Source organism: Anas platyrhynchos, chromosome 3 (assembly GCF_047663525.1).
Source record: "Anas platyrhynchos isolate ZD024472 breed Pekin duck chromosome 3, IASCAAS_PekinDuck_T2T, whole genome shotgun sequence".
NCBI lineage: Eukaryota > Metazoa > Chordata > Aves > Anseriformes > Anatidae > Anas > Anas platyrhynchos.
The window spans coordinates 115,674,717-115,783,643 of NC_092589.1; the positions used below are offsets into that span (position 1 = coordinate 115,674,717).

At 43.8% G+C, this 108,927-nt stretch overlaps 4 protein-coding genes across 6 annotated transcripts; 2 read left to right on the forward strand and 2 right to left on the reverse strand.

Annotated features, from left to right (window-relative positions):
* Positions 1-703: 703 nt before the first annotated feature.
* Positions 704-2,873, reverse strand: LOC113843347 (taste receptor type 2 member 2-like). Its single transcript, XM_038177690.2, has one exon. The coding sequence runs from the start codon at positions 2,871-2,873 to the stop codon at positions 1,920-1,922; it is 954 nt and encodes a 317-aa protein (XP_038033618.2). The 3' UTR covers positions 704-1,919.
* Positions 2,874-4,568: 1,695 nt separating this feature from the next.
* Positions 4,569-16,570, forward strand: LOC101798463 (meprin A subunit alpha). Its single transcript, XM_005025547.6, has 13 exons — positions 4,569-4,692; positions 4,789-4,813; positions 4,956-5,009; positions 6,771-6,811; positions 6,897-6,972; positions 7,853-7,970; positions 8,838-9,013; positions 9,225-9,446; positions 10,309-10,455; positions 13,074-13,289; positions 13,608-14,081; positions 14,244-14,417; positions 16,450-16,570. The coding sequence occupies exons 1-13, from the start codon at positions 4,633-4,635 to the stop codon at positions 16,491-16,493; spliced, it is 1,827 nt and encodes a 608-aa protein (XP_005025604.4). The 5' UTR covers positions 4,569-4,632; the 3' UTR covers positions 16,494-16,570.
* Positions 16,571-19,676: 3,106 nt separating this feature from the next.
* MEP1A (meprin A subunit alpha) lies at positions 19,677-35,890 on the forward strand. The gene is made up of 14 exons (XM_013105110.5): positions 19,677-19,803; positions 19,889-19,913; positions 20,008-20,061; positions 21,138-21,178; positions 21,289-21,367; positions 21,697-21,814; positions 23,414-23,589; positions 27,298-27,519; positions 28,203-28,352; positions 31,216-31,431; positions 32,332-32,790; positions 34,221-34,394; positions 34,956-35,163; positions 35,527-35,890. The coding sequence occupies exons 1-14, from the start codon at positions 19,735-19,737 to the stop codon at positions 35,672-35,674; spliced, it is 2,139 nt and encodes a 712-aa protein (XP_012960564.4). The 5' UTR covers positions 19,677-19,734; the 3' UTR covers positions 35,675-35,890.
* A 4,819-nt stretch (positions 35,891-40,709) lies between these two features.
* ADGRF5 (adhesion G protein-coupled receptor F5) lies at positions 40,710-79,054 on the reverse strand. 3 transcript variants are annotated; one of them, XM_027455351.3, is made up of 23 exons: positions 78,651-79,054; positions 66,073-66,171; positions 64,176-64,322; positions 63,032-63,161; positions 61,146-61,197; positions 60,370-60,540; positions 58,943-59,110; positions 57,905-58,032; positions 57,337-57,395; positions 56,542-56,684; positions 55,833-56,045; positions 53,926-54,159; positions 53,033-53,194; positions 52,695-52,913; positions 52,174-52,392; positions 51,941-52,093; positions 50,213-50,400; positions 49,053-49,226; positions 46,850-48,214; positions 46,233-46,274; positions 46,072-46,131; positions 42,879-42,963; positions 40,710-41,738 (listed from the first exon to the last, which is right to left on the reverse strand). In XM_027455351.3, exons 4-23 carry the CDS (start codon positions 63,134-63,136, stop codon positions 41,662-41,664), a joined length of 4,017 nt encoding a protein of 1,338 aa, XP_027311152.3. In that variant the 5' UTR covers positions 63,137-63,161; positions 64,176-64,322; positions 66,073-66,171; positions 78,651-79,054; the 3' UTR covers positions 40,710-41,661. The 3 variants fall into 3 exon arrangements, with proteins under 3 accessions (XP_027311152.3, XP_027311150.3, XP_027311153.3); XM_027455349.3 differs by lacking the exon at positions 66,073-66,171; XM_027455352.3 differs by lacking the exons at positions 60,370-60,540; positions 66,073-66,171.
* Positions 79,055-108,927: the final 29,873 nt, after the last annotated feature.

The following is a 108,927-nucleotide window of genomic DNA, read 5'->3' on the forward strand; positions in this document are numbered from 1 at the left end:
CTTTTTGTGAAAGTGATTGGGACTTCATGTTAAAGGATCGACTTTGTGAGCAACATGAGGGAAAGAAGGGAGACATGGCGGTGCCTGTCCTTGAAAGGCCTTTAGGTGGGGAGATGTGTCCAGATGACATTTAAGGCCCACCTGTCTTGGGGGATGTGGGTGGTGCAGTGTGTCCTGTTGTGGAACTGGACTCAGTGGGGTTTGGCATCTGATTTGAGAAGTGCAATTGCAGCTAAAGGCAAACAGCTAAAGGCCATGTGCTCTGACTGGCTAATTTTGATCAGACGCCTCAGGCCCTTTCTTTCTATATAGCAGAACAAGATCAATGTAATTTTTCGCTTTACTAGTGCAGGAGAAGCCAGAAAAGAGTGAAAGCTAATGGTTGGTAAAACAAAATAAAACAAACAAACAAAAAAACCCTTTTTTATTAATGTCTTCTCCTTTCCTTGTTGTGGGGGTGGAGAGGAAGAGGGATGGGAATATTCTTTGTCCATAGGAGAAGCGACCCTTAAAATAAAGAGCTTACAAACCAAGCTTTTGTCCTTCATTTCAGGTTTTCCTATTATTGTCCAGAGACCACTTATGCTCCCTGAGGAGAGCTACTCCTCTGGACCGATTTCTAATAGCACGTAGAAATCAGTGAGCCCTTCACACTGCTGTCCTGCAGGATGACCACACCTCCTTTATGTTTGAAAAGCTTTCTGCTAGTAGGAATACATGAAATATTGTCCTAGCAAATACAGCAGAGGGAAAGGTTGATAACTTATTGAGCGAATCCATGTCCGGCTGGGATAATGTTACACCTGAGGTGTAACACCTGAGGTGTAACATCATGAAAAACATTCTGCTTGTACTGCACCTCTTCCACATTGAGCTAATCTGCTGTGATGGGATGGCCTTCACTGGCTGGTAGACCCCCCTCAGCTGCTCTCCCACTCCCCCTTCTCAACAGGCTGGGGGAAGAAAATGAGATGGAAAAGCTCATGGATGGAGATAACGGCAGGGAGATGGCTTACCAATCGCCATCAAAGACAAAAAAAAAAAAAAAAAAAAAGACCTTTGGAAAATTAGCTTCATTTATTAAAAATAGAACAGGATAGTGAGAAATGGACAAAACTAAAACATCTTCCCCCACATTGTCCTTTTTCCCAGGCTCAACTTCACTCCTTCAGTCCCAAATCTTCCTAAAACTCCCCTCAAAGTGGCAGAGGGGATGGGGCATGACAGTTGTACTGAGCCCATAACAGATTGTCTCTGCCACTTCTTCCTCCTGCCAGCTCTCCAGGGGCCACAGCGTGGAGATCTGCTCCTAGGTGGTCCTCTACAGGCTGCAGGGGAACTTCTGCCCCATGCCTGGAGCACCTGCTGCCCTCCTTCTGCACTGACCTGGGATCCCAGGGCTGCTCCTCTCTCATCGCTCCTCACCTCTCGCTGCCACGGTTTTTCCCTTGCAGCTCTGATAAATAAGAGTGATTTGCATATTCACACAGTGCATGATAATTGTACAACTGATAATATTACAGAGTGCACAGCCACAGCAGAAATGATTTGGAAAACAAAATGGGTATGAATAAGTTTAGCTAAGTAGTTTCAGTCAGCAAATGCAGAAGCATTTTTAGGTACACAGTGCTCTTATACTGTTGTCCCCCTTTCACAGCTAGTCCATAGACCAGATCTAAATTATTTTATTGACAGTAATTTAACTCAAAGAATTAGTTAAATGAAAAGATAATAATAATGTATTTAACTCACAATGATTTAATTCAAAGAATTTCAATGAAATGTTTTTAATTTAGTTAGAGAAGATAGCACATCGACATCACCTGCACTGGCAGGAGAACTGCACTAAAGATGGAGTGACTTTGTTTTAAGCAGAAAAAGTCAGAATTTTTCCCGGGCTCCATCCCTTATTGTACTTCCTAGCACATGCAAAGCTTGCGCTTCACACAGGGCAGAATCCTCAGCACTATCTTTTCCAGTTTGGGGCTGCTGAAAATCAGGATAAGGGAATGAACAGAGGGAAAAGCATACTGGAGTACTAAATAGAGAAACGTCATAGGATTTTTCTCCCAACTGGGATAAATCATTGTCAAGATCAAACATATGAAGTTGATGCCGTAGATGATGAAGAAGTATAGCACAGATTTCATGGCTTTGATGTGGGCATCCATGCTGAGGTCCTTTGCTGAGCTTGTCTGCATCTTGTGCTTGTGTCTCCAGAGAGAAAAGAGGAGTAGAAGGGCAGAGAAGATGACTATCATGAATGCTATGGAAAAGCCAAAGCTGCAGATATACAAAACAGGGGAATATTGTTTGCTTATTTGCTCATTCACTTTTGTGGCATATCCAGGGGAGCTGGAACTGAGGTTGCTACCCCTTAGTTCATCAGTAATGTTTATGATGGGGCCACACATGACCAGGGACAAAACCACTGAACCCAAGAGCAGCCATGGCACAATCCTGTCAATTTTTACTTTCAGGTAGATGAAGAAGATGTGTCTGAAGTTTGCAATTTTTACACAATAAAAAACATACAGGCAGGCAGAAGACCACAAGTTGGAAGTATTTGAAATACACAGAAGAGGTGAAAATATTGGGGTCACCCCGCTGATATAAGTTTGCCAGTGAAAAATCATGGAAGTAATGGTATATGCCCATGTCACACACAAAAACCAAAACCTGGAACATCCCAGAAACAGCAAGATCTTCTCACTGGAGTTAAAGCTTTTCTTTTTAACCCAGGTAAGGCAAGACACAGCCACAATGAAAGCATTGATCCACATGCCAGCAAAAGCCTGAAGTGTGATGACGAGCGTAATGGCGATATCATATGAAGTGGCATTAAATTGCTGCTGCGAGTGGGAAGCTTCCATCCTGCACGACCGGTGGTGGACACGCAGGCTGCTGTGCCGATGCTCAGCATAGATTGGCAGATGCTGTTCCCTGAACATCACGTCTGGGAAGAGGAGTTTTATAGAGCTGGTGGGGGGGGGGAAGATCTTGGTGCTTCTCCTCTTCAGAGCAGCGCAGGTGCAGGAATGTAAATGTGGCAGATATGCCCTTACCTGGGATCAGTGCCAGTCTTCAATATTTGAATTTTGGCCCAGAGGAGCTGTGCTTGGTGACACAAACAGTGTAGGTGCTGTTCTGACATTTTACTCTCAGAGGACACCAAAACCCATCTTCATTTTCCCTGTGGTAGTGCTTTAATCATAAGTGAACAGGCACGTGGTAGGGGGAAGGCAGTTCAGGATAAGGAGGAATTTCTTTTAAAAGCTTAAACTAAAGCATATGAAGGAAAGGGGTAAATATAAGGATGAGTCCCTGTGCCAGGTTCTAAAACCCATATGCCAAGTAGAGTCTCTGGGAGTGATGTGAGGAGTTTAGGGGATGGGACCATGCTGTGCTCCCTTCACCCTGAACTTCTCTCAAGCTTCCAGATAGCTTTAGGTCCTGAAAACCTGTTTTGTTTAGCTTTCCTTTCCTTTATTGTCTTTTCTAACAAGCAAGTTGTGTAAAGCTCTGTAGAGCACAGACTTCCTAAAGACTTTGGGTTTGTAAAGAGCCTTCCCCGTTGAGACCACAGGAACCAACCAGATCACGACTGATGCTGTGATGGAAGTAGAAAAAAAATTAATTCTCATCAAATAGCTCTATAGCTACAAGGAATAAACCAGCAGCATATTCTCTTTTCAGAACGAACCCCCTGTCTTCTGGGGGATATAAATGCAAGTACCGCTCACCGAGTATTGCTATCACATGCTCCTATTTGCATTTATTTTTTTCCACTAAGACCTAGCTACAGTATTAACCTGTTGAAATGTTTTTGCATGAGTAAATCCATATCCTGTCCTGCTTCACCCTGGCCTGTGTGGCTTGTGTCCACAAGGAAAGCACTTGGTGGGATCCCTGGGTGTGATCCCCGTGCAAAGCACTGGGAGCAGTTAGCTTCGTAGGCATGACAGTGAGACCAAGCCAGGACCCCTCGTGGCACCCCTGTCCTGATGGAGAAAGCCTTTGAGGTCTCCTGAGGAAACCGAAACTAGGATGCTTTTTTTGAACTCTATGAAATAACAGTTCTTTTTTTTTTTTTTTTTTTGATTAAAGATGATGTTTTACCCCCAAAATCACATATATTAAAGCTAAGTGTGTTTATGTAAGTGTTTACATCAAGATTTCTTCAGGAATAAAAACAAAACAAAACAAAACACCAACAAAAAAACCACCAACAACCAAACCATTTTGTTAAAGTGAATTATTCGTTCAAACTGCAAACCCTAAGCCTCTTAGGGTTGCTTCCATTCTCAGCTGCTTTGTTGGCCTCATGTCAGGATGGGGCCAGGATAGTTTTTAAAGCAGCAAAATAAAAAAAGTGAGATTGTCTCTGAAGAAGTAACAGAAATACTAACGAGTTTGGTATCTCCTGAATGCCACAAGGGTTAATGTGCTAAGTGTGATTGTTATGGGGAAGCAGATTGCTTATCAGTTTTTGCTTATGGCTATATATAAGATAAAAATCTGCTCTTCCTTTCAAAGTTCATCTTTTCTGATGGCTTATCAGCTCTTCTGAAGGTTAATCCCCCCCAGGACACTATATCTACTTGGGCCGGCAGCACCAGATTGTCTTCTGAAATGGATCCCTGGAGGTTATGTTGTTTCGCAGCACTGGCTACCTGCTCCTTTGCCTTTACGGTATTCCCATCTTCTCCTCTGTTTTCTGGCTCGTGATCAGGGTGAGATTTCACTGCATTTGTCTGTGATTTTGAAACTGTGCTTTCTATGTTTCAGATCCAAAACTCTGTTGATGACAGAGGTAAGGAAACAATATTTTTATGTTAGTGGAAAATTATCAGTCATCAAGTGGGGATTTACACCAATTCATGTCGTTTAGTGACTAATTTAGGGATTTATTTTATTTTATTTTATTTTATTTTATTTTATTTTATTTTTGACAGTGTATGTTGTTGATGGAGGGCATCTTAGAAAGGACATCCCAGAAATAAACTCAGGTAAGTCAGGAGAGTAAGTAAGCAGAGTGCTGAATTTTTACAGAGATCTGAGCTAGCCTTTGGGTGACTACAAGTCTGGCAGATGTCAGGGGTCTGAAAGACCCCTCCTATGTGAGCAAAGTCCCCAAGGTGTAAGTACTGCAGGGCAGTTAAAAATGTGTGGGATGACCCCCAGCTCTTTTTGGGGAAAAGGGGGGAGACCTCCCTTGTATAGTCTGGTAGCAGTAGGAGATGCTGGCAAGGCAGGAGCAGGGCATGGGGCAGAGGACAGAAATGTCCACAAAGGTTGGTGTAGGAAAGGAAATCACTGAATCATCTAGGTTGGAAGAGACCTCCAAGATCACCTAGTCCAACCTCTGACCTAACACTAACCAGTCCTCCACTAAACCATATCACTAAGGCTGGGAAATTTCCATAAGGCTAATATTGTAGGAATCCCAATACCTTACTCTCAAATATGGAAATACACTCAACAGCTCTTAGGCAAGGCTCAGCAGCCTCTGTGCTGGACCAAACCTGCATCAACCCCTGCACTCTTCTGCAATACCACCGCCAGAAAAACCTTGGCAGTGTTTCTAATTCGACCTCTGTTTTGTTGATGTGCATTCATCCTAAGTGAGCTGCTGGGTTTCACACCACCAATGGCCAAGATACAAATCTAAAGTACCTTCAGCCCTGCCACAGAGCTTCAGCGCTGTTACCTTGAGAGAGTTTTCATTTCCTGCCATGGACTGTTATCTGCTTTATGCGCTGGGGTAGCTTTCCTCTGTTTTTTCTGGTAGAACAGAGCACATGGGACTAAATTATTTTTTTCTTCTCTCTGTATATATGTGAAGAAAATAGGATATTTCTGTAACAAAAGGTTATAGAAATTTCTATAACAAAAGGTTATAGGAATAGATTATGGATGAACTGTCTGTGCTGGGATTGTGCCTATACAAGGACATTAATTAATTTTGCACTCACAGGACCATACAGTGGCTGGAGCTTGGACTCATATTTGGACAGGGAATTTGTCACCTTAAAAAAAACCCAAAGTATAAAATAAGAGTCACAAGTGCTGTGCTTTTAAAGCATGGAAGATGTGGATAAGCTGCAGATGTGGATAAGCTGCTTAAATCACAGGTGCCTGTTGCCAGTTCAAATCCATCTCCTGTGGCACCTCTAGAAGGTGAAGAAGTCTCCTGCATGTGGATGGCTGCATGTGGGTCTGAGACATATAGCACATACCGAGGGTAGGCATTTAGATTGAATTGCTTGAATCTGAGCTTAGTTCAGGCTCAGGGCTTTGAAAAACGAGGATGAACCCCTTCCCTCTCCAGAATCCTTGTCTTTCTCTTGTGATCGTATAAGGATCCCAGATGATTAGCCTAGGTTAGCCAAGTCATCAGGTTACTAGATGCCTAACTTCTGGACAAATCCCATTTTACCTAAATATCCGCAATGCTCTGAAGTCCATGATGGGTTCAGGATACAAGCCTAGGAAAAAGAGTAAAATTCTCCTCTGGGCAGGTGTTTTGGAATGCTTATGGAAATCTTCATTCAACCCCAAATCCTTCCTTGTTGCAGGTGGCGGATGAGCATGCTGTAGGGTGGTGTTGGTTATTTGTTGCCTGTTTCTGGGTGGTTGCTGTTTATGGAGAGATGGGTTGGCTGATGAGGCAGTTTCATGATAAATTGTGTGGTCTTTGAAAAAGAACACAACGTACTGCAGTTCTTGATATGTTGCTTTAACCAAAATGCTTGTTTATCTCCTTTCAGAAACAGGAAGGCAGCTTTTTGAGGGTGATATTATCTTACCGGTAAGCATTGCTGATCTAAACTAACTCCAGTAAGAGTGTGAGCTGGGCTGAAATGTTAACACCAGTGTGTTAATATCATCCACAGCTGGAGAGGAATGCTCTAAGAAACAACTCCTACAGATGGAAATTTCCCATCCCCTACATCCTGGCTGACAGCCTGGGTAATAAGTCTTTTTATTGTGGTAGGGTTGTGTGGCTTCCATTATATGTGCTCTGGTTTTGTACAGCTCTCTGGGCTGCTTTTGTTTCATTTGCTACTGAATTATGCCCTGTTAATGTTATGTTACTCTTGGCCAGACTGAGCGATGTAACTCTGCTCCAGCACATCTTGTTGTTGATGTGACAGTCCCAGTAATGAGCCTGATGCTAATTGAGCAGCCAATTTAACTAATATCGGTGTATCTGGCTGGGGTCTCCAGATAATGGAGTCAGGAAATCCTAATCACAAGGACACGTGTCTTGATCTACTGTACCCTTCATGCCTTATCTCTTTGTAGCAGTTCCGGCTCCAGTCCCAGTCCAGGGAAATGCAGATATTTTATAAATGAAAACATTCAGAGAATTTTCCCTTTTTGTTTTCATTTAATTTTAGGTATTATTTAAAAGTTTGAACACTTCAGGTATAAAACTAATAGTAAAACAGTGTTAAAATCCTATGGATCTCTCCTGTGTTTTCCAGTCCCAAGTTTGAAGTTTACAATACTTGACAGCTCATATAATACAATGATGTGCACTAGAAGTACCTAGAAAAACCCAAGCAATGCCTCAGATGTCCAAAAGCCTGCATATTTTTTGTTTGTTTTCCAGCTCTCTCAGTTTATCTAATAAAGATAATAAAATTATTATCTTTCCCTATGGGATCTTACAAAATTATGCTAGTTGGGAAATTCTGCTAACAGCCTCCTACTCTTTGATCCAAGTAGATATTTTTATACATGTTCAGATTTCTAATGCATGCTTGTTCGTATTTAGAATTATAGCTATTTATACTTTTATAAAAGAAATACAACTGCTACTGTTATCCTCTGCTGTATCTTTCAGATCTGAATGCTAAAGGTGTTGTCCTGCAGGCGTTTGACATGTTCAGGCTGAAGTCCTGCATTGATTTCAAGCCCTATGAAGGGGAGCAGACTTACTTGAAATTTGAGAAGCTGGACGGGTAATTTTGTATTAACGGCCTGGCTCGTACCATCTGATTTTCTTCCAATGAGGAGACTTTCCTTTCATTCTGGCTATTACACAGGGCATAAATGCCTGAATCACATTTCTGGCCCAGAGCTTATTTGTGGTATGCTGAAGCCAATGCAGACAGACTAACCAGGCAAAGGTGTTATCTGCATTTGATGTTCTCTTAATATAATATTTGATAATATATATGTATATATACAATACAAATATATATAAATAACATATAAATTATATGTATTAAATATATTATATATGATGATATATATAATATATTTAATATATTATTTTATAATAATGTTTTATTTCCATTCACATCCTGGCTACTGAAGTGAACCCTTTCTTGGAATTCTTTCAGGAAAACAATCAAGTTTCTCCTGGTGTTTGTTAGGGGCAGGGGCAGGGGATGTCTCCTTGCTTTCAGGGGCTGAACTTGGGGAATACCTGACCAAACATTGAACCCGCCACCTCCCAGGCTCTGCAGCTCATTGCAGGCTGTCTTGGCACTCGGTGGGGAGGAGGCGACTGTTCCAAGCCATAAACCCTCTCGCCTAAAATAGAAGTCTAAAATAGGTGTGACAGCTTCCATCCCAAATGCCTGTAACCAGCCAGGGACTGTAAAGGTGCCAGGGAAGCTAACTCAGCAGCAGCTGCCAGCACTGTGAGAGTCTGAAGCTAGGTGGGGGATCTCCCTGCTCGCTGGGTGGGACCATCAGGAAGCTGGGGCCAACAGCTACTGTCTAGAAATCCCATGTAGATTAACAGCTCTATTCAATATAAATAACAAATCATAGAAGGTATTATGCAAAATGGGTGCAGTATCTCAGTCTTTGCCTTACAGGTGCTGGTCTTATGTGGGGGATCTTCAGAGGGGCCAGACAGTGTCTATAGGGGAGAGGTGTGACTATAAAGCTATAGTGGAACACGAGCTCCTGCATGCGTTGGGATTCTACCACGAGCAATCCCGGACGGATCGTGACGACTATGTTCAGATATGGTGGGACGAAATTATTGAAGGTACAATGCAGGTCTGACACGCTCGAGAATTATCTGTAGATGCGTGCCCCTTTTTCAAAATGCTGATTTCAAATGTCTCTGGTTGAGAATGACTGCCCAGTTGCTGACAACTGGACCATTATTTAGCCATGGGTAAAGCATTTTGAAATGGTGTTATGTGGTAAGTTTTATTTCTGGTCTTGCCTAATCATGTGCATATGTTTTTGTCTAGGTTTTGCATATGCCTTTGACAAACATAATGATAGTTTCCTTGATGATCTCAATACCCCGTATGATTATGAGTCAGTCCTGCACTATGGACCATATTCTTTCAACATCAACAGCAACGTCCCTTCCATTACAACAAAAATCCCTGAGTTTAATGAGATTATTGGGCAGAGGTTGGACTTGAGCAGGATCGATTTACTGAAGCTGAATCGCATGTACAACTGCAGTAAGTTCATCTTCTCACACATAGACTTGAAAACCCTTTCTCAAGATTCATGGTAACGTGGATGGAGTCGCAGGAGAGGAGCAAGAACGCTTCCCTCTTGGGATCCTTTCACAGTGCTAAAAGAAGCTATAGTTCTTATGCAGCAGTGAGCTCCATGGTGGCTGGATCCCCATTTCATTACAGAACACCATTTGAGTGAATCAAGAGTCTTTTAATAGATTTTGTTCAACCAGGCGTTCCTGTAAGATTACCTGTAATAGTAACATGGATGATGATCTCTTGTTGTTGATGATAAAATCTTCAAGCAATGAGAGTCTGGAATTAGGGCTTCTGAAATCAGGGTACTTCAAGTTCCTTTTTCTCCCTATGTGATGTTCAGAAGCATGAGTTGGGTTAATCATGTCTCCAGCTTCACTGGCAAAGCATGAAAGTAAACATTCCAGATTTTGTATGGCACTGACTCACTGTTAACATATACCTGAACATTTCCACTAGCTTCAGCAGAACTACTTCTGATTTACACCCTGAAGTGAGAAACAGGACAGAGAACCTAGTCCCAACAGGCTTAGAGAAAATGATAAATATCTGAAAGGAAGAACTGGCATGCAGAAGTCAAGGTGGTTCATGCAAGGAAATATCCAGCTTAAAGTGGGAAAAAGAGATAACATGCTTCTTTTAGCAGAAAGCATAATTTATTTGTGGTAACAGAGTGGTAGATGTGAAAGTCTGTGTAGTTTTCAGTTGTATTAACAACATATTTCATGAATTTAAGTGCAGCACGTAAGCACTCTGGAATGGAGCTAACAGGGCAAGGCTTTTTTGGTATTAATGAACAAAACATATGTTTCTCTGTTCCTGGCAGCTTCAAGCCTCACCTTCTTGGACCAGTGCTCCTTTGAATACATCAATATCTGTGGGATGGTGCAAAGTGGACAAGATGATGCTGATTGGGACCACACATTGGGCAAAGCAGGAGAAGAAGACCATACTTTGTTGGGAAACTGTGCAGGTAACAGATGTATATTTTAGATTGTCATTAGAATTCACCATGCTTTTAAAAGATGTGAAAACTATTAATTTTAATCACTATATGTATGATGCTAAACATGACCCCTGAATTTTCAGATAGGAAGACTAATAATTTTCATATGAAATGTTTAACCCCTCCTTAAATCTCTTCTCTACATTGTAACATCATGAAGAAATGAGAGCTTGAGATTTAGGTGCTGCAAATTCGTAGCAGTTCTATAGAAACTCAGGGATTCTCACCAGTTTGCTACAGCTGACTTCAGTGAAACTCCACAGAATTAAGTCAAATGAGACTCTCCTCCTTTTATGCATATATTACAGTATTTTGAGATTATTATTATTATTTTTAAACTGAAGCTAAGAAACACTTCCCCTTTGTACAGGAGTTCACTTCAGGGATCTTTACAGAAGTCTGTGCATAGGCAAATATCACAAAACACAGACCTTGTTTATAAACAAATTCCGATATTGAAACCAGTCCAGGACGGTCAAAATAGGAAGCTGACTTTCAGCAGTGTGTCGTGGAGCAGGAAAAAACATCCCCAGGAGACTTCTCCAAGGGAGGTGTGCTGTGTGATGCATCAGGAAGGTGGAGCTGCTGCTTGCTCCAAGCCTGCTCAAGCTGCACCACATGGGGAGGCTGAAGAATTACCTGAGAAACAACCCAGCAGTGATTACCCCTCTTCCAAGGACAGTGTTGTACGGGGTCCTTTTGATCAGGGCTTTGGCTCTGACTGCACTTAAACATGTATTGAACAAAGATGAGCGTATTGAGCTCTGCTTGCTGTCAGGATACAGGAATTGTGCAGGGGTCTGTTGTTTTCAAAGGCAGAGGGGGAAAAATTAGGCACTGCAGAGATGTAACACATAGACAGTCCCCAAAATCCTCTAGCAAAAAAGCTTATGAAAGTCACAGGCACGAGCCTATCCGGTCTGGGTACAAGCGGTCACAGTTAGGCACATCTGCTTCCCAAAATGCAAGTTGTGGTTGCTCACAAAAGTCCCTCATGGTTCAAGAGGAAAAAAAAAAACACCAGAAAGAAGTGAAAGTCATTTCTGTGGGACTTGTTCCAAGGGAGGAGACAGTGAGAGATGGCTCTGGGAGGTCACGGATCATGTTTGTTGCCAAACGCTGTGTTTGGCTACAGCCTGTAGATTTGGTGGCTATAGGAAATTTTGCTCAGTGAGAGGGAGAGCAGGCGGGTAGCAGGCTGGGTGAGGGGATGCAGCTGCTCTCATCCCACGTGTGGGTTTGTATCAGCCTGGGCGAGAGGGCAGACGTGCAGCTGCTGTAAGGCTGAATGCAAAAACCAGCACTTGGAAGACCCACCATGCAAAATGAATCAGAGGCTGGCTTGCTGGCAAGGAAAGAGAAATTTCTTCTTTCTAGAGAAATGAGTCTGGCTGGCTGTTATTTGCTGGGCTGCTGCTTGCGGTTTGCTGACAGTGTGCGGGCTGTGTGATGGAGCATGTGGCAGAGGAGCTGACAGCAGCTTCCTGCCGCTCGTGGCTGCTGACAGACAGCTAACTGCCCGGCTTCGAGCAGGGGGAAGGCAAAAGAAAGAAGGTTTAGAGCCTAAGCAGTCTGCCTTACAAGTTTCCTGAGAATAGACGGGTCGCAGTTGGTGAGAAAGGGGGAGCTTGCTTGGGTGTTTGTAAGGGAACTGAGTGCAGAAGGCCAGCAGTGCTGGTGGGAGCAGATCCAGGCACAGGCACGCAGCTGGGATCAGCACTGGAGCTCACAGCAGCATCGGGCAGCAACTCCAGAGCCTTCTCCATGTGGTCCCTGCTGCTTGCATCGCTTGGCTCCCGGAGGGAAAACTGCAAACCCATACATGCAGCCCCAGGGTACTTGGAAATGCCCAGAGTGATGCAGCTGGAAAATGCATCCCCTGTAGGGAGGGGACGTGTAGAGGCTGTTAGGTGAAGCTGATGCCCAGAGTTGCTCAGGCACTTTCAAGAAGCTGATTAAAATTGCAATATATGGACTAGGACTGATCCAGAGGTGGCCAAACTTTGTAACCAGACAGATCAGTGAGTTGGACGAGGTGTTGCTCTGGCCCACAGACAGAAGAGCAGACTAAATACGAAAGAGAGGAAATAATTACTATCAGTTCTTTACCCATAGAAGGCAAATAAGGCTTTAGATACTTTTATGGGGGAGTCTGATCTATCAATAGAGGGCTAACCAGGCACAGGTTCCAGGAAAGCCGCAGAACGAAGCCCTTGGCCTGACAGGACCCTTCCAATGCATTCCTAGTTTGTCTTCCAAAAAATCCCTGGCTGAGTGCATTCACTTACATTTGCACGTTGACAGGACTTGCGTATGTATGGTTAGCACTTCATTTCTAAAGAGTAGAACCAAACTTGCACCCTATCTAATCAACCAAACTACTTTGCAAGTCATATTTCAATGCATTTTCATTTTAATACTGATTTGCAATGTAGGGAGAATTCTTTTCGATTGATTTTTTTTTTCCTTTGAAAATAACTTTCTATCTCTGGCGATTGGAAACTGCACTAAAGTTTATTTAACACTCATTTCATTACTGACTGGATCAAAAAGTTTTTTCACAACACTTTTTTTGTGCTTACCAGATAGAGGATATTTCATGAGCTTCGATACAAAACTGGGACACGCTGGTCAGGCAGCTCTTCTGGAGTCACGCATCCTTTATCCCAGGAGGAAAGAAAAATGCCTTCAGTTTTTCTACAGGTTAAATGGAAGCCCACAGGATAAACTAGTTATCTGGGTGAAGAAAGATGATGGAACTGGAAATGTTAGGAGGATGGAAAAGCTGCACACTATTACAGGTAAGTGGAAGTGCTTGTTGTGTGCTGGCAAACATTGATGCAAGACAATGCTGGCATGGTTTATCATATGCAAGCTTGCTCAAGTGCCCAATGTAAATCCAACTTTTATTTGCTTCAGTCGAGTAACTCCAGATTTAGTGCCCATGAACACAACATGTGGCCCAGAGGCAGAGTCCTTAAGACAATTCCTGCATTAGTGTGGGTGCCAGGCATCACTTACCATCCAAACAGACCACAGGGAGCTTGAGGAAGACACAGTTTGATTTAGGGCCATGTCCTGGACTTTCCTTTCTCACATATATTTATTTTCCCCTCCAGCTGATGGAGAACATCACTGGAAATTGGCCAACATTCCCTTCAGTGTCCAAACCAAATTCCGCTATGGGTTTCAGGGCATCAGAGGAGATCCAGCCACATCTGCAGGTGGGATTGCCATCGACGACACCAGCCTGACGGAGACGAACTGCCCCACTAACATCTGGCACATCAGGAACTTCACATCCCTTTTTAACAGGACATCAAAAGGCGACTACATCACGAGCCCCGTGTTTTACAGTTCAGAAGGCTATGCCTTTGCTTTGCAGCTCTATCCTCATGGGAGAAATTCATCGCCCTACGTGAACTACATGGGGATCACTTTCCATCTCTGCAGCAGTCAGAATGACGGCCTTCTGGAATGGCCGGCCGGCCACAGACAGGTCATCTTGTCTGCTCTGGATCAAGACCCTGATGTAATCCACAGGATGTCCCTCAGCCTTAGCTTTACTACAGACCCAAAGCAGCTCGTGTACGGTAAGTCAGAGTGCTTCAGGGAGAAACGTGCAAACACGAAGGTTTTGTCAAGCTGGAGAAAAGTGCTGAAAGCTGAGAGACTGAGACAGATTTGTCCTGCATATGACACTACTGGTTTCACTGGAGTTCGGTTTTAATTATTTGTATATTTTTGCACAACAGGCAGAAATGATACCCTGCAGTGGGACAAGCCATCTATCACGGGGAGTTTTTCTTCTGCCTGCAATTGTTACATGAGCCCAGGTGTTGGCTGGAATACATTCCTGACACACAGGGAGCTGCACTGGAAAAAATTCCTCAAAAATGACGATCTTTTTATTTTTGCTGATTTTGAAGGTACAGTATCATATTATTAGAATCCCAACTGGAACAGAGTAAGTAAATACTCTTCTGTTTATAAGGAAAGGATAAACAATGAGGGTGATAAGCAAACCTCTAGAGCCATCTATTTCAGGAACAAGACTTTTAAATGTCTAGTGATTTCAGTGTTTGCATTTTTAAATGTCTAGTGATTTTATACCGGATTTTTGAATACCCAGTATAAACCTCTTTGGATAATTTTGATTCTCTTAACCCAAAAGATCAAGATTTTCAGGCCAGATTATACTTCCATGTCTTGAAGATATCTTTCTTCATGGTGTTGCTATTTGCAAACACTCCTGTATCCCTTTCTATTTAAGAAAAATGTGGTTTGAAAAATGAAGCTGTTCTTTTTGGACCATGACAAATAGGTAGGAGTTTTTGATCCAAAGCTTTCCTCCTGAGGCTCCGTTTTTTTGCCAGGAATGTGTGCAGCTGCTCTGCTCTGCCAAAGGAGGCAGGAAAGGGCAGAAGAAGGCAAAGAGCTCTCTAGTGCAGGCAGCAGCCTGGTGGGCAGGTACCCCTCTGAGAAGGCCAGAGGGATGGTGCATGCCCATCCTCTGTGACACAGCCGCACCTCAGAAGGCTGTGTTCATCTTGCCTCACTCTAGGTGTCTAAAATGAACTTTCTGCACTCTCTTGTGGGTCATTTGAGAGTAATTGGTACTTCTGGAGAGCAGTTAAGCTCATCCCAAGATAGTTGCGATTAACCACTCTCCTGATACGTTGATCTCCACTGGATACAAAGGGATCCCTCACTGACATCACTCTTCTGAAGTGAGTTTCCCTCAGAAAATGTCAGTGCCTGGAAAGTAGAAATGGTGTAAAAGTTAACGATCATTAAATCTTATCTGACCCTGGTACACTGGTTGTAGCACTTGTCTTGGATAGGAGAAGACAGCTGGGAGTACACTGTGGTGATCCAGAATCACTCCAGGTGGCCAAAGGCTGTGAAAACCAGGCTTTTCTAGAAGGATTCTCCCTGGCTCTTCACAAAAACAAACAAACAAACAAGAAAACTGCACAGTTCTTGTTTTCATTCCAGCAGAGAATGGAAACACTTTTGAAACTACAAAGGCTTTGGCAGAATGGGAAAGCTGCTTCCCGTGAATCTTTAATCAGGAACATGTGCTGCCGAATAAAAATGCAAAGGGCAGGCTACAGCATAAAGCAGCATGCAGGAGGGTCCAGCCTGCCTGCAGGTTATGTAGGGCATCCAGCAACTCTTCCAAGTCGCTGTTAGCAACAACAACAAAAGGACAGCCGGGGCCTCATTGTATGTTCCCTGACAGCATTTTGTACCAGGAGCAAATCACTGAGGGTTGTTTAGTCCCTCTGCGTGATACGGGTGCCAGTGTGCCCAAAAGCATTTGCAGCTGCTAGGTGAAATTGTAGTTAAGAAATTGAAAGCCTTGTTAGGAGACTGTTTAGTCTCCAATTACAAACGGGTTCCGCTTAATTTCTAGACATTAAAATTAAAATTATTAAAATTGTGCTGCAGTCTAAGTGTGCAGTCTGCGTTTCAACATTCATTTTGACACCAGGGGGCCTGGAAGCTGAGGGGCAGTGTTACAGTGCCCTCTGATGAAAGTTGGAGGTAGTCTCTGCATAACCATTGAGGATCTACCCCATGCCTCCCAATTCACAACAGGCCTTCCTCCCTCCTCACCTCTCAGCCCTGTTTCACATCACCTCTGGCCCAAGCCCTCTACCCTCTCACCCCAGTCTCCTCCAGGTCAGCAGTCCCAGGATCCCCTTGAGAAGGGCATGGACTGGAGCTCCATGCATGCTTTCTGTTCTCTGCCATTCCAGTTTCCCCTTCCAGCTGCCTCACTGGGTGCTACTGCGGCCTCTGGAGCTATTTGGATGAATCATTATTGTTTCTTTACTTGCCCCCAGAATTAGCCTAAAAGTCAGCCCAATACAGCTGATAGAACTGTACTATATATGCCATGCATTGAATTCATACCTTTTATTGTCCTTTTTTTTTTTTTTTTTTTTTTTTCAGATCTCACTCCTCTGATTACAACTGAAGTCCCAGTCCATCCTTGAAGTGCTCTCAACCTCTTCACTACAAGTATAAGAAGTCATTCATGACAGATAAAATATATTACTTCACCAAACACCTATATTCTGTGGCTTCTGTATTTTAAGAATTTGAACTAAGCATCTCTGCTAGTTTTAAGAGAATAAACCCATACACTCCCTGCAGATTAATGTGGCCCAAGCATAAAATTGCTTCTCAGTTATATCCAGTCTTTTTCTTCCTAGGTTTCATTCTTTCTGTTTGTCTTCACTGTTAGCAATGTTTTTTATTCCCAGTTCTTGAGTCTGAAGTCTCTCTGTTCAGCCTTGCCTAGCCAAAACCACCAGTGTTTAATTTTCCAAGATCCTTTTCCACAGTTTTCTTTCATTCCCCTTGGCCATTATGACTTCCTCTAGTCCAGCTTTTGATAATGCTCACTCACAAGTATTCACAAGCTTGTTTACTGCCTAAAGAACAGCATGCTTCCCTACCTTCAGCTGTGTCTGGACCCAATTCAACATTATTGAGAAGTTTTCATGAAAGCAGAATGGGAATTTGGTTGGGTCTGGGGGTGCATTTGGGGATGCATATGTTGGGCATACAAGATTGTATTGCATTAGTATAACCTGAGATGTCCGCATGACCCTCGTCCTCTACAAACTGAAGAACATGACTGTAGAATGACTTATGTTTAGACATACTCCTTGGTTTCTTGGATGGAGTTGAAGTTAAGGAGACTCAAAACTGATTGCTTTTTTAGAGTACTTTGATTTTGCTTCAGGTTTTTGTTCTTTTCTCATGCCTTGCCACATGTCTACAAATCACAGCTGTTGTGCTCTGTGTTGGCTCTCTTTGCTCATCTGTGAAAAGTTTTACATGATGTATCTTGAGACATGCTTCTCATTTACTTGCCACGTGCCCTGTAAGTACTGAAGAAGAGCCATGTACCTTAGTTGAAAGGTCAGCTATATCCTGGGCTGCACAAAAAGCAGTATGGTCAGCAGGGTGAGGGAGCAGATTCCCTCTGCTCTGCTCTCGTGAGACCCCACCTGGAGCCCTGCACTGAGCTTTGGGGCCCCAGCACAAGCAGGACATGGACCTGTTGGAGATGGTCCAGAGGAGGACCACATGGAGGATCAGAGGCTGGAGCACCTCTGCTGTGAAGACGGGCTGAGGGAGTTGGGGTTGTTCAGCCTGGGGAAGAGAAGGCTCCAAGGAGATCTTACAGTGGCCTTACAGTGCCTAAAGAGGGCTATAGAAAAGCTGGGGAGGCACCCTTTGTCAGGGGATGTGGGGATAGGACAAGGGGGAATGGCTTTAAACTGAAAGAGGGTAGGTTTAGATTATATATAAGGAGGAAATTCTTTACTGTGAGGGTGGGGAGGCACTGGCACAGGTCACCCAGAGAAGCTGGGCAGCTGAGCTCCACCACAACTGCTCTCTCACTCCCCTTCCTCAAAGGGAAAGGGGGACAAAATACGACTCAAAAGGCTCAAGGACTGAGAAAAGGACAGCAAGGTCATTCAGCATTTATCATCACAGGCAAAACAGACCCAGCATAGAGAGATTAAAGAAATTTATTGCCTATTGGTAACAAGATAGAAAAGTGAGAAACAAACTAAAAACACCTTCCCCCCTATCCACCCTCTTCTCCATCCTCCCCCTTGAGTGGTGCAGGGGAATGGGGAATGGGGGCTGTGGTCAGTCCCTGATGCTTCTCCACCATTCCTTCGGGGTCCCTCTCTGCCCCTGCTCCACGCAGGGTCCCTCCCACGGGATGCTGTCCTTACCAAACTGAGCCTGTGGGGACTGCCCACAAGCAGCAGCTCTTCAAGAACTGCTCCCACATGGCTCCATACCACAAGGTCCATCCCCCAGGAGTAAACTGCTCCAGCACGGGTCCCCCACGGGTGGGCGGCAGCTCCCCCCACACCCCCTGCTCCTGCGTAGGCTCCTCTCCACGGGCGGCAGCTCCGGCCCGGGGCCTGCTCCTGTGGGGGCTCTCCATGGGCCGCAGCCTCCTCCAGGCCACATCCACCTGCTCCACCGGGGGCTCCTCCATGGGCTGCAGCGTGGAGATCTGCTCCATGTGGGACCCGTGGGCTGCAGGGGGACAGCCTGCTCCACCAGGGGCCTCTCCACAGGCCACAGGGGAACTGCTGCATGCCTGGAGCGCCTCCTGCCCTCCTGCTGCACAGACCTGGGGGCTGCAGAGCTGCTTCTCACTTTTCTCTCCCAGCTACTGTTGTGCAGCAGGTATTTTATTTTATTTTATTTTATTTTATTTTATTTTATTTTATTTTATTTTATTTTATTTTATTTTATTTTATTTATTTTATTTTATTTATTTTTTATTATTATTATTATTATTTTTTTTTTTTGGTTTTTCCCCCGCTACCAAAAGCTTGCCATGTAAACCCAATACATTGGGGAAATACTAATGCAGAGCCCATGTGAAATCTGCAACTTTCTGGAGCCTTTCTCAGTTAGCCCGTAAGTCCTTCCTGACCCATGTCCCCTCTGGAAGACAGCAAAGTGTGAGGCAGAAGTTTTCCCTCCCTGAAACACACTAGAAAAGAACGGAGCATCAAGCTGGAAGACCAGGAATCTACTGATGTATGTGAAGGTGTTGCATATGAAATCTTGACCTTGTACATGCACTTTCTAGTTCAGAAAACAACGCTCTGATATTTTGTTTTTAGTCTCAAACGTGATTTGAAGCTCCGGAGGGCAGGGTTAGCATGTTTTACACTGTGCCATCTGTCTTGGGACTAGTTCAGCCATGGGAAAGTGCTCTTAAGACATACATAATCATATCTCTTCTATCTCTAATCTTTACAATGCCATGTTAATTATTAATTTATTCTAATATCGCTAGAGAGCAATAAACTCAATAATTCTCCTTAAGCACGTGGCTTTCATTCCAGTGTTGCTGAGATTGTAATGCTGACAGATAACAAACACAGTGGAAGGAGTCAGGGACTTGGGCCAGATCGAGATCTTCTCACACAAAGTCTGTGTGAGCCTTTCACCACCTGCCCTTAACACGGGAAGTTATCACATTCCTCTCCAGCAGTCCTCCAAAGTGGACTTGGGTAAATGATAACAGCAATGCCATCACCTGCCATTAGGAGGAAAATTTTGCTTTTATAACGTTACAAAGGTGGGAAGTTCCACGCCGGTTGGCTGATTTCTGTGGGAAGCTCAGCAGCATGCCCTATATAATGCAAGAGATGAGGGGGACCAGCTTTCATTTCCACTGCAAAAATGGGCTCCAGCAGCTTCCTGCTCTGCCTAGTGCTTCTATTATGTTATGCATACTGTACTCCAGTCTCTGTAAGTAGAAACCTGATTTCTACAGGCTCCTTTCAGTCCAGAGACATCCCATAGCTTATACTGGCTGTATTTTATTTTCTTTCAGGTCGGGCATCTCTCTGGCGGAGCTAGTAAGTGCTCTGTGAACTGTTTTGAGTTTTGTAGCATTTTCTTTTGCCTGCTGTGTACCACCACATCTGAACATGTGTTTTGTCTGTCTTGCAGCTGCAGATGCTGACGCTGGTGATACAACCAAAGATATTCCAGACATAAACTTGGGTAAGTTCATGTCTAAATTCTCATCCAGTCCTGAATCTAGCAGTACCTTCTCCCTGGTGACCAATGATAGGTTGCATGGGAATGGCACCAAGCTGCTCAAGGGGAGGATCAGACTAGGTATTAGGAAAATTTTCTTTATTGTGAGGGTGGTCAAAGACTGGAACAGGCTTCTTAGAGAGGTGGTTGATGCTGCATGGCTGCCAGTGTTCAATAGGCATTTGCAAAATGCCCTTAATAACAGACTTTAAATTTTGCTTACCTGTGAAGTGGTCAGGCAGTTGGACTTGATGACCTTTGAAAGTCTCTTCCAACTGAACTACTCCTCTCTATTCTGTTCTGTTCTGTTCTGTTCTGTTCTGTTCTGTTCTGTTCTATATTGTGAGCAAAATGCTGAAGATTCAGGTCTCTTGTGGGTGAAATTGTGGTCTAGACAGACTGCAACTTTATGTAAGCAAAGAATGCAGGCACATTTTACTTCTGAAGTTTGGCCTGGTGTTAAGAAAGTAACACATCTTATGAACTGAAAGGCTCCAGAGTCTCCCCCCATCTCTATATGTTTTTTGTAAAGTATCTCTTTAAAAGTATCTTTTGTAAAGTATCTTTTTGTAAAGTATCTTTTCCCTAAGATAGCTTAGTCTTAGGGAAAAGTCTCTAGGAAAAAGACACAACCCATTGTACAGTCTTCCTCTACTTTTTTTAATGTCCTCTAGTGCAAATTTCCATATATCCTTCTAGATGGTGCACTGAACAATGTTTTTCCTGATGCATTCCTCAATATTACTATGTTATTTAGAGAACAGTCTCATTGTGTGACTGTTGCCACTGCCTGGCAGCAAGCAAGAGGTTATAAAACTAGACACAGATAATCAATGTCACCAGATTTCTGCCATCAAAAATACAGATATTGCTGAGTAGTAAATATTGAGTTGAAGCTAAGGCTAGACTGTCTTTATTTTCTATAAGTGCCTGTGGATGTAACTTTGTGTGAGTAGGCTCACTATGGCTTTTGAGTTAAAATATTTCTTTGATGTATTTTATAGCCCATTTACATTACCTTTCATTAAATTTCTTTTCAGCTGCTGGACTGGACCTCTTTCAGGGTGATATCATGCTCCCTGTAAGTAATTAAAAACTTTATAGCTAGCATTTGACCTAATTGTATTTTTGGTACAAATCAGCCCATCTCCACACAGCAGCTGTATCACCAGCTGTTAATTCCCTTTTCAGAAACAGCAGCGAAATGCCATAAGAAATGAGAGCTACAGATGGAACTTCCCCATTCCCTATATTCTGGGCAATGACCTAGGTAATGCAAATATTTTATTCAAATTTTAACTCCAATCCTTGTTTGCACTGGAGTCACTGTGATAAAAATTTTACTTTTTTTTTTTTTTTTTTTTTCCCAATCTGGTTCTTTCACGGTAAAATTCACAAATAACCAGATTGTTCCTTTACACCAATATCATTTTTTCCCTACAGCTATCATAACAAAACATATTTTAATCAAATACAATTACTTTTGTTTTAAATCATTTTTTTTCTTTTGGTCCCATGCACAAGTCTGTGTGTATTACCTCGCTGGGGTGAATGATATGCTGTGTCTTAGAGGTGCTTTGTTGTTGACATGTTTTCCAGATCTGAATGCCAAAGGAGTTATTCTCCAGGCATTTGAGATGTTCCGTCTTAAGTCTTGCATTGACTTCAAGCCATATGAAGGAGAGAAAACCTACATATTCTTTATAAAAGGAAGCGGGTAAGGTTATATCAATTTATGTGTAGCTCTGCTGTGTAGAATCAAATGAAAATTCATTTAATCTGACTTCAGCAGTCTGAAAGTTTAGTCTAAGTTTGTTGTCAGTAGAGAAAAAGAGGCCACCACAAAAGTAACCCACCTTAGATCCAGCTTGGAAGCAGCTGCCTCCCTCTGCTGACTGCAGAGGACAGAGGACAGCCTGTAGATGATGGGTTGACCATGAGCCAGCAGTGTGCCCTGGTGGCCAAGGGGGCCAATGGGATCCTGGCGTGCATTAAAAGGAGTGTGGTCAGCAGGTCAAGGGAGGTGATCCTCCCCCTCTACTCTGCCCTGGTCAGGCCTCACCTGGAGTACTGTGTCCAGTTCTGGGCTCCCTGGTACAAAAAAAGACAGGGATCTCCTGGAAAGAGTCCAGCAGAGGGCCACAAAGATGATACGGGGCCTGGAGCATCTTCCCTGTGAGGAAAGGCTGAGAAACCTGGGTCTGCTCAGCCTGGAGAAAAGAAGACTGAGAGGGGATCTCATCAATGTGTATAAATACCTGAGGTGTGGGGGGCAGAGGGATTTGGCCAACTTCTTTTCAGTGATTTGTGGGGACAGGACAAGGGGCAATAGCTACAAAATTGAGCACAGGAAGTTCCACACCAACATGCAAAAGAACTTCTCAGTGAGGGTGACGGAGCTCTGGGACAGGCTGCCCAGGGAGGTTGTGGAGTCTCCTTCTCTGAAGATATCCAAGGCCTGCCTGGACGCCTACCTGGGCAACCTGCTCTAGGGAACCTGCTTTGGCAGGTGGATTGGACCCAATGATCTCTTGAGGTCCATTCCAACCCCTACAGTTCTGTGATCGTGTGATTCTGTGACATTCAGATGAGGAACTTGAAATGGGCATTTAATGTTAGGATGGCTACTCTTTGATGAGGGGAATCCTATTATTGCTGGGTTTTCTTCAACTGCTCCCACTTTCCAACCTAGGGTTGTTTTATATCCATAGTGGATGAGGTGACCCCAAAGCACACCCTCTTAACATACCAAGAATGTGAATAACCAGAATTTAGATTTTGAAATCTGTGTAAGAAAGGTAAAAAACAAACAAACAACAAAAAACTGTGGGAAGACAATTTATTGTACTATTGCTATTATTTCCTATATCTAAACACACTGTTAAAGAGAACTAGAAAAGGACAAAAATCTCATTATATCAGCTGTGAATGTTTCATGTTCTCCCAACCTTTATAAAGCATGTAGACACTTATATTTCTGCCCTTTGCTCTGCCTTGATATTCAGATATGTGTCCTAAAAAAATGTAAACCATGATTTTTGGCAAGTTGCTGCTGAAGAGCCTAGTACCAGAAACTCCTTGGCAGCAGCTATTGAAGACACCACAGGCTCAAGCTCTGTTTTCAGTACCCACTGAGTATGGTTTTTGAAGCTTAGTTTACCTTCAGGGTAGAGTACCTATAGATATTTAGGTACTTGGTCAGTACTTAAAGAAATATTTATAGTGCTATAATATAGTTTGCATTTAAAGTGAGCAGACAGAACTTAAACGCAAAGAAGAGGACGCTATCTGACAGTAAGACCTCTCTCTTTCTCAGGTGTTGGTCCATGGTGGGGGACCTGCAGACTGGACAGAACCTCTCTATTGGGGCAGGGTGTGACTACAAAGCAGTTGTAGAACATGAGATCCTGCACGCTTTGGGATTTTACCATGAGCAGTCAAGGATGGACCGAGATGACTATGTGACAATCTGGTGGGATGAAATTCTTGCAGGTTGGTTTTGAACATCAAGTCAGATTTTCTAAAGTGCAGGATTATAAGTATCTTTCTTCCCCCAACATATTTGAAAACTTGCTTAAAGATATGACTTAGAGACACTAGGTCACCCCAGAGGACCCTGTAAATCAGTCTGTAACTAGATTTTGATACAAATTCCCTGGGGAAAGGGCAGAGACTGTCGAAGGCTGTAGGAGAGAGAATCTGCTTGGAAGTCTGAGGACCGTTACCCCTTGGCTCCACAACTGGTTTGCTCCCTGATTTTGAGCACATCACTTCCCCTCTCTAAGGATCTATTTTCTCTTGCCACATAATTACAAATCGTAAGCTTACTGGGAGGGTGTTTTGGGACCCCGACATGTTCTGAGTTTCGAGGTGGCTCTTTAATGAAGGGTTCTCCAAAATCTAAAACAGTTTTTATACTCGGAGCTTGAGATTTTCCAGGGACTGGAAAGATCTACTTTGTACATAAAGAAGCCTCAAAGTGATCAGATCAGATAGGACACATAAAATACGGTTCTACCTTGCTCTCCACTGCCCAATGTCTCTGGCAGATACTTGCTTTCAGGTTTAACTCCATCAGATTCAGTGGCTTTCTGAGTCTCCACAGTCCCCCTTGGAAGTCTCTGCTTCTGTCTTCTGTGAGGGCTGGTTCTGTACTACTTTTTGATCAAATATTTTTCTGGAAAAGAGTGAATGGGAGTCTACATCAAGTTCCAAAAGGCATGCTAGCAAAGACATGAAGTATAAACTCTGGTTCCCAACGGTGATGCTTTGAGATGCCAGTGCAGCAAAGTTGCCCTGCCATCACTCATGCTCTATGTGGAAGCCAGATTACTTAAGTTTCCAGAGTAATGCACTCAATATTTTTGCATAGAAGTTAAAAATACATGCAAAAGGCTTTTCAGAAAGTAACAGGATTCAGGGAACATCGTGTTATCTTTTGGATAGATAAAAACTGCTGGTACAAGCAGTTTCTGCTGACATCCAAGTGCATTATATGATATTTTGAATTGCTCCCAGCTGAATGGCCATGTGCATTCCTACTTGTCTCTGCCCTCTGCATGCTGTCTCTTGTGGTGGCTGAGCAGGAATGTGTCTGTTGATCTTGCAGACCATGATTTTTATTGCTATCAGCAGCCCTGAAAACAAATCACCTTACTACTAATTAGGTCTCAGCTCAAGTCAAGGTGATGAAGTTGATGATGTTAGTAATAGTATCTGGATTCTGACTTTTATGGAGTGCATCCTCAGCAAGTTTGCTGACAACACAGAGCTCGGAGGAGTGGCTGATACCCCAGAGGACTGTGCTGCCATTCAGAGGGACCTTGACAGGCTGGAGAGATGAGCCAAGAGGAACCTCATGAAGTTCAACAAGGGCAAGTGCTGGGTCCTGCACCTAGGGAGGAATAACCCCAAGAAACAGCACAGGCTGGGGGCTGACCTGCTGCAGAGCAGCTCTGCAGAATGGGACCTGAGGGTCCTGGTGGACAGCAGGATGACCATGAGCCAGCAGTGTGCCCTTGTGGCCAAGAAGGCCAACAGGATCTGGGGGTGCATGCAGAGGAGTGTTGCCAGCAGGTCGAGGGAGGTGATCCTGCCCCTCTACTCAGTCCTGGTGGGGCCTCACCTGGCGTACTGTGTCCAGTTCTGGGCTCCCCAATACAAGAGGGATATGGAGCTGCTGGAGTAAGTCCAGAGGAGGGCTACAAAGATGAATTGAGAGATTGTCTGTGGTGTATTAAGTGGCCACAAATGTGGAACAACAGAAAAACAATACAGATTATGTTTTTTTATTACTACTCTGAATGAAGCTCTGGATCTGGGCTGATACCATTACAGTCAACTCCTATATACTGTGTACATTTCTATCCATACTCTAAGCTTTCATTTTCCAGTTAGGCAAATTTCTTAAGTAGAAAACTTCTACTGAAGCCCTTTGAAAGAACTAAATGATTAGAGACAGAATAGAAAGGTTTATTTGCTGACCTTGTGTTGGATTTAGCCATGTTATATGTCAGAAACATAAACACTATGCTAGCCTGCAACTAGGACCATCACATATACCTTCCACCTTGAACAGAGACCGCCCTTAAAAGTCAGACAGGCATTTTTTGCCAAAATATACAGTTTTGGGCCATACTCCATCTAACTGCTTGTAGATGGTTGCATCAGTATGAGTTTGTATCAGTATGAATTCCTCTGTGTTGTTGGGGTCAGCACGGACAGGATTTACCACGTTACAGAGAAAGGCACAAAATTCTAGACCGTAAAAAAAAATATCTATCAAGGCTGGATTTGTGCAGTGCCCTTCAGTCTGGGGTTTTGGTTTAGTTCACCTCAATTTGCAGTAATATCTGCTCCTCTAAAAGGAAATAAGGCTGATATGATTGTGCCATGTATATATGTGTGTCCATCTATCCCTGCATTAGTGATCTGTAAACCAAATTTAATAGCATGGTAACACTTTTGGCCATAATGCATTTTCACAGACTTCAATGCAGATAGCTGCTGGCTAGAGAAGAGATCCCCTGTTCAGGCTGCTATTGATAGAAAAGATGATAAACCTATAAGATTTCAGAGAAAACACACAGGAGAGCCTAAGAAATGAAACTGCCTCCTCACTGTATGGTTTGTATCTTCTAAAAACAAATGGAAGTTACCCTTTGCCTGGTAATGATCTGAAAAACGTTACACATGCCTGTGTACTGCCAAGGTTTTGTCTCCAGCTATAAAAAGCAATAGCATGTAATTATCAAGATTCTTACTATTTTTGATTAAAGGTGCAATTCAGATACCTGCAAGAAAATAAACTCAAGCCCTTATACAATCTCAAGCCTTGGACTGAAGACCTTTGTGCCAAGAATGCAGCTGCAAGGAAGGGCAGCTGATACACAGAGAAGCTGTAATTATCCACTGAGTGCAGCCATGTGCTGTTTCTTCTCAGAGGGAAAATGCCAGATATACTGAAAACATTATTTGTGATTGGAAATGCTAGGAATCTTTCTTTATTTACTTCCATGCCAAAGTATGTGAAATGGCTCCCTCTTCCTGTCCCATTAGACACCTTCATAATGAAAATTTTTTTCTAAGAACAAATGATTTCACCAAGAGTCTTTGAGACACATGTTTCCAAGAGACATCTCCATACCAATACCAGAGCAATATAATCAATCTAGGGTAAAACAAACTATTTTTTTTTCACAGATTCCTAATGTGCCCTTTGCTACAAAGGAGACCAGAGCCTGGGGGCAATCCAGGACTGCCATACCTGGCTCCTTAGGAAGTAAAAAGCTCCAGGACTCCTCCTTGTTCTTATGTGATCTAATATTCTGGGAAACTTTTGCATCAATATTCACAGGCTCTGGAATGAAGTACATTAATCCTTAAGTTTAGTCCTTCAGGATGCTTACCATTAGACCATCTAATCTGATCTCCTTTACATTGTTCTTTACAGCTCATTGATATTTGACTTCGAAGCTACTGAAGTCATATGAGGATGCAAAACTGCAATCTAAAGACAATGCTTTGTTGTCAAAATTACTTCATAAACCAATCTTGCTACATTTGAGTATTTTATCCTAAAGTAATTGCTATCAGGTAGATCAATTCTGCCTCATAAAACTGCATTCAAGGGGCCATGCTAAAAAACATTTCCTTTCCAATTGATCTGTGAGATGAAAAACTTTTCTGTTCTTTTACCAGACAGAGAACACAACTTTCTGAAGTATGATGACAGCTACATCACTGACCTGAACACTCCCTATGACTACGAATCAGTGATGCACTATGCACCGTACTCCTTTAACAAAAATGACAGTATCCCCACAATCACAACGAAGATACCAGCATTCAATGACATAATTGGACAACGTCTAGATTTCAGTGCCATCGACCTGGAAAGACTTAATCGCATGTATAACTGCAGTAAGTCATAATTTAACCATGACAAATGGTTATACTTCTCAGCTGCTCTTGAAGCAGTATTGAAGGGGCACTGTGGTGCAGAGACCCAAACTGTTTACTCCCTTCTCGTCCCTCTCTTTGGCTCTGCTAACTGCTTGCATTTATAAAAGTTACTTAACAGTTACTCAACAAAAGTCGGGTTATGCACATTTTCTTCCATGATGCTCCTAGGGGCTTAGACATGTGGTTGTTTGCTGGTACGTGAGCAATTTCATTACGCCTCTGCTGTGAGGTGAAGGCAATGTACTTTGTCCTCTTTTACTGATGTTCAGTCTTAATTAGATCATTTTGCACCTGGGATTGGCTGATTCTAGAGTCTGACACTCCATCAGCTGGTTGCTGATCTGGTTGAAGATGTTATCACCAGGTGTGATTGTCAGCAACAAGTTATTGTCCCTGTGGATCTGCCATTAGAAGTGCAGGCAAACTCTGCTGAACCTGCCTAAGGTGGCTTGCTGGACTTTGCTTCAAGTGGATGCTCATCAAGCAGATTGTGATTGCTGGGGTTTGGGCTGTCACTACATGATGTCTATACTAGTATAAATAAACCAAAACAAGCACTAAAATTAGAGCAGAAATACTCCAGTTTTCTTTTAAATGATACAATACTTCGGAGATAACCATGTGTGCATTTTTTTTTTCAGCTTCAACTCACACGTTTTTGGATCAGTGTTCTTTTGAGCTTGAAAATATCTGTGGCATGATTCAGAGCACCAGAGATGACCAAGACTGGGTCCATCAGCAGAGCAGTGCTGCAGGGCAGGAAGACCACACAGTTTCTGGGCGCTGCAGTGGTAAAGTAACAAACATTTTCCTATGGAGAAGGAGTTAGCAGTAGCAATGGTATCTTGTGCATGTCTGTGCTGGGCTATGCGCTTTAAATACAGCACCTTTAACAACTTCTCTGAACCTGTCATTGTGCTCACCTGTTCAGAAAACCCAGCACTGGCTACTCGGAAAACACATTATTAAACGATCATATTTAGAAGACTACACAGAAAACACCTATTTGTAATGTTTCACATTAAGCAAAGCACCGTTTTTCTTTGCACTTGTCTTGGCACTGTGGGTCTGAGCTTATGGTTGCACCACTGCTTTCATTAAGCTTTTAAAGCATAGTGGAATGTTCTCCACTCCAGCAATATAAGAGGGGACAAAGAACAATCTTAACCCGAGGACTGTTGATATAACCTGGAAAGGGATTTACTGCAGCTTCCAAAGTCTGAGTAAGAATTATGTTGCTCCATGATAAGAATGGAATAGCACCCATAAGCTACTCATAAACATGTTTGGAAAGTGAATGATAAGTTAAGTTTGAGGAGTGCTGGCTTTGGAGAAGGAAGAAAGTTACAGTGCTTTTTTTATGATAGGAGTCTAGGGATAATTTTGTTTTTAACATGCTATTTTTGCCATTTTTCACAGGAAGAAAATCCCAAGCAGGGTGGAGTGAGTCCCAGTGAGGGTTACAGGTGGCTAGCTTACAAATGAGAATAAAGATTAAGTCCCAACAGACAGTTCTGAAAAGCAAAAGCCTGATTTGTTGTTATTTAGACATGGAAACCTGCAACAGACTTTAAAAAAGAAAAAAAGTGACTTTGGTATATTTTGCCTAAGTTCAGGGTGAAGGAATTGTGGCCTAAAGTGCATTCAGTTGTGCTTTGTTGCTTTTCAAAAAAGGCAAAGCTTGACTTGATGTAAACAGGAGGAGACTGTCCCCTAATGTGACCCTGCCACTGAAGAGAAGAGATCCTTAAGCACTTGTAATGCTGGTGGTTGTCAGTCAGGTCTGAGAATGCAATATAACTCAAGAAGACCATCTGACAGTGTCTATAAGTACATGCTTCTAATCCTCATCTGTCTTTTTTCTGTCTTTTGCTCTTTTTTTTTTTTTTTTTTTTTTTTTCCCCATTGTATAATTGTAAATGAAAAAGAAGAATTCAGCTGAGTTTTTTGATATTGTTGGGTAAAATCCAATCTGTCCAAAGTAAGCACTTAGCTTGCACTTATGCTTTAACATCTTGTGACTTTGTGCAAAATGAGTACTGATGTTTCCTGAAGAGTTAACAGAGAGGGCTAGGTGTCTCTGAAGATCTCCAGAGTGCCAAAATGAATTGCTTGAGTAGGGAGTGCCTCTCTTTTCAGAGGCCTTCAAAGGCTCTTTGACTCCATCAGGAATGTAGACATTTTTGGAGAATTGCTTCTGCAGCCATCTCAGGTGGGACCTAATTTTGGTTTCCTAACAGAGATGGATTGTATTTTGCCCAAACAGTGTGACTTCTTGCATTGACTTATTACTGGCTAAAATAAAGGAGGGAAAGTACAGCCTAAAATGTAGAGAGGAACTGGCAGCCTGGCTCTGTATTGATCCATCTATCCTGTTGCTGAAGTCTACTGAGGCCATATCCTAACTGCCATAGATGCTTTCTGTTGCTTTTATTTCACTTTCTTATCAAGAAGGAGGTAGAGTCGGGATCATCTGGGGCTTTGATACCACAATAAGCTCAACAACAAAGTCAGGCACCTGAATAAGGCTCACAGTCTTGTTTCCCACTTGAAGCAGCAGCAACTGTACTTCAATTTAACATTAATTTAACTTAACAGCAATTTTTTACATATGTGCATAAAGCAATTCAGGATCTTTGGCAAAGTTTCTATGGATATGATTTCAAAACATTGTTACCATGTCCTAATGGTAAAGGAAAATGTTGCCTTGACATGGTTAGAGCAAATGTAACAGACAGAACAGCTCTAGTAGCTCCACTGATGATGCAGGTGGCTGTACTGCATTTATGCAGGCGCAGGTTTAACTGATGATAAGCCAACTGTTAGCTAAAACCACAAGAATCCAAGGAACCTGCCCCCAGCAGAGGAGGCTTTCCCATAGCAGCTGAGAGAATTTCACTGTTTAATCTAATCACAGACTGTAATGGGTAACTGAAGAGCAATGCAATACAGATAAGATGTGACAAGTTCATGACATTTGTGGAGATGCTTAATTCCTTGTACACATAAGGAGAAAAGTAGATACTTCAAATCTAAAGATAACTTCAGAGAAACTTAGTAGGAAATTAAACTAGAGGGACAGAAATTCTTTTTTGCCCAATTTGCTCAACCCGAGAAGCTGAGTTTTCAAATGTCTTTGGACAAGTTACTTATAGACCTTATCTCTGCTCAAGGTCAAGAAAGTGCTAGGTCAGTGCCAAAACCTTTTTTGTTATCTTTATCACTGATAAGAAATTATTTTACTCTTTATAAGGTAATAAAGTATACGATCTCCAAGATCTCATCTTTGGATTATCTTCAGTATAAATCAAGTAAAAGATAAATCTGCTAGTTACTTGCTGTCAGTACTGAATCTTCTGTCTCATCTCTGACATTCCTGAGGCATCCAACTTCCAGCTAGACCAACTAATGCAAAACTGGCAGTAGTTTTGCTGGCAATGAGTTCCATATATATGCTAAACTATTAGCCCTACTAGTCCTAAACTACTTTGTACCCCAGTCTGCATGGTTATTATGCACTGTTTCCTCTACTATTTATGTTAGCTTCTACACTTATGCCTACTGAAAGAGTGGAGTTGAAATGATAAATATATACCGTGCAGGTAGCAGGAAAGGTGGAAAGAGATGTTGATGCTCTACACTTTTTTTTCACAGATGCTGGCTACTTCATGTACTTTGACACCAGCTCTGGAAATGCAGAGGAGGCAGCAGTCCTGGAGTCTCGAATCCTTTATCCCAAGAGAACTCAACAGTGCCTCCAGTTCTTCTATAAGATCACAGGAAGCCCTTCTGACAAGCTGATCATCTGGCTTAAGGAAGATGATGGGACTGGAGATGTTCGCACGATGAGGAAAATTCAAACCTTTCAGGGTAATTCTAGAAATGAGAGGAATATATAGAACTTTTGGGAAGGAAAAGTTGGCTTAGAAATCAAAGCATTTTTCTTAAGCTACCAGGAGAGTATGTTGCAGTCCACCTAAGGATTTTGGTATTATGCAATATTTATTATTCACATTTAGCAGTGAATCCATGGGTTGTGATTATGTAATTTAAGTGTTCCACAGCAGAAGTCCCGATGTTCCTAATCTAACAATGTTATGTTATGCTCAGTGAAGGGAGGGACCCCAAACTGCTGGAGATCATTGGCTAGATCTTCATTGGCTATAGTATGATCTGACAGTGAGCAGCTCATCTTTAAAGATTAGGAATACCTGTGCTCTTCTTTAGACATTAGAAACCCCAGCCTGATTTTTTTATACGTCTGCAAATAGAAAAGTATATGTAACTTTGGAAATGTGAACCGAGTTCCCACTTCGGGTGATTTTGCTAAATAGCACAAATTCAGCCACTGCATCAGTAAACATTTTTGCTGTCAAAACCCAAGACCTGTGATCAACTGCCTTTATCAAGCTACTGCATTTTGCAGGGAAGGACAAGTCCATGAAAAAGTGGCCATAACAGTCCATTCTAACACGATGGGTCACTGATCCCCATCCACTTCCTATGTCTTGGTATTTAGCATGCTGCTCTTTATACTAAAGACTTAGCATTCACTAATGTGTGAAGAGTTCCTAGTACAATGTGTCCAAAGCAATTTGATGATAATGCAATGTAAGCATAAAATAATCATAATACCCACTTAAGACTTCCAGTCTTCATGACTCTGTGAGAGGTCAAGTTGTCTAAAAATACAGCTGGAATAGCTACCTAGGAATAAGCTGCTTCAGAATATCTTGCTGATGTCAATGTTTTGCCTTCCTTTCACAAAAGCGGATAATGACCATAACTGGAAAATCGCCCATGTAACCCTCAGTGCTCAGAAGAAGTTCCGATACCTCTTTCAAGGACTAAAGGGAAACCCCAACGATTCATCTGGCGGGATCATTATTGACGATGTCACACTGACGGAGACCCCCTGTCCCACAGCTGTGTGGGTCATTCGGAATTTCAGTCAAATCCTTGAAAACCCATCAAGAGACGTTATTCAAAGTCCTCGGTTTTACAGTCCTGAGGGTTATGCTTATGGCATAAGTTTGTATCCCCAATCCAGCACCAGTGGCTACACTCGCATTGCCTTTCATTTGTGCAGTGGAGAGAATGATGCTGTTCTAGAGTGGCCAGCTCTGAACCGCCAAGCCATGCTCACAGTGCTGGACCAGGACCCTGACATCTTGAAAAGGATGTCTTCAAGCAGAAGTTTCACCACAAATAAAGACCAGGTTATATCAGGTAAGTGTTATTTGCCTGGAGGAACGGTGGAAATGAAAGCCAAAGAATCTGAGTCACAGGACAGTGCAGGAGCCAGAGCTGGGCAACTTTGACTTCATTTTCCAGTTTGGGGCATTTTTCTGTTTATGACTCATAGTTCCTATCTCAAAAGATCATCTGATGCAAAAAAAAAAAAAACCAACACATAGAAGGTTGTTACTACGATTAATCACTGGTATATCTGAGATTGACTCTAAATAATATCGTAGAATCATAAAGCTGTTTGAACTGGAAGGGACCTTAAAGTCTCAACCTCTGCCATGTGCAGGGACACCTCCCACCAGCCCAGGCTGCCCAAATCCCATACAGCCTGGCCTTGAGCACTGCCAGGGATGGGGCATCCACAACTTCTCTGGGCAGCCTGTACCAGGGCTTTGCCACCCTCATAGTAAAGAATTCCTAGTATTTAATCAAAATCCACCCTTTTTTATTTTAAAACCATTACCCCTTATAACAGACTTGTAGAGAGTTCTCCTATGCCGAGGAGCTGGCAATTCCCATTCTGCCTGTGATTTGCCACCACAGGACAACATAATGCCAGTAGAGTGCTTTATTCCATTGCATCCAACAATAATTTAAGCTACAACTATATTTTTGGGGCTTGATATAACTTGAACATACACAGTCTGAATACAGAAGTTCCACACTGTAGCTGTAAAATAAAACAAAATACCTGACAACACCTATGAGATCAGTCTGCAGCATCTGACACCAATTTTGCTTTGCTTGATGCAGACTGAAGACTCTTTCAGACACAGGCTACATTTTAGCTCCACATTTATATAGCATGTTGCATCACAGTTCCATGTCCAGCCCTAGGACTCCGCATGGATGTGGTCATTCAAAGAAATAAGTATGGGACAGTATTGAATTTGCTACAGTGTGAAATACCAAAGATTAGTCTCCATCCCTCCTCACATTTTTCAGTGGAAATTTGGTACATGTTTTTTCAGCAGGATATTTTAAACCTTGGGTATGAATATGTTTAACAGAACCACAGCCATGAACAAAATCTGCCAGACTCTCAACCATAGGTACTTAAAAGATGATGAGGGGGTGTCCTCATGCAGGTGGGAGCTCTTAGCTGATGAAAGCAAGGAGGTAATTTGTGTTTGGTCAGTCCTCAATTAAAGGGGAGTTGTGAATTTAAATTCCCTCACATAGATTTAGAGAGACCATTTCTAAGGTCTCACACAGACCATTTCTAAGCATCTGCTGACATCATTTGTCAGCCCCCCGTGATTTGTTTGCATATCTGAGCCCTGAACTTGATTTTGCAGCATAAATCCCGTTTAACATTGTAACACAGAAAAAAAAAAAAAAAAAAGTTGTCATAGCTCTAGGCTGCAGAACTTTGCAGTTCTTATTTGCCACTCATATTCTCTTTGCAGGTAGTAATGGAACCATAATATGGGGGAAACCATCTACAACTGGAAAATTTGATAGCTCATGCAATTGCTATAGAACTGTAGACTGGGGGTGGAACAGCTTCATCTCCCACAGCCAGCTGAAACGTAGAAGCTTTCTGAAAAATGATGACCTGATTATTTTTGCAGAATTTAATGGTAACGACCATTTTCTTGATTCTCTTTGCAAGTGCAAATTGTTGATCCTTTCTATCCCTTTTTACTCATTCACATTACTATCGCCACCTGTCCCTGAGCCATCTTCTCTTCTAATGGGGATCAACTTTGAAAAGCATTTTTGTGTTTTAGTTTCAAGTGGGTGATGTTGGCTGAAGTGTTTAAGCTCAGAGGAATCTAAATGGCATGGATTTATTGAAGATTCACTTCTTAGCACCCTAACCAGTAGCTATGTTAATTCTAAGCTTTGAACCATCCTAAAAGGCTGTTCCTGTTTTGTTTATTTTCAAACAGAACAGCCACACTTGGCACAATTTTCCAAAGCACAGACTGTTACTGATTTAGCTAACTAGTTGCTATAATTTTAGTATTATTTTTTACTTTGTGCTTTAAATATACAGAACTTGCCATGGTATGGCAGCAGCTCAGTAAAGAACAAATGGACAAGCAGTACTCTCCAATCTAGCCTCTCGGATGAAGAATGTTATGTATAATAATAGTCATGGTTATCTGATATCTTTCACCTCTTTCCATTTTTTAAAGATCTAACTCACCTCAATAATACTGAAGTCCCTGTTCAATCAGAACAATTTGCTGTCATGGAAGGCTTCCCTTTTGAAAGGCAGAAGAGAGCTCTCCAGGATATGGAACCCGTTCAAGATTGGCTGCCTTATCAGCAAGACCCGTGTGTTCCAAACCCTTGCCAGAATGATGGAGTCTGTGTGAATGTGAAAGGGAGACCGAGCTGCAGGTATCACAGACCTCCTCCCTGGTTGCCCTGACTTACCTCTGAACCAAATGGTGCAGCTACTAAGTATTCAGAGTTACAGATCTCAAAGGTCTGTGTCACTGTGTTTTCAAAGAACAGTGGGAACAAAATATTTAATTGCAGAGACTAGTTTCTGTTAGTGACCAGAAGGGACGCCCAAAAGAATCTGCTTCTGTGGTGATTTTAGAGGATGTCCATAGCCTCCAAACAAGGTGGGGATATTTTGATGTGAACCCATCTAATGGGAACTGCCAATCCAGAAGAGTGAGTGTGGGGATCTCAAGGTGGGCCTACGGAGGAGGACAAAACTCCTAATTCACATAAATCTGTGCTTTATTTTCCCAGGTGCCCATCAGGACAAACCTTCTTCTTTACAGGTGAGAGGTGTCAGTCAATGCAGGTCCATGGGAGCATCCTGGGAATGACAATTGGTGGAATTGCTGGAACCATTGTCTTAACTATCGTCCTCATTTCCATGATGGCTAGAAGATAAAGATCTGCAGAGGGATAAATCTAAGTCTGGTGTTTTTCCATAGTTCATCAAACATCAGTTTTCAGTGAAAAATGATGAATACAACTTGTAGAAGACCAGCCAGCGCAGAGATGTTGAAATGCTCTGTCAGCATTTTGCCAGCTGTTTACTTCATGAGACTTGGCAATTAAAAAAGATCATGTTGAACAGTTGTCTAATAAAAGTTCATACACTGAATCTAGAAATGTTCCTTCAAGAGCTACCCAAGATATCTAAAGGGTAAAAATTCATAGGTAAATCAGTATATCAACACTCATTTGCCATGAAGCTATGGTGATTTACAAAAGCTGAGTAGCTATTGTATAAAATTCACAGTAAATTACTATTACGCATTTTTGGCTAGTTCTCTACCAGGGAAATAATTTCATATTAAAGCTAGTTGTCTTTCTAGAAAATCCTGCAACATAAGTTTTTCAATTGTTCAAGTGTAAGTCTATTGTCTGGTCATAACCTTAAAGTTATTTTAAACATCTATAAAATTCTCATGCAGGCACTGGATGAAACTGGAGCACAGCAGCAGTTATCATAGGACAGGATCTATTGTGGTTGCCACTAAATTCACAGCCCTCTAGAAATAATTGCCTCACAAGTCAAGGAGAAGGGTTGGGGTGTATGAAAATGAAGACTGGGTCTGTGACACTGGAGATTTCTGGATAATGTGTTAACGCCTTACTGCAGATGGCAGGAAGCCAGTGATCCAATATGTCCCAAGATCTCTGCTTTGTAGGACTCTGCACTTGAAACTTTATTACCCAGGTTTTCTCAAAAAGCAGAACAAAAGATGTTCAGAGTACAAAAGATAAGTAATCACAGAGGATGAAGCTACCCTTTCATTTATCAGATACCTGTCATAAGGGATGGCAGCTAACGAAAAAATACACTCTCATGACAGTTGGTTGTAAGCGGGGAGCTGGTTGCTGCTTATATTTACACTTGGCTTTGTCCTGATGCTCACACCAGTCCTGTGTGGCATGACAAACCAACCAAATCATTGTGTATTAAATTAAGGCATTATAATTATATATAAGGTGTAAGAGTATCAATCTGGAGTTATTAAACCATTTTTAATGCAAACTTGCAGTTCTTATGTTTGGTTGCTGCTGCTTCTCAGTGGATCCAGGAAAGCAGCACAGGAATGGATGAGAGCAACACAGTCAAAAGCAAAGTGCAGCTTTCTGGAACTCCTGCAGTTCGAGTGCAAATGCTGCACATAGTCCATAGGATACGAACTTTACAAAAAGCAAGCTGCTAAGTGCAATTGTTTCTGGTAGTTCCTCTCCCCAGTGTGCCTGTATTTCAATTGACTCATGTACCTTCTGTCCCTGTTGTCAGCATTGTTGCTTGCCACCCCTCATCAACCAGGAAGAGGAGGGAAAGGCACAGCTCAGGCCTCCTGAGCAGGGAAGCAAGCAGGTGTAGCTTTGCTGATTCCCAGCCCCAAACTTAAGATGTCCCCCCAGGGATGTCCTGGGTCCCCCCAGGATGTCATGGCTATTATATTCAAGAAGAGGAGCTTGTCCTATCTTTTGTGGTGGTTTTTATTTTTAATTCAGCGTGTGTGTGTGTGTTTAAATCAGCAATGGCATCACTTGTGGATCTGAACCTGCCTCATTTACTTAGCCAGGGCAGGACAGGCCGCATGGGGTGAGAGGGTGAGGCGAAATGTGTGGAGATGGCTGGGGGCACCCAGCTTGTCTGAACTTGGGGACCAAAAAGTGACCCGGAGACAAAAATATGTGAGGTGTGTCAAGGGGAGTGCCGGCAGACTCAGGCCATGCCACTTCTCGACTGCTTTCCTGTCACACCATGCAGGGCCTAGGGACACCATGACAGGCCATTGCCACCCTCCTGCCTCAGGGGTTGGTGGTTGGTGGTGTGAGGAGAGGCAGCGCCATGGCAGCACAGGCCGTGGGCTCTGTGGGTCCGCCACAAACTGTTGTGCTCCGATTTGCACTGTACTTTGTCCCTCAGGGGGAAAAAATAAAAATAAAAAATCCAGGAAGAGGCTGTGGAGGGATTAGCAGCACTTATCCCAAAGAAAAAGCTGAATAAAATTTGAAGAGGGTGTAATTTAGAAGCAATGATTCCAAAGTTTGTGTAGAGTGTGTCATATTCCATACCATGGTTTTCTAACAGGAAAGTACTCAAGGAATCACATGGTCTAGGGGTGAATCTGCCTGTCAACACCATGGCTTTTCAACAGCATTGAATCCTGTTAGGTGTTGAGGACCAAAACCTCAAGGAGGCTCTTATTGCAAGTTTACAAGCAGTGGAGCTTGCTGGAGGTGCCACTGAGGTGGGATGGGCAGAGCAGGACCATTAGTTGTTCTGCTTTTCAGCTCTGTCCACCCGCAGCACACCCAGTTTCCTACCAGCTGCTGGCCAGCACGGTGGGCAAGCACAGCTGTTTCCTGAACATGTTTCCTGGGGCAGCATAAGAAGAAAATGCTCTGGTCAGACCACTGAGCCATGACAGCACCAGAGTTCATGGTCCAATAAAAATAAATAAATAAAAAAATAAGGTTTCATAACTGCACACCTAACAACTAAACCCCAGTTTTGAGGTACTTTGATTTTCATGGAGTGCTGTAGTGTGTATAGTCATCCTGGACTCTGTTTTTTTTTTTTTTTTTTTTCATATTGAGGGTATGGCACTGGGCACTATCTGGGGACCACCCAGCTGGAAAAGCAGGTCTGCAAAAAAAGACCTAGGAGCCCTGGTAGGCACCAAGATGACCTGAAACCTGCAACGTGCCCTTGCTGCCAAGAAGGCTAATGGTATCCTGGGTTGCATTAGGCAAGGTGTTGTCAGCAGGTCAGAAGAAGTGATCCTTCCCTCCACTCAGCACTGGTGAGGCTGCAGCTGGAGTGCTGTGTCCCATTCTGGGCTCCCCAGTACAAGAGAGACCTGGGCATACTGGAGGGAGTCCAGGGGAGGGCCACCGAGGTGTTCAAGGGATAAGAGCACACCTACGAGGAGAGGCTGAGAGAACTGAAGCAGAGGAGGTTTAAGGAGGGATCTTATCACTGTATATAAATATTTGAAAGGAGGTAAAGGAAGGTGAGTATCTGGAGGGCAGTGAAGGTGAAGCAATGCTATTTTCAGTGGTGTCCAGTGCCAGGACAAGATGCAAGGGGCACAAACTGGAACACAACAGGTTCTGTCTAAGCATCAGGAAGCAATACTGTGCTGGGTAGGTGAGGGAGAACTCGCATGGGCTGCCCAGACAGGTTGTGGAGTTTCTTCCTTGGAGATCTTCAAAAGCCACCTGGACATGGTGCTGGACAACCTGCTCTGGGTGTCCCAGACTGAGCATGGTGTTGGACCCAATGACCTCTAGCAGTCCCTTCCAGACGTGACCATTATGTGCTTCTGTGAGGGTTCATAAAGTCTTTAAGCAATGAAGGGTGAAGTCTGAGCTTGATGTATAAGTAATAATTGTTCAACAAATGTCACAGTCCAAAACTCTGAGCAGGGAGTATGGGAGAAGGCAGGTCTATTACTCAGAAACATGTATGTCACAATTCCATCCTTTACTATTTTTCCTGAGATAGAATAAATCAGAGGAAGGTGCCAAGGTATTGCCTTGTCCTGATCCATTGCTAAAGAAGGTAGGGGAGAGACCCCATGTTTTCCAGAGATGAGATAACCCTGGTAGGTTTTTGTTACAATGCACTTTATCTTAGTGCTTTATGGTTAAGCAAGAGGAGGTAAGAGTGATGGCAATTGTCAGGAAACAAGTGCCATGGCAGCCCTCACTTCAGAAGATGGTGTGTATGGAGGAGGTTGAATTTTGATCAGGACAAAGGGGACTCAGGATGAAGGATGGGGCTGGCTGACCAAAAATAGCCAGCTGACCAAAATACCAGATTCCTGCGGTGAGCAAGCTGTTGGTGAACCACCTTGTCCTTGCCAGAGACCTGGTTCTTGCTACTGAGAGAGGGTAGGAAGGGGATAGTGTGGTTGCTGCCATGAGTTTGCCTTTCTTTTCCTTTTGCTTTTCCTCCATTCAGCACTCACTTCTGTCCTTTATTTCCTCCCCATTTTCCATGATCCATGCATAGATACAAGTGAAACCTTGGCCCCTTGTCTTTAAAACTGGCACAGATAATTTAGTCATTTCTCTTTCACAAACTGTTGTGCTTTTTGTAATGCTGGCAAGGATCTTACCTTTGAAAGATGGCCCGTCAGTGCCAGACAGCTCAGCATCACATCCTGATTTTTCATTCACATACAGTCTAGACCCAGGCTTGCCTAATTTGGGATGTGTGATGAAATCTGAGGGGTGAAACATCAGCAGAAATAAAGTGTGGTGGGACTGTACTGTCTCCAGAGACTTGTGCATTGCCATTTATGAAGAGACAATTGACTCACTGAGAGAGGATGGCTTCTGCAGCAGATCAGAGCTGTACAAGCTCCTTACAGAGTGGCTTAGACCGAATGGCTGTCCAAAGGCAAATTTTGCTTGGAATGATGTGCAAAGGTCTGACTTTCAAGTTTCCATTGGCTATATATTTCAAGGAGATTCTGGATTTCAAACATTTCTTAGTCTCTAACTGCATTCTAGTTTTAGTGTTAATAACTACATTTTCAAATGAAAAACTGCTTTTGGTATAAATAATACACTTGATTGATGCTTGATTGTTGTCTTCATTCCTCACCACCTACCCATACCAATCCCTCACACATTTGTAACAGTAAGCAACAAGTTTCCCACCCTGGTCAACACCAATGGCCTGGGAATGAGTTCACCACCAGTAAACATAGGCCTGGTTCCCTAGGAGCCAAATGGGGCATATGGGGCTGTACCACCTGACTGTTGTACTTGATATTGGCCTCAAATTTATATCTTCATGACTGTCATATTTTACAGTAAGTTTTGTAACATTTGTGTGTGCTACAAATAATTTGCAGGCTATTTCACAGTCCTCTGCTTGAAATAAGAGTCCTGCCTTTAAAGGCATACAGGCTTGGAAATAACTGATTCCACAAACGTAGTGTTAAAGCAATAATTTATATAAAACCTTTCATTTTACCTGGCACATGCTGGTTTATATTCATTGCAGAATTGACTCTCTGAGCCCTCTGAGTGTGATTCTCCTCTGGAAGGAGACCCAAAAATACAGACTTCATAAAAGAGACTCCTTGCATACAAAACACTTAATAATTGCATCACCCTCTGTGGCAGAGGGCAGCAACCCTCTCTTTCTTGCCACATTACATCTAGGGAAGGACAATTATAATTACAGATATAAAGCTTTTTTTCCTTTTAAAAAGTGCCACAGAGCTTCGAGTACATCCCATCTGAAAGAAAATCACACAGGAATCATCACAGTCTTCTTCTTTTTTTTTTTTTTCTTTTTCTTTTTTTTTTTTTTTTTATGAGTCAGAAGTGAGAATCTGAAATAGGCCTTCTCAGTTGTGAGTCTTTGGCTCCAGGAAGTCTTCAATAGAAATGAGAGAGCATCATACCCGATAGCTTTCCAGACTCTAATAGGAGGGTAGGTGAGAAGCTATGGGGTACTTGTTTAAATTCACAGGGTTTTGGAATCATTCAGAGATTTGGTAGAAGAAATACAAAAACCGCTGGACAACAGCTGTGAGTAGCACTGCGATTCATGGCTCAGTACTGCACAGTGCTAAGCACCCTCTTTAAGGCCAAGGATTCTTCAATGTCTTTACCAGCACTTGAGGGCCTTCTGATCCTTCCAAGCTTCAAACGTCTTGTCATTTCTTCTGTTATTGGCAGTCCCTCTAAAATTCCACCTCACAAAGCTTCCCTGCCTTACACGTTAACCAGAAAGGATTATTCCAGAAGAATGCACCAAGGCACAGTATAGTCAATGGGAAGCAGTCCACTGCTTGACGACTCACAGACGCTCTTTGTGTGTGTCTTGGAAAGGGCAGAGTTCCTTTCACAGTTAAATAGTTTAGCGTTTGCAATGCCTCAGTTAAGCAAAGAATATGACTTGGAAGTGTTTTCAGAAGAGCTGGATGGCTCTGAAGAAGATACTGTGTATTTTCCTGCAAAACAAAGTGCAGCGATTAGACAGAAGGACAGACGGTGTGAGATACTTCGGCACTGCAGAGTTAAGGACAGTTAGACCTTTCCTGATGACCTGATGCTGGCTTCTGTTTCTGGATGACGGCAATGCTGGTGACCACAGAAGTCAGTGTTCTTGGTGACACATCCACGGTATGTCAGCCTGAACTGAGCATCGTGCCACACAGCAGTAAAATTGCTACTGCTCACACACGTGGAGGGACTTAGTAGTCTTCCTTGAGCATCGGGGTACATCTAGGACATATGTTCCCAAAATGAATCCCAGCTCCCTCCCTCCTGTGTCCAAAAGGCTTTAAAGTAAGACCCAGGTGCCCCAGGTGCAGAGAGCCCTGAAGGACAGCATGGAAGAGAGGTCATGGCACAGTGCTAATAATACTGGAGCTGTAGGTGGTGGCAGCGTGGAAGGCAGCTGTAGACACATGCCGTTTTTGTGGTGGGAGGCTTCTGTATCTGGTTAGTGTGAGGATGTAAATTTACTGCACTGTAACAGAGCTGGAGATTAACTTCTTGTTCCTGTACCTGACTATTACCAGACCCTTAAAAAACAGCTGCTTGCTTACATTAACTTCCTTTAAAACCCACTTTGACCAAATGCCACCATCTCCTCTGAGCAATGACTGGATACAAAGGTCACCCATTCAGGAACAAAATTATGTGTATTTTCAGCAATGCTTCTTGCAAAATAAAATCATAACTGAAATGGTGACATCCACAGAATGACTTCCAGGGAACCTTTGAAGAGATAAAATTCCAAGCTCCAGGGTGGTGAGGATTGTGTGAATACTTAACTGAGGAGCACTGCATTGTGACATCATTAAGCTCAAAATACAGCCCAGTTAGTGGCTTTTAGACTTGGTGAAACATCTAATTCATATTTTCGTGTTAGACAGTTACGCTGCTAGCATTATGCTGCAATCATGAACAATTATGCTAGTGATGCCAATGACTTGTGTAATTAAAGTTCCTTTGCACTAGAAGATGAAATACCATCTATGGATGGATGGACGGACTGGTAGGTATTGGGACAGACAGACCCTGGGAATGGGAACTCAGACAAAACCTTGCTAGTAGTTCAGTAGGAGAGAGCTCTTGTCACATACCTGTTTTGCCACATAAGTTGTTGAAGGTTCTTGAAAGTGGGTAGCCCATAGAGAACATCGGTGACACCAAGATCAGGGAGGTTGACTGTGAGAAAGAAATTGATTTTTTTGTTAAAAGCCTAGAACACTCTTTGTAGCTGTAATGAGGGAAGAAAAAGGCCACAATTAAAAGCTGTTCAGTAGTACAGGCAGGGGGCAGGTTAGATGTCTGTTTGGCATTGAGTTCACCCATTTTCATGTTTATGATGGCGGTGAAGGAGATTTATAGGAACTTTAAAAAAATAAACAACACAAAAAGTAACAGGCTGTCTTTAACAATTGGCCAGGGAACACAGCTTAAGCTCCAGAGTCTGTCCATGTCAAATGGTACAGCGTTCCGGTCCCTTACCCTAGGGAGCATATACCTTAAGGTAGCCAGTAAAGCTAAAATTTATATACATGTACTTGGTGATGCCCATTGAAAGCTGCTGAGATAATCAAAGGCAAATTTAACTCTGCACACTAGAGGGCGTTGGAATACAATTCTGTACAGTCCAGTTAGGAAGGAAGGAAGGGAGATTTTGCTGCTGAAAGACATTTCTTTTTCAGATCTTGCATAGTTGGAGAATTTAATGGGGTTCCTGGAAGAGGTATGTTAAAACAAAACAAAAGAAAAACAAACAAACAAACAACAACAACAAAAAGAAAACATCTTTCTCTGTTCAGTCTGACAGTTTATGGTGGGGGAAATTAGGCAATTTTGTGCATTGTCACCTACATAATAAAATGGTAGAGAAAGAAGGTAAATTAAACACATCTAAAACATTTGATCAAAGGCTTTGATCATGCTTTATTTATTCCTTTTCAGCAGAACTGCCAAGGGAATAGGTCAGCTCCCACTGCAGGGGGCAGCTTCTACAGTGTCAGCTTGAGTTGGAAGTGTCTGCCCTGAGAGATTTTGTTTCAAATGAATTCATGAACTGAGGTTTAACAACTTAAGGCTTAACAACTTGTTCTTTCTACTTTATTCTGTTGGATATGTCCATTAGGGAATGAAGAAATTGCCATCCCTAATGGTAGTTGTACAAGTTATTCCTTCTTTCCTACCAGCTTCTTGGGGAAAAGGAATTGTTTTCCCACAATTGGAATAGCACTACATCCAGCACATGGCATTTTCAAGGCAGAGACAAGGAATAATACTTTAAAAATGCATTAGGAGATGTTGCTAGGTATGAATTCCCTGAGATAATCCTGCAGAAAACACTGGAAAACTTGGAGTACTAGTTAAAAAAAAAAAAAAAAAAAAAAAAAGTGGATTATTCTGGGGATCCTATATGAAAAAATATTGGGCAGAAACTGCATCTTTCATGTCTTATCTTGACATGACAAGATGCCTTGATGTGCCAGATGTCATGGCAATATGATATTCTTAATTTATGTACGTTCACCCATAAGGAGAGCAACCGATTCCACGATTTCCCCTAGCTGCCTACAGAATAAGTCATCCGTGCTGTTGTCCTAGGTGGGCGGTCAATAGTAGACACCCACAAAGACATCTGATTTGCCCCTTAATCCTCACCCATAGGTTCTTTACTCCATCATCACTAAAAGCAAGAACTGTACAATCTAATTTCTCCCTTACATGCAATGCAACAGCACCTCGCCTGCCCTGCTGAACCCTCTTGAAGAGCTGATAGCCCTCCATCCCAGCACTCCAGTCGTAGGACTCATTCCACCAAGTCTCACTAATACTGATGATATTATAACTCTGGGAAAGGACCAAAGCTCCCAGTTCTTCCTGTTTGTTCCTCATACTGTGTGTGTTGATATAAAAGCATTTCAGATGTATCTGCTCCCATTTGCCTTGCCACCCTCAGATGGCAATATAACATCCCTTGGCTTAATCTGAGTGTTTCTAATCCTATCCCCTTCCCCACTGATCCTAGTTTATGGCTCTTTCAATCTGTTTTGCCAGGTTGTGAGACAAGAAATGTTTTCCCCATCAAGATAGTTGGATCCCATCAGGCTGCAGCAGACCTCTTGTCTTGAAGACTCCTCCATGGTTATAAAACTCAAAACTCTGTCAGACGCACCAGTCTTGGAGCCACTGAAGACCTGGACTCACCTATCACTTTCTACATCTCTCCCCATTACTGGAAGGATTGAGGAAAACACAATCTGTGATCCTGTATCCTTTAGCTATCTTCCCATCTTTTGATAGACCTCAGACTTCTTGATGTGACTTCATTGATATCCACATGACAGAGCAGGAGAGGGTAATAATCTGAAGGCTGCTTACTCAGCAGCCATTTTCCATTTGTGTGCAAGCATTTATTTTTAAAGGTAGGGGTGAAACTGGTCTCCCCCTTTAATATAAATGCCTATCCTGAGCAGAGGCATTTCCAGTCCCTCCATTTGAGCTCTGCTTCTATGCAGGGAGGAATATGAGAGACAGTGGGGCCAGAGAAAGTATCTGCAGAGACGAGAGCAGCCTTACAGGAACTTCCTTAAGGATCCAGCCCCTATTTGTAAAACTATTTCTCTTTTTAGTCAGTTAATATTTTGGATTCAATGCAGAAATTTGCCGGGTTTGGGACCCAAGTCTCTCCTCTTCTAGGAGAGTGTCCAGGCCACTTGGATACAGAATCCTGTTCATTTCTGTGCAATCTTTAGCTCATTGAAATCTGATTGTTTATTGCACTTTGACATGAATTTGACAAAAGATTGTTTCTTCCTCTCATTTTCTGTTCTCAGCATAAAGTGTGGGTTTACCTATCACCTCTCTTAAAAGTTCAGGTGGCAACATCTACATCCATTCCTACTTACAGCTGAAGGGCGCTTGCCTCAAGAAGTTCCTTTTGTGTTTATCTTAGGTTGTGAATAAATAGTGATGCCACTGAATCTTCCAGTTTTATAACTTAAAGTTTTAGTACATTTTGTGGTTTATTTATTATGGAATTCAGTATGTTTTTATATGCTGCTCTAGATCAAATCTGCACCAAGCTCCTTCTGATTTTTGATCAATTATTACAGGTGAAATAATGAACTTTGAAAAAAAGGGTTATATTCATATTTGTGTTGTTAATTTCTTCTCTCTCTCTGACCAATTCTAGTAAATTCAGAATATAAAGTGCATTAGACTTAAAAGACACTTGGAGAATGTTAGCCTATTCAACAGTAATGTTGAAATATGCTCTTAGGTCAAGCATCTAACCTTTGTTTGCTGTGAACTCCATCTGGACAGAGAATTCCTCTTCAGTAGGGCTTCTGTTATCTATTTGTTCAAGAAAGAAAAATCCATTACTAAATACAGCAATTGTGTTCAAATTACAACAATATCTATCACACAATATAAAAAATACTTTGAATTCTTACCTTCTTGTCCCAGAGAGTCCCAAACACCAAAATGAATAATCCCTGGGAGACAGAAAATTATATGTTTAACACCAACCTTTCAATTGCAGTATCACAGACATTGTTCATATTGACTATTTAAACTCTGAACTCTGATTAAAAATTCTCAGTCATGGATTTTAGTCAGTTCCTCTCTTTCATATTAGCACTACTCAGCTGGTTCTGTTGACTTACAGGCAGTTTATACTCCCTCGTCACTTGAACCTGCAAGAGCATGATGTGATGCTCCCAGTTGCACTGTAAATGACAACAGACATGCTGAAGCTTGCCCACTTGAAAATAAGAGGGCTATTTTCCTAATCTTCAGGATAGAAGTTTTCCCCAAAGCTACTGCCAAAATTAGAAGTTATGTCTATGCAAGATTTATTCATAAGGCACATCTTAAGGCAACTTAGAATAAGAGATTCTTCTGAATTCCTGCAATGGGTTTCCCAAAGAGCCCTTTGGGATTAAGGACATATAATGCAAACCTGAGCTTTCACAAACTGTTTTTATTTCTCATAACACAGCACTGCAAGAATGTCACTACATGTTAAATGGTCATTGACGAAACAAAACCATGCATATGTGTAACTCACCTGCAAAGTATTGAGCAGAGCGAAGAGGATGTGGAAAGCTTCGTTTTTGTTGTCCATGATGGTGGCAACACCAAATCCCCAGGTGAGGCCTAACAGTGGTGTCAAGATGGCCAGACTTTTGCCGATTTGAAACAACGTCTTTCTCTCCTGCTTGTTGGTCTTGTCCCCAATGTTTGGTCTTAGTATTTTTATTATAACAACTCCAGTTATAAACAAATTCATGACCACAATAGCCAGGGCAGGTATGATGAAGGCTAAGAGAGCTTTGCTGTCTTTCCAGTTGAGCCAGCAGACATCCTTATTGATGTAATTCTTCTGTGGCAGTGTGACAGCAATGGTAATAACTGCAAAGACAAAGGGGCACCCATATCCCAGACAGAATGCCAATACTTTCTGGATGGTCTTACTTGTGTTATGGAAGATGAAGACCAATCTGTAGAAAAGAATGAGGCCAAGGCTGAGCATCCAGAATAAGCCACACAGGTAGAATAGATGGATGAAGAAGGTGGCCACAATACAAATCTCTCTATTTTTCTGTAACTTTTGCTCACTGATGACAGCAGTGACAATGAACCAAATGTCAGCAACTAGGAGTGACGTAGATATGTTGAGTATGCAGATGTGACGCATGTAGGAGGTTGTGTTGTTTGTTACATTTTTCCAAACTAAGGATTCAATTATAATGCAGACCACTAAACTCACAATTGAAATGGCCAGGCCACTGTAGGTAATATACGCTGAAGCAGCATTGGAAGATGGGTTTTCAAGTGACATCAAAATAGAGAATGGTGTCAAGTGATCGCAGGAGCAAGTAACGTTACCTTCTTTATCTGTTGATATGCAACTATAATTATCCCACTTTCCTCTGTTTCCATTGAAGCTGAAGTTCCAAAAGACACACTGGGGTGACTTTAGAGACATGTTTGCTTTTTGAAAGGTCATATTAATATAGAAGTTCTGGGGTCTCTCGCTGCTCAGAGTTGTTATTACCACTAAGCTATTCACATATTCGTTATCATTCCTAGGCAAAATCTGTCCAATTGCTGAGCAGGCCACACTGACAATGGTTGAGTTTGGGGGTAGAGTCACAGATTTCTCAATTAGCACATTAGCACTGAGGTTTCCTACTTTGTTGAAGTCCTTATTATAGTCTGTGCTCCTGTTTTCTGTGACAACCATACCTTGTAGCTCAAGAGTTTTGGTGCTGACATTAGGAAAGGTATTATTAACTGGCTGGAGATTCTCAGAAAATCTTTCTACTGAATACAATAAAAGAGAACTGCTGGATGCATTCTCATTATTCAGCTCTGTCCAAAATTCCATTTTGGAATCATTAACTGTATTGTCCACTGTAGAGAAGAAGGCCTGTAAAAACAGAAGGAAAATGTTGTAACTGAAATCCCATACAAATTGTTAGTTCAGATGATTTCTGCACCATTCTAGAATTGCCTTTTGAAAAGGCCAAACCTTTTCTTCTTTTGCTCAGTCCATATGAAACCTACATGTACATTTATTACTCCTCTGCATATCCTGCTTTCAAGTCAAGACTTCCAAAGTAGATTTTACTTGTCTTGGCTTTTCTTTACATATCAATATATTTTCTTTTCCAGCCTTTTTGCCTGGCCTCAACCTTTGTCTTATTTTTGATTTTTCTCTCTGTCTCACTTACTGTTCTGCAGTTAGAAAACATCAAGTCCCTTTGTACATTTCTGCTCTCAGAAGAGCAGTGCTGTTCCTCTATACCTGACAACCAAGGCTTCCAAGCAGTCCTACAATGTTTTGCCATTCATTTGCTGTAACATCCAACTGATATTCCTTGCTTCATCATGGCACCTGTAATTTACTCTCCCCATCCTTATTTCAACCCTTTATTTTTTTCTGTTCCTGCTTCTGCTCCATCATTCCTTGGACTTTCCTCTAACTTTGAATAGTAGAGACATTTAAGCATCCCTCGAACATTTCTAGTTGCTAAACACAAAGTACTCTCTTTCATCCATGAGCTCCTAGTCTTCATCACTGTGACTCTTCATAAACTCATCTGTATCTTTGCTGCCATTTCATCTTTGAGGTCATTTCACCTCCTCCATTTCCCTCCTGTTCCTGAAACTAACTATGAAAGTTCTTCAGGGAGAATATCACCTTCTTTGACAAAAGAGACTGAAGGGCTTGTTAAGTATTGGTAAGCCTTAAAATAAAACCTTACCTCGATAATGGGCTTGCTTGCATCTGCTGGGATAGCAGAGATATTATACAGGATGTTAACAATTGCAGCTAGGTCTGCAGAAGAATTGACATTTTGCTGGAGTTCTGTCACATTCCGGAGTTGCTGAAGAAAGATGGGTAGCTCTGTTTTTGCCACAGGACTGTTGACCAAAGACTGGAACAGAAGATAACAGTGCATCACATGTATGCAATTTGCCTGGAGCTTGATCCTCCTTCATAATGGCTACACCTGTACTAATAAGATAAACAGAACCAGAGTCATTCTGGTCATAGTGTTAAACTCTGCTAGGGTATCCTAAATGCCTAGTGAGCATGATCTCTTGTCTGTACTAACTCACAGACTGCTCCTAGAAATTTCTGGGAGAAAATAGTTGGCCTGGACCCAAGCTCCATGAGGGAATAATCCAGCAGGTTAAGAAAATATGTTATTATTGAGTCACTGTACCTCTGCTTTAATTTATTAAAAAGAAAGATAAAAGTTCTTATCTAACCTCACTGAGAGAAGGGTGACTCTGGATGGTCCGTAGAAGCAAAGAGCACTATGATAGGACACCTAGCTTGAAAACCAGGACCCAGCACCTATCTGAGAAGTGTGGTGGCTGAGGGGCTGTGGCCTAGTGGGAAGTGTCCCTGTCCGTGTCTGGGGGCTGGAATTAGATGATCCTTAAGGTCCCTTCCAACCCAAACTGTTCTGCGATACTGCGATACTGTGATGTAGTAAACTGGGACTGGGCTGGGGATGGGGTAGCAGCCCACAATTGCCCATACGGCCTTAGTGTGCTCTGTGGCAATTTTGGGGCTTGTGCCCACCAGCGTCCACCATGGCCGTGCCTGAACATGGGTCAGGAAACATCCAAGGACAGGGCAGGACGCTGTGGATAAGACCACCTGTGTCTGAGGATTGTGTTCATGTGTGTGGCTGTTGGCCATGCAGTGCCACATGCCTGCTGGGCCAGAGAACTGGGCCTGGCCTGTGTAGGATTAGCCAATCATTCTTTATACCTTCGAAAAGATAATTTAATTAAATACTTGTATTTTGACAACTTCTGGCATTTTAGATGATGTTAAGTAATAACAAAAAATATCTGTTCTCTAGAGCTAGCCCCTCTCCCCAGCCTCATAAAAACTCATTCACATTACCTCTGCTCTAATCAGCAGGCTGTTTATTTGTTCAGACACACAGTTATTCCTTTCCGGTATCCATAATTTATTGTAGCACTTGTAAATTTCATTGCCTCGGATAAAAGTATTACTTAACAAACGGCATGGCTTTATTAATCTGTCCTCTTCCGCTCCATAAAAATTTTCTGTGCAGGAAATGTTGCTTTCTGTATCAAGAAAAAGACATTGAGAAGCATGAAGATGAATAATTTACCTCTCATCAGACCTGTGACCTACTGAAGTTCCAAATTGTTTATATTAGTTAGGATTTCAGCTTGCTCTCTTCATTAATTATGACCTTTCATTGGGTATATGTCTTGGAAAGTTTTTTTTTTTTTTAGTTAGTTAGTTAGTTTGTTTGTTTGTTTTTCCCCCCAACAACTTCCAAGACTTTACTGTCCTCGTAATAAGAGTAGTACAGAAAATTAATTTATATCTTCAAATATTCTTCCAAGGCCTAAGCAGAATCTTTCTGAGAGTTAGGAAACTTTTATAGGGACCTTGTACACCGGTTCCTCATTTATAGGTGCTTGCTGATTCTGTCTGGGACTAATGACAAGATGCTTCAAACTCAAAAGCTTTTACAACTCAAATAAAAACAGGAGGCAAAACCTGATGAAAAGAACACCAGATTTTAAATTCTCAAACCAGGGTTTTGGATTCATGAAATGAAAAATAAAATTAGATAAAGCCCCTTGTTTTTGAGTACTGAATCCAATCACCAGACCAATGCCTAAAGTTTTAGGATTTGTCCATAATAGCGTTGGACTTGGGACTATATTGACCACTTTCTAAATTCTCTGTACATCTGTGACCATCTCTAGCCTGAGGGTGAGTTTATTCTGCTAAGGGACTCAGTTCTGCTGTAGCACTAACAATGAATTCATTAAAACTTTGATAGTGTGGCCTTAGCACATTTTTGATGAATGTGTCTGCTAATTGGCTTTGACTGGGCACAGTAGCTGCCAATGAAAGCAAATAGAGCATCTACATGTTTATTGCCTAAGAGTGAAATCTGGCCAGATAGGCTGATCCACGCTAGGCACCACTACCGTGGAAGAAATGGAATTTCTGTAGTAGGGGGTTTCTAACATTTCTTTCTTACCAATTAATGATTAAGGAGCCGAAATAGCCAAACTCTGGACAGACCAAAACATCAAAACTGGATTTAACCATGTTGAATTCTAATCATGTAGTACTTCCCGCAGAGCTGACTTGGAAGCTTGGTGTGCCCTGGTCTCTGTAATACCTCAAGGAGGCTGTCATTCTTGTCATTCTTGCTATCCCCCAAGCTGACCTCCTAAGTTAAATGACTTCTTCCTGAGGCACTGCGATCTTTTACCCTTGCTAAATTGCTGGTGCCAGCTGGGAGCTGCATGACTGCACTGCAGCACAGGAGATGAAGCTTGGTGGTGCAGGCTACATCAGAGGGAGGTAAGGACAGAAGATGGCTGAACATGCTGGGACCACTGTCAAATACAGTGAAGACAAAACAATTCAGATTTTTTTTGTGTGTGTCTAAAATACCAGCAAAATTTTTATTTTCTTCTGCATTCCAAAATTTCCTGTCAAAAAGGAGAAAAAAAATTCTTGGCTAACAAAATCTGTTCCTGTTAGGAGTCACCAGTGATAAAACTCATGGCATCTGGTTTAACAAGGATACCGGGCTTTCCTTTTAGCAGCTTTAAACAATGACTTTTTTCTTACCAGGTGTCAGCTTCAGTTGTATGTTTTGACTCTTGACCTCCTGTTTCATTCCGTTAACAAACCTGTAATACACCTCGAAATTTTGCTGTTTTCCACATTCTGTTTCGTTATAATTGTATGAGTAGCACAAGAAATTTCCGTAGTTCTTTCTTTCTGCATGGAAAGTTTAAAATAAGTTAACACAGATTTTAGGCCAATCAGCTAGTGATTCTGCAAGCTTATCTTATTCTTACCAGGTTGAAATTCTTTTCCTTGAACCACAAATGTAACAGTATAATCTTCCATGGTGTTAGCACTTATGCAGCAGTTGAAGTGTTGTGACTTTTTGCATTGTATAGATGTTTTAATGGGGTCTAGCCAGATGTTCGTTGTCAGAGGTAAGGGAATAACATTGACAGTCACATTGGCAGAAGTGTTCGAAGACTTATTGGAGAAAGTACAGATGTAGGTGCCTGAAAGCAGTAACACAAAAAACATTTTTGGGTCAACAGAAGTGCTCCTCAGCTATTACATGATCCTGAGCCCTGTTAATGAACACTCACAGTGTTTGCAGCATTATGTCTTGCTGTCCTCCAGCAGCTTTAATTTTAACTCTTTTACATTTATACATATATAAATACACACACACACACATATATACAGTTAATTACCCATGGTCAAGCATCTCAGTGATTTGCTGGGCTAGAGATGCTGTAAATGGTCTGGTGCAGAGATTTCATTGCCTTTGTAGCTGGTACAGACCATGTTCACTCACCATTCCAGTCCTGAGTGGCAACATTCACTGAGAGCACAGATGTGGCTATGGATTTGTTGGTTGTGATGCACGAAGCACATTCTACTGTTTGTATTTTATCTCCAGACTGGATTTCCCAAATAATGCTGTCATAATTTTTCACATCACCTTTGCACGTTAGGTTGAATTCCTTTCCCTCAGAAACTGATGTGTTTACACTCGAAGATATTCTTACATAGTCTGAAACAACACAAGATAAATGTTGTATTACTGAGGGATTCTTGTTACAATCATTTGTTTGCAAATGGCATGTGCCACACAGGCCACTGATGGTCTCTTACGTGCTACCTGACTCTTACCTGTTCGTGAGTATGTCACTGTGATGTTTTGACTTGCCCTGGCACCATGTCCAGTCTGGAACTCGCACGTATATGTCATCACTGTAGCCAACTCAGGTAGGCATAGTGATTCAGTGATGTTGAACTCATATTCAGTGCAGTTTTTTGTGTCATTGGAGGCTCCTAGAGACAAATAAATGTTCTTTGAAGGGCTGTGGATGTCCAAGGCTCTCAAAATCACAAGCAGTCACACTAGCTAAGGAAAACCTTGTAGGTTTGTATGTAACCTTTCACAGTGTGGAACTTTTAACTCATCAGTGCTAAAGTCCACTCAAATCCTTTACTCTGGCAACACTCACCGTGGTCTCCAAAGGCCTGAAGCCATGCTCTCAGCACTGTGCTGGGCACTTACACCAAGAGTTATCTAACCAAGAGCCACAACATTGCTTGTAAACCTCAGGATAAGCCAAAATTAAGGCTATTCTGGTTCAGCCTGGCCTCATTATCTGCGATATTTAGTAAAGATGGTAAGTAAATCAGGAAGAAGGTTACTTTGGGAAAGCCTAACCATGGGGAATCAAAGGCAAAACGGTTCCTTACAGCAGGTGAGGATTTCACCACTGTCTTTGAAAGCACAGCTGATGGAGAATGCAAAAGTAAGCTTTTTGGAAAAAGTCAGTGTGATGCTGGTCTAGGCAGCTGTTTCCAACTAGGATGTCACAGTTTTGAGCATCAATGTCTGCGCACTGCATGGAGACACCCAGAATCCCACAGTTTGTTACCTGGCCCCCACTTTGGAGCATACCCTGTATTCATGTTGGACTTGGCCTTTGGGGTATCTGCTGCCAGCAGGGGGAGTTCTCTGAAGAACAAACAAACCTAGCCGGTGAAAGACAATCTTTTGTTAATCTTACCTGTAGTAGGGTTTATTCCATTTAACTTCCAGCCACTCTTAATTGATGTGGAGTATATGTTTAAACAACAGAACAGCAAGTTACTTGTTGCTTGAAAGTCAGGACTGTTGCAGCTAATTTTCATGTCGTTTGAGTATGAAGTGATGCTTAGTGAAGATACTGTTATGTCTTGTATGCTTTTGTACGTCAGCCTGTAATAGTCACTGATTTTTGAGAAAACGCACGTATAGGAACCTGCAAATCATCAACAATATTTTAGCATTGAGAACACATTTTGCAGTTGTTTCCGCTACTTTTGGAGTTACGAACTGAAAGCTACTTTGCATCTAGTTTTCACGTCTCATCTCTGCAGTGGCTCTTTTCTTTGCTGATCAAAATGTGCCCTGAGGTCATCTACAGTCTCTCTGTAAGAGGTTCTCTGCAGTCTCCTGGTGCCAAATGTATTCAGAGTATGAAGCTTTAGTACTGATGGCACTTGAGAAGAGGACAAGGCTCTGGGACTGAGTTGGTGCATGGTGATCTGAGTATTGCCTGGAGTCCAGCTATCAGCAATACATCATGGTAAGAATACAGATTGACTGCAGAATGTTCCTACACAGAATCGGCGAGATTTTGGTGTCCAAGGTGGACTCTACAGCATCTGGTAACCTGAGTGTGGGCACCTATGCTTCTCAGAAGGTATTGCCAAATAGAGCTTTTTATTGGCCATTTTGGACCAGACTAGGCTAGAATGGAATAGTTCTTGTGGCAGGGGCCTACAAAGACCATCGAGTCCAACTGCCTGACCTCCCTCACAGTAAAGAAATTTTTCCTAATGCCCAGCCAGGGAGCAGAGGCCAGCACCACCCTCCTCAGGAGGCTGCAGAGAGCACTGAGGTCGCCTCTCAGCCTCCTCTGCTCCACACTGGACACACCACGTGTCCTCAGCCTTTCATCACAGGACATGCCTTCCAGCCCTTTTACCAGCTTCACTGTACTCCTCTGGGTGCATTCAAGGACCTTAACATACTTTTTATATTGTGGAGCCCAGAACTGCATGCAGTAGTCAAGGTGAGGCCGCACCAATGCTAAATATAGTGGGAGAATCACCTCTTTCTTAGGCACTTGCCCCTTGGATGCAACCAGGTTTCCTTTTGAAATGGGCAGTCACAGCCCCAAATTTCCTCTGTGTTTTAGGTACATAGGTACCCCTTCCATTGGGATAGGCTACTGAGTAGGCCACTTTTAAAGGAATGAAGATGCCAAGGTTCAGGACATCCTTAGTCCAAGGCCATTTGGAGCCCACAGCTCCTATCTCTTATATGTATACCCAAAGACGTGGCCAAAGGCTACCCTTTCTGAAGTTGAAAGTAGAATTTATGACCCAAAAAGATGAACTGAGTGGGAGCTTGAGTCAAATCTCTGATAATACATGAAAATTTCCCCAGCAACTCTCCCCAGCAAAATGCCGCTGACTTAACCTTTTTTTTTTTTTTTTTTTTTTCAAAAAACTCTAAACATGAACACAAGAAAAACTGTAACTCCAAGCTCTTATGTTAGCTTATGTTTGCAAAGAGGACAAGGACCTTCAAGGAAAAAAATTCAGCCACAACCTCAGTTACCACATACAAAGGAGGAGAAGGCTTCACATCTGTGTAACCACTCCTGTGATATGACAGTGAAGCCTGACACTGGGAATATCCATGCCTATACGGTCACCTCAGCCTTTTTACACCTTACTGGCACTGCCAGTCAGTAGGTAGATAGTTACGGAAAACCAAACCAAAACCCAAAATAGGAAAATTATGAGGGACAGTATATTTTTCAGTTTCACTCTAGGGAAATGCATTCACTGCATTCTTCTGAGTTTTGTAGAATTAGCCACACTAGAGATTTGCATTTGCTGTTTTAATGATAGAAAATCATACCAGAATCCTTCGTTGTAACATTGGTAATTGTAAGATTTGATTTTAATTCTCCAGTTGTAAATTCTGTCTTCAGCAGATGCTGGGAGCTGTTTGAGATGGTCTGATTGGAGTGATACCAGGCTGCGTTCCCAGGCTCTGCATTTATCTCGCACATCAGTGTTACTGTGTCCCCTTCAAAAATCTCCTCAGGACTCACAGTGAATTTTGTCTCATCTGGGAAGACAGAGAGCAATGTTCTGCATTATTGTCATGTCAGCATCTATATGGTGTCTTTCATCTTGTGGGAATCCTAGGCGCTTTGCAACCATTACACGCTCAGTGTCAGTTGCAGGGCATCATCTCTCATACAAGATATGACATTTTCCCACAACATATTCTTCTAATGTCTTTGTCAGCCAAAGACCCCAGAAGGTTTTATGCAGACAGCCAGAAGTGTTATCACCACTTCTTCTTTCTGTGTAGAAAAACTGGGAGGAGAAGCAACCAGGTTAAAATAGCCCTCTGAGTAGTCCCTGTACTGTGTGCAAGGCCATCTCATGGAAGTCCTAAGCTTTGGTGGCACAGGAGGAAAAGAAACAGAGAAATATATAGTTTTTGAAGGTCTGGTACTGAAAAATCAACAATATAAGGTGGCTACACGGTTCAGACTAGCAAAGCTAAAAAAAAAAAAAAAGGTTGAAAGGAAATACTGAGAGAGCTTTAAACTTACTAGTTATTTCTGTTGTGAAGGAGCTGGGTATTAGATAGTAAGATTGATTTAGGAATTTTGGTACACGTGAGTTGGAATAGTGTATCTCACTGAAGGTTACTGCTCTTCCTTTTACGTTGTAGTCCACAGAAATACCTCCAGGCCTGAACAAAGCAGAATGAGAGAAGCATCATAAATTATCAGCTTGCATACTAGTATATTTCCATGTTGTGGGACCCATCTTGTGTGGCTTAGAAGGTGTGAAACCCATGAAGACTCCTGTCATGACTCGTGATTTGCTCTGGCATACAGGAAGGTTGTTTGACATCTCTTCCCAAAGCAAAAACACATTTATGTGACATCTCCTTGGTCTGCTGTTCTAATTTCAATTGGAAAATCTAAAAGGCATTTAAATTTGTGTGGTAGTAGTATTAAGAGATACTTAAGTAGTATCTCTTTTATTCAGATCCAATCCAGAATCAACTTACTAATTCATTTTCCTGATGGTTTGGGAGATGCCAATAGGTTTATTTGAACATTTTCCCCCTTTTGGGTGGAATTCAAAAAGGATTTGACCCAGCTTGAGAATTACTATGTTTCTTGGACTTTTGCACGATACTGAATTTTACCCACAGTCCTATTTTCATGCTAAAGGTTGTTTTTTCCTGTGCAGCTATTACAGTACCATTTAATATGTGCATACTGCACATGGGTTCTAATTGAAGTGAATGTAGCTTTTGCTGACCTGTATCTCCTCATGGAGATCAGACAGAAAGCTTTTTTATATTCCAGGAAAAAATTAAATTGCTTACTTACCTGAAACCAATTATTGTTACTGATAGAAAGCCTGATAAGCATGTGTAGCTCTGAAGAAACTGTAAAGAAAAACATATTATATGGCATGAGCCTTCAGTATATCAGTCTTAAATAGTCATGCTTATCGTATCAGTCATGCTTAAAATAAGGAGCTCTCCTTTCAACATTGGTATGAGGAATAGCGTACAGCATATCTGACAGAATGGGCCTGGTGCTCTTATTACTGTCACTGGGATAAATTTGTGTTGATGGTTTCATTTTGTATGCACTTGTGTGGATTTAAGCAGGGACTGACAATGTGATTTATTTTTTTTTCACACTTTTGATGCAAATGGTTTATAAATACTTCTCTGTCTTCCTGCATATTAAACGAGAGGGAATTTTGTCATTGCTTTTCAGTGGAGGTGAGCTTTGGCCCCCGTTGTAGCTACCAGTCCAGCTTACTTCACAGCTCTGCACTGAGGCAGTGATAGCAACAATTAAGATGCTGAGATGCTGGGGCTTAGGGTAAATACTGTATTTCTTAGAGGACTTTGTACCCTCATGGATATAAAACTAAAGTCATTACCGCATTTTCAAAGTCATCTTTGTATTTTTTGTATAATACTGAAGAAGAATTCCTGAGATCATCAGAAAACGCTTGGTCAAGTGTGACTGACATATGAATATCAACAGGCTCTCCCGTACAATGTGGGTCTGTAAGGAAAAGCATGAGAATAAATATAGAAAATAATCAAAAGCAACAATTACAAAGTATTTTCTTAGCTTTGTCTTTTAACTGAACACTAAGCTTAAATCTTACTACTTGCCAAGATTTGTCTGTATGATAGGAAATTTAAGATTATCTTAACTTTCTATATCTCATTTAGATGTTCGGAATCTGCTGAATATCTAGAGCCCCTCTCCAGTTAATGTAAAGCTGTAGATTCAATTAGTCTGTAGACTATCAACAGGCGGTGATATATTCAGGTGATAGTTTTCCTACAGTGATTGAATCACTACATTGCTCCAGTTATAGAGGGAGTTTAGATGAATGATTTTGACTAGATACTCAACTTATACATAGCAAAGATTACACTTTGACGAGTCTCCTCCTTTGCCTCACAGAAATTAATGGAAAAAATCCTTGATGACTGTGGAAAGGTGATATTCAGAGTGAAGACCCAGGAACATGAAGAAGTGAAAATAAAAATGCTTATAAAACTACTGCAACTTTCTAAGCTGGATCTGCTTAAGGACATGCCCATACCATGCAGTGAAGGAGGATATATGAAACATGTTGGTCACATTTGTGAGTTCCTCTATTGAAAATCTGAGGAGATGAAACTGTCTTTGCTCAGTGGAAACTGAAGTTCCCCAAGAGGCATGTGAAGGATTGCAGGAGCTGGAGCTCCAGCATGGCACTAATCATCTGCAAATATTTGCATCAGGATGGACCCACATCACAGAGAAAAGTGAGATCCAGAGCATCTCTACAGACTTTTCACATGCATAAGCCATGCATTAGCCAGATGAGGTGCTGATTTATCAAACCCTTAACACTATACCAGCTTCTAAGCACCACATGGGTTGTACAATGCTGAGCTTCAGCACTATTTCTCCTTACCTCCAATACAAGGCTCAGGATCACAGTGAAACCTATAGAAGGGCATATCCTTGATATAGCCACAGGACTGATTGGATGGTAGGCTGAGTTGAGAGCAGGCTTTTGATTCATTGTACACTCCAGCTTCACAATAACAACAGCTCACGTTCTCATCACTGGGTGGACAAACTAGTATCAGACAGACAGAGAAATACCATAAGAGTGGTAAATGTATTGACATGTAATGGCATAAGGCATTGCACGATATATATTTACCCTTCTGTATCTTTATGCTAGTGGTCTCAAATAAATGTTGCCTTTCTTGAGAGTTCAGTTGAATGATGTAAGGATGATGATCTGAGGCCTTGCAAATCTTACTATAACAATCTAAGCTGAATAACCAGAAATGGGAACCAGACTGGTACAACAATGAGTCTGATAAATTATTTTTAAGTAATTGAATAGAAGTGTGAGACCTGATCCAAAAAATTGAGCTGACATATTGTCCAAGGTCCTACGGTAGTCTTAAGACTGGATATTTCTATATTACCTGGACTTAAAGCAAATTTATAGACATTTAAACCTAATTTAAATAATTTAAAGCATCCTTCAAATCTATGTAATGGCCGTTCATAGGCCTGGTGGCTAGTGAGATGCTGTGTCATTCTGACTGTGCCCTGACAGATGCTGCATAAGAGAGGGCGACATTATTGCCAAAGCAAAGCAAGTTATTAACAAAGCGATTTTCACACATTGCATGCGACCCTCAAGGCCTTTGAAAGATCAGTTTCTCTGTTGCTTTGAGAATGCTTCCTTTCACCGCTTCTTGTGCCAGTGAAAAGATAAAAAACCTCCTCCTCTGCTGTTGTAAATGCTTGGTGTGTTCGTATATTCTCTGCTGTGTTAGTCACTTGGACATGATGTTTTACAGCCACAACTCGGGTAATAAAATCTGTCTGATATTTTGCCCTGTAAGAGTACGTTTAGTGAGTTATATCTGTAAAAGACTGAGGCTCACACAGCCTGCCTCTGTCAGGGTCAGAGGAGCCTCTTACAGTGATTTACACTCCGAATGCAAGTCAGAGGGAAGTAAACAGTCTGATAACCTTTGTTGCAGCTTCCTGAAACTTGAAAGTAAATCAGACTGCTTGTTATACAAACTGGAGCAAAATTCTTTGGCTCAGGCTTCCTTTGGCTCTGTCCTTTCCTTAGGAAAAGAAAAGCATTCAGGGCTACTCCTAATGCCAACATTATGTAAAGAGGAGTGGTGGGGTGCAGATAACAAAACATGATGTTGTGTGCTAGAGTTTTGGGCTCGCTGGGTGTTTCAGTAGGCAGCAGAGTCAATTTTGCTGATTTCTAAGTGTGATGGATATTAAAACTGGGAGAGACCACATACTGGCAAACAAGCATGTCAGCCAGAATAGAAAAATAAACAACCAACCCACCTGCTGTAACATTGATGCTTGAAATGTTCATTTCTACACCTGAAATATTTGTTGAATTTTGAAGATTCTGGCATTTGTAGTACTGTGTGACTAGCGAGAACAAATCTGGATTCCTAAGAGTTATTTCAATCTCAATGGTATGCTCCGGAGGCAGAAGGTAGAAAAGCAGCACTGAAAGAGAAATAGCATGACACTGCAAAGCTGTGTGTGAGGGCAAATCATAAATCAGTGGCTTCTAGTTTGGCATTTGGGCTCTTTGTTGCAATAGCAGCGTAGCATGGCATTCTGTTTGGGGAAACTTCCTACTCGGCAGATATCCTGCATGAGTTTTATCTCCTACTTGTCTGACAAAAGTCAGATTTCTTTGGTCTCACAGCAATAGGAAGCCAATATAAATGGTATAATATATACAGAGAAAAGCTGTCTCATCCCTCCTCTCCCTTGAGTCAGCAGGCAGATAGGTTGTCACTGATGAACTGAAGCCACAAAGGACTGTCTTGTGACATGTCCTGCTAAGAGGCATATTTATGTATTTATTTTGTTTGTTTGTTTGTTTGTTTTTTCTATGCCATGAATTTCATCTTGCATAGAACCTGGGCTCATGTATTTCAAGTTATGACCAGACAGAATTTTCCACTTTGGTTTGTGTCTTTACTAACTCTCCTTACTGACTGCAGTTCAGCACCTTGAAAAGTGCTGTGATTTCACCCTTGCATGGTGATTTCACCCTTGGCTTACCAGAAACATGCTACATTACCACACCAATATGCACATACCATTTGGCTTCTGCCTTTGCGGCTCTGAGTGGGTGCTTTCTTCTTCTACCCCCTAGGAAAAAAAAAAAAAAAAAAAAATAATATATTATATATAATATATTATATATATTATATATAATAATACATTATATATTATTATAATATAATATAATATATATAATATTATTATTATATAATATTATATATTATTAATATATTATATATATATAGCGCTGAAGTGAAGCTTTAGCATTTAGAAATGTCCCTGATCCAGCTCAGGTGTCAGGTCAAACAGCCATGGGTAGCACACGGATGAACAGGGAGGTGGTGACACAATTTCAGTATGACTGGGTTCACGCAGGGTGCGGCCAAGTGAGATGCAGACCTTCTTATTTTTTTAATCATGACTTGAAAATACTTGGCACTGCTGTTATCAAGAAAAGCTAAAGAACAAGCCGAGATGTACACAGGAGATTTGCAGCTTCCCCAGTTTCTTAAGCCCTAATAAAATCTTTATTTACAGAAAAGGTGAATAGCTTGGCAACTCTTGAGTCATCCTTTCACATCAAGGAACCATCTGGTGTGTGATTAGAGCAGGGCTTCATATCGCGGCTTTGCTGACAGCGAAGATCCCAAGGTGTGCTGGCAATTTCATGATGCTAGGGGCACTGCCTTTCACCACACTCAGACCTTACAGAAAGCTCACTGTGATCCGTGTCTTCCTCCATGTTTGGGCTCAGTGGCTTTCTTTTTTAATTACTCTCCCAAACAACTGCAGGGCTGTTAGGCACCCTGTTGTTAGATACTTCACATGTTTCACACCGGTAAATAATGACTCATTTGCAGGGTATAGCACGGATCAATGATGCCAAAGAAAAAAAAAAAAAGGTGTTGCTCTTCTCAGACAAATGCCCAAGTGCTCTGAGCTGGAAACATTTAGAAGAAACAAAGCAAACAAGATACTTGGTCACTATTAATCTGCCGTAGGGCAGACAAGGTTTCTGCAACAAGCTTTGTCTTGTTTTACCAAGGCAGGGAATAGTAACAATATAAACAGCTCCCACCTTTCTCTTCACCTCTCTTTGCCTTTTCTCAACTTGCTCAAAAAAACAGTTTGAATTCTGATCAGTCCATCTGAGCTAAGGTCCTATGATGTCAGAGGCCGAACACTAAAGTTAGAATCTGTTTTGGCTTGATAGGATTTAGAATGTAGAAGACAAAGCATTTTCTGGTGTAACAACAATTATTGTTGATCAAGAGCTGGTTGACTTTTAGACTAGTTTTCTTTAACAGACTATATTAACTCCCATGTGGTCAATCCCTTTGTTTTCTGTTCCTCTTTTGCCCGCTATATTAGGGACTCTGTGCAGAAACTGTTACCGCACATATACACAGGACAAAGCACAAAACAGATTTCCATATTTCAGGTAATTGATGGGGCAAAAGAGGTATGTGAGGAAGTTTATGGAAAACCTGGGAAACCAAAGTGAGTCTGAGAAGTGCAACATCTAAACACAAGTCATGACACCTACCTGTAAGGACCTCTGTGCCTGAACTAGTTGTGTCAACGTGATGCTTCCAGGCTACCTACAACCCTATCCAGGAGCAGCGCTCACATTGCTGATACCTAGGATTAGCCCAGGGAGCAGAAATCTAAATCCCTTGTGCAAGAGAGAGACCAGAAGTGTTGCTCAGCTCATCCTGGGGCAGCTTTAAGACTGAAAGCAAGAAGAGCGCAGTTCCTGGATTTTCCATCCATTTTACACACTGGAGAGGTTCTCTGGGTTCAGTTTCCCCACCTGACCTTATAACAACTTCCTTTAAGGTTTTGTGGCTGTGAAGGAGAATGATGGCAGCTACCGGAAGAAACCAAATGAAAACCGATGGGTCTGGGGTAGGATACTCACTACATATTGGGTGACTGGGTAAAATTTTGAGGTCTGTGGTGTATGGCAATATGCTGTGACCAGTAGAAACAGGCAGTGGAGAGCTGCAGTAAGCAGGGATGGCATTTTGTTGTCAACTTTGCTGTACAGCCTGGGAGGAAAACAAAGCAAAAGAATCAGGAGATTTTCAGCCGACTCATACAGGAGTAAGTACCAGCATGCTCTACAAAAAATTGTATTTTGGGGCATTTTCAGCACACTGCCTGCTTACTCCATCTAAGACAGAGGACAGAAAAAGATCTGTAATCATTTTGCTGCCACTTTCACTAGACTATTGCTCTCATATATCTTTTTGTTTGTTTGGTTGGTTGATGTCACCTATACTTACTCAAAACATAGAGAGAAATAAATGGCTTGGAAAAAGCAGAGTCTTAACCAAATTTCTCACAGGGACAAGTGAGGTGCTAGAAATTCACCTGCCCTGAGACAACCTGATTTTGGCTCTTCAAATATTCCTCTCAGTGGTACCTGGCAAACTCGCAGCCAGAACATGAGGGAATAGCCAGGAATGTTGCTGTACATGAGTTACATTTTATGTAACTAGAGGGAATAGGGAAAGGGAGCTGAAGAATACTTTTAAAATTGTGTTTTGCTATGAATATACCCCTTCTGACTCTCCCTGACAAAGCACTTTTCTAGCTCTAGGATTAACAGCCAGTGGGGAGCTGTGGGAATAGGCAGAACCCAAGCAGGCTGAAAATCATTGCAAAAAAGGAAAGCATCGAGGAAAGTCTCTTAAGAGTACTGAATGACATGCTAGTGGGTAATGTTAACTTGATTAATAACATTACCTTGATTAATATCACGAGCTTTTGTAAAATTATGTGTTTTGGTTTTGTTTGTTTTGTTTTGTTTTGTTTTTGTATTGAAAAAACTGTTCATACAAACCAGCTAGGGTCTCAGGACTTAAAAGGTGGTGAAAGCAGAAAAATCAACACCTCCCGAGCTGATTATAAACATTGGCAGTGGCTGCCTGCTGCTCCCACATCACATATCAGAGCTGGTAATCCCAAATAGAAGGGTGCTTCACTGTGATTTTCCTTATCAGAAAACCCTACTGTGTTATAACATACAGTTATAATATGGACATGATCCGCAGCCTCACCTTGTGAATGGAGAGAGGACAGCAACGATCCCAGCAATATGCTTGACGTCACTGACCAGGGTTTCCTGCAGGCATTTGCTAGAGTTCCTCACCGAAGATGGTTCTTAGAGAGATTCATCTCTAGTGAGACTTCCCCTGGATACAGACCTGGTTAAAAGAGAGGAGACAAAAGTAGGAAGAAAGGATTTGCTTTCCCAATAGAGAGAGCACCAGAGCTCCACAGGAAGGTGTGTGTAAGCCTGTGTCTTACCCTCTGTTCTCAAGTGAAATGGAAAAGGCAGCAATTAACAATACAACACTGTGGACGGCTTTAAGTGATGAGACAAACATAAGCAAAGTCTGCCCATGAAGATCTGCATGGGGACCTCACGTTGCAGAGTGACTACGTCATATAAAGGGAAGGTGAAATTCAGCACTAGTAAGTATAAGGTAGAAAGAAATGATCCTGATATTATGTATTCTGTGACAGATTCTGAATTTACTATTACCACTAAAGAATGAGATCTGAGGGAACATCAGAACACCATGCTAGACATTTGAGCTGACCCAGAGTGGCTGCTCGTATATAGAAATAACCAGAAAGTGAGACATCTCACTGGTCCAGAATATCTCCTCCCTGCCAAATCCATAAAAAACATTGTCACATACTTTTTTTATTCAATGGATGGATGTCTGTCAGAACTGGAAAAAAAAAATGTAGGGAAAAATAGGTGTCTCCTCGGTCTCCTGAGCACCTCCATCAGTGCATCCAGAATTCTACAAAAGAGGCTATTCTGCAGTTTTGAAGACAGCATCCACTGCTGACAGCATCAAGACTTCCATGCCCCTAGCAGACCTCAAGACCAAGATGGATCAATAGGGAAACACTGCCAAGCTGTGACACAAGTCCTTGAGATTATGACATGACTTTATAAAAGAAACACTAATAAAACCAAGATTTCCGATACTTTTGTATATGCAGCATATACTCACAGCATATGGTACATTAGCTTAATGCATGCAATGAAATTGTACTTCAGTGATAACTGGTCAATAAAACAGAAAATAGCAAGGAAAAAAGGTAATTAAAAACAAAGTTTATGAGGAGGTTAAACAGCATCTGCTACAGTTTTGCATGTATCTTTCCACAGTTTGCAAACTTGCATTCATATTCAAATGTTGTGGGTCAGCCTCTATTTTCAAATACATCCTTTGTGCAACCATGTAGCTGAGACTAAATACCCTATTAATTGTGTGCACAATAAACTATATAGATGGAAACTTACGTAAATAAGAACCATGCTGCTATTCAAAGTTCAATCACCAGTTAAAAGTCCAAAAATCCCAAACCAATGGCTAGAAAGCCAGAAGACTATCAAATTTGATATTTCTAATTGCAAATGGGGAAAAATAGTAATGCCCTTCTCATGTAGTGTGGATGTCCCTCTTGTTCATTTAATTTCTTGCTGAAAATGGGAATTGGTATAAATTTTTCAGTGATCAATTTCTCTAGTATCTATATAATACAGTTAGAAAAACAGCAGCTATGTGGGCAGATTCACCATTAGGCATACAAACTATCTCCTGGACAGCAACAACTGCCTTCAATTCAAAAAGCCCTGGTGAACTAAAGCAGCCTGGGTTTGCTACCAAATTCCTTTTCTGTAGCATTCAGGCTGAAAAATGTTGTCTAAAGCTAGCTCTAAAATGCAGAAGATTTCTAGAGGTGACCAGCCAAGTCTCCCTGTAGCCAGGACACAGGTGATCTGCATGACTTCCTTTTTACTTCTCTAAGTTCCTCTTTTTCATAAACATTGCAAAATAATTACACCCTCTCTCGCAAATCCACCCAGCACAACAGTTACCATCCCAAATATCTTAGAAAATAGAGATGAGACAGCGATACAGAAGGGTTTACCTTTATAGGTGATTCAAAGTGGTCTTCTAATTAGATCCATCTTAAACATCCTCAGCTTTCTGCTACAGCCCAGGTATTCTGACCTCCCTCAAAGAGAAACTGAGACACAGGAACAAGTATAATTACCCGAACTTCTAACTGCCACCCAGAAAGCATGTTGCCTCCAGAGCCTGGGCTTGATTTTCAAGTGTGAGGCTGACCAGAGGTTCCGCTGATGAAAAACCACAAGGCATTTCAAGAGGAGAAATTTCCTGATACCATTCAAAACGTAGCATGCATTATTTCCCCCTGTACTGATCTCAGTCTGTCAGCATCTTATCTGCAGATTACTTTGTCAAGTGGACTAACTTGTTCCAGGGCTGCTACTAACCTGCTTTGTTCTAAGAAAAAAGAGGGTATTGAGGACTGAAAACAGTACAATCGTGCTTTGCAGCTATGGCAAAATATTTGTGGGTTTGATTTAAACAACCTAGAACAAAACTAAAGTTTTTTCCTGCCTGAGCTGGCAGCATGCTCCCTGTGTCAGGCTGGACCTGAAGGGCACTAGGGATGTGCACTGATGCCCTCAGAGAAGCTGCACGATTACCACTACTGTGAATGGTGGGGAAGAAGTAGGAAATTCCCAGAAACCAAGGGAAGCTCTGCAGTGTTATCTACATTTCTACCTTGAAGACAATCTAGATCCAGGAACTCCCTGCACAAAGAGGGGACATCAGTCCAACCTTGTGTTGTGGGGGACTTTCTGAGCCAGTGGTTTATTCAGCAGCTAAGTCCTTGGAAAAATTTCCTGTTCCCTGCAACGCTGGAAATGTTCCCTGTGGAGGTCTTGACTTCTCGTAAGAAACCCAGGAGGAACAATAGCGACATGGAGGAGGCAGACATGGCCCAGGATCTCCAGGGTCACCATGCAGCATCTGAAGGCCAGGCAGGATTTATGTGGGCATCCCAAAAGTGCATAAGTCTCCAAGGAAGGCAATTAAGTCAAGACATAAAGGCCTCACATTGCCACAACACATAAGGGAAATGCAAGCAAAACAAGTCAGCAAGGTGTCTGTTGAAGTGCCATCTCTTTCCCACTTCTATATTCCCAAATTAAGGGGTTGTGGCATGAGAGCTGGTCCAACGGCTTCAATAGGGTCAAGTTGCTAACTGAAATTGGCTCTTGCAGGGGAACGGGAGGGATAGGTTGGGTCGCCCTTGGTGGTACCAAGAAGCAAAATGGGTTTAGTAAAGTTTGCCATACAGCCTTTGTATTTATGGAAGGTTCTGAGGTTGACATGGTATGTGGCTGCAAATTCCCTCTGAGAAGTGGCACTGATCCAGTTTAATCCCCACCCAAACTGGTTCAGGAATTTGAACAAACAGAAAACAGAGGCTGCATCTACAGTGCTAAGTGCAACCACCTCTGCCTCTTCAGACGGGTTTTACTGCTGACCATGTGCTCACTCTTTCCAGGCCTTTGTCTGAGCTGATTTAACTCCCTGGCCCCTGCAGAAATGCAAACCAGAAACAAAGCATCTACCTTGCTTTCATCTGAGAGAGTTTAGTCAGCTCAGAGAAGGGCGCAGTGAGTGCCAAGACTCAAGTAAGGAGAGGAGCAGCTCCCAGGCAGGGGAGAGGAAAGGAAGGAAGAGAGGAGGGCACGAGGGGCCAGGAGAGTGAGATGGGGACCTTGTCCCTTTTGCCCTGGGAAGCGGTTCAGCATGAGTTTTTTTGTTTGTTTTGTTTGTTTGTTTTCCTTCGGTGGCTTTCAAACAATTTTAACCAACAGCACCTCGTGTCACAGGAATGGGTGGCAGTCAGCAAGGAGAAATGATTCCTTAAGATAGGGTTTCTGCTCAAAATAGTATTTCATCAAATTGCAGCTTAAAAGGTATGAGAAATCTTGGTTTGCAAGATTTGCTGGAGAGTGTGAAAGCTGCACAACATCAGAACATTAGCTACATAATCAACATGGTATGTGAGCACAAAGGGATGCCCTAATCATCTTGCTTTTTCTTTTTTATTATTTTTTCTTTCCTGTACTCATTCATCATATAATGTCATGTTGCCAGGAACTGTTAACTTCCTGGGGTTAAAAGTTTTGACGTTTCAGCCCTGGAGCACTTGTACTTTAAGTATCTGAGGCTGCACTTTCAGAAAATCAAGCAAAGGGTGAGTTAGAGGATATCTGTTCTGAAGGAGGAGCACTAATCCAAAACAAGGCAGAGCTAAGCTGATGCTGTAATTTACTGGGAATGTGCTGTTACAACAGCAGATGAATACATTTCATCTGATGTGAACAAAATAGAGCAGGGTAATGTTCCCACATAGGTACCTGAGAGATAGTTCAAAGCAAAAGTAGCTGTGAAAACAACCTAGAAATGAATTTAACAAGACACTGCCCTCTTGACTCGCCCAACTTTATTCTGTTCCTGTCATGGCTATTGGCACTTCATTAGGTCTCATCTCTAGAGTCTAACCAGCATCTCAGCAATTTGTGTAATGAAATCCTGTTGCCACTTGGACCCTGAACTCAGAAAAGGACAGCAAAGCCTCTCAGAAGCTGAATGCAACACTGTAGGTTCTCACAGTATTTGCCATTCTTATTATTCTTGAATCTGAATTTTTCATGGTTAAAAATGTGTTTTACAAATGAAGAGACAGAGTGAATCCTAGTCATAAATAAATTAATGGACAGATTACTTTGAAACCAAAGGTTTTGGGCATCTAGAAATGTCTGGGACTTCATTTCTTATCTCTCATGTAACTTTATATGTGTTTTTTTCCCACCTCATTATTGCAGAAAAGGATCTGGAGGGGGGTCCTAGCATATTGCTACTTAAATCTACTCAGTGTGATGTTATAGAAAATAAGGGTAGCCTCATTCTGAGGTTTATTAATGAGTATTCTTACTTTAAGATCTAGAAGGTAACAAGATTGCAACTACTTGGCGCTGTTGATGCCTTGGCTGTAGTGCTGTGTCTGGATGTTGCTGTATTGGAGAGCATCCAAAGGAGATCCATGTGAATGCTAAGATACAAGTGGAACGTGACCTATGAGGACAGGTAGAAGGTTGTTTGGTTTAGAGAAGATTCAGCTGAGGACACAATAACAGTATGTCACTTCGTAAGGGATTTACAGGAATGTTCACAGTGTTGGCTAGGTGAAGTGTGACATGAAATCATACAGTTTGAAGCAAAGACAAATATGTTGGTGGCTATGGAGAATGTGTAGCTGAAAGGTTCAAAGCACTGCATTGGGCTACCCAGGGCAGCTGCAAATTTCCCTTCAGTGGAGGTTTTAATGAACAGGCGAAGAATTGCTGACATGGGAGAGAGCCCTTTATTCTGCCTCCAACTCAGTCTGTGGGATGGGGCATAAGGTAGATGGCTTATTTACCTTCTAATAACCTTTCTTTTTGTTTTTCTGCATCACTTTAATTTCTGTGTAATTAATGAAGTTTAAGTTGGCACTAATTTTATGTTGAAAGAGATTCAGGGGAGACATGCTCTTCCTGATCTGGGTTCTCAGAGCAGTGTTTGGACTCTGCTACTTCCACCTTAGGCACATTCAGAAATTCCCTTCTGGATCACTCCAACACAATATTCCCCCCAGTTCAAGCACAGAGATGCTGAACAGCATCTACATCCTTATCAAGGTTTTTTTTCCTACACGATAAGATATTTCCAGAGAAGAGCTCTTATTCATTCCCTTGTCTACATTATGTCACATTTGCTATCCTTGTTCACAAAGAAAACACTTTTCCTTCTTGGCCTACAACTTTAAATTCCTCTGTTCCTCCATAAGCCTTCCTATGAATTACTGATGACCCTTTTACATACTCAGTCTAAATGGAAAATGAAAATTAATTTGTTCCTAGCATTCAGCAGAACAGGCTCAAATTGTACCGTGACCAAGCAGGACTTCCTGCAAGAAGAAGAAAACGTCCCAAGACTCCAGTTTGCAAGGCACAGCAGCTGGAATAGGACCCATTCAGCCAGACAGATGACAGCACAGAAAACTGCCCAGTTGAATGGCTGAAGTACCACATCCTTCAGGCAGTCCTAATGCTCTGAGAACAGCAGACAGAGCTTTTCATGAGCACTTCCATACAGACCGAAGAGTACCAACCAGCCTCTTTCTTGCCCTCTTGGAAAGTTTAGCAGTTGGACTTACTGCTCATCAGGGCAGAACAGCAATCTGCTGGATCAATGAGGGTATTCTGACATGAATAAGCATTAACTGCAATAATTTTTGGCTAAATATTAGCTCAGGGAAGGAAGAAGGTGAGACACTCTGCCACATTTGACAAGACATTAGCCCCGTCATGGGTGCTGTATAACCGACCTGCCTGGGACATTGCCCCACTAATGGTGGTCTTTGGCCTTCCTCTATCATGAGGCTAGGTAACAAACCTCACTGACACTTGCAGCCATTTTGCGGTGTTTGGATAGGAAAGGCTTGCTGAAGACTAACTTTTCTCCAGAGCAGATGGCTCCATCTTTGGCAGGGAGATGGTGCCCACATTGCTCATGGCTTCTATGGTGTGCATGATTCAGAGGCACCTGGGTAGTGCCTGAGGCAGGAGCAGTGTATCCTTGGCATGGACTCTTGCAGCAGGGTTCAGTGGTTTTTATGGACCTTGCAGTAGGGTTCAGTGGTTTTTATGGACCCTCGCAGTAGGGTTCAGTGTTTTTTATGGACCCTTGCAGCCGGGTTCAGTGGTTCATGTCTGGTGGCTAGGCGGCTTCTGTAGACACACAGCCCCATGGCTCATTGCTTAGGGTCCTGAGCTCAGGTCTCCTCAATTCATTCAGTAAGTCCCTGCTTATTCCACCTTTTGTCCCACTCTCAGATGTCCACCTTTTTCTCTCTAACAGGCAGGCACTTTTGGTAGCTTCTCTCAGCCTTACCAGCCATGTCTCCTTTCCCATTTGATAACAGAGTTAGCATTGAGATTTCCCAGTTCTGTGTGTATCTAAAGCATGCTGTCCAGTTTTGGGCTCTCCAGTACATGAGAGACATGGTCATACAAAGATGATTGAGGTGCTGGAGCACCTGTCATACCAGAGGATGATGAGAGAGCTGTGACTGTTCAGCCTGGAGAAGAGAAGGCTTGGGGGGAGCTAGAAAATGTGTATAAATAAATAACTGATGGGGAGGAATGAAAAAACACTGATTTTGGAGTGGCTTCTTTGGCAAGGGGTTATGAAAGCAAAGAAGTATAAGCTGATGCAAGCATTTCTGTGTTAGAATAGAATTATCCATCCTGATCCAGCCATCCAAGATAGTGGTATTTTATTCCTGATGGTTGAAACATTTCTGTATTTTGTGTCTGGGAATGTGGTCCCTCTTAGGGGGGAGTTGGTGGCAGTCCCAGCAGAAGCAGAGGTGAGCACACCTTTTAGGGTCAGGTTTGGTTCTTAGTTATCAAGCTGGGTGACACAAGTTCTCCATGGCCTCATAGCAGCACATATTGCTTTTATATTCTCCAAATGCTGTCTAGGCTGAAGATTCCTATGTCATTCTAGCACAGCAGTCATCTCACCTCCTTGCCACTTGCTCTGCTTTTCACCTTTCCATTTGTGTTATGATTTTTTTTTCAACTGAATTAAACTGAATTTCCCTGCATCATCATTTTCCCGTGGCTTAAATAGCTCTTTCTCCCTTCAGGCATTTCTTATGAAATGCTTATGATGCCAGGAGATCCGTGGAGATGAAGGACACATGGAGAGAGGAAGCAGGAGATGCTAATGATGAGAAGGTGTGAAGAGAGCAGATATGGGGCTGGCATAAGATAATCTAGCTGCATAGTTGCCCTGAATTTTACCCTTTTTAAATAGCCACTGAGATTCATATTTTTTCCCAGACTTGATCTCTGGGGCTAAAAACCTTGTTTTTAGTGGCTGTCCTGTTTGTTCGTCCTCAGCCACGACACAAACTTTCTATTTTATGCCTAAAATTTGACCTTTGGGGAGTGCGTAATAAGTTGGATGATCAGACGATGTTTGTTTCAGACATAAAGCACACAATGACTTTAAGAAACACACACCCAGTCACAACAATATTTCATGGGAGAGTTGGCTAAAAGGGAAAAGGGGGGTGGGGGAAGTTGCGCTAACCTTAGATAACACATCTGAATGAAAACAAAACTGAAATAAACACAAATTAATCAAGGACTCCACATCGAACGGCTCAGTGATAAGGACTCAAACAGGCTGAGATATTTTATCTGTGACATTCTAGTTTTGTGCCTAGCATGGTGCAGGGGGTCGAGGTAGCTGGTTATGCTAAAGGATGTGTGGGGCTTGAACAGAGGTACAGTTTTCAGGTGTTGGCAACTTTTATTTTTGGTGAGTTAGTTATGCACAGATGTCATGGCAGTCACCAGTGAAGAGATGAATGCTCCACGAGCTTTGATATTCAGAGCTGAAAATAGCAGTAGCTGCAACCAAAGTGGAAAAAGCATTTCAATCATCACCTTCCTGGGAAAAGAAAGCCCTGCCCAATTCTTGACCTATTCCTGGCATTTCTTTCTCCCCTTTGCTCAGGAGGCTTTGTCCAGCTCCATCTAAAGGCTCCTGCTCCTTGTTGGAGCATTATAGGAGAAACAAAGTAAAAATAAAAACAACAAAAAGAAAATGTGAAACAACGCAAGTCTGTGTTGTAGCTCTTTGCACGTAGCTGTATGCTGGATGTTCTGAAAGGCGCCTGTCTGGAGGCATTAGCTCACTGCTGATGGCAGCTATGGGAGAAGAGATGTGGCCATTAACTTTCCCTTCACCTCCTCATCCTTTTCGGAGCATCTGCAGTTATCAGCGGCAGGCCTACCTCACAGCCAGCTTTAATGAAGCAATAGATTTGGAACTCAGCTGTGTGTGGGTACAGGGAAGGTGGGAGTATCCATGTACTCCTGTATTTACAGAGTAAAGACTGAGGCCTAACTACATCCGTCAAAGTGGAATTTTGATGGCCGTCAATGAGTCTTGGATTAGGTCCCCGAGTCAGGCCAGCCACAGGTTATTTCTATAGAAGTACTAAAGTACTGAAGTACTAGAAAGTCTGATGACTGCATGCTTCCTGCTAGTTTCGTTTTATTAACCTCTTGATTTTTTTTTCCTCTTATTGCTGCAAGCGCAGCCCGCTGTGTAGGAAGCTGCTGCAAGCTGTGCAGGTGTCAGCCATTTGGAGTTTATACAGCCCTGCTCTGGACAGCAGGCATTTCCTGCGTAAGGCCTGGCCCGTCACACCTAGCAACTGTACAAATGTACAAGCACAAAGTAGCATCCACGTGTTAGGCACAAAATCACGTAAATGGAGGAAAATCTCCCAGATGAGGGAAGCCAGGTCTCTGCTGTCCGTATCTCCCTTCTCTAATGATCAACCCTCAGAAGAAAATTAATTAAATTTTGTTTGACTAATCTCAGTTCCAGCCTTATTATTTTTGTACTGGTCTGTCTTTCAGGGAGCAGGATAACTCAGAAATTCTAAATAGTGCTGCTGTTTAAATTCTGTGAAGGCTACACATATCCATGATGTTTTCAGAATTATCCAAGCTCTTTCATATTGATCAGAGGCTGGAGCACCTCTGCTATGAAGACAGGCTGAGGGGGTTGGGGTTGTTCAGCCTGGAGAAGAGAAGGCTCCAGGGAGACCTCACAGCAGCCTTCCCGTGCCTACACCTAAGGGGGCCTACAGAAAATCAGGAGAGGGACTCTGACAGGGGTTGTAGTGGTAGGACAAAGGGTAAGAGCTTTAAACTGAAAGAGGGGAGGTTTAGATTAGATATATGGAAGAAATTCTTCACTCAGAGGGCAGCGAGGCCCCGTTGCAGGCTGCCCCGAGAAGCTGTGGGTGCCCCATCCCTGGCAGTGCCTGAGGCCAGGCTGGATGGGGCTGGGGGCAGCCTGGGCTGGTGGGAGGTGTCCCTGCCATGGCATGGATCTGGAACAGGATGGGATTTAAGGTCCCCTCCAAGCCAAACCATTCTGTTATTCTGTGTTTCAATGATCTTCATCACTGGCATTAGGTGTGAGAACAAGGCCTAATGTCATCAACGTAGAATCATGATGAGTGGCATTTTTCAGGCCCTGGAGATGTCTTGGGAGAGCTTAAACAAATACCTGCTATGAAACATAGGGCTGGAGTAGATGGCCTCCCGAGGTCTTTTTCTGTCATTTTTTTCTAGTTCGATAGTTACCCTGTTCCCTGGCACAGCCAATGCCAACCAGCTTTCTGTCCCAAAACTCACAGGAATGATTCAAAGGACAACATGGACCAGGGGCTCTTCCCAGACAGCAGCATCGCCTACCGTGCCTTGCTTTGGAGGGAAAGGGAGAGTTCAGGCATCTGGAGGTGAGCTGTGTCCTAACACGATCAGGGAACAACTCCAGTCTCCCATGTTGCACTGTTGCTGTTGCACATTTCTCCTAAATTCTAGCATGGTCTAAGACAAAATAGGGATGTTTTGGGATTAGGAATATTCTTCAGCTCCTCTGCCCTCAGTGGGAAGAGGCTGGTCCTTTGCCATATCCTGTGGCAAATCTACAGAGGCACCTGTGTTTCTCTTCACTGACCATACAGGCAATCTAAGTCAAAGCACCCTCAAAAGCATCTGCATTTACATTAGGGACAGAGGAACCCTCCGTTGACTGCTGTCAGATGGATTAGGTCTACACCAAGTCTGGTAATGCAGTGCTGAAACAGTGCTGAAGCCACTGTTGCAAGGTTCCCTGGAAATGAGACATTCAGGAAGAGAGCAGGAAGCTTTTGGGACAGATTTTTGTTAGTAGCACAAAACATCTTGAGTGTCCTTAGCTAAAGACCTGTGGTTACAAAGAGCAACTGGACTTTTTAAACCGTGGGCTTGAAACAAGACAGACAGTGAACGGAAGGAAGTGTCCTCAGGCTTGTTTTACAGCTGGACAGACTTGAGGCATGCACAGGCTTATCCAGGATTTCAGCAACTGGGTCAGGAAACCAAGACCCCATGCAAGAATTTCTCCCTCCAGAAGGAAGAGCAAAGCCATTTGGGGATCAGGGCCACGCTGTGAAGAGCCTGTCACAAGGCACGTAGGGGTGGCTTTGGAATGAAGATGGTTTTTACACACTCGACCTGACGGTTGTCAAAGGCCAAGTTTGTGGTCACAAGAGTGAGCTGAAGCAGGAACTCTAGTACAGCTTTTCCTCTGTGCATGAACAATGAAGGGAAGCTCTGCCTTTTTTGAAGAATTTCTGAGAACAGTAAATTGCATACTAGATCACAGCCCTATTATGTTTTTGGGGAAGTCATTTGGAAATTAATGTTTCGCAATAAGATTTAAATGGGGAATCCATACAGCTCTGCTACTCACAGGCATCTTCCAACCCAGCCTGTGAGTAGCATGTTCTCTCCTGCTGACGTGGGTTTAAGCAGAGCCTGGGCTGACAGCAGCCAACAACGCAGACCCTTGCTGTCCTTGTGCCAAACTAGCACAGTCTGAGCTCTCCCTGCTTCATTTAGGGAGAAGCTGGGGTAGTAATAACCATAATCAAAATAACCCCGGTCTATCAGCTTGATAGAGTGTAAGCTGTGGAAATATCTAGAAGACAAATGAGGCCAGGAGGAAGGATTTCAATGCCAGGAGCAGTCAATTTCAGGTGACCTTTGAGTTCTTCCTAAAATGAACATGACTTTGTGTAAGTCAGCTGACTGAGATCACACAGAGGAGCAAATGGGTTGTTCCGGGCTGGTAAAAGCCTTCTTGCTTATTCAGAAGTGGTCCATTAGAAGGTCTCTGAAAGGTGGGCTAGATATACTGCTGTGGGGGCTGACCCTGGCCTGCAGCTCACTTGTTCCCCATGTGCTAATGGGATGGGGGAGAGAATAGAAAGATGAAAAAGTTAGAAAACTCATTGGTCAAGATAAAGACAGACCAGTAAGTGATGAAAGGCAATCACTCACCACTTCCCCCAAGCAGACTGATACCCGGTCAGGCTCCATGCAATGGCCACTTTGCAATATAACCCTGCCTGCTGCCCTCTGCTCACCACCACCTCTGTTTTTTATCACTTAATATGTCATTATATAGTATGAAACAGCCCTGTTGCCAATATGGGGAAGCTTTCCCAGCTCTGTCCCCTCCACGCATGCAGCTGAGAAAAGTCTCGATACTGTGCAGCACTGTTGAGCAATAACAGTGCTCCACGCTGCTGCTGTGCTCATAATAACAACACAGAAACACCGGTGTGCTATCAACACATGTTTTAGCAACACATCCAAACTGCAGCACCTTAAGGTGATGAATAAGGAAAGTTAACTCCTTCCCAGCCAGACTCTGTACACCTTGTGTCTTCCATCTCACCTACTTTCCTAATGCAACATCTCCAGCCCACTGTGGCCCTGTGCTCCCTACTTTTCTCATCCCAGCCCTCCAGCTTCTGCCTTCACCCAGCACTGGCTCAGCCCCCGGGCAGGATGCTGCTGAGCACAGATAAGGGGGTCAAGCTGGTCCGATCCCACACTCAGCAGGTGCTGGATCAGATTAGCTGATGAGTGGTAGCTGCCCATAGGAAGGCAGAGCAATGTGCAAGATCATTAGAGAAATAAACTCTACATAACCCTGTGGATCAGCTCATGAATGGAATTGGACCCCTCTTTGAGGTGACCGTCCTAAGAGACTGCTTCATGCAAAACTGCAGGTGGTTTTCTTCTGAAAGGAGGTTGGTTTTGCTGTAAAGTGATCCCATTCTGCCTTAAAAAGCCGTGATTCTCAAACAGGATGGAGATTTATTTCAGCAGCAAATCACTTCAGTTGTCATTCATATAGCCCCAAGGCTAATGATGCCCTCACAGATGATGCAATTCACATCCGTACTTTCTTACTGTGATCCCTCATTCCTTCTGGCTGACCAGGAACCACTGCCATGCATGGCAATGGCTTTCTTGATAGGGTGAATGGGTTAAAAAAAGGAAATCTAGTAAAGGCTGCGCTGGCCTTTTGTGTTTTAACAATGAGAGGAAGCTCTGCCTAGTTTGAGGAATTTCCCACGTCTCCAATTCAGACTTGGAAAAGTGCTTTATTAAGCCTGTCTAAGAGGTGTTAAAAAAATAAAAATAATCAAGGAGATTAGGACAAAGATATCTTCCTAGAGCCTACGCATGTTCTCTGTTTGTTTGTTTTTTAAACCTGGATCACCGGAGGTAAACTCAGAGAAGAAGTTCTAGGGAAGTCAAATAATGCCAAATGCTCACACCAGGTTCCTGCTAGGCTGGCTGAGCCATTACTGAATTCAGTCAAGTATCATTGCTACCCAGATGCTAGAGATTTGTCCCTAAATGTCTTTGCATAAGATTTTGCTCCACAATTTTGCCAGACATTGCAAAACAGGTAGAGTGACAGAAGTAGATGAGGAATTTTCTGGATGCAAGGAGGATTAGTGGGTTGAGAAATGCAGCAGCAAGCGATCAAGCAGAAATGGAGCCTCAGGCTGTCAGATTCCCAGCATCCTTTCCCTTGCTATTCCCTTGCCTGCTACAATCTTATTGCTTCCCACAAAACTGTCACTGGAAGCAAGAGTTACAGCATTCAAACCAGACCTTTCTCCCCCCAGGTCTGAAAGCTCCTTAAGCACATAGGTGAGCATCACTTTCCCACAGATGGGGAGAGGGAGACAAGGTTGCAGAAGGTCACACCACGTCTGTCTTTTCACTGAATCCCAATCAGTTAAAAAACTGGTAGGTGCTGCTGCACCAGAGGGATTTGGATGGAAGAGGACTTTTGGGGTTATAACACATTGATGAGGATGAAAGGAGCAGAAAGTCCTCCCTGGCTCTGAGCACTGGGAACAGCACTTCAGCACCCCAGCATGACACCACAAAATTGGGCTTAGTTTTAGCAGCTTAAAACACAGGCAGGAAAGAATAGGAACAAGATAAATGCAAGATTCACAGCACATGGTAGTGTCTTGGTCTGTAGCCCTGGATGCCCCAAATCCCTCCTCCCTGTCAGCAAGCATCATCTAATATGAGATCGAAGGTTGCACTAAAAAAAACAAATGCACCGTTTCATACAGCTGACAAAAGTACCGTGCATTGCAAATCCCATCTGCATTGCAAATCCCAGACACAGCAAGCATAAAAAGAACTCCAAAAAATCTGTTATTTCAGTCATTTTTGTTGTTATTGTTGTTGGTTTCTTTTTTTTTTGTTTGTTTTGTTTGTTTTTTCCTGAAAGCATGTAGCATGCCTTAGAACAAATGCAGACCAAATTAGCACAGTATTGCCATGCACATCCCTCTTTACCCCGAGTTTAGTTTAGATTAGTCACAGTCACAATTTCTCTACCCAGGCTAACCCACAGTAGCACTTTATCAGAATGTTGAATGATTTAATTCTTACACGGCGAAGCCAAAAGCATCCTACAGGTGCCTATCATCCAATCACCATGAAACAAGACGTGCTCTGACCGCAGCTCCCCCGGCAGACACCTGCAGCAGGTTTACCGGGCATGCAAAGAATCTGGCCCTGAGCATCCCTCCAAGCCACCGTCACCAGCCCCACACTGCTGAAGCACACAGGGAGACCCGGTGCTGTGCCGCACGCACATCACCCCTACCTGCAGGACGAGGAGTGCTGGTCCTATCCGAGTCCTTTCCACACTTGTCCTCTTCTGCTGGGCAGGAAGCTTCCCATCCAAGTGTCAGCTCCCGCCCCGGTCTCTGCCCTTTGTTTTCCCCAGAGCTCAAAACACACCTCGTGTGTGTGCTGTTGCTTGTCAGGCTGGAGGGTTGGTTTTGTATTTTTTTCTCTTTGTTCTTTTATTTTTCTTTCTGCAGCAAATCAGCCTGTGATAAATTCTTGGTGAGCCACAAGCACCACAACCTCCCTTTCCTGCGATCAGTGGGATCCGATCCCTTCTCCACCAGCGTGGGGTGGAGTTGCGGCTGAAAAACAGAAGCCCAAAAGCACTAAATGGGCAGGGCAGATCTTCCTTCTCCGTTTGTTGTGTCAGGGAACATAGCGGTTCCTGCCGGCCCCAAGCACGGAGATGACCTCTGGCCAGGAAGGAACCTGGGAAATATTTTCTAAGTTATTTCCTGACGCAGGGGGGAAAGTGGATGGAAGGGACACTGGGGTGGGGGTACTCACAGGAGAGCGTAATGTCAAGATGGGGAAAACATTTTGGGAGCCAGTAGGGGCTTGGAAGTGAAAGAAATTGTCTTTTCTTATAGGGGAGACTGTTCTAGGAGCCTCAGTTATTGCTACACGCAATGATCTGGAGCCTAAGCCCTGTAGGTGTTTTTAGGCTTTCAGCTAAGGCGCCTTTCTTGCCTACAAGGTGCTAAGATGCCCTGAAAATTGGCATAAGAGAGCCTTGCCCCATGAAGCTGGTGTCAAGCTGGCTTTTGGGGGCTATTTTCATGCCCTAACCAAAGGAGTGCTCCCCAGGAAGGTTTGGGATGGAGCTTCAGGGCTCAGACCTGTCGCAGAGGATATGCTGATGAAATGAAGGACACTGTGAAATCTGCTTTGCTTTTGCCTTTCCCAGCTTTGCACCATCTCTGATATTCTTGGAATATAACATGCCACGGCACCAGAGCCCCATGTCAACCCATCGGGTGGCTTGGGGCACGTGCCACCCATCCTTATTGCTTTCTGGAGGCATCAACTTCTCCCCCCTGACTGCAGAAGCAGCTGAGGACTGCTGCACTCCTTACTTGTGTTCAGGGACTGAGAGGGGTGAATCCGGACCTCCCCTTCTGAGGACATCTCAAGATGGAAAATTGAACATAGGACTCCAGTCTCTACAGCTACCAGCACCCTTCTTTCAGCACACAACAAGAATTTATTTTTGCATTTTGTTGTCTTCATCTGGATTGCTTATTTGTGACTATAAGAGCAAGCACGAACAATAGGGCATTTCACTGCCAAATGCACTTCGCTCATGTGCTCAGTGACATCACTTTTTTGCATAGAAAGGGAGAAAAAGACATGGAGAGGGAGCCCGGGCTGTGCACCCAACCTTTAAGTGCTTTCCATTAACAAGTGTGTTCCATATTTCCTTATATTTAACAGCAGCCTCTCTATGTGCATAAATGCAAGCTCCACCTGGGTTTGGATAATTTGCTTTAGAGGCTAGGGAAGTCTTACAGGACCTCATGGGAATCCTATCTTTTTTTCCTATCTCCTGTGCTCTTCCATTGCATGGCAAAGTTTGATCAGTTGGTACAGCACCGAGCTCTGTGGAGCCCTGAAGTTGGCTGGGGCATCTCACAGGCATCTCTAAACACCATAAATCATGAGCTGCCACGGCTTCCTAGGATGACCCAGCAGGTATCCCATGTACCTGTCCTGTCCCCAGGGGGTACTATGATCGTGAAATAAGCTGCAGTGCCCTAACTTGCACGGGGACAGCAAAGGGCTATTTCAGTTGTGCTGGCGATTCTGGCAGAGAGCAAATATTTAACCTTTGCCCATGCCGGGGACAGCAAATCCCGAATCACTTTGCTCTAATCTGCTGCAAAGGAAGGAAGTAATGAAATGTCTTATTATATATCGGACTCGAGAAATATATTTAGAGCTGAGAGTGTGCTGAAGGTGGCAGGGTTTCATACCAAAAGGACTGACGTACTCTGGTCTGACTCCCCCTGCAGCCAGTGGTCAGCAGAAACTATTTATCTGGATGAATAAGACCCCTGAAGATTGCTTTTCTTCCAAAACACCAGGAACTCATCGCAGGGATGGAACAATTAATTCGGATGTTTGGAGCACCTCTGATGTGTGCTGCCATTGCTCAGCCCTGTGGGTTTCTTTGAGGTTTAAATGACCTGAGTTTGTCTTTAGGCTAATTAACCACACTTGCCTGAGATGCTTCATCACAGGAGAATGACAAGCACAGTAACGTGGAATGCAATCCTCGTGCTGAGAAGGCACAAAATGCTAAACGGCGATTTAATCTCCTACAGAAAAGCACAGAAAGAGCAAATGTGGGAAAATGAGGCTGGACAGATTTAATTGAAAAGCAAAGGCCTACATTTAGGATAATCCCAGCAATCAACCACCCATGCAAACTGCCATGGGATTCACTAATATTTGACATGTGTGCATCACAGCAGGCTGTCTTTCTGCGTGAGGTGCTTCATTTGTCTTCATTACTGGGCTCAGCTCTTTGGCAAAGTTAAAGCAGGATTTACTCTTTGAGCCTTTGGCCTTGCCGGAGCTCTTTAACTATTAAATTAGGGCTGTGGCTTTAACACCGTGTTTTGACTAGGGTTATATAAAGCCTCATGCGCTAAAAGCAGTATTGACAATAGGCAAACAAGGGCCTTCATCGGTGATAGGAAATCCCAGCGCAGAGACACGGGCCAAATAAGGAACTTCTGCAGGATGATGGAGAACTCATTGAGCACTTGTGAAAACCAATCGAGGAAGTGGAAAACGCCTGGAACTGGGAGCCTTTGTGTTCGTGAGATTGTTGGATTTCCCCCAGAAGAAAGCACACTGTAATTCCTTCAGGGAATTTTGAGTCCCTATCCACAAAGCACAACCTTCCCATGTCTTTCTGAAACCTCAGGCAACTTCCTTTGGGTTAGCAGGACCCTGTTTGAAATGGACGGTTCCAGAAAATCGCCTATTTTCCCATCCTTTCCCCAACAATGGACAATGAAGGAAATGTCTTTTAATGGTACAGTTTCAAACAGAAATGGTCACCTGAGGGTTGAGGGTGTGCAAAGCTCTGCAAAGCCATATCCTGCACACCATGGGATTCGAGGACTCCATGCAATGCAGCGTGCTGTGGAATGCTCAATTTTTATTGCAATTATCAGCAAATAAATGTTGTTAATAGAAGCAATTGTATCATATTACCAGGAAGCCCTGCAGGCAGAAAAATGCCTTCACAGGGATGATGTACAGACCTGGATCTTCTGCTCTGAAAAGCAGGACAAGTAGTAGCTGAAGGTAAACAGATGGAAAAGGACAAAGACAAAAGTAAGGGCACGGTAGGACAACGCTTAGGCTAGATGTGTTATGTGCAAGAGCGAACACCATGTGCAAGAAGAAGGAGGTGGAATAATGTTGTCATGAATGTGGTGCCATCAGCTAGGACCCAGGTGGGGGTGGAAGAAAGATATTTCCAAGATCTGGAAGCAAGCAAGACCTGCAGGATTTAGGCAGAGCCTGAACAGGAGCTCATGAAGAGTAAAAGAGCTTGTGGTGCACAGACTTTTGACTGTATGCACAGGAAGGACCCAGCTGGAAGAGCTTCCAGGACCAAGACTTTTCTTTTTAAGTTTAGCACAAAGTCCAACACAGTTGGGCAGTTGATACGTTAGGTTACGATCAAACAAATAGTGTTCTCCTGGGGTGAAGTGAGGGTGTAGGGAAAGAACTTTTCTCCCCATCTCATTCCCATCACAGGCACAATAGTGGAGAGGGAGACTATGTGCCTACTGCCTTTTCTTATGTTTCCATGTCCCTTTCACTTACTATGCTATTTATCTAGTGCTTGATTTATTTACAAGAGGGAGGAAGTCTTACGTATGTAGGTGTTATGATAATAAACTTGTCTAGGAAGACACGGGTTTAGAAACCTTGCTCTGACAGCAGATGTCTGGTGTGGTTTAGCCCAGCAGGCAGGTGAGCCCCACACAGCTGCTCACTCACTTTCCCCAGGTGGGGTGGGGGAGAGAACCAGAAAGGTAACAGTGCAGGAACTGATGGGCTGAGATAAAGGCATTCACTAGGTAAAGCAAAAGCCACGTGTGCAAGCAAAGCAAAACCAGGAATTTATTCACTATTTCCCATCGTCAGGCCATTTCCAGGAAAGCAAGGCTCATTATGGTTACTTGGAAAGACAAACTCCATACTGCCAAACATCCCCCTTTTGCCTTCCTTCCCCCAGCTTTTATTGCTGAGCATTATGCCCCAAGGTGTGGGATATCTGGGCAGCCTGGGCCAGCTGTGCTGGCTGTGTCCCCTCCCAGCTCCTGGTGTACCCCCAGCCTCTTGCAGGCAGGGCAGCACGAGGAGCTGAAAGGTCCTTGGCTGTGTGCAAGCACTGCTCTGCGGCAACTAAATCATTGGTGTGTTATCACCACTGTTTTCATCACTAATCCAAAACATAGCACTATACAGCTACTATGGAGAAAACTCTATCCCAGCCAAAAACAGGACAATGTCCCATATGACCCTAAGGCAGGACAGTTGGAGCAGGTCCTCCAAGTTATTTCCCATGCTGAATGTCTTACAGAGGAGAAGAGGAAGGGAATGGAAACCTGCCATTCATAAGAGACTCCAAGCTGAAAGACTTTGGGTTGTACATGCACTGCTGATGCACGTTTAACACGTACCGAAGTACAGAAGTACACTTTGGTAGGTTACAACTAAATTTAGTTCATGGATTTGCATATCTCTTCCAGTGAAAAGAGACCTTTTGACCCTTCCTGAACATGCCTATGCATCGTGCACCTTACTGTCAAAGGGCATTCTGCTTGCACAGCTGCTTCCCAGTCACCCTTGTACCCTAAATGTCAATCAGCTCACTGCAAAACCCACGTGGCCATGAGACAGCAAAGACCAGATCCCTCCATGGGAACCACAGACTCATCACACGGATGACTAGAGGTAACTGAGCCCAAAGAAAGGCAAACACAAATTAATTCCAGTGTGCAGAGGGCACTCATTCAGCAAGCCATTTCCTTGTTTGCATTGAAAATGACTATTCAAAACAGAAAACCTCCATACAGAGAAACCTTTACATTCGGCACAGTTCCCTGTGCAAAACACTTTCTGTGTGAATTAGATCTTTTTCCTCCTTTACAGACACAAATGAGATGTCTTCACCATCATCTGCTTCCTCTGACCCAATGGTCTAGTACCAAGACCTATTTTTTATTAAATCAAACTTTTTTTTTTTTTTTTTTTTTTTTTCGTAAGTTGTGTGGCTCTGGGGCAAGGAACACTCTTCCTACTGTTGCTGAAAAGAAGACAATGTTGCCTCAAAGGTCTCCTGACCAGATATCTGTGGCACTTTCAAAGTTACCCAGAAGAGACTACACCATTTGTTGGGAGAAGAAAACTAATTTGAGGATTGTTGTTGTTGTTGTTTTTAGACATACGACATTTTTGTGGTGCAGCATTTGCTAATTCATTCCCTAATACCTTTAAAACTGATCACACAGTTTCTCTGAAGGACAGAAAATTTGCCATTTCTCATCTTCTCAACAGTAATAAATACCTACGTGTTTCCCAAATGTCAGAGGCTGAGCAGAGAAGACCCACAGGCCATCCATAAGGACAGGTGTGTTTTCTTCAGCTGGAAAAGATGTCCAGCTAGTCAAGCACCAGGTACTTAAGGATTGGCCAACTATATGGTAAAGCCTTTTGTCAGGCCAACAAGCAAGTTTGAGTTGGGCAACAGATACATGAGTTGGCTGATGGTATTAGGAAGGGAGGGAGAGTAAAGAAATGAATTAAGGGGCAGTGTGGACTGTGGGAAATACAGGAGAAAGTTGGGAGCAGAAGCATAATTAGGATACAGAAGGACCACAGTAGAGTCTAGGGTAGGCGTGGTGGCTTGAGTGTTGTTATGGAGAGTATTGTAGGGAACATGGTTGGACTTGGTGATATAGCAGTAAAAGTTGCTGGATATAAAGAGGGGGAAACATGCATTATTTCCATGGGAACTTGATATTTCAACAGTCCAGTGCTAAGCAGGTGGGAGGTTTCTGAATGATCTCAAATGTTTTTGCACCCTAAGGACTCCAGAGAAAGAAGCCCAGGCCAGTGTCCTAGGTGTGAGATATGGTGCTGACCAAGGAGCCAGAGCAATGGGGAAAGGCACCCTGGCTCTTGTGGAGGAGGATTTAAGCAAGCTTTTGCTAATGTCACTGGAAGGAGAGACATGGTTTACTGGAACTACCTGCACGTGATGTTTGCTATGTGTCTTTGAGCTATGACTGGAATTCCCATCTCCTAAAAGAGGTTTCCTTATTTGCTCATAGCCCTGTGAAATGGGGAACCCCTATCTGGTATCGGCACTGAGGAAGTGCGTAGTTCCTTTTCTTGATAGAGTAGAAGGAATCTGGCACAACCTAGTTGCTTACTGCGGAGATGCTGATAAGCACCACCACCCCTCTTGTCCACCATCCGACAGGAGCTCACACTACCACAGTCTTGTTGGTTGACTTTACTTTGTGCCTGATCTGTGGTTCTGCTTTTGACCCAAGGTACATGGGGCCATAAGAAACCAAATTCTCTTGAAAATTGGAACCACCTGCTGGATATCCCAAATTCTGGAGAATATTCTACCCTGAAAGTTCAAGTGCTTTCCTTTGGCATGGAAGCCTCTGTCACAGCTTCTGTTCTACATGCAATAGCATGTTCCCAAAGATTGAGCTTCCCAGGAAAGCCAGTGAAAAGGCACCTGCTTGGGGGAAGCAGGGCTTGGCTTACAGCTCACCAAGTGTTTAGCCCAGAGGGAAAGGAGACACACACCGCCAGGGTATCTCCAATGAGACATCTCCAGCTCGTTCTCGCACCTCAGCTGTTTTCCCAGCACTCTGATTCCAGGTAACACAGCTGCACTACTGCAGAGATGACCTTGGACAGAGACAAAGAAAACCCAAGGAAGGGAAGAAAGAGATCGCGGAGTCTGTTGGTGCTCTCAGGGCCATGACACCTGCCCCTTGACATCTGAATATGTAGGGAGTGACTACTGGGAGTATTTAGGTGTGGAGAGATGCAGTTGTATTGCAGAACTCAGATACAACTACAACTCAGATACAACTACAACCAACAGGAAGAGGCAACACTTACGGTCATCAGCTCCTACCATAATACTCTGCCCTCAGTTCAAGTCTGGGCTTGCTGTCTCATACACAGACAACTATTCACCTTGGGGCTCAGATCCAACAGAGTCAAGAGTGAAATGCACAAGAACAGAGTGGCACTTAGGTAAAATATTTTGGGAAATTTTGGGGTGGAGGAGCAGGAAGAACTAACAGAGAAGGACATATCTAAGCAATCAATCAATCAATAAATAAATAAAATAAAAAGGAAAACATTCAACTCGATGTCAGAAGCCAAAAGGATAGATTTAAATGCCAAATCTGCAGCAGAGCTCCCCAGTGCGAAACCACAGTCTGGCTTTTGTTGGACCCTGGGCTTTCTCTTTTTCGCCAACACCAAAAACACCTCTGTGGTATGCAGTTATACTGGTCTGATCCTTTAGGCTAAGCCTGGCATCTCTGCCACCCAAGCATAAATGATGTAGGTGTTGCTGAGTAACAGTGAACTGAACCTGAAAAGGTTTGGGTGAGATGAGCATAGTGGCACTTTTTATTAACATTTCCTGAATGTGCTGAGACTGCATACCACTGGTATTTCTGAGGCAAAACAAGGAAAACATTCAACTCAATGTCAGAAGCCAAAAGGATAGGTTCAAATGCCAAATCCGCAGCAGAGCGGATTCTGGGTGTGAAGTGCTGGGTCGAACAAGAAGTTTTTGCTGGAAAGTCTCCTGCTTTTCAAAGTATGCAAATTCCTAGCCAAAACTTATCACCCACAAGGATGTAAGTACTTAATTGCCTTTCAGGTGCCAAGTTTCCTGTCCATTATCCATACCCTTGCTGAAAATGCTGAAAGCCCTGACCAGGCGTTGCTGAAGTCTGTAGGTACCTTTACCCGTTTGTTACTTATTTGGGTAGATCCCTGTTCACATTTGCAGATTTCTGAGAGTTCCTTCCTAAGGAGCTTGGTCTGAACCATGTCCAGACATTATCGATGTATGGGGACATGGCTGAGCTTTTCAGGCTGTTCCTGGCCAAGCTGAATCTCTTGGGCTGAAGGTACATTTTGTGATTTTTCTCAACTTGTTTTCTCCCACTGGACGTTCAGATCTCTCCTCTAGAAACGACTGAAAATGCTGTGGGATTGTGGCTCACTACAGAAATACCACCTGTGGGACAGATATGGAGAGAAATTCTTGCTGCAGATCCCAAAAGCCTTCCAAGAGAAAAAGGAGAACTTGGGACAAGGTAATACCAAACTATCACGTTAACACATCCTGAAAGTGCCATTAGGGATGTAATAGATTTGTCTGTTTATTAACCAGCACACTTGGACCTTTTATTACTGCATCACAGATGGGGCTCTTTCTTCTTGCCTAGAACAAAAATGGAGAAGAAATATCAACAGTGGACTGTGTACATGAAAATAATACCTGATCTTAGGTTAGGTGGAGCGTTCAGTATGCTCAGCTGAGATTGGGCATGGCTTTGAGATCCTCACTGGTTTCAGCTGAACAGAAAGGACAGTAAATGCTCAACTTGCTGGTCCTCTCACACCAGTTTTATACCAACGTGGTTTCATCAGCACCAGAATAATCCCTTAGTTTACAAGCTGGATGGAGAAGGGGACCTATGGACTGGCAGGACAGTGTGCTGCGGTGGAGCCCCCTCCTCTGGGACTCTTCCTCCCTAAGCCCCAGATCACTGAGCAGGTTGATCCTTACAGGAGGGCTAATGCTCTTCCTCTGTCCAATTTTTGGAGTATCCAATCTTTCTGAGGGTCTGGAGAATGGAGGTTTAAACTAGCTGAGACTAGAGGTAGCTGAAAGCTGTTTTTTCCCTCCAGCTGAAAGTCATGACGTACTATAAAAATTACATCCTCCTCTGGGACTTCAAAGGCAAATCTCTAAATGGGTTTCTGAGAGAAGGAAATATAGGAAAAAAAGTTTTGAAATAAGCAAAATACATCATGTTAATTATCTGATAAATGATACCAGGATTGAAACAGAGGGCTGGCCATGCTTATTGGTGGTTTCTCCCACCTTAGCTAGCTGCCAGCCAAACCAGTTAATGTTCTGATTTTTACAGAACTTGATTATTGGAAACAAATTGCCCTGGGCTAAGGGTTTTCACAGGTGTTGTGAGCCTTCCACTGAGCTCAGAATTAGTTATTTTTACTTGCTGAGGATCCTTTGGATGCCAGATCCCTGGTGGATATAGATCACAGGGGCTTAAGACGCCTGATCTGAGATCCCCTAGGACTCTCAATGTGGGAGGACTCTGTAGGGAAGAGCCACCACTGTAGGTGAACAGGGCTTAGGCAGAGAGAAATCCAGCTGGCTTCCAGTGCCCATAACCCTGTGGGTGTTCATGCATAGTTTTGTGAAGTCAGACATATCTCCACAGGACTTCCTTTTGTGACAAAACAGTGTTTCCCAGTTAAAAAAGAAAATAAATCAGTGTAGAAGATTCACAGGCTTTCACTGCTGTCTTTTCTCCCTGTTCCCATCTGCACACAACGTTGATCCAGAGCAAACTTTCTACCTTTGCCTGGGTCAGTTGTACATTTCCTACAATTATTATTTGCTGGGTATACTTCCTGTTATGAAAGGGAAGTTGGCAAGATAAATTTCTTGTGACTAGTTTACACTTGCAAGTGCTGGCCCTGCCTAACCCCAGAAAAGAATGTGGGGGGAGAAGTGCTGTCACCCCACAGACCTCAGAGGGGTCTCCTGAGGGGTGACACGGTGCTGCTGGAAGTGGGGAAACAGGACGTGGTGCAGGTGGGCTGTGTTGTATGGAGGTGACATCTCTTTTCTCTCCTTTTCCTGGATCCCCAGCACAGTACTTGGCTCAGCATGCTGCTGCCTCATCCAAATCCACAATTCTCGTGGCTCCAGCATGATGCATCAGGGGATAACGTGATGTGGCACCGCTGATGTATGTGATGGAGGATGCTTGCATGTGGATATCACCTTGGGAGGCAAGTTCCTTTCAAGGAGGCTGGTTTGGTGTCTTACATGAGCAGCCAGCTTGCCACAGCCCTCCTGCACCTCCCAGCCATGTGAATGGGTTGCTCAAAGCCCATCACTGTTATCTGGGGTGGTTTCATCTGGTGACACCACATGATGAGAAGAATGTGGTCCAGGAGCTCCATTTTTTTGCCTGCTGTTATGAGACATCTGAGCCAAACAGAATTGGGGCCCTCTGCTGTCTGCCAGCCCCAGCCCCAGGCATTTCCTTTGCCCAGGCAAAGATGTGGTTTTCAAGCAGAGGGAGCAGCGCAGGATCACTGGTTATTCACATCCAGTAGCAAAAAGGGAGGTGCCACGGGACAACACGGATCTGTATGCACAGCCACAGTGTCCATTTCCATGGCAAAAAAAAAAAAAAAAAAGGAAAAAAAAATACAACACAAAAAGCTCAGATGGGACAGGCGCCATTCCCCATTGCTTTCTGGGAAGAAGAGCTTTTGCTTTCTCCTGCTTCAAAGCTTTAAAGTTGGCCAGATGCTCCCTGTGGATTGTAGCCCAGCTTTTGCACTGGTTCTGCTTAAAAACACACATTGATCTGCCTCAAAACACCAGCAAATCTGACAAGCCTGAGCCGTGCACTCACGGGGCTGTAGGTTGCCGGTCGTCCGGTTCCAACTACAAAGGATGTTCGTCGGGTGTCTCTAAGAGGCCTCAGATGAGCAAACTCTGCTTGCCTTATCTTGGGTAAACAGGTGATAATTTCTGATAAACAGACATGATAGAAGCAGGAAGGAAAACCTGAGGTATGGTTGTCCACCAGGCTTGCTTAGCTGAGAAAGAAAATAAATCTTGGCTTATGATGTGGCTGAGAGAGCCAGGGAAGCCTTTCATCCAGCCTGCTCCTTTCAAAGGGAAATGGCTCCAAGAATGCAATATTTATTTAGCATTAAATGAAGTCTTTGCCAAGCATTGCAAAAGACAGGTTTAGCTTTTGCTGGAGCTTGTCTGTCAACTGGCATTTTAGAATTACTAGAGAAACCCTGACAGTTTTGTACCAGCCTCAAAATTTGCCCAGACAACTCCAACCAGCTTTTGGCTCCCTTTCTAATGGGGGAAACCAAGGCACAGAACTCTAAGCTATCTGCAGCACTGAATCTTTGGGGCACACAGCTCTTCTGAAGAGCACGATCCCCACTCAGTGCTACCTGTGCTCCTTGCCCAGTTAGAAGAATAAATTTTAGCTAGCAAAAAGCTCCAGCAGGACCACACGGCATGTCCCAGCAGCTCGCCTTGTCCCTGGGCTGGCCCCGGCAGAAGCCCTGCAGGGCTGATTTAGCTCGCTGAGCTGTCAGAAAACCTCACAGCTTTTTGTGGGGCTGGTTTGCAGCCAGCACAGTGGGATGAAGTGAAGTGGCACATGGAGGAACTGGCTGAGGACTTGAGAGGACACAGTCAAGAAAGGGAGAGTAAGAGACCATCAGTTCTGTTCAATCACTCGTGTCAGGCATAGGAGGAAGAGAAAATCAGGCAAACCCAAATCCAAGTCATTGCCCTGCTTGAAAGGTTTCAGCAGAAAATTTGTATTCTTTCTACTTCCCCCCCTTCAAAAATATTTTATTTAGAGAGGAATTTTTGTGAGTCCTTCCAGTGAGCCCATGTTTCACACAAACAAGCAGGCACAAGCAAAAGGCTGCCACAGACACGTTTAATGGCACAGCATCCAATTACCTTCTTAAGAAGTGGAAGATGAATCTCTTTAAATCAGTGAATTTCTCCCTTTTTGTTCTGTTCATTTCCATTTTTCTCCGTGAGCAAATGACAATATGCTCTGCTGCCACTCCAAGGGACTGCTTCCTACTGGAAATGAGTCTTCCTTCAGGAAGGAGCCCCTGACGCTGCTAAGTCCCTGTGTGCATGAGAAGAGTTCAGGGAGTTAATGAACACCGTATTTGCTCTTCCTGGATGATGCTTGCTCCCTGCTGCCCAGAGCTGCTCTTTTTGCCCCATCCCTTTTATTTATTTGCAGAAATAAAGCAGTGGCTTTGGCTGTGCCTTAGGGCCCCATCCTGCCCTCTGGACATAGCTCCTGGGGTCCTGGGGCAGCCCAGTGCAGCATTTCTGCACCCCACATGAGCAAGAACTGGAGTTATGCTGGTGCTGCAGGTCTGTGTACACCTCCGGGCACAGAGGGACCCCAGGGACAGACAAGGTCCCCGTGGGAGCTGTGTGAGCTGGCCTGTGTTTATGCAGCAGCACAGCTGTGCCTTGTGTTCAGGGAGCAGGTTTCTCATTAATTTTCCTAGCAAGGCAGCATGTCAGAGCTAAAATTCCCCTTGCACTCACAAGGGTGAGTTCTCCCAGGGTTTAGGGTAGCCCTCCTGCCAGCAGTTAATGGGATTTAATAGGTAGCCACAGGAGGTGGGCTCAAATGTGGGGGATCACTAAGAAAACCACCCATCTAGAGTCCCTTGGCCAGAAACCTTAGGGAAGAAAAGCAAACTGGGCACTGCTCACCCAGCATGTTGGCAAAGGATGAATCACTTTATTTAACAAACAGCATTTTTCAAAGGAAGAGGAGAAAACGATAACAGGAAGATAATAAGTAACACAGGATACCCAATCACTTGTGCAAAGCTTGGTCATAAATGGTGGCTATCCTTATCTCAGAGTCCCCAGGGAGGCAACTGCAAGATCAAAAGCTCCTGAAGTGAGAAGGTGCATTTCGAGTGTGAAGAACCATGCAGGTCTTGAAGGACTAGTGATACAGCAGCATGTGGTGGCTGGGCCGTTAGGAAGCTGTGGAGGAAGGACAGATCCAGAGCAGCCAAAATATGCAAGATCTTCTCATTGTTTGTGAGGTTGTGTGGAGAAAACAACCCCTGAGAGTAGGTACACAGCAGCTCTCCATGGGTGAGGGACAATTCTGCTTCTCTGCTGCCCATTCCAGCTTCGAGCTGGCAGTTGGAGATGGGCTTGGTCCAGCATGTTTGTTCCAGTGTGCTTAAAACAACCCTAGAGCTGATTCAGAGAGGAAAAAAAAAAAAAAAAAAAAAAGTCCAACACGCAGTCAGGTGACTTTTCTCTGAACTACACAAATCAAATCAGCCCCTAATTGAATTCCCCTCTGTTGCAGCAAACTGGGGCTTGAGCACTGGGATTTCCTTTGATTGTTCCCACTGGTGAAGCTTTCATCCATTTTCACTCATGTCTGGCACTTCTTAGTGACTTCATATAGATCTGTATGCAAATCAGCTTAATGAACTGGGGATGCTCTCAGCTGGGCGAGGCGGGCATCAAGCCACTAGTGCAGCATAGCAGCACGTTCAGTGTCTGACACCAGTGCCTAAGGTAGCACATCACCTAGTGCCAGCACCCACATAGATGTGAGATTTGATGGGTTTGGCTGCTCTTTCCGCTGTCCTACAGGGCAGAGCTTTCTTAGCCACTCTTTCCAGAATAATCTACATTTTCCGATGAATAAGCTTCAGGGCAAGGAGCCACATTACCCATGAGGAGCGTCTTTTTTACAGGAAGCTTAACAATCATTGTGGATGCTGAGTTGTTCCAGCAAACATGCATCAGTTGGTGGTGTGAACCATGGGTGGTGAGGAGTGGGCAGATACCCCCAGAAGTCTCCCATAGGGTTGTGAAACCCTGGGGCAATCCTGGGCAAGTCCACAACACTGGGAATCAAATATTGACCCAAATTATGTGTGTGGTTGGCTTTGGAAAACCAGAGAGGTCATTTTTCTTTTTTTTAATTTTGTTTCCAGACTGGAAAGTCCCTGCATGGCTGTTATCAGCTACCCCTTTCTGGGACAACATGACAACATCCAGGCATGGTTTATGGTCTAGCATGGCCCAAAGCCTGTTCATCCTGTGCAACCCAGGTGGGTGGGAGGGTTTGCTCGAGAGCCAAAGCAGAGTTCCTGCCCTCTTTAATGTCCTAGGACAAGACGTAGCGACAGCAGCCTGTTGGCCCGGGGAGCTCTGGGTGCTGCCAACTAAAACAAAGGACATCGCAGCAGGGAGAGCAGCTCCCGGTGTCGTGGGACTGCCGGGAGTCTCCAGAGATAAGGCACGGCCACAGGCCTTCACAGGCACCTCCCTGGCTCTTGCTTCTTTGCTATGAAAACCTCTGGTGCAGGATGGCTGAGATTCAGCCCTCAGCAGCAGAACTGGGGCTTGTAGGCCGCAGCCCGTCCCACCGCCCCAGCCATGGAGCAGGACAGGCCTGGGGATGATGGCCAGGTTCAACCAAGGGTCCAGGTCCTCAGGCAGGTTGAATGGATGCAGCAGGTCTCTGGTCAAGGTGGGAAGTCAGCCTGCAGGTCAGGGTCAGGCCTGGTGAGGGTAACCAGGTTCAGACACAGCCCAGTGGCCACCAGACAGGACAATATGGTTGAGATAGGTCCGAGGTTGGGCTGGGAAGTAAACACATGGGTCAGGGCTCAAATCAATGGGTCCGTGGTCTGGGGGAGCAGCCCTCAGCTGTGCCATCTCCTATCTGGCCCCAATCCTAGTAGACAAACCAGGAGGGGATGTGCTCAGGGCCCTGCCAGTACCTGATTTCTAGGAAGAGGGGACACGGACACAGCAGCACCCTACCATCACCACAAACAGACTGTGGGTGTCCCTTGGCCACCTACCCATACTGGTAGGTTGTTTGGCCAAGAGCTCAGGCTGAGAGAAAGCCTTTCAGAGCAACGAGCCCTCATTCTCCATGGTACTTCTCTCTTCATTTCACCACAAACCCCGCAGAAACCTTGTGCCCTTCATCTCCTCCTCTAAGTGGGGACAAGGAGTAGCTTTTTCCTTTATACCCTGACAAAGGACCGTATCTGGTCACTTCAGAGGACCTGGCTGTTCTCCACCTTGGGGGCAGCCTGCCACCTTGTGTTGAAAGCTAAGGATTATCTGGTGGTTTTGCTGAGGGCATTCAAAATGCTTTACTTACTGGTTTGTATTTCAAACACACAGGAGAAATGAAGAAGACCTCAAAGAAGACCTCTGTGAAGAAGACCTCTGTGTCCCCGGTCCTGGCTTTGGTGGCACATTTGATTTCAGGTGTTTCTCTCTGCAAGCAAGGCTGAACATTACCTGGGTCCCCGGCAGCTGTTATGGAATTTCCCATCTACGGTGGAGATTTTTGGTCCTTTCAAGTTGTGTCATTGCCCCTGAAACTGGATGTGACCTTGCTTACCCTTGAGACAGACCCACAATTTTCAGAACTCACACCAAAAAACTCATGGAAGCTCCATTACTTTACTTCACTGAAATCCCCAAGCACCACTGAGGTGTACTTTGATTTCAGAGACACAGACACGGGTTCCTGGTGCAGTATGTGGGACACCAACAGCCACTGAGTGGTGGCTGGATGCCAGGCCAGATGCTCAGGCCATCTCATACAGCCCTAAACACCAGGTCCTCACATACCTCAGGGGTTTCATCCCAGGCTGAACCCTGCATGACTTCCACTTGGCTCCTTTTACTGCCTTCACTCTTAAAAAGCATAAAGTGTTCATTAGAAAGAATAGATGTTTATAGGGTGTAAGATTCTTTCCAGATTACTTTTTCATTTTCCTAAATGCTCCTAAGAGTGTGACAAATTTTTCTCATAAATGCTATTAGTGGTTAATGAGCCCAGAGGGACATGTGCCATCGTCTTGCTGAGCTCTGCTGCAGTTTTCTACAGGGGTTCTCTTCTATTTCTTCTCTGTCATTCATAGTTCATAGGTTGTATTTTTTTATTTTTTATTTTTTTACCGTTAGACTTTTTTCCGCCCTTATACTGTTTTTCTCCTTTCCTTGTTCTTGCTGGAAGAGATGTTACTTACCATACATCCTGTGTTCACAGGACAGGCAAGCAATGTACACATGATGTGCAAATGTTATTCAGGACATTAGGTAAGGGTGAAACCTTTGCAAAAAACATCAGCATAGCTGTATTGACTGTTAGTGCTCCCAGCCAAGAGGGGATGGCAACTGGGTTTGCCATGGTGCCCAGCAGAGGCGAAGGCAGATGCCTTCACACCCTGACAGATTTCACAGTGGACAGGTAGTGACTGAGCTGGAAAATGGTGAAGATTCAGTACCAGTTTAGAAATGGGGAAAAAAAAAAAAAAAGTTTCTTCTTCCTGGTTTTGGATTTCACTTCTTCCACAAACCTGATTCCCCATTTCCTCACACAGGGAAAGAGATACTCCACTTCGAAAGACAGAGTTTTGATTTACTAACTCACAAGGAATGGTCGACTTCAGATATACCTATATATCTCCCAGGGGGTGATGACTTGACCAGCCCAACACAGTACTCAGGACGAGCACATTTTCCTCCAAAAACCAAAAGCAGGTTTGGGGGACTAACCCTTAGATCCATGGCAAACCCAAATGATACCCCTGTGGAATTACCACTTGCTTTCTGAAATGTGTTGGACATTGCGTGGCACTTCTGCATCACTGGTATAGCCCCTTCAGGTCAAAGGAGATGGTGCAACTCAGCCTTGTGACAGATCATGGGCAGAGCAAGGCAAATTGTCCTGCTTCTTCTAAAACAACATCCCCTCCTTCCTCTTGTGTCTGGGCCAACTGAGAATTAGTCTGCAGGATTAGCTCGTCACTGTAGGCTGAGATGAACCAAAGCAGAGCTCAGCTGCGATGATTTCTTCTTATTAGTGGCTGGCTGCAGATGCAGTCTGGCAGAATGGCACCTATTGAATTCCGCCTGGGTATTGAAGAGCCTCTTGGCAGCCCGGCTGGAGAATGACTTATGGGCTTGTTTACTTGTTAGGGCTCCAATTCATGTTCAGCACAGGCCAAGCTGAGTCAATTTTTCATGTTTTGGTACATGGTGTGTGCACACCAGACATGAGGAAACACGCTAGAGCTGCAGAGGCTCAGCCATGTGTTTGCACTCCTTTGTGTCCTTGTTCCTGCACATCAGGAAGGCTGAAGGTAGGGCTACAGCAGGCCCTATTGTCAGTTCAGTTCCTGGTTGCTGACCTGCTTATCCAAGTGCAAAATGATGCATAAGATTAAATCATTTTCTAAAGGAGGTCTGAAATCCTTGCTTTTCCAGTAAACATGCAGGTAACTATTTACTGGCACACTGAGACCCTGCCAAGGGATTGGAAAGAGTGCTAGCACCACAGAGAAACGAATCCACGTGTCCTCATAGCAGCATTACTTTTAATAAGATGAGTAACAGGTACAAGGCGACTTTCCAAATACATTAACATGCATAAAAAATTAGGTTGTGCCTGGTCATAGCTTTGCAGTCTTTCAGTGGAATTGCTGTTCAGTACTGATTTGTTCTTGCATTTTTATTGCTTATTTAAAATGTGGCTCTGCTTGGGCTGGGTTTTTGTAACAGGGCACTTTGGGCTCCCACATCTATTGCCTCAGAAAACCTCACATTAAAACCTGGTCAGCTGTACAAATCCCAGCCCCATTCACACCTGACTGAATTTTAAAATTGCCAGAGTTTTCCTGGCCCTCTGCAAAGCACTTGACAACACTGACCACAAATCTGCAGTAATGCTCACATACCCTGTGCCTGTGGCCCCTGATGCTCTCTAAGCAGCACAAAAAGGAGGTAAATCTCTTTTCCCAGCCCTCACCCACAACTAGTGCCATTCAGGGAGCAGTCCTGCCAAAATCGCCACCCCCAAATCCCCAAATGGGGATCAGGGCAGAGCAACCTGACCTGTTCCCACCTCCAGATTGCCACCACACATGTGCCTTCCCACAGCTCTTCATACCAAGAATCACTGGGAGCAAACCCAGCTAAGCAGCATGTTTTCCTGACACCAAATAGTTGCCCACACACCAAAAGAGGGCCCTGGAGGAGCCACCTGCCACCACCATCTGGTTCTGGTTGCTGCGAGCTCCCCTGAGGTCTCATGCACACACGTATTTCCCCAGTGGTGCACAGTAGGAAATGGTCTGGATATATATTTTTTATTATTGTTATTATTATTATTTTTAATTGGGATAGATGGAGCCACAAGGGAATTGCTCATTTGTTGTGCTTTTGTTTGTTTGTTTGTTTTGTTATTTTTGTTTGTTTGTTTGTTTTTGCTTTTGGTTAGCTTTGTAAAAGGCTCTTTCCTAAGTTCAAACCTATCCAAGTGTGGGAAGAGTCACTGAAGGTAAATGGAAAAGGGAGTGATGAGGAGGTAAAAAAAGGACCAAGTATGTAAAAGCAAATGCTTGGGAGCTTTTCAGGAAAAGAAGGCAGAGCGATCCTGCTAGTTTTTAACTCCTAGTGAGTTAATGACACAAGAGAGGGTTCATAATGACATTTAGATTGGAGTTGCAGAGCTTCTCAGATCCAACTCTGCACTGTCGCCACCCCACTGATGTTTAACAAAAAGGCAGTACATTATCCAATACTAACTACAAATCAGGATTGCTTCCCATCTGACTCAGGAGATGCTCCTTGCTCACTTCTTTGTCTGTGCATTGGTGAGTGACTGCCCTGAGGGGAAGGGTCCTGCCCATCCCAAGGAGCCCAGCAGCCCAGCTGCTCCTTGTCCTACAGCAGCAACCTGGCTCTGTGGCTCCAGATTTGCACCACAGGTCAAGCCAAACAATGGGTACATAAAGTTATGGAGAAGGAGAGAGGTGTGTCCGCTTATGAGGGAATAAACCAACTCTGAATGTCGTGTTCAACAGGTCAGGTCCTCAACATCAGTCTTGCTGGCTCTGAGGGTCACCCTGCTCAGTGAGACTGGTCACTGAGACTCGCTCAAAGGTGGCTGCATCTCCTCAGGTCCTATGTGGTGGTTCAGGATGCTGAAGTCACAGGTTCAGGGGCCAAGAAACATCAAACCTCGTTGAGCTTTGCCCTGCACAGATTTTTTGGTGTTGGCACTGCAGAGCCATGGTAACTGGTGGTGGCCCTGGACAGCTGCTGAGCTATTTGCCTGGAGCAGCCTGTGGATAACAGCAAGCAGAGTGGGACCTCAACAAGCTTAGGGATGGGAAGTCAAATCAGCCCTACAGAGAAGCTAAAGGTCAACCCAGCACTAGCCTGTAGGACTGGACAGGTGGCTCTGGGCAAACCTTTGTCACTTCTTTGGGTTAAGGACCAGGAGCATGGCCAACCTCATTGAGGTTTCCCTTATCATCTGAACTTTGATTCCAGAATCTTTTGTTTTCGCCTTGGAAAAGGCGTGTGCATTTCCCTCTGGCAGCCCTGTGAGATGGAGCTGATCCCACGCAGAAGCACTGAATGCCACAGAGGTGGACATGGGGACCTCATTGGGACTGGGCATGAAGCTGGACAAGGGAAGAGCTGGGCAGTTGGCTGCTGCATGGTGCTACGTATCTCCTCGTCCAGCCCTGAGTGGTGGTGTAGACCACCAGATGGGGCAATACAGGAATTTTTTGAGCTCTTGAAGTGTGCAGGTCACAGTTGGGCAACTCCCTCATACAGATGAGCAGGCAGGTGGGTGTAAAAAGCAGTGGGGGAGGTTTCTGAGGAAATGGAAATCTAATCATCCTTGGTGGCCCTCACACCTGTTACACGCTTTGGGTTCTGCAAACAAAGTCCATATCCCCAAAGGCATTTAGGCACATCATTTGAATATGGGCTCCAATTCTGAATCGGCATTGCTGTGCCCAGCTAGCTCAGTGGGTAGAGCATGAGACTCTTCATCTCACAGTCTATGGGTTTGAGCTCCCATGTTGGGTGACAAAAAGGACTGTTGTGGTTAAACCCGGCCAGCAGCTAAACACCACACAGCCGTTCGCTCACCCTCTCCCCTCCCTCTCTGGGATGGGGGAGAGAAACAGGAAAGTGAAGCCTGTGGGTTGAGATAAAGACAGTTTATTAAGACAGAAAAATAATAATAACAATAATGATGGCAATAGTACTACTACTAATAATGTGTACGAAACAAGTGATGCACAATGCAATTGCCCACCACCCACTGACCAATTGACCGATGCCCAGCCTATCCCCAAGCAGCCGACCCCCCCACCCCGGCTAGCCACCCCTATATATTGTTTAGCATGAGGTCAGATGGTATGGAATACTCCTTTGGCTATTTTGGGTCAGCTGTCCTGGCTCTGTCCCCTCCCAGCTCTTGCTGCACCCCCAGCCTCCCCGCTGGCAGGACAGAGCAAGAAGCTGAGATGTCCTTGGCTTGGTGTAAGCACTGCTCTGCAACAATTAAAACATCAGCATGTTATCAGCACTCTTCTCATCCTAATCCAAAACATAGCACCCTACCAGCTACTGGGAGGAAAATTAACTCTGTCCTAACTGAAACCAGGACACAGGCGTGTGGGGACCTGGCCTGGCTGGAAGAGAGCAAGCACAAAACCCAGGGAGTCCTGCGGGGGAGCGGCAGGCAGCAGCGGACGTTCTGCATCTCTGCCTCCTGCTCACTGAGTCACATCACCCACGCCTGGAAAATGGCCTTCATCGGGCATGTTCTTGGCATTGTGCCTCTGAACACAGCACTTTTTGTGTTCTTGCTGAGGCTCATGAGGCTGGGCTGGATGTCAGAGAGGCAGAGGATGTACTAGGGACTGGCAAGAAAATTCCAGAGGAACAGGAGGACCCTGCAGGCTGTTGGGGCCTCTAGGGAGCTGGCACTAGGTCATGGCAGAAAGACACAAGAAAATAAAATCAGAGAGGTATGGAGGTGTTACTAGACTAAAACCAGTGCACACCAAGCCTGATCCCACTTTTTCAATGTGGGATCATCATTCTTCAGTATTTTCCTTCAAGGAACAAAACAAAACAAAACAAAACAAAAAACAAAAACAAAAAAAAGAAAAACTACTGATTTTTGACCCTACTTCTATTTCCAAGCAAGTGAAAGATGCTGCATCTGATGAGAACAAACTATGGGATTTCAAGCGATTTCCAAAGATTTCATCCTGAAAATTTAGAAATGTCTTGTCCATTTAATACACTGTGTATGCTTATGCACCACATAAGGCAAAGATGGAGGAGAAAAAAAAAAAAAAAAGGCAAATAAAATAATTGTGTAATGAAACAAATGAGAAGGTCTTATCTGGAGCTACCGAGGTGAGATGATTCAATATTTTGTTGACTGTTTTTTGGTGCCTCTGCAGCAGCAATGGGAAGGCTGAGGCTGAGCGCAGTGCTTTTGCATCCCACAAAGGCTTTCGGCACCACGGGAGGGTTTTCCTTGCCCATTTTTAGGAGGAGCATTTTGAAACCCACCAGCTCTTAGTTAGGCACTGGGACGGGTTGCCCAGGGAGGTGGTGGCGTCACCGTCCCTAAGGGTGTTCAAGGAAAGGTTGGATGTGGTGCTTGGGGACATGGTTTAGTGGTGACATCGGTGGTAGGGGGATGGTTAGAGCAGATGACCTCGGAGGTCTTTTCCAACCTGAATGATTTTATGATTCGGTGATTCTTTGCAGGCTTGTTCTCTTCGGGGCTGCACTTCTGCAAATGTGAAGTTTGAGCTAGTCAAATGGCCCAGCGGCTGCCTCTGCCCCTCAGCTCTTGTTTTTCCTATTTTCTCGTTTTTTCTGCTATCTTAATTTTAGCCTCCAGAGGGCGAAAACCCTTCAAAAGACGCCGGAGCGAGCTCTAGGGAAGCTGGCGGTGATCTGCTTACAAAACCGCAGCAGAAAGACCCGCAGTGAAGAATTCCCCTCAATCGTGCGTTTTCCAGCTCATTTCTGTGCTGACGTCCGCAGCCCCCAAACTTGGGCACCGCTTCGGAGCTGGGGGCAATGGATTTGGGAAGAGAAGGGGAAAATGAGTTCCTGAGTCAGGGTTTCCTGGAAAGCTTCTGGGATGATGAAATCGGCTGGTGCCTTACGTCAGGTGGAAGTTTTCCACCAGGCTGCCCCAGGAGCCGGTTCACCAGGCAGAAACCTTCGGGTGTGATGCTGGAAATTCCTAAATCCCACCGATGTGGACTTTATATTCCTTTTTCAGCGTGATACGTGAGCGGTTTCCTTGCAAAATGCTTTGATAAGCCCCGATTCCTAGGAAATGCTGAGTGTCTGCTCTGAAAAACACGTCCTTTGCGCAAGTCTGCAAATGAACTGGAAAAATGGGAGGTGGTGGGAAAGTCAGACCATAGACAGAAAGGGGATTTCTGGCTCCCAAAGGGAAAAATATGATTGAATGATTTTGGGTTGAGTGATTGCCCGGATTCTGCCGAAATGATGCCAAGTGTCCCAGCCCAGGTGAAGTCCCTGGGTGTAGCCTCAGAGGGGATGTTTGGTGGTGGCACTTTCTCCTGCTTGGGATGCGAGGCTGCCTCACCTGGCATCACAGCTCACCATGGGCAGAACAGTGCAAATAAATAAGGGCATGGAGTGGAAGTGCCAAGCTCAGAATGAGCAAAACAGCCGGTGTTTGGTGCAAGGGCTGGTTTGGCTGCCAAACTGCTTGCTGGGGAAGGTTTGGGTGGCACGGGCTGGCCCTGCTCTCCCTGCAGGAGCCAGAACAGGAATGGGAGAGAAACCCAAGGATGGTGCCACCAGGCAGGAGCCCCAGATGGGTTGGGCTGTCCCCAGGACACCAGGGTTGGAGGCAGAGGGGTTTGAGAGGACATGGCACTACCTTTTCTCATACATTTTTCTGGGGTATCTGCTCCTGCTGAGTGCCAAGCAGGGCAGCGGGTGGCAGGGACACCCAGGTGACCGCGGGTGGGGGTGGCTTGTGCCAGCGAAGGAGATGTCTTTATGCTGATTCAGTTTGAGAAACGCACAGAATTAGAGCCCTTGCATCCATCCGTGTACCTCGTGCCAGGCTAAGGAGCCTTTCTTCTGCCTCAGCTGCCTCTGGCATCCGATAAATCCTGACCTGTTTTTTGCACAGTCCAGCATTAACAGCACAGATGGAGCAACTTTACTGGAATATGCATGGCTTTTAGTCAAGGAATAAATTACATTGGTTCACAGATGCTTTCTCCTAGGGCTAGGATAGGCAGAAATATATCTTACAAAAAAGACCTCCTTCTGTCCTGCCTTCTTTCCTATCCCAAATAACCGTCCTGGCCAAACGCTCGTGCAGGTCTGGCTTGGGCTTGCCAAAGGGTTTTTAAAAGCTCTGTCTTTCAACTTGTCTGCATCTGACATGGAAACAGCTAAGCAGGAGCACCACAAAGTTTCTGTCTGTTTTTTCACAGCCACTTTTCAGCTTATTTCTGTGCTTTGAAGTGGTTTGTACTGAAGAAAAACGAGTGACAAATATCAGAGAGAAGCAACAAGAGCCTTGTCAGAGCAAACTCACCTTCACAGCATTTCCCAAAAGCTTTAGCTTTTTCTTCGTTTCATGTGAACGTTCAACTTGCTCGTTTTGTTTCTTTTTTTTTTTTTTTTTTCTTTCCTCTCTCTCTCCTCTTTCATAGGAAAAGTAAAGCAGACAAGGTTTGAAAGCAGAGAACATGATGAGTGCTTCAGAGAGTTTTGCTTGTGAGGCTTGTCAGGTCCTTCATCTGGAGCTGCTCGGCTTGACAGCCTGCAAACTCAAATTTGCTTAACCAAAGCCCTGAAAACATGATATTCTGCTTAAACTGCTCTAACCCTTTAAACTACTCTAACCCTTTAGAGCTGTGTAAGCTGCTTAAGGTTCAGCGACAGTTCGGATCAATTCAGATGCTAAAGTGTTGCAGAGTAGCCGAACACTGTAAACTCCCCTGGCTTTGAAATGATCTCCAAATTGAAAATGTTTCAACTGGTAGCATTTAAATATTCATTGCTCTAAATCTAAGAAACTTGTTTCTAAATAGGATTGAATTATGAGTTTCAAAGAGATTTGCAGCATAAAGCCACATTTGCAGGTTGCCTGAGTAGCAGTTTTAAAGTTATTAACTTCTGCTGTTAGGAAATTCCTCCTTAAGTGGCATCTTTAACAAAAGCTTCACGAAATTGCCTGTACTGATCAAACAATACAGATGCAATTATTTTGTCTTGAACTTTAAAGCTCACTGACATCTACAAAATCAGATGTATTGTGTCTCCCTGACTCCCAGTACCCAAGAAACATATGATGAGTATGTCTCGATGTCTTGTGCTCGTTTGCTCAGGTTCATTAACCCTGTGGTGATGGGGACGTGCAATTACACACCCGGGCAGGCACAAACTCCCTGCAAAGCCAAGTCATGGCTGAGCCCAGATGCAGGGGGGCTGGTTTTAAGCCAGAAGCACCACTTGGTCCTCCCTTTAAAATAACCATCAGTTATGTGCATTAATATAGGATCACACAATCATTAAGGTTGGAAAAGCCCTCCAAGATCATCTGGTCCAACGATCCCCCTACCACCAATGTCACCCACCAAACCATGTCCCTAAGCACCACGTCCAACCTTTCCTTGAACACCCCCAGGGGCAGTGACTCCAACACCACCCTGGGCAACCCGTCCCAATGCCTGACTGCTCTTTCTGAGAAGAAATGCCTTCTAATTTCTAACCTATGAAGCTATGCCAGCAGGTTAGTGCCGGTTTTTAGCCTGTCATTGTAGGGATGAGAGGCGGCAACACCAGTCCAGGTGAGATGCCTGCAGTGCACAATGTTTGTAGCCAAGTTCTTTCCACCTGGATGGAAAGAACAGGATGTGTTTTTCTGGGTTGAAATAGGGTGAGACCTTACTAGGTCACCTCTTCTACCTGTTCCTGGCAGTGGAAACAAGTTAAACATCAAACATTTTTGGCCCAACTGATTAACCAGCCTGAATGCTGGGGCGGGAGTGGTGGACAATGCACAGCTCTGGGCCACAATGTGGAGATGTGCCAGGCATCAGGCTCAGCCAAAATCTGTGGGGCCTGAGTCTGCATGCTAGGGGATGGCTGGGAGCTCTCTGTGTAGATGGACAACCTCAAACAATGACCAAGGAGAGCCTTGTGGGGCCTGAAGGTGTTTCCCAGATGCTGAAAACAAAAAGTAGTCCTTGAGTGGTGGACTTGAGCACCTTCATCCAGTGAAGAGATGATGAAAGTCCTGCTGAGCCAATCCAGGGTTGTTTGGATGTTTCATTCAATGGCCATTTCATGGAAAAAAATCACCTGGGAGGCTGCTGATTTGGGGCATGGGGACTGGTCCTGACCTTTAATGAGGAATTTCCAGTGCTTTAGTGGTGCTGGTCGTGGAGGATGCCCAGAACTTGGAGTGTGAGGACAACAGGTCTTTGGGCCATTGCAGCAAGGATTATGTTAAAAAAGATTTTAATGTGGGAAGAGCTCGCCTAAACACTCCAAAAGCACAGGAAAATCAATGGTAACTCTTGTCCAAATATTTCTTTCTATCTTCAGGAAAATTTCTCCCCTGGAAGGCGATATTTGAACATTTTGGGACAGGTGATAGTAAGACGCTGACACCTCAGCGATGGAAATCACACCTGGTGTTCCTGTAATAGATGCAAGCCTCAGGATCGCACTCAGGCAGTTTCTTCCCCTCCTGGTGGAGCTGCAGCTGTTGGGGACAATTCCACTACATCCAGTGGGAAGCTCCTTGCCTTCCTCCCAAAACCACATGCTCCAAAAATACAGGCTGGTCTATGCACCCAAGCAGCATCCCCAAAGCACCAGGATGTAAATCCATGTAGGACTGCATTCCCCTGCCATCACAGGGCAGGTCCAGGTGGGCATCTTGCTGCAACCTTCAGCCTGGAGAACATCTGGGACATCCCCGTGCGTCCCTTAGACCTGTTTTAAGCCCCCCAGAGCAGAGCAACACCCAGACATCGAACAGCCTTGCCTAAGAAATGCGAACAGTGCGGCGCTTCCTTGAGCCCCAGCTATTATTAGCAGTGCTGTGTCAGCAAGCGTTCCTGCCGCAGCGCTAATTGTGCAACTTGTTTTCCAGGAGCTGCTCGGAGGGGTTATTTCGGGTGACTCGGCCATCGTGCAGAGTCCCCCTTTGCCACTCGGATAAGGCTTCCTTGATGGCCCTTGACGGCCCTTGATGGCCCAGCTGTGGGGAGTGGGGCTGGGAGGACTTGGTACCTGGTGGGACACCAAGACCCTAAGACCCCAGGAGTCCTTCCTTGGCTCCACACCTGTGGTTTTCCCACGTCCATCCGTCTGCATGGTGGGGATGAGGGCTTCCAGTGATGGATTTTTACGGGGTACAAGCAATTAGTCTGATTGGGGAAGGCTCAGGGTGCCCTCGTGGGGTGTAAACCATGGGGTGTGTGCTGTGTGCTGACTGTCGTGGGTGTTCCTCGGGAAGGGAGAGGGACCTGGGGTGGCTGAGCCCCGGAGGTTCCTGGTTCCACTGCCTTTGGGGTGGAACCAGGAAAACACCCCACAACTTCATGCACAGAGGTTCTCACGCAGCAGAGGAAAGCAGGGCGAAACGGTGGGGTGGTTTCACACCAATGGGCAGCTCAGCTCCACCATGCTGCTCTCTCAATTCCCCTCCTCAGAGGAACAGGGGGAGAAAATAAAATGAAAAAAAAAAAAATCTTAAGGGTTGAGATAAGGACAGGGAGATCACTCAACCATTACCATCATGGCCAAACCAGACTCAGCACAGGGAGATTAATATGATTTATTGCCTATTGCTAATAACAGAATAGAGCAGTGAGAACTGAAAGAAAACTAAAACCCTCCACGTGGGGCCCCTCCCATGGGATCCCGTCCTTCCCAAACAGATCCTGTGGGAGCTGCCCGCAGATCTTCAAGAATTGCTCCCATACGGGTCCGTACCATGGGCATGTCACCCCCAATTTATGTCACTGTAGGAGGGAGAAGGGCCAGGACGATTACGTGTTTATTAGATTAGTGGCCCTATTTCTAGCCTAGCGGTAAGACCAAGAGGTGTTTTGCAGAAGCCTGCATGCTTTATCCCAGGCAGCAAATCCTGACTCAGCCTGTTACATAAATTATTTATTGCAGTCGTTGGGAGCCAGAGGAGCTAAAGGCTGAATTAGTCCAGAGAAGGAGGTCCACGCAAGTGAAATAAAAGCATAGGCAAGCGTAGCTTAGCAATGGAGGCTCCTGAAGGCACAAGGACAAACCTCACCAAGTGAGCTTCACCTGCTATTGCCTCTTCCCTGGGGGAATTTGGATGGGGCCACCCAGAGCGAAAGGATGAGCGTTAATATTTTGGATGGGGGTCACACCATACCTACTGGTCCCGGCTCTGCTGAGTTCATTATGCTCTGATTTTATCCGTAGCTGCCAGAAATGAGTGAATTTGCTGGAGTGAATTGCTAGAGGAAGCCTGAAATCTTTTCAAGGCAAACGCGTTGAAAGGATCAGGAATCTGCCAACAGCTAACATCTTGCAGGGAAGGCGTTTTGGATCACACGAGATGGCTCACCAGCTCGAGGATTTTAGGAATAAACAAGTCTCTGAAGAATTGAAGTAATTCTCCCTTCTCCACAATGGGAAGGGAAAGGGGAGCTGCCAGAAGTCAACTTCATTGAAACAGAGAGCAAAGGGCTACAAGGAGGAATATCTCCTCTTCTGGAGGGCACAGAGGGTACTTGGGGGTGGGAACCCCTAAAGTACCAGAGGAGACCCTGTTATGTGATAACAGTCCCAGCAAATCAGCATTGGCCCGGAGAGACCCGAGCTGCCAGAACCAAAGGCAGGCAGATTAATGCCCTGACCACACGTCCCACTTTGCTGCAGAGTCTGACACCTCCTGGCAAAAGCGCCTGTGCCCTGAGATTTATTTTGAGATGAGGATGCTTGTGGAGTGACTCCTTCCCCTTCGAGGCATGTTGAGCTCGTGTGGAGGGGGCAGAGCTGAAGCTGATGTTTCACCAGGGGGTTCTGCAAGCTGGTGCACCGAGGGGTCCAAAGGAAACCCAAAATAGCATCAGAATCCATCCCTGACTTTGAGGCTGACTGGCACGGTCTGCCCATGTGTCCTTTGATCCTCTCGGTCACCCCAGACGGGGTGGCCACATTCAGGCTGCTGTTGGGAATAGTCTATGACCAGAGCGAGCTCCAGTACCATGGCTGGGACCACTCCAACACCGAGTTTCATGCAGCAGACCCTTTCTTGAGACCATTTAATGTGCTGTGATACATAATCTCAGTTCTCCCATAGTAAAAAAAAAATGGGAAAGACAATACACTTCCTTTCCTGTGGATGGATGCCCAGGGCAAATGTGGGCTCTTCATCCCCAAAGATAGTCAAAACTCAACGCAACACAGCCCTGATCTGAGAGCAGATTTAATTTTGAAACTCTTCTTGCATGAAAAAGTGGGCTGGATCTGGTGATTTTAAAAAGGTCTCTCCCAGTTTAAGTGAATTTCATGGTTCTGAATTACTCAAAGCTCCTAAAATATAGGAAAATTTCTGGAAGTATCCTGAGATCCTACAGAGTTATTCTCCTGGTTGTTTGTGTTGGTTCACCATACCTTGGCCTGAGAGATGGAGCTGATTTTTCTATTTAAAGTGGCTTCATCCCTTGCTGCCCATTTCTCCCACGGCCCTGTGGACTAGCCCAGGTTGTCCCAGGGGACCCACCCATGGAGGTGAACCACACCACGGAGGTGGAGAGGTGCACCCAGGAGCAAGATGGTTTTGCCACCCACATCAAGTTGTGAAACTATTGCTTAAGAAATTGCCTTCCAGAAACACCTCTCAGACACAGCTGCTCATCTCTTCCTAAGTCCCAAATTCCTAAATTTTACTGGTTTTATTTTACATGAGATTTGTTCCCATACTCTGCCCAAGGTGCACAGCCCTTTTGCAGCCCAGGGGCCTCAGACAGTTCCGGGGGAATCCAAAGGGCTGCACCTTTTGCACTGTTGGGTTTCCAGAAAAATATGTTCCAGATTTTTAGCAGAGCGCTCTGGATGACAATCCATCATACTGTGAAGTCCTTCAAAAGAAACACAAGTTCACTGCTGATTTCCAAGCTGACAGGAGTCCACAGTAAGCTCTTCAAAGAAGGTGCGAATGCTTTCTGCTGCCTCGTGGTAATAGATAAGAGTCAAACATTCTTAAAAAATAAAACAAAACAAAATAAAATAAAATAAAATAAAATAAAATAAAATAAAATAAAATAAAATAAAATAAAATAAAATAAAATAAAATAAAATATTAAACTACACCAGTTTGCATTGAAACTTACAGGACTGTAGATTGTAGGGACAGAAAAAGAGCTCAAGGCTCAGCTGAGGTGGCTCAGATGAAGTCTTCATGTGGTCATGCCTTGAAATCTTCCAAGGACAGAGACAGCCCAATCTCTGGGCAACCTGCTCTACTGTGCTCAGGGTGGAAATTTTTCTCCTCATACCCACCAGGGACATCTCTTGTTCCAATTTACGGATTCCATACAGCTGAATAAAGACTTCAAAATCCCAAAGGACAACTTCGACACCTCCAGTATTGAAGAGAAAAGGAAAAAAACAAGAGGACACACCTGATTTTTAGAGCATAACAGAAGTCTTTCGTCTTGGACCCAAGGTGTTTTGAGGTTAGGAATGAAGTGAGCTGAGGAATGATGATGTTTCCAACAATAAAAAGGGAATTTTCCCTCCTGGCACTGTAGCCAGGTCTGCAGACTTGCGAGGGTGGAAGATTTCCAGAGAAGAACAAGAAACAGGCTGGCTCCTGTGGAGTTATCCCCCTCGGGCTAAGGAGGACCTGAATGTACACTTCCCTGCTTCCTCCAGCGTGGCCTAACAACTGCTTATCAAGCAAAAACTGGGCAGGAGCTCAGCTCCCCACCAGGACCTGCTGCTGTCAATCGAGGAGCTCCTGCAGGGCAATTTATTCCAACATTAGGAGAGATATAAATGAAAGGAAAAATTAGAACTTGCAAGGTCACATAATTTTACTAACTTAGAGATTGAGCTATAACAGGGATAGCTTTATTCTTCACCCCAGCCCTATCTCCACCTCCACCACCACCGTTTTGCCTCTGCCTGGATGCATTTTGTTCCTTTTACAACAAGACCCCGTTAGATATGCTTGGCTGCCTTGCACTTTTCTATTTTGGAGAAGATTTGGGAAGAGGGCTGCTGAGAACGTTTTTAAACAGATTATGTGATAACAGTCCCAGCAAATCTGCTGCATGGAGGAGGATCCAAATTTAGTTGCATCAGTCACTGCAGAGGACATTTTTGCAGGGCAAGAACATGGGACGGAGTCAGCCCAGGTTGGCTTCACCTTCAGATGGCTCCTGGGACACACTGGCCTGGCTCCTGCACCTACAGTTCC

Coding starts and splice junctions, on each gene's coding strand:
- ADGRF5 (XM_027455349.3), bottom strand. CDS start 63,136: ATGCCATCCCTGCTTACTGCAGCTCTCCACTGCCTGTTTCTACTGGTC. Junction 56,046..56,541: donor CTTCACAACAGAAATAACTA/GTAAGTTTAAAG, acceptor CTGTCTTCCCAG/ATGAGACAAAATTCACTGTG. Junction 52,393..52,694: donor TGCCACTCAGGACTGGAATG/GTGAGTGAACAT, acceptor TACTGCTTTCAG/GCACCTACATCTGTACTTTC.
- MEP1A (XM_013105110.5), top strand. CDS start 19,735: ATGGGCTCCAGCAGCTTCCTGCTCTGCCTAGTGCTTCTATTATGTTAT. Junction 19,804..19,888: donor CATACTGTACTCCAGTCTCT/GTAAGTAGAAAC, acceptor ATTTTCTTTCAG/GTCGGGCATCTCTCTGGCGG. Junction 35,164..35,526: donor AAAGGGAGACCGAGCTGCAG/GTATCACAGACC, acceptor TTATTTTCCCAG/GTGCCCATCAGGACAAACCT.
- LOC101798463 (XM_005025547.6), top strand. CDS start 4,633: ATGGATCCCTGGAGGTTATGTTGTTTCGCAGCACTGGCTACCTGCTCC. Junction 7,971..8,837: donor AAATTTGAGAAGCTGGACGG/GTAATTTTGTAT, acceptor TTTGCCTTACAG/GTGCTGGTCTTATGTGGGGG. Junction 10,456..13,073: donor TTTGTTGGGAAACTGTGCAG/GTAACAGATGTA, acceptor TGTGCTTACCAG/ATAGAGGATATTTCATGAGC.
- LOC113843347 (XM_038177690.2), bottom strand. CDS start 2,873: ATGGAAGCTTCCCACTCGCAGCAGCAATTTAATGCCACTTCATATGAT.